This window comes from Pygocentrus nattereri, chromosome 19, assembly GCF_015220715.1.
Source record: "Pygocentrus nattereri isolate fPygNat1 chromosome 19, fPygNat1.pri, whole genome shotgun sequence".
NCBI classification, from domain to species: domain Eukaryota; kingdom Metazoa; phylum Chordata; class Actinopteri; order Characiformes; family Serrasalmidae; genus Pygocentrus; species Pygocentrus nattereri.
Window position 1 is genome coordinate 3172942 of NC_051229.1, and position 144179 is coordinate 3317120.

The 144179-nt window shown below is 40.5% G+C and overlaps 1 protein-coding gene across 2 annotated transcripts; it reads left to right on the plus strand.

Annotated features, from left to right (window-relative positions):
* Window positions 1-1754: 1754 nt before the first annotated feature.
* pbx1a (pre-B-cell leukemia homeobox 1a) lies at window positions 1755-112543 on the plus strand. Of its 2 annotated transcripts, XM_017716963.2 has the most exons (9): window positions 1755-2593; window positions 5836-5909; window positions 91899-92143; window positions 93395-93585; window positions 95019-95154; window positions 97507-97666; window positions 100689-100801; window positions 104323-104412; window positions 111997-112538. In XM_017716963.2, exons 1-9 carry the CDS (start codon window positions 2418-2420, stop codon window positions 112087-112089), a joined length of 1278 nt encoding a protein of 425 aa, XP_017572452.1. In that variant the 5' UTR covers window positions 1755-2417; the 3' UTR covers window positions 112090-112538. The 2 variants fall into 2 exon arrangements, with proteins under 2 accessions (XP_017572452.1, XP_017572453.1); XM_017716964.2 differs by lacking the exon at window positions 100689-100801 and having other exon boundaries at window positions 111997-112543.
* The last annotated feature ends 31636 nt before the right edge of the window (window positions 112544-144179 follow it).

Below are 144179 nucleotides of genomic sequence, written 5' to 3' on the forward strand. Positions count from 1 at the left end.
CAGCAATGTTCGACATCTAGTGTAAAGCCTTCCCAGAAGAGTAGAGGCTGTTACTGCTACACGAACTCACTATTAAAACCCTTCAGAAGAAACGCTGGAGCCTACAGATTTTTGCACGGATACTGTTTCGCTGTGTGAACAGTCAGAGACGCCATACAGAGCTGCATTGGGTCCTGAATCCCATCTTTACTGCTCCGTACACTGACACCTGCAGCTGGACTGTAGCATTTCTGCCACATCTGGGCTTCCATGTCAATGGCCACTGACTTTCATACTATTAAACGGACCACATGGCTTGGCAAACTGCCTGTCTGATGAATTTGCTGAGCTACAATTGGTTACTGCCCAAGGTGTCTTCAGTGGCAGAGGCTCAAGCTATAAAAATGTTGCAAGCTTTATTATAAGACACCTGGATGCAATAATAAAAAGTATACACATAACATTATCCATAGTACACTGAGTGGCCACTTTATTGGAAACACTTCCCATGTAGATTGTTGTTGGTGTACAGTCAGCGGCTGGAGTCGGTCTATTGATGTACAGTTTGAGTGATAAAGTTTCTGACTCGGGCTGATAAACTGTCCAGAGACACATGAGCTACAGTCTGTTACCGTACATTTATTTAGTGGACCTATAAGGTTGATAGAGCTCATAAAGTGACCAATAAGTGAAGGCACAAGGAAGGTTTACACATTACATATCTACACTTACTAGCCATCACATTAAAACCACCTCCTTATTTCTACACTCACTGTTCATTTCATCAGCTCCACTAATCATATAGGTGCACTTTGTACCTCTACAATTACAGACTGTAGACCATCTGTTTCTATTTGGGTGGTGGGTCATTCTCAGCACTGCAGTGATACTGACGTGGTGGTGGCGTGTTAGTGTGTGTTGTGTTGGTGCGAGTGGATCAGACACAGCAGTGCTGCTGGAGTTTTTAAACACCTCAGTGCCGCTGCTGGACTCCGCGTCCTATGATCACTGATGAAGGACCAGAGGATGACCAACTCCTGTGCAGCAGCAGATGAGCTGTCGTCTCTGACTTTACATCTACAAAGTGGGCTGACAAGGTTGGTATGTCTGAGAGCACAGTGAGTGGACACAGGGTTTAAAAACTCCAGCCGCACTGCTGTCTCTGATCCACTCGCACCAGCGCAACACCACCACCACATCAGTGTCACTGCTGAGTGATCCACAGCCCAAATACTAAGCCATAGACTACATTCTGTAACTGCAGAGCTACAAAGTGCTCCTATATGGTCAGTGGAGCTGATAAAATGGACAATGAGTTTAGATACAATGAGGTGATACACAGATGTCCATTCAGAAGAGCGATAAGAACAGTTTCTATGCCATTCACCAGATGATAGTACAGACTTGCTTCATGAACGTCTAGTGATTCAATCTTAAATCAAATGACTGATGGACAAGCTGCCGTGAAAGAGAGGCTCTCCTTTCTGTGCATATGTATTTATTAATTATTATTATTAGCTCGCATTCCCTTCACCTCCTCATTCTCTTCATCTCTGTTGTTGTCCAGCTCCTGACAGAGACCACGCCCACTCCTGCGCATGATTGACGTACGGGGAGGGCGCGTGGGCGGGGTCAGAACCGCACCTCTGTCCAATCATGTTTCGCGGGTGGCGGAGCGGGCGGGGCCAGATCGCAACCGCCGTCCAAACACGTCGAGGGGACGCCGAGGTGGGCGGGGCCTCGTGGTTGTGTGGCGAGTGTCAGTTTGTGTTCGAACGAACGCACAGGAGCTCCGCTCGCGCTCCAGTTTGGCGTTTTTTCGGCCGTTGGTTAGCATCTTTAGCTTCGCCCTCAGAAATTCAGCCTTAAGGTCGAAAAAACTCGAACAAAACCGAGGATTAAACTCACAGAAGCGGCGAATAGCGGCTTAGAAGCAGGATTGCCAGCCCTGTTTAAAGTTTTGCCCCCCTTTTCTCCCATTTCTCCAGAGCAGGAGTGGCTTCTTGGCGCCCGAAGCCGAGCGGCTCTTCAGATCAGATTTCACCGAAAACCAGCTGTGAGTGAGCGGCGTCGGCTTCGACTCTCCCCCCCTACTCTCGTTCTCTCTCCAGCTATCTTTTTTTCTCTCTTGTCTTTTCTTCTTTATCTCTTCCCCCGTATCCCAGCAGTTGTCGGGGGGCTTGGACGAAAAAAAAAGAGAGAAAGAGAAAGGAAAGAAGGAGGAGGTGGTGACGAAGAGGAGCGGAGTGAGTTCAGGAGGGGAAAAAACCCTCCGTCCTTCTTTACTAACTTTACTCTTGCAGAGGAGAAAGAAGAACTAAAGGGTGAAAAGGCGGTGTTTTTTTGTGAGGAAAGAAGAGGAAAAGGTACCAAAAAAACCCCCAAAACAAACAAACAAAAACGAACGAACGAAATAGCAGCGAAGCGACGGCCGAAGGATGGACGAGCAGCCGCGGCTGATGCACTCGCACGGCGTGGGCATGGCCGGCCACCCGGGCCTGGGGCAGCACATGCCGGACGGCACCGAGGGAGAAGGTCGCAAACAGGACATCGGAGACATTTTACAGCAAATAATGACCATAACTGACCAGAGTTTGGACGAGGCACAGGCCAGGTGAGCCAGTTAATTGTCTAAGTCTGTTTTAATAAGCCCTACACCTAGAATTAACGTCAAAATAGTGAGGTGGATGAGACCCTTCCAGAACTATCTACTGTAGGAATGCTGTTGGAAGCTGTGCTCTCCAGCACTTCTGTGGGCTAGCTTAGTTAATTAGCTGCTGATTTAACTTGGTTTATAACATTTTCGCCCCCCTAATAAGAGTCCAGACACAGTAACCTGTGAGAAAAATCACCTGCACTCGCGTCACACTTAAAAAGGGTTCTTTAGTGAAGGTAGGTTAAGATAAGATAAGATAATCCTTTATTAGTCCCACCACAGGGGGGATTTACTGGGGTTTGCAAGGCACTCAAGAAGAGAATAACCAGCAGAAAATGAACAAACAAGTGATTAACCTTATTAATACAACCTAGCCGTTACGGTAATGGCTCTGTATAGAACCACTGACATGCCTAAATGACTCTTTTCTTGGTGAAATGGTCCAGATGGATGGAGAATGTGTTAAAACTTAAGGTTCTCCGTGGAACCTTTAAAAAAAAATGATTCTGTGCATCACCTTAAAGGGTTCTGCTCCTGTAACGCAGCATGGAAAGCTTGTGACAACAGCAGAACCATTATTGGTGCTGTGTTCAGAGACCTTAAGAAATAAAGATCATTTGAACACCAGAGACTTTTTTTGGTGGATCTGTATGGCACCCAAAAAAGGTTCTGCTGTTACGACGTCAAGCTCGTGACAATAGCAGAACACCCTTTGGTGCTGTTTGAAAAAGAAAAGTCCCTAGGAAAGAAAGAAACCTTAGACTTGGTTCTGTATAGCACCAAAAAGGGTAGTTGCAATGTCAGGATTGTAATAATAGAAGAACCCTATTTGGTGCCGTTTTTCAAAATGGTTCTATGTAGATGTATAGATGTATGCAACAGCGTTCTCCTTCAACCTGAGGAACCATATCACCATAGCATGAAATGGTTCTGTGTAGAACTCATGGTTCTTTAAAAAAAAAAAAAAAAACATGCCTTATTGGAAGCTGTGCTTTCTGTTAGAGGTGGGCGATACGGCTAAAAATCGAATATCATGATACTGATATTCACAATACACCAACATAATTTTTTTGTTATTTATTTATTTATTTAACAGGGACAGTGCACATTAATCAACATCAATGTAAATGTGCCAGAGTTAGCTAAAAAGCTAATTTTCATCCGTAGTCCCTAGGCAGGTGATAATTCAACATATTTATTTCTTCAGACGTCTGGTCAGTTGGAACTGAGAAAAGGACCCAGTGGTGAAATGAGAAATACTATCAAAACTGTGAATAAAATGATTTTATTTTTTATTCAGTATTTTGGACATGACTAATTTTGCTCTCGTTATGATCAAAGACTCAGTTGGTCCGTCTTCACAATACGATCAGAAAAGCGTATTGTGGCATAATTTATCACAATAATGATATATATTGGCACATTGCCCATTCCTACTGTCTATAATGTAGTCCAGTAGCTGTAGCTGGTAATTTAATCATAATGTTTGGAGTCCTATATGCCTGTCATATAGTAATGAATAAGGCTGAAAATACTAAAGCACAGTGATCACCGGGAATCACCTGAATCTAAGATAAGATAATCCTTCATTAGTCCCACAACGGAGAAATGATCAGTGATACAGCAGCAAAGGGAGAGCAAGGAACACAAGAGAAAGAAAAGAAGCAACATAAAGAGCATTAACGAGCAATTAACATTGGTAATTACCTCACCCTTTAATCTTGTGCTCAACCATTTGGTAGAGCACATTTTGAGTCACTATACATGCCACAAAGTGCCATCTCGACCGTTTGGTAGACGTGGGATTAAAAAAAAAAATTGCTTTTTTATTGGTGAGGACATTAAAGGGTTAACAAGGTTTTTATAGTTAGTTACTTTTCCCTTTATAGACAAAATATATATGATACTACAAGTAAAAGAAAAGATAAAAATACAAGCCCTATCCTTCACAAAAATAATCAGTTTATAAGAATTATAAACACATAAAAGCAATTAAATATTTACACTGCAAGGATATTTTGCCCAAATTAAACACAGGGGACTGCACATGAGGTACTGATTTATATTACATATGGGATGGTGAGGAGTTAACAGTATAAACATTATAAATGCCAAAGCAAAACGTCTGTAATCTATAGAGAGATTTTAAAAAAAATATTGCGCATTGATCATTGTTTATATTGCATAGAGGAAATATGATGAATTCCTATATAAGACTCTTATGTAGGTGGTCCTGTGTTGTTATCGGTGTTATTCCAACTCTCACCACAGCTCATCTCTCACCAGACCAGCTTATTATAACTACTAAAGCATCTCCGTTAAGGTTCAGTTCAGCTCCACCGTTTTTGCAGGCACCTTTTTCGATTTCCAGTGTTAAGAGAGAGAGAGGAGCCACATTGATTGTACTTGTGGCTTCAGCCTGCATGATTGCAGAGGTTCCCTCTTCTGTCTCTCTGTAAATATCACTCGGTTTCAGTCGTTTGCTCCCTGTGCTCACTGCACCATAACGTTAATGCATGGGTTTAACAAATAGGCCAAATAACTATGTAATCTGGACATTCATTCAACAGCACGGTCAATATCAACTCACATAGTCTGCAGCAAGTCCACTTTGTCAGAGGAAGTCATAGGTGTAGTCAGCGATTAGTAAGTGTATTGTAAATAAGTAAGAGTGAGAGATACTAGCCTGGTCCTACCTGTGCGTTAAAAAAGGGCAGGGATTTAAAATAAATACGCAGCAGAGTGTATATACAGTTAAGCGAAGAAGAATTTCACTCATTAGAGAAAAATATATGGGGCTCGTATGAAATCAGGCAGGGCAACATAAATTAAGAGCCAGAGTAGAGCGAGATGTGCTTTGTTTATTTATTTTTTTCCCACATGTGATGCTGCATTGTAGAAATATGGTTTAGTCCTACATTATATCAGTTGAATATATACGCCTTTTGGGTAAAAAATACATGATTCCACGTAACGTAGAGGCTTTTACAGTGTTCACTTCTTGCAAATGACTCTTCAGGCATTGACAGCTGGCTGAAAGTATACCAAAATTTCTGCCGATTATACTTTCGGGTCATATTGAGTTTTCCTGTTCAGCTGTCTTTCCTTTTAAACACACATTTTCTGTTTTTTTAACAGATTTGAAAAGCCCTTGACAGCCCAGTTTTACTTAAGAGTTGTTATTTTCTTCTTTCTTCAAGGAAACATGCACTGAATTGTCACAGAATGAAGCCTGCCCTTTTCAACGTCTTGTGCGAAATTAAGGAAAAAACAGGTGAGTCCATTTCTTTTAGTAAATGCCTGGCATTTAATGATAGTGTCAAATGGGTCTGTGCTGACTTTATGTATACAAGACACTTGTACTAAGGATTTCTACTGTACGTGGCTGTATTTACATATGAATAACAGAGTGGAGCTGTTACGGGATTAGACTGAAGACTTTATGTAATGCTAGACTGGCGCTGTAATGTGTTAGGTTAAGTATAACAACAGCCTTTTATTAGACAGCCTCTTCAGCTTCGTCAAAAAGACCAACATAATGTGGTGCAGTTAGGTGATTTATGTTTGATTCGTTTTACTGAGTTTGTGGACGTTCTTGACTGGATTGTTGCATTGCACTTTAGATTCGACTGATGTGGCTGGTGTGACTTTCTGTTGGCTGTACATTTAGTCTAAGGCCATTACATTGTATTTTATACCAGGTTTTTCAAAGCTTTTTGATGTAGTTTAGAATGCTATGAAAATATGTGTTGTTTTAACTTTAAAAACTAACCTAGCTGCCTTAAAATTTTGAGTTGAGCTCATTACATTGTATTTTATACCAGGTATTTCAAAGTTTTTTGATGTAGTTTAGTATGCTATGAAAAGATTTGTTGTTTTAACTTTAAAAACTAACCTAGCTGCCTTAAAATTTTGAGTTGAGCTCATTACATTGTATTTTATACCAGGTATTTCAAAGTTTTTTGATGTAGTTTAGTATGCTATGAAAAGATTTGTTGTTTTAACTTTAAAAAGTAACCTAGCTGCCTTAAAATTTTGAGTCAATTGAAGCTCTAGTAGTGAGTTAAAAGAACTTTTAACCTGTGTCTTACATTCTGTTAACTTATTATTTATTAAAGTTCAACAAAAAAAAACCCAAATTGAAAGGCATACTTTTACTTTTTTAAGGTAAAACACAGAATAATTCTGCAGTGTTGTTTTGCTTTACTTCCGTCAGTTTGCTTGTGGAAGAATCCATTAGAGGCGTACATGTCTTAGCCTGGCAGAGATGAGCCCTATTGAAGGTATTATAGTTCGATCCCAGCTGTGCCATGTGCATCACATGTCTGGTGGCTCCTGAGAACATGAAACCAACTTTTTGGCAGAAAAGGACAGAGTTCTTCTGTCTCACAGAGCCGTGAGTCAGGCAGTGTGGCGTTTAGTCTTCTCCTCCAAGCGTGTTGAGGTGGTTTGGCATGTGATGAGTGCTTTGAATAGTTAAAGCCTCTGACTTCATTCATTTAGAGGCTTTCACTGATGATTCTAGTCTCCTGATGAATTTTGATGATTGAGTAGTACGTTTATAAAAAAGGCCAAGCAATAAAAATGGATAATAACCAAACATGCAAAGCATTTTAAATATTTCACCGTTACTGGAAAAAAGATGAGCTAGTCAGTATTTAAAATGCGCTGAAAGTAAATTCGAATCAGTGACTTAAAACCACGTAATCATGTTTAGTTTATTAATCAAATCAGCAGATAGAGGAAGGAGTTTCTAGCTTTTATTCTGTGTGAAAGGTAAGATACCAGATTAGGTGGTGACTGATTATATTGGAGAACAACAAAAGTAAATATATTACTAGTCAAGCAAGTGGACGTTGTAGAATGACATATGATATTTTTGTTCTGCAGCTTATTCAGTACATGGCTACTTCACTGTTTATCTTGATTCAGATTCTGCATTCTGCTCGAAGGAGCGTTTTGAACGTCCTTGCATGTGGTTCAGAGTTGTTACAGTTGGAACCTCATTTGGCGCTACTTTGACAACAACCGCAAACTTTTCCAGACTCGCTATTTGTCATGTTGATGCCGCAATACGGATATTCCTCTCTCACTTGAGCTCTTTTGATATACACTGAAAAAGTAATGCAATTAATTTGCTTTATTGAGATGTGTACAACTGTTTCTAGATGAATGAAGTGCAACACGGGTACTGCCACAAGTAAGAAGGCCACGACTGAATTGAAAGACGCATTGCGTGTTGGCACATCTGAATCAATACATTGTTTTTCAGTATGTTATAGGACTTCAATACATTGTTACCCTTATAGAAATAGTTCTTTAGTTTACATGGTTTAGATGTGATAAATGAACTCATTAGATCAACACAGTTCTTGCTGAAGGGCGTCGACTGAAAGTCAGTAATTGTGCATATCGCCGCTGTCGGAACAAAAACCTTGTATCTCCATTTTTTGTCGTTTATGAGTTTTTGACATGGTTTGAAAATGCCTGTTGTCCTTCATGTTGGGTGTAAATGTCATGATGAATGGACCAAAACAAACGGCCCAAAATGACTTGGAAAAATTTCTAGTTCCATTGATTTACATTAAAAGTAAAGCATGTTTTTTGCTTCTCCTGTAAAGTTCGGAAAATCTTTCCTTTTTCTGCGAGCTGCCATGAGAAATGGGTATGAGTACAAAAAATTGGCATTTTTTTCCCCTCCTAATCAGCTCTGAAGTGTAATTTACAGCGATTTCATTGGTTAAAAGTAGAACCTGGCTCTGTTCCAGTCTGTCTGAAAGAGACTGCATTAGCGAAGTCCCTCCAGTGCCCACTCTGAGCGAAATTCTGACCCAGAGAAGAAGACTTAGATGGGCCGTTGTGTAAAAAATTACGGGGGGCCGCCACGGGGGCCCCGTGATTTCTGTCTGCCGAACGTTTTTCCCCTCGTGTTGTTTAGCAAGGTCCTCGGAGGAGTGAAAGAGTTATGCCTGGCTCTTTTGAACTGCCTGGCGTCGCCCCGGGTTCACTCAGAGTTCGTTTCCAAGATGAAGAACAAAGTGACTTGGACCTCTTCCTGGCTTTTTTTTTTTTCTTTCCTGCTCCAGCCTCCCTTCCCACAGTTCCTGGCAACCAGAAACCTGTGGAGCTTTTGGAGTTCAGACAGAGACCCTGCGAAGGCTCAGCGCATTCTAAACACACTAGCTGAAAAACGTTTGACGTTCTTGATAACGTCGCTTGTACCTGACAGGGATTTTCATGCTTCATGTGAACTTCCGTAACTCTTCCAGAACTGTTCGCGTGGGCCACATAAACTCACATTTATGCCATGATATGTTCCACCACTCGGACGATGACGACACGCGGAGAAAATACGTTCAATGTTTCAACCAAAAACATTAAGTTAACACGGATACCTTAATATTTTGTTGTCATTGAACTTATTTGACTAGTTTAGAATAATTTGAATGATTTAGTCACAGTAATTGTACCGATACTGATACATGCCGTCTTTCCCGGACTGCAATTTGGTGTCATGCTGTGATGTTTTATACCTCTATCAATATTTATAGTTAACAAAAAGTTAGTTTATCCACTAAATGGCCAGAACGAGGAGATTTATTACACACTTCTATAAACTAGTATATCTCAGCTGGTTTGCGTTGACGTCCCTGTAGTTACTGATAATCATCAGCCTTAAATTTTTAAGGGGTTAACTGTTATGTATGTCATTTACTGGGTTCTTTATATTGTTTTGAAAGAGCCATTCATACTACATCTAAATAAGCAGTGAGTTTTCTGTCTGTAAATGGTTTATGTCTATGTATGTTTTCAAAAATGGCAATTTTTTTACATTCCTGGGCAGGTTCATGTCTAAAGATATGAACGATATGAAAGTAATAGTACTTAATTGATAACAATAATAATAATAATAATAATAATAATAACAATAATAATAATGATAAAAGAAATAACAGTAACAAAAACAACAATGGTAATGTTTGTTTGGCATGTTGGCTTCTATCTGTATCTGCTTCATACTTGAGTGCACATAGGAGGATCACCCCCTCAGCCCCCCACCAAGCAGAGCTTTTGTTTTTTATGTAAACACAACCCTCAGATTCTTCAGTCTTAGCGCTGCTGTTGATTTTCTCTCTCAGGACTTCATTAGGTGCATCTGATCATCAAACATAAGCTCTACTTACATTTGATCGGCGTCTGTTTAAAAATACAGTCATTAAGGCTCGACTACTCCAAGAGCCAGTGAAGCTAAATTTTAGCGGCCGTACTTTCTGTTTACGCTGCATGACAAAATTAGGTGCTGCGAAAAAGCTGTGAGAGGAAACAGAAGTTCTGCCATGGTTTTTTTTTTTTTTTTCCTAGTCATTTGAAGCCAAACAGTTTGGGCATTACTAAAATTAGTCCACCAGAGACAAAAGAAGGAGAGATATTTGGTATAATATGAGAGTGAATGCAGTACTGTAAATTGTTCTTGCTTTGTTTATAGTGTCAGGTATTTAAGCGCAGCCTTTTAGCACCTTCGCTGTTTCAGTGAAGTTTTCGCCTCTGCCCTGGGAATTGCAAATATGCATGTCATCTTCTTGCCTGTGAGTATTCTCACACGCCTCTCAGACAGCGCACACGTTCTCATTTTATTTTGGACTGTTTGTTCAAACAGCAACTCTGTTAGGTTTAGACAGTAGCCTAGCTGCGACTAAAGAAACACGACTTCCAAAAATAGACTCAAAACAGAGCAATAAGGCAACGGCGTGACCGCAAATGCGTTTAGGAGTCAGGCCCCATGTTTTCATTTGGCGCTTTAAGGATAATATACTATGATTTTAACCCTTAGATGCTGCAGCTCTTGCTATAATGTGATGTGAATCATCTCTCACTCATGGCTCACTGAAACAAGAGGAGATATTGTGTTGAAAGTGCAGATTCTAAGCTCCCAGTCCATACTTCATTTGTGTTTATAGGTGAAAGAGAAGGTATTTTATTAGGGTTTGAACTTACATATGGTCTTATTTTACAGAATGAGAAGCCAGTCTTTATTCTGTTGCCACCTTTTGTCGTTTACTGATGTTAAAACAGTGCAGAATGCGGATTAGAGAATATAACTGTAGTTAATTATATAACAGTGTAAATAAAAATAAATTTAAATAGCATAGCAGATCAACAGTAATAACTCTCAGACTCCAGACTTCAAAGAGTTAAAAGCATCTTCCTTGAACAAATACTAAATATGTACAGGAATAAACTGATTTTATAATATGCAAGGAGCTTGTAAGCGGCAGCAGCAGCAGCAGCTCTCGACTTCAGAATTAGCTGTGAGTTGTGAGACGGCCGGTTCCCTCTGCCTTTAATGCAGGGGTGTAATTTCACACTGCACAGACAGACGCTACTAAAATCCAGCACCGCCACCGCCGAGAAAATGGCTCAAACCTCCGCCGCTGTGACATTTACTGCAAATGTGCTGAGCACAGATCGCCCCAAAACAAGACCAGCCACTGTTTTTGTCAGGTTATTTTTAATATTTCTCCCCCCTCTCTCGCTTTCTCTGTCTTGTTTTTCATCAAGATTCGGCCCGATTCGTGCAGTTTTACACTGTTGCAGCCGTGGAGTCCCCAGAGCACTGCAAAGGGAGTGGTTATTAAATCCGTAGCCAGTCTGGTTTGTGGAGATGGCCTACGGTGCTGTGTTGACTGTTTTAGCCTTCATGAACAGGCTGTGGAGGTCATGGAGGTGTTCTCACACAACAAATATGACTCCACATTTCATAAGATATTCTTTATTTCTTCTATTCCTACAGTCAAAAAAAAAAACCTTAATTTAATTATGCCTAGCGCTGGACGATATATGTCCGTACCGGTATATCGGTGTAGGTGATACACAACAGTATTGATTTTAGCGTGTGCTGATAGATAACGGAAACATTTGCTGGGTACTTCAGACTAGAACTGAAAGATTAACCGTTTTTATTTTGAAATCAAGTGTAATATTCAAATTGCAAGAGCTTCAGTTTTTTTTATTATAGCCTGTATTATCAGAAAACTGTCTTAACAAGTTTTAAATGGGGAAATGTAAGTGTAAGGGGAGCTTGTGAACAGAGTGTAGATGAGTCAGATCAATGAGAAGCAACCAAACACCCGTGTGCTGTGACATCACAACCACGACCACTGACAGCTGGCAGTCAGGCACCCTGTGTCCAGCCAGAAAATGTGGATATGCTGGTCTTCTTGGCAAACAAAATTGCAATTTAAATTGCAGATGCAAAAGTGGATAGAAAAAAATAAAAATCTCAAGTGGATGTCTTCCCCAGATCAGCAGTTCAAAGTGAATTAAGCTAATTAATAGAGGTTTCCTCCGTATACCTGTAGTTTCTGTCTGGCTATAGTTCTTCTGTGGCTGGTGTAATTTAAGAATTTAATTTAAGAAAAGGGAAAAATAAAACGGTCCAATCTAAACAAGTTACGTCAGGTACATAGAAATAATTTTAGCACAGAGTAGCGGTATGAGCTCATTATCTTCGTTAAAGCTGATGTAAATATTATTAAATATTATGATACTATAATATATTTGATTCATTTGGTGATATCAAATTTGATCGATACTATCGATGCTCAGTACTAATTGTGGTTACATGGTGGTTATCAGAGTATGTATGGTTTCTGTCCCATCTTCTGAACCATTTCACTTGGAAATTGTTTGATTTATGATGCACGTTAACTTTAAATTTGCTTATCATTAACCCCCTCTTTGTTTGTAAGTCTGTTTTCAGCGTTACAGCCTTGATTTAAGCTGTAGGTAAGGGTGTAACAATTTAATATGGTATCGAAAAACTGAAAACTGTATTGACGGCCGTTGAAAAAGTTCTACTACCAACTTATTTATTTTGCCAATCTCTGTAGGATTTCATGCTAGTATATTACCACATGGCAGTGAATACAAAATCAAACAAATGTGCCAACGTATTCCAGTCGACTGATTCATCACGGCACAAATTGGCAAATTCATTTTGTTCATATTGGTATATTTGTGTGAGCTCCACATAATTAAATAGTGTAAAACCCTTCCTGTAAATTTGCTTCGTTCGTGCCCCGGGAGCAGCTGTCTTAACATGTAGTAAATGTTATATGTCTTATTTTTATTGTTATAGTTTTTCATGTACTTCAGTCTTTAGAGATATCATGTAATATCAGAATTAAAAATCGTATCAGACCTGAAAATATTTATCGTTACATCACTTGCTGTTGTATTTTCTTTTTTTATGTAAATCGTGTCGCTCACTTTGTCTTTAAACAGAGCCGACCGCTTTATCCACCACTCGTAATTTCTTCTTCTGCTGCGACGCCGGCTCCCGTGACAGGAATAATAAATTCCGAACGTGTTAAAATATCTCATCCTGAACGACGTGCTGCAGACAGAGAGGAGTGACACACACTGCTCGTGTAATTCTTCCGAAGCCCCTCTGCCTGAGACTGACACGGCTGTGTGTGTGTGTGTGTGTGTGTGTGTGTGGGTCTCCTGGTTTGTCCCACGTGTTGCATCGTCGGCGGTGGTGAGCGTTCCGCTGTAAAACGGCTGACAGGCAGGTCGAGCAACAGACAGAACCGGCCTGAACTCCTGACCCTCGCCGTGTATTTTTACACGCTGCCCAGCTAAGCTAACATGACGCAGGCCACCGAGCAAGCGCAAACAAACACAGAGCGGGACACAAGCCTCAGTCGAGGGGGTTTTTAGTGTTTAGGGTTTAGATTATTTGGAGAGGGAAAGTCTGTGTATTTGAAAACGTCCGTGAAAAGCAACATTCAGTATATTTACTCAAGGGCTTCGCTGTAGCGCTGTGTGTACAGGTATGTCTGTGCGTGGGGGTGAATGAGTTTGCATATATATTTATCGATGTATCTATCTGTATGTATTTTTAGGCACTCTGAAATTATATATTTTTTAAAAAGCTGTTTAATAGGGCAGCAAGTATTTAATTGCTCAGAGCAACACTAATAATAAAATAAATAATGCTAATGTAGTAAGTGATGATGTTTTAAAATCATGTTATTGAATTCGCAATAACAATTTCCAAGCATCTCCTTGTGGCGGCCAAGTACCTTATTATCATAGACAAAATCTAATTTTTTTGAAAACAAGAAGTATTTGTTACTTGCTGTATTTGTGTTTAATTATTCTAACATTATGAAGTTTGTCTTAGTGGCTGACAAACTGCAGAGATAAATGTATTGAAGTATCAACGAAAGTGCTCTCCGACAAAGGCCTGTAAAATCTAACTATTGTGAGGGGCTTCAGTGTGCAGGACCACATAGCCAGCCAGCTAAAGCAGCAGCTTATGTTACTACCTTACTACCTAAGGTTTGCCATCTGAAGCAGGCTGTAGAAATAAGCAGAGAGCGTAAATCATTGTGCGTGCGTGTATATATATATATATATATATATATATATATATATATATATATAATATAAAATGTGTATAAAGCAAGGCATGTGTAGAGTTACTTCCATCAAATGTAACTCTGTTGTCTGTATATATTCATGAGAATAGTCTTGGTCTGTATTTAGGTCATGAAATCCCATCACAAAAGAAGAATAAATAAATGTAAATGTTCACAGAGATCGTTTTTTATTTTTTTAAGACTGAGTTTATTTGGACAGGGGGGGTCTGTGTGTTTGGTCATGGTCTGAGCTTATGGGAACGTATGCAGCCATATATTGTGTGTGTTTATGTGTGAGTGTGTGTCCATGGAACTGTTCCAAATGTCCTGACTGGCATGTTCAGATAGGCTCAGTATAGCCAGACAGACGTGAGTGTCGTATCAGATTTCAGCTTGTTGCTTACTTTCTTACAGCAGATGAAAGTAATGGATTGGCTTGCATGCAGTTTAGCTACAAAACTTCATACTCTTTAACTTCTAGTTTAACTCGCTATAAACTGTAGCTATTGATTGTTTTTCAAGAGTGTGTCTTTAAAAATACAGTTTTACATTCTTTAGATAGTTTTGACTGTTTTACAGTCAAAATAAGTTTGTATTACCAAATATTAATTCATATACATTATACTTGAATTCGGATGTTTTTCTGTAGGAAGTGAGTCATCTGATCATCATATGGGGCAACTAACTTTTGAGAGATCTCCACAGTTGACACAGTTGGCAATAAATAAAACATTGGCATTCAAACTGTAATTGGAAGACACTCGTGGACAGCACTGATCAATGACCCAAGTGCCCAACTGAGGTGTGTTGATGAAAAGAGATGTGTGTGTCTGTGAGACACATAAATACACTATATATATATATATATATATATATATATATATATATATATATATATATATATATATATATATATATATATATATATATATATATATGGACTGGCGACCTGTCCAGGGTGTATCCTGCCTTCCGCCCGAAGACTGCTGGGATAGGCTCCAGCTCCCCCCCGTGACCCTGACGGAGAAGCGGCTTAGAAAATGGATGGATGGATGGATATATATATATATATATATATATATATATATATATATATATATATATATATATATATATATATATATATATATGGGGGGAAAAAATCTACATACAGTTCTAGGAATATAACCTTGTGTGGAGGTTCTGCTTCCATAGCATTTGTGCATTCAATAACTGGCTTGTGAATGAAATGCTGGGGTGTACATTAGAGGTGGACAATATGGCCAAAAAGGTCATAAGGTCAACATCACAATACCAGACATTTTTATGACCCACGATATGCATCACAGAGTTTAGTTTTTTTGAGGTTTGATAAGTTTGAACAGATCCAGTAGTGCCACACTTACAAAATATATACATTTTTATTCAGGGTAGAGGTGCCACCAAGGGGTTTCCTAGTGGCGCAACCGTCTAACCGTCTGGCTCTGTCATTAGGAGATTGCGAGCTGGATCACTGGGATCCTACAGCTGTCCATGGCCAGGAGTCCAAGAGAGCACCACTGTCCTCGCTCTCTCTGGATGGGTAGGATGCCCCCCCCCCCGCGCTCCCCTAATCACTCAGCACAATGCTAGCCAGCTCAGGAGTCTGTTAGCTGACATGGCAGATCTGGTGGTTGGCGCTTTCCTCCGAGCGCGTTTAGCTGCCCAATGATGTTGCGTAAGCAGCCGTTTGAAAAGATGAGGTGGAGCTTCACAGGTCTTGGAGGATGCCTGTGTTTGCCTTCACCCTCCCAGTGCTGGTGGTGTCGTGTGATTCGGGGAATCCTGAGTAGTGTTGGGTGGAATTGGATGAAAAATTGGGGGAAAAAATCCAAAAACACTGCAGTAAATTAGATTAAACAGGACCGATTATCGCTTAGAAAACATATTTTTGATCATCACAATAATGATGAAATATCGTCATAGTTCCCACCTCTGTTTCAGGGTATTACATAACATGCTGCACCAAATTCAGCTAAACAGGACTAATTGTGATCTCTTTGTAATAAAACTTGGTATGTTAGTACTAACGATTTTCACAATATGCTCCAAACAAAATTTATTGTGATATAATTTATCACAATTTATCACAATAAACTCTGCCCAAGACATTAAAGTTAAAGCTCATGCTTTGGATATTTGTCAAAAAACAAACATTGGGATCTGATTCTCCAAGTAGAGACGCTCCATTGGAGCTGAAGTCTCTGGCACAGCATTATTCCCATCAATAACACGCGCCTGTGTACACAAAATACCAATACAGCTTACGTAGAATAGGCTGGAAAGTGGTCATGTATCAGAAAATGACAGTGTCCTGTGTTGGGTCCTCAGTTTACCCCTGGGGAAGCTACAGAGGAGCAAACTGAAGCTTTAGTGTGTGTCGGTGTTGTCTGTCTATACTTAGTTATAATTTAGGTTTTGTTATTATTGGTTTATGTTTTTCCAGTTGAGTCAAGAGACATCAACAGCCACAAGGTGGGCAGGCAAAAATGTAGGGCAAAAATACTTGTCAGGATTTTTAAATGGCTTCAAAGAAGAATTTCTCCTCTATTTTTCTACTTTTATTTAAGCAGGATCCTGCTTTCTATCCAAAGAGCTCTGGGATAGGCTCCTGCACTCCCCACGAACCAGAAGGATAAGCGGTTTAGAAAAGTGTGTGTGTGTGTGTGTGTGTGTGTGTGTGTGTGTGTGTGTGTGTGGAGGGCCAGGGCACTCCTAGAAAAAAGATTTTCAATCTCAGTGACATTTTTCTTGGTTAAATGAAGATGATAAGCAGATTTACAGAACATCAGGAAATGACAATGAGGAAACTACGCCGCTTGCTGGATCTTTACTGTGAGTTCTGGTTCTCTTGCGGTGAAATAAGACATTTCGCCGAGCGATGTCTATACAGGTGACTTGAAACATTTATTTATATTAGAGTGATAAAGCTGACCGTGTTTCCCTACTTCGGTCAGGTGTTAGGGGTGTGATGAAACACTACGTATGAATATACACGTCAGTTAAGGTTTGATTCCATTTCCAGTGTTGGGGTCAAGATTGTATAGAGCAAAGCATAAGCCCTGTACCTGGGCTATACCCAGAGGCCTAGTTGTCATCATCGACCGTGCTTTCCACGAAAGATGCTGATTGGCTTGGATAAGAGAGGGAGGGCTGTAATTTTATGTTTCAGTTGTTTTACATGCTTATTTTTTGATTTATTGGTACTGTATTGAAAATCCCTTTGCCCCCACAAGCTGTGCGATACTCGAATATCATATTGAGTCAAAATGCAAATCCATGACGTCTGTCATCTGTTAAATTCTCCAAGCCTTTTTCTTTTGGGCTCGTATGCAGAGCCACGTAGTCGCAGTGCGTTTTGATGTGAGTGACACGGCCACACAGGACCGAATCACCAGGCTGGACCAAGCGCTGCTTTGTCATTTTGATCAAATGCCCGTTTAAAGCCACGGCTGTAAATCTTATGACTTGTACGGCCAAGAGCTCAGTGACATTACTTGTGGTTGGACATGAGTCGTACCAACAGCTTGTCATTGTCTTAACAACACCTTTTACCTCTGTAATGCGAGTTTTATAGGGAAGGAATAATGTTGTCGGCTTTAATGTACGTTACTGTAATGAGGTGTTATGTTGTCATTATGAACTGTTTCTTTTGATCCATTCATCATGAGATGTTCACACAATGTAAAGGGCAGATGGTGATTTTTTCAGATGAGGTAAAAAAACAGCAAAAATCAGCACTTACGAAGTTTATAAACACATGAAAGCAAAAGAAAAATCAACAGCTTTGTAGTTTGACTTACACAAGCTGATAAGCCCACAGTTCAGTGTTTTTACATCCTAGACAAGGATTTAACATGAATTTACTTCGATTCGATTGGATTTAATTCTTTTTTTTTTCCTGGCAGGAATCGCGAGTCTGGTTGTTGACAGTACACCTGCGTAATGATTAACGCCGCATAAAAGCTCGCCATGAGCAAGATGCTAAGAGGTTACTCCGGTCTTAAATACAAATCATCCGCACTGACAAGCAGCCTCCCCACATTATTCCTGAACATACTCTCCGGAAACTTAACAACCATGTCCTTGCTTGTATTTCTTGTCAAGTGAGTGACAGAACATTGTATCTGTTCCACTTGCATGTCAGCATCAGTGATTAATAAGCTTTATCCAGCTTCGACAGAGGAATTCTTACATCATCTATAGAATTACTGCAAACATCTGGCCACACTTTTACGTTAGCTTTTATATCAGTGGGTTATAGGGTAACAATGTATACTTTAAAAAGTGTGCTTAAAAAGTCTTAATTTGCCTGAAATGACTTTTTACAGTTTAAAGTATCAAATTTTCTTAAATTCAAATTGTAAGATATGAGTGGTGACAAGAGTGTGAGTTAAACTGGGCAAAGTGCAAATATGTGCTTAAATTATGCTTGAAATGACATTTGAAAAGTCCATTTTTTGTACGATTGATTTTTTTTTTTTTTTTTTTGGAACAATGGAAATAAATGTTAACATTGTCTGAAAATATCAGATAATATGATATGAAAATCAGTATGTCCTCGGCGTTAAACACCAGTTAAGTTAACATGAATAATATAGTAACTGTAGAATTAGTGCTTGATGCATTGTTTGTATCAGTGTTGGTGCCAAACCGTGATATTGATTTTTAGGTATTAGTGATATTGATAGGTAACCATTGTCTGTCGTTTTCTGGGTGGTGGATTGGTTTAAAATTAACAGTTTAAAATCCATAAAAATGAAGTAAATACTACGTTTCCTTTCTATAAATGTGCTTTCTGTTTGGTTAATGTTGATGATACCATATAAGGTTCTTTTTGGTGTGATTTAAGGTGAAGAACCAAACAGTCCAATCAAAACAAGCTGTGCTGAGCGGTATTATAGCACGTCTAGAGAGGCAGCACTGAGGCAGCATTGGCTCATTAACTTTATTAATGCAAGCTTCTGTATTATCAAACACCATAACACTGTGATACTTGGAAAATATATTATGGATGGATTTTTTTTATCAGTAATGCCCAGTAATATTAATTAAAATGACAATATCAATGCTGGCATAATGTGGAATTTGTGATAAACATCATGTAAAAACGAGTTGGTCTCCAACACCGAGGAAGCTAACATGATGATGATGATGATGATGATGATGATGATGATGATGATGATAACATCATGTTTTCCTCTTGAAACAGCATTTGTTATTTTGCCTGAAATTGAAGAGGTATTGTACTAGATAGTGGAGAATTCTGCTGCAGCCTCACGAGGGAGTCTCTCCTCCGTCAGTTTTTTATTTGGAAGCTGATTGCTAATCATACACCGGGCCGTTGAAACGGACATGCCTCAGTAGCAGCATAATGCTTCCTGTGCGTTTCTGTGATTACTCAGCTTTGAGTCGAAACTCGCTCGCAATTAGAGTGCCTTATAAATTATGCAAATGATGACTGGCGTAATTGAGACATGTTAATCATGTTTTAAGAGCCTAATTACAGAAATGTATAACGGAGGTGGGAGGCTGTAATTAGCACTGATAACAGGTTGGCCGTGTGAAGAGTTTAACAGCGTCCTGTGTGCATTGCGGATGGCAGGTCTACACTTAAACAGCATAAAATTAGTAATGCAACCTGGTGATACATTTCAATAGTCATGTATAGAAGAACATCTGTACATGTCCTACACACAGTGCTCTATAGGTGGTAGAATAGTTTGATTGTCTTTCTTATTACTGCTTAAAGTCAATGTCAGTTGGAAATCATGCCTCATTTTCCTTCTGTACTGTGATGTATTTGTGAGTGAAGTGCGTTAAGCTAGGTGAGTGTTTCTTTCGATGGAAGGAGGGGGAACGTGAAATGTGGTATTATTGGTTAATATTATTTTGCCCAGCCCATTGGAGCATGGTGCAAGCACTCTTCCCGGTGCAAGCGAAACCCCCCCCAGTACAGCCGAAACTCTTCCCAGTATAACCAAAACTATTTCCAGTGCAAGCAATACTCCTCCCAGTAAAACCAGAATGCCTACCAGTACAGCTGAAACTCTTCCGAGTACAACGAGAATTCCTCCCAGTACAAGCGAAAACCCCCCCAGTACAGCCAAAACTCTTCCCAGTATAACCAAAACTATTTCCAGTGCAAGCAAAACTCCTCCCAGTAAAACCAGAATGCCTACCAGTACAGCTGAAACTCTTCCGAGTACAACCAGAATTCCTCCCAGTACAAGCGAAACCCCCCCCCCCCCCCCCCCCCGTACAGCCGAAACTCTTCCCAGTATAACCAAAACTATTTCCAGTGCAAGCAAAACTCCTCCAGTAAAACCAGAATGCCTACCAGTACAGCTGAAACTCTTCCGAGTACAACCAGAATTCCTCCCAGTACAAGCGAAACCCCCCCCCCCCCCCCCCCCCCGTACAGCCGAAACTCTTCCCAGTATAACCAAAACTATTTCCAGTGCAAGCAAAACTCCTCCCAGTAAAACCAGAATGCCTACCAGTACAGCTGAAACTCTTCCGAGTACAACCAGAATTCCTCCCAGTACAAGCGAAACCCCCCCCCCCCGTACAGCCGAAACTCTTCCCAGTATAACCAAAACTATTTCCAGTGCAAGCAAAACTCCTCCCAGTAAAACCAGAATGCCTACCAGTACAGCTGAAACTCTTCCGAGTACAACCAGAATTCCTCCCAGTACAACTGAAACTCCTCCCAGTGCAAGCGAAACTCCTCTCTATACTGTAAGTCAATGGTAAATTAAATAGTTTGAGTTCATGCAGCTGCAGCAGCAGCATCATCATCATCAGGAGGGTCAGTTCATGAAGATGAGGTTTGCACAGCGTTGTACAGCGTGAAGTTCCATCGTGGTCAAAACGGTCCAGAAGGCTGGCAAGCAGTTTTACCCGATCAAGGCAGAAGAAGCAACAGCATCAGTCCCACAGGATGGGCAGCTGTTCAAATCGGCAAAGAAAAGGAAACGCACAGAGTCAGTTCTGTAATGAGTGACTGATCACAGATTACAGTGTTAACAGAGCAGCAGAGACTCCGGCAAGTCGAGCTATAACAGCCAAACTAAAAGGGAGAGACCAGAAAGATAACAGACATGTGTAAGGTGTGCGTGTGTGTCAGTGCCACTGACTGTGCTGTTTAGATCCTGGCACTGGCCTCCAAAGAGACAATAACATTACCTCCAAAGCCTTTTACTGTAATTTACAGTGGCCAACAAACAGCACCGCTCACTAACATCAGACAAACAAAGAGGAAAAACAAGCTCCACCATATAATTTCCTCTCTAAAGCAATTTTTGTCTGATAAGTGAGCAGACGTTTTTTTTTTTTCTGTAATGGCTCTGAATATGATATCCGTCAGACAGCTACAAACAAAGTGCGGTTTGCAGAGTGGCTAATATTACTGCATCAGATAACCAAATTGGATAGCGCAGAAAGCAACCCCTGCATGTATTTGGATGCATTCTGGGATTTCGAAAGGAAATATTATGAAAGTAAACACACTCTCTCTCTCTCACACACACACAATACCTCGTTAGGGAGCATTTAAAGAACAATAACTGAAGTTCTGATTACAAAAGCTGTGGTTAAACGCAGGATATGTGTTATAATGCGGCAGAAATAATGCAATGAAACCCGTGGATGGTGTTTATTTAGACACACAGACAGCTGTAGTCCCTCCAGTTGTGATGCCCTTCGAATAAACATTCTCTAGATGTCCATTCATTGTAACACACAGGGGAAAAGGATTGAGATCAAAGGAGAGAGATATGAAGACTGTAAAGGTGAGAGATGCTCAAAAAAAACTTTGTACTGTCTTTACTTGTTTACCTTTTGAATCACCAGCAGTCGATTGGAGGGATGCACCAATATGCCAGTGTCTAACTATTATACCAGCAATAAGGCCTGGGTGATGTCTATGATTGTTGATCATGTTGATCTCCTCCCCACCGCTCCAACAAACATTAACTGCTTTACTGAAAATCTTAACTAGAACCACAAATTAATTAATGTAATATTTAGTAACCCAACATCTTTTGAAAACCACTCCACCTGTCGATGTAGTAGACGTTACTGCGAACACGTGCCTTCATGAGCTGCTTCTGCTGCTGCTTTATCGCGCTTTGCATCAAAACCTCTAACTCATTTATTTATTTATTTATTTATTTATGAATGAAAACACCAGCTGCCCTTTCTGATAACTGTAACAACAGAAATGGTCCAGAATTACTGGCCGAAAAATCTTGAGCGTTTTTTTTTTTTTTTTTTCTTCTTCTCATGTGAAGGACAACAGCGTTATCTATAAACCTACATTTTGTCATGTGGCTCACTCATAACGTAGAATATCAACGTCAAAAATCAAGATGCATATAGAGTCGCTTTATAATCGCGACTTGACACCCTGAATTGAAACCGAGTTGAATCACGAGGCGCCTAGAGATTCACACGCCTAACACAGTGCGGACATTTTCATGCTACCAGGTCAATATGCTCCCTCTTAAAAACACATTTTCAATTTATTCACTTCCTTACGGGCCATAAGTGTTAAAAAAAATAAAATAAAATAAATAGACGGCACTACTTTCAGCTATGGTTGCCATACCAACACCCCTGGAGTTCATTTAGTGTAATTCAGGGCCGTTTCCACGGCTCCCCGCTGTTCGGATTTTGACGACAGGAGTGTTGGCGGTAACGGCGCTGAATAAAAAACGAAATCACCCCCCCACCCCGCATCTCACCCCCGGCCTGCGGTGTGTGTGTGTGTGTGTGTGTGTGTGTGTGTGTGTGTGTGTGTGTGTGTGTGTGTATGTGTATGGGGGGGTGTGCAGTGAAACACAGGCAGCCTCTCCCAGGCCGACTTAGTAAAAAATGACACAAATTAATATACGCTACTTAAACCAGACCAAGATTAATGGCTGCCTATCGCAGTGGCTTAGGAGGACTGTCACTCGCCGCACGCTCGTCCAACGGAATCAACACTAATCAGCATTCATTCCCGCACCGTTCAGCGGGAGGGAATTCTACACCTTCCACTTTTTATGCGTGTAAACAAGCTGCTTCAGCATGGGATTAGCTCAGAGACCATTCGCTTTCTGTCTGTGGGGCTGTAAAGGTGTAGAACGTTGCTATAACAGCCCATCTCAATATATTATTGCACATTAGGCACAGTACGGTGTTAATGGGGAAATCCTCTGATTGTTCAGAATTTCTGCATAACTAAGTAGTTATGCTGTAAACAAAGTCACTCGGATGGGTTTGATGTGAAATTCTCTGTTCACAGTGGTGGTGATGTGGGAACCAGACCTCTGAAAATCTTATTGTCAATAAACAAAATGGTTATGAATATGCTGCCTAATCCAATGCATCTGAAATTTTGTTTTATGATGGTTTGTGGCCTAAAATGTAATCTTAAATTGTATTTTTGGTGGAGAGGTGCACATAGTATCCAAAGAGAACCTGCTGTTTCAGGTTGTCCACTGTTTCGCCATCATTAACATTCCATATAAACCTCAGAAGACACATGTAGGTTCGCTGGTGGTTTTGGTTAGTAAATAAAAAGGCTGTGTGTGTGTTACAGTACAATGACAATGCATTATAAGCTCCATAACAGTATTAATGAAAACATTAGAGACGGACTTTAAGGACTTTAAGTTTTGTTCTAAGTGAAATTAAAGGCGCTGCAGTCTTTCAGGGAAAAGAACGGTCCATAATAGGGGTGTAACGATATACTGAGCTTTCTATTCGATTTGTTCACAGTTTGATACTATTTTGATATTGTGAACGTTTCAATGAAGAACAAATGTACTTGTATTCATTTATTAGTCCAACAACAGGGAAATTCTCAGTGTTACAGCAGCAAAGGGGGAGCAAGGCACTCAAGAAAAAGAAAAGGAGTAACAAGAAAAGAATTAATAAGCAAATAATCAACCTTGTTAATTATTTAAGTTGTTTTTTACTGTTTGTTACTTGTTACCTTATAGACAATATATATAAAAATATAAACTCTATCCTTCACAAAAATTAACAACATAAAGAAGAATGTATAAATAAAAGCAAAAATATCCTTACATTGTAAATATTTTACCCAAATTTCACAGAGTACTGCACATGAGGTACTGATTTGTTACCCGTGGGATGGCGAGGATTAAACGATATAAACCTAGTAAAATAGAAAAGCGAAACATCTTTTGAGTAGCAAACATGGTTAAAGTTGGAATGCAGGTGTAACGTGGAGCGATGAGGAGGTGGACGCAGGTGCGGAGAAAAGCAAGATTTATTAAGTGCGAATCCAAACTCAGAACAGTCCAGCATCGTTGGACCACGGAGGCCGGAATACACCAAGCAATCCAAACAATACACTTCGAACAGTACAAACATCCAACATATCAAACAAAGACCAGCAAGAATCTCGGAAAAACACAGGGCTTAAATACAAACAGGGATAACGAGGGTTCATAAGACACAGGTGGAAGACAAGTGGGAACAATCAGGGGCGGAGTCAGAAAACAAGGGGGCCGGACTAGGAAGGCACCCAAACAAAGAAGCACATGGACATGTAAACAGACTGGAACGCAAGGCCATGGAAGAGTGGGAGGAGCCAATCGTGACAGCAGGTGACGTCGCTCATCTCCATAATGCGAATCGTCCACAATTTTGTATTGCGTCATGACGTATTGTTATACTCTCTAATCCACAACATTACTGGGGTGTATTAGGGTGTAGCATGTTTATAATACCGATGATTGACACAGTGTTGGCCTGTGCTGTATCTCTTCAGTGTCTGCAGTCAGCAGGAAGGTGCAACTGAGTGATGGAAAAGTGGTGGTGGTCGGGGGTGAATGAAGGTGACAGTTTATGGTAATGAAACTGGTATAACTATGGGAACAAAAGCCTGCATCTCTAGGCCTGTGTGAATGGAAAAGAGAGGAGAGAAGAGGGATGTGAAAAAGAAAAGGGTGGATTTAACAACCCAGTCCTCAGGGCCCCCCAGCCAGTCCATATTCTTCCTCTAACCCAGCTCCCAACACATGCCAGCTGAGCAACTGAGAACCGTGAATATCCGTTACAGGTGCGTTTGGAGCTCGGAGAGACCAAAAATGTGACACACATGATGGTGTATGTTCATATTTAATGGCAGCTGCATCTTAAATATAGATACAGCTATACATATAAATATAGATATACAGACATTCAAATAACAAGCCTTAAAGTAGGTGGAGAAAGAAAAAGGGTGTTGGAGTGGAAGAAGAAGTGTGGGAGGGTTGGAGAGGGAGATTAAGAGTGAGGAAGCTTACTAATTTACTGTAAAAGAAGCCTTTATTTATACAGTTACTCAAGTATTGAGAATGTAGAGCATGTTTCCTTTTTATTTGTGGCCGAGGAGAGAGGAGGTAGTTTTCAGCTCAGCTGGCTGAAGGCGTCAGGGGTCACTGACCACACAACCTCCTGAAAATACCACATGCAACAGGGGAACACTGAAAGACGCTGTAATGGAGGGGAATCACCAAAACAAAATCATTCAATCATTCCTCGAGTTTATAACCATGTAATTTGAACATGTGTAGCATTCCAGTAGCCACTGAGTAATAATTACAAAGAAATACTAATGATTTCTTATATAACTGTTTTATTCATGCCACCGGCATGAAACGTGCTATATAAATAAAAAATATTTATTATTATTATTATTATTATTGTTATTATTATTATTATAATCTTTAAGAACATTAATTGGATAATAGGCCTGAAGTCAAAGCCATGTCAGTAAAACAAAGAAACAAACAAGAATAAAAATATAAAACATGGATGTGGTCCAGTCTTAGAAAAAGATGCTTCTTTAGTAAAGAAAATGGTTCTATATAGAACCATGAACACTCAAAGAACCCTTTACTTGATAAAAGGGTTCTTTGCATTGTGAAAGGGTTCTTCAGATTGATGGGGAATGTGATGAAGACGGTTCTGTATAGCAATACGGGTTTTTTGGCTTGTAACAGCAGTGTAACCTTTTTTATGCTGTATAGAACCATCTGCAGCACATTCTCCATCAATCTGAAGAACCCTTTCACAATGCACAGAACCCTTTAATCATGCAAAGGGTTCTTTGTGTTCCTGGATGTATATCAAACCATTTTCTATACCGAAGAACCTTTGAAGAACCATCTTTTTTCAGAGTGTAGGCTTGAATTAAAACATGAATTATGATTGTGTAAAGTTCTGATTTATCAGTTATTTATTACAGAGTTCAATATCCATACCTTGACTTGCGCCCGGCTAAAAGCAGATGAGTATGAGGTGCTGAAAGAGGGTATATTTACCGCAGTGAATTGCAGATGATAACACGTACATGGAATGTAGCTCAGCCGGTCAGCGGCCTAGAATTTGGACCAAGCAAGCTTACTGGCTCATGGGTGCTGATGAGACAGACTGCTTAGGAACTGAAATTAAGTGCTGAATGATACGGGATGTTTCCTTGCTTTTGAAATAATTTTTGCCGAGTACCCTTTTGATAGTCGAGTGGTATTTTCTGCCACAGTAGGAAAGATTTGTTTACAGCTTAGAAAAATATCGCACACTAGTTGACCTTGAAAGTAGGTGTAATATAGACTGGCAACCTTAAGCCACTTGCATGTTTGCTCATGTAAATATGTTTCTGATGGAGTAACTGTGCGCACAGTGTGCAGCGTGTCCTTTGGTATTTCCTCCGCTTCTGTTTCTGTCCCCTTCTGTTTGCCAGCTTGCCTTTGGCAGTGTTAGTTATGGACAGTTAACTCCAATTGCTATTCTATTAATGACTGCCTTTTTTTGCCTTCTGCATAATCAGCATTGTGCTGCTGCTCTGTCCTACATAACCACATTTAGCCAGCTAGTGTCTGGGCCTCGCATTTGGTGGGAGTGCAGACGGAAGCACTGGTGTCAGGTGTGTGTGTATGTGTGTGTGTGCGTCTAGGGAGGAAGGAGGCTGTTCTGGTGATATATTACATCTCAAGCCCCCTGCCAGAAAAAGGAACAGTGAGATGTCAAGGCATACACGGTGGAGTTTACCTCGACCTCCAGTCAAACCGCCTCGGCCGTCTCAGTCCTTATCGAGTGCACAGCGGTTGTTTTGGGCTTGTGTTGTCTGTCTGACAGCTAAGGGGGTCCTGTGCTGTAAAGGGTGGGCAATATGGCAAAAAAATATAACATCACAGTGCTTTAAGACATTTTCATGACACACGGTGTGGATCACTATATATATATTTTTTTTAATTACTGACAAAACTCACTGGCAAAACAGCAGAGTGACATTTGTGAAAGGCTCTGAAAAATATGACACTTCCAGCATCAAATAAGCTGTGGTGAAGGATCAAACCATAAAGTTACCCCCCACCACTGAAGCATCTATGTGAGACCACCTACTGCTGGCATTACACATTGACATTAATATGGAGATTTCAGAGAAAGCTGATCATTTTGCTATGCTGCTCACACATAATTGCAGTACACTTACAGCATGCTTTTGTTGTGGCTGTCTATAATATAGACTTCTAAGAGTTAAATCACTGCCTGAAATTCAAGGCCTGAGTCATGCATCACTGTTTTGATGGTGTTTTTTATTGTATAGGAACGTTTAAGTAGAACCGCCTCTTAAAAAGAGCCTTGAATTTTTACTGCTAGGTGCGTTTTTGTCAGAAAAAGCATCTGTCTCGTATCGATGCCATCAATAACATCGTCAGGCAGTTTTTATTTTTTTTAACGGGAGTCTCCAGCTCACATCTGCATACACCTGGCATTCATTTGATTTCCTATTACCCCAGACTTGGTAGCGGGCGTCTCCGGCTCGCCGATAAGCCTGTATAGATGAGCTGATAGGGTTTGAGGCGTCGGTGAGATAAAGCGGCGCGGGTTAAAAGCTTTGTGGATAGTTTAACCTTGATATAACAGTTGTTTCAGCGAGGTTGATTTCGCCCCATCCATCTTCATCCATCAGGGCCTCGCTGAAGTATGCAAATGACCGTGGCGGATAGGAGCACGTTAAATGGGCCGTTTCAAATGTGCGGTGTACCGCGCTGACAGGGCGATTCTACTTACTGTCCAAATGTAGAGTGTCTTCACAGATATCTCCTAACATGCAGTCTTAGGGCACAATATCTCAACCATGCATACAGTCTAAGCCCTGTACCAGAAATGATCAGGGCAGAAGGCAAAAATGCACCTTTTATTTAACATTTTTGTCTCTTAAGGGCATAAAAATACCCCAGAATTGATGTTGTGAATATAATCAAATCAATATGAACAAATGTATAAATGTAACAGGTCAATAAACTTAAAATTGTAATAAATCGGTGTCTGTGTTTACATGCAAAGATTTTTGCCAATCCGACTGAATACATTCAGATTATAGATTAAGACTGATGTGTTTATTCTCACTCTGCTCAACAATCTGATGGAAAATCTCAGTTGAGAGTAAATGTTACCACGACAGCGACCATCACGTGAGTACAGTCAAAGTGAGATGAGCAGCAGTGAGCAGTGCTTGTGTTTTTAACTGCTTTAAAAATGTCAAAGTTTAAAGATCAGAGCATGAACTTCGTCTCCTCTGCAGACCAGTTTCTGCTCCGCCGTGTTGAACGGTATAAACCGTTACTATGACAACGACGCACATGCAGAACGGACTTAAACTTTCCGATAGGGAATGTAATCGGATACAGACGTTTACACAGATATTATTCTTCTATTTAACAGATTATTTACCCACCTTGTTCAATCGGATAGAAACTTAATTCCGAATGGCCTCAATCGGCCTAGACTATTATAAGTGAGGTGTTGACATGGACATGTTCTGTTCTGATTGACCTATTAGTCGGATTACTAACACATTATTAGGCTGCATGTAAACATAGCTAATGTGAATCAGTGTCACTATAGTGCAGATAAAAAGGGGACACTTTTTGGCTCAGACACCCAGATTTTTTACCAGATACGTTTTCTCGATAAATGATTTCCCACTCTATTAGGCAACTCCTCCTGCTAATGATAATAGCACTAAATTAATAATCAAAAGGCAGATTGTTTAGTAAACCTTTTTAATATTCGCACACAATAATCTCTGATTTATTTAAACATGAAAATTATTCCTGGGCTCAGTTTTAAAAAGCCAGACTAAGCGTAAAGCCTAGACTGGCCTGGGGAAGAGCAGGAAATGCTTTTTATGTGTTTTGATCTGAGTGGTGCATCTTTGCATGCAGTGATCTTTGCTTTCATCAGCGATAGCTTTATCCATCCATCCATCCATCCATCCCCATCCATTTTCTAAGCCGCTTCTCCGTCAGGGTCGTGGGGGGGAAGGGGGGGGGGTGCTGGAGGATACACCCTGGTCAGGTCGCCAGTCCATCACAGGGCGCGATAGCTTTAGTTTAAGCTAATTAAATGTGCCTTACATTCGGAAACCCATCACGCTGCCTGGTGGGTGAAGCAAGTCTTCCAGCCAAACGTAACATATTTACCTGCCTTAGGCAGGTATTAATTTAAAAAAGTCACCTGTCAGTCTTATAGTATTTGTAGTGTTAGTGAGTCTGAATGTTGGAATACTTTTAGAGTTTGTTCCTAATTTTCTTCAGAAGCAATCCAGTTTCTATCTGTCTGTCTGTCTGTCTGTTCCATCTGTTATACCACTTGGGATAACCGTAGGAAAAAAAAAACTGGAAAAAAAATTAATATCAGTGTAAATTTCTTTCTCATTCCCTTTTTTTGCCGTGTAATATTCCTGCTATATTCAAATGGGTGAGCATAAACACAGAAGCAGAGGTGGTTTCTTCATATTTATTCTGTTTTTTTAACTTTTAGATGCTATGCATATTGTGTTTTGTCTGTGTGTGTGTGTGTGTGTGTGTGTGTGTTATTGATGAGGTGCTGCTGGTAAGAAAGAGCTGAGAATGTTCACAGATATTGTTGGGAAAAAAAAGTGTGTGTGTGTGTGTGTGTGTGTGTGTGTGTGTGTGTGTGTGTGTGTGGTCATATCAGTTTTATTGAGTGTGACCACTGCTAGAAGCCATTTGTGGAAAATAGCTGTTTATGAAGCTAATTGTCGGTGCGAAGAGGGGTTATAATTACAATGTTTACAGTTTGGAAATGGAATAATAATACATTACTGGACTCCTGTGGACTCAACATTACTCCAAAGACAACAGAGAACACAATGAACTGCAGCACTTTATTTTTCGACCTGCTGAACAAAAAGAATATTCATTTTTACAAAATAAAAGAAGTCTCAAATGGAGAAGACACTTTTCCTTTTAATACCAATACTTATACTGAAACCTTGGCCCAATCCCATCTTCTTTGAGTGTCACCTGAACCCCTTGGAACTGAGTTACAAAGAAACAAACAAACAAAAAAAACCTTGTTTCTTTAACAGCTACTAGCGCCGCTCTGTAGGCGACCCTGCCCGCCTGCAGTGACATCAGATGAGGTTAAAGTTCAGCTCCTCACTGCTGGGCTTTAGTTACATTTAGGCATCATACGTCTTCAAAGACGGGGGCAATTATTTATTATCCACCCCCCCAATTCTTCAGTGATATGAATCTGAAGTCAGAGATTCTCCAGATTCTCGTTTGATTTTTCTAATTCCACCTTAAATGGTGCAGCAGTTACATTCTGGCACTTCAGGCCTCATAACTACTGGACTATTTAAGGTGGAACGCGAAGATTAGCTAGCTAGCTACTGAGACATTAGCATGATAGTTTTTTTATGCTTGTGATTTGAAGGATAATACATTAAACTAAGATCATACAGTGGTTGTCATATGTGAGTTCCTTTGGTGTCTTGTTCAGCCGTTTTACTGGTTTTTCTTTTTCTTTTTTCTTTCTCATAACCCCCCTTTAGAGTGAGCCTCTGAAAAACCTCAGTTTGGAGGGTCATGTAGCCCCAACACTTCACCCTACCCCACTATCTCAACAAAATTGGGACACCCTACCCCTGGACGTGACTGCACAAAACAGACGGCTAAGGGCTCAGTGGTATGGCCGAGGGGTGACATAGGATTGGGTCCTTGAGTGTCGGCCAGTGGAGTGTTTCTCCTAAGATGAACATGTCAAATGCTCCAGCTGCTCGTTAGTGGTGCTCATCAATACCAGTGGGACATCTCTAGTTTTAAAACATTCACTCCTCTGCACATTCGGTCTGTGTATGGAAACTAACCTGCAAAAACAGCCTGTTTTTGTGATGGATATAACCACCCATTCAGTCAAGTTTATCTCCACCCAGTAGCTCTGAAGTGATAAGGAGTGTTGTTACTGCAGACTGTCTGCAGTAGTTGATCAAACGGGGCTAAAATGTAGGCATGCACAGATTCCAGATTTCCCTCTATTGAGGATGTATTTATAAACTTGATGTTGAATCTGATGTCAGTGATTTCTTGAAGCGCTCATGTTTTACAGTACAGGCTGATCTAGTGGAGATGGTCATAAACAAAAAATATTTTTAAGATCGTGCGAATTTTTAAAACTACATTGTTGTATAAAATCACAGTATTGATTGGGATCAGCTACGTCGAGCCAATATCTCACTTATAAAGCCTCAGTATCAGTTAGGGATGGGCAATATGACAGTATGGCCCAATCCTGTTTCAGCCCTTGCCCCTACCACTGAGCCCTTAGCCCTCTGTTTTGTGCATTCACGTCTAGGGGTGGGGTGTCCCGATGTTTGTAGGGATAGAGGGGTGGGGCGAAGTGTTGGGGCTACATTGCCCTCCAAATGGAGGTTTTTCAGAGAGTTACAGGAAAAAACAAGCGACCAAAGAAACTCACAAATGTGAGAATTTTCACTGTTGAACATGCACAGTAACCATTGTTTTATCTTAGTTTAACGCTGTTTCAATGCATTTTGGTCCTTTTTCTTCATAACAAGCAAAGACTAATACTATTCTAATGTCTGGGTAGTAAGCTCGCTAAGTTTCCCGTTCCACCTTAAATAGTTCAGCGGTTCTGAGGCCTGAAGCACCAGAATGTAACTGCTTTTAGGGCGAGATGGCAAAATTCAAACGAGAATCTGGAGAATCTCTGACTTCAGCTTCATATCACTGAAGAATTAGTGGGGGGTGATAATAAATAACTGCCCCCCTCTTTGAAGGCGTATGACCCCTAAATGTAACTAAAGCCCAGCAGTGAGGAGCTGAACTTTCCCCTCCTCTGCTGTCCCTGCAGACGGGCAGGGTCGCCTACAGAGCGGCGCTAGTAGCTGTTAATGAAGTGATGCTCTTTTATTAGAGGGTCTCATTTCAGAGGGAAGATCTCAACCACTGCCCCTTATAACTCAGTTCTGAGGGGCAAGGAGACACTCGGAAACAAGGAGTAGGGGTAAATCTGCATGACCAACTGCATGTTTCAGTATAAAGAGAGCAGAAATAGTCCAGTTTAACTGGGTTTAGTGCAAAACAATATGCCAAATATTTAATACTAATTATTGTATTCACACTTTTGTAATAGTATTGTTTGTCTGAAAGATGAACATTGTGATGCATCATGTATCGTGAAAATGACTTAAAGTATCGTGATATTAGGTTTGTGGCATATCACCCACCCCTGCTATCAGATCCTGGGTATTGAATTAGTGCATCATTAAAGCTCAAGCACTTCTATTTTAGGTTTGTATTACTGTAGAAAGTCATACTGGAATATTTTCTATTTTCTCTCTGTGTGTTTTTCTCTTTAAGCACAAGTTCTTTTCAAGTGAAAAACTTTCCACTTAGCTTTCTTTCCGAGAAGCCGAAGAAGGCGGTGAAAAAAATATTCTTTTTTCCCCCCATATCCTCACGCTGATGTGTCAATCAGAGCGGTGGAAAGAGGAGAGTATTTAGAGGAACTGAGTGATCTTTCCTTCTCTGGGCTGAGCTGCACGTTAATCACTGCGTTTAACGGCAGCCCGTCCGTCTCGTAAATCCTAGCAGGTTTGATTGCGGGAGAACTTTTAAAGCCATCCTTCATTAATGTTAATGGGCTTTTTAAGTGGAGGCCAGTAGCGGTTAGCGCTACATGGCCAGATTCCCAGGCTTGTTACTCCAGCCTCAGACTCACTAAGATGGATGCTTTCTTGCCGTCTGATAGGCTTCAAAAGCTGTCAGTCGAAGACTTGCCCAGTAGGCTCAGGGTTCAGAGTTTAAGTGGGTTGGACAGTGAAATGACTGACAGCTGATGAACAAGGCTGGATATGTGTGGAGATGGGAAGCATGACGATGTGTTACCATTATCGTGATAGATGACTTGGTTGACGTCACAACCACGATGAACTCAGAACTGTATGGCTATGGATGGTCCGTGTGTGTGTCTTTGACACGGGGTCGGAAATAAGCAGCGGAAAAAGTACAAAATTGTTAGTTTTTTAAAAAGCTGGTGTGTTGAATTTGTAACACAAGCATTTTGCAGGTACTCTATGCGGCTTACGGGGCAAATATACCCCCAGAAAAATGTAATAAGCCAATACTGAGACATACTGTCTGTAAATGAAATTCAACTGTGGTGCTGTTTTGCATATTTCACTAGGTGCCTCCATTTGTGAATAAAATGTCCCTGAATTCCAGTCAGTGAGGGCTAAAATGACTGTTTAATGACTTTGAAGGAACTCACTGGAATAAGTAGAGAGATTGTGGGGAAAGTGCGGATTCTAAACGTTCAAAACGTCCAGTGCCACATTTGTGTTTGCAAGTAGAAACGGAAATATTTTATTATGATTAGAATTTGCTGAAAGGTTGTTTGTGAATTAAACGTGATTATGCAAGTACATTTGAATATTGCAGCATATTTTATGCTAGGTGCCCTCATTTGTGCATAAAAGAGAGCGTCACGCCACGATTTTGGTAGGCAACACCAGGTTCATTCAGCAGTGCTGAGGTGGTTTGTAATGAGTTAACAAAGCCATAAGTGATCCAGAAAAGGCAGTACTTTTATTTAAATCACTTTTTTAAATCTATTTTTTTAAAGCGTATTAACTGAGATATTTGAATGTATTGCCCATCCCAAACCGCTTACTAACACACTAAATAGTATGTAAAAATAACACATTGTTATAAGTTGGTAGGTAAAGTACAGAAGTGTGTGGTTTATGATGTGGCGTTAAATCAGCCGCACGTTCAACAGCTGGACGTTCTATTACTATTTAAGTAATGGAACATTTGAGGTTGTGTGTTATTGCGAAATAACATCCCGGCTGTGATCTGGTGGCCGTAGATCATCACAGCCGTAATGTGATTGGTGATAACACACTCCTCGGGTGTTCTACTGCTTTAATACAACAGTTAAATAAATACAGTAAGAAATGTACACTAAATTCCCAAACTGTCGTCGCCACTGAGCAGCTTTTCAGTCGGCAGCTGTGACGGAAGAACAGCTGAACAACCTGGAATCAGCCAGAAATGAACCCAACACCATTCGCCAAACTAAACGGACTGTAAGAAGCTTTACAGACCGGCTGGAACAAAACAACATTAATACTGATCTGGACAAACTGACCAAACTGAGCTGAACCTGATATTGGGTCAGTTTTATGGCTCAGTCTGATTTGGTCCGACTCTGAAGATGAGACGACGCTAAATTCCCAAACTGTCGTCACCACTGAGCAGCTTTTCAGTCGGCAGCTGTGACAGAAGAACAGCTAAACGATCTGGAATCAGCCAGAAATGAACCTAATACCATTTTTAGTGTCGTCTGATCTTCAGAGTCCAAATCGGCTGTCGGTCAAATGTGGCAAAGTATTTATAAATGTCATAACGTCCTGAGCGTCTCCTACAGCTGTCAGAGTCGTTGCTTAGCAATGGAGTGATACAGTGTTTGTGAAGTTGTGGCGAAATAACAGCACAGGCTGTTATTGGCTGGAACTATTATTTAATATGTATATATACTATTTTAGACTTGATACTGTATGTCAGATCAGATTATTGCCAGTACCTAATAAGCCGTATCCAGGGACCCAAACATGGTTTTGTTACTGTAATGTCTCATGCAGGTGTCATGCCAGGGTTTGCTTCATGCTGTTGCTCTCTGCACATTGTGACCGCATTAGCAATTAGCCACTTAATCATTCTCTGTCATTCTGCCCACCTCGTTATAGGGACAGGTGGCAAGAGGTCAACATCAGGCACTCCAGTATAGAAGAGATGAGCTAATTGACTCTGACGTTGAGCCTTTTTTTGTATGGCCATTAGAAAAACACGGTGGTGATAAAAGCGTGGAGTAAATTCTCATGTGTAGCTCAATGAAACAAGTAGAGCTTGTGTGGAAGATTCTGTAGATTCTAAATAATCAGTCTGAACCACATTTATGTTTGTATTTGGAAGAGGAGATATGTTATTACCATTTAAATTAAATTAAATACGGGATTTCCTAATTACATTTGAATACTACAGCAAAACGACGACAGAAGTCTCAGCTTTAAGAGTTAAACCCAGTCAGATCTGGGCATGTGATGAGTGTCTTATCTGAGAAATATTTTTGCCTGTTGTTTGTCTTTTCCCTTATTGTCCATTGGCCTCTCTTTCTCTCTCTTTTCCTCTTGTTTTTCCCTTCTGTTTCTCCCTCGTTCCTCCTGCCCCCAAACCTCAGAAGTCATTACTGTATGTGTGTGGTGGAGGAGCGCACCCTGCGGTCGTCCGGCTAATGAATTCTGCCCAGTTGCCTCCACACCTTTCTCCCCGTCCCCTTATAAAATATAAGGTGTGATGTGTGTGTGTGTGTGTGTGTGTGTGTGTGTGTGTGTGTGTGTGTGTGTGTTTGTGAGAGAGAGAGATAGAGAGAGAGTCCCTTTAGTGAGTAGGGGAAATGACAACAGAGCAAAATATAATTATTAGAAAACTTCTTATACACATATAAAACTTCTTGTGTGGCTTGGAAAGAAAAACAAAACAAAGAAAAAAAAATCAGACCAATCAGATTTTTTTCAACTACGCTGGTACAAATTAGGGCCTAATATTGTTTGGCTCATAACATCAACCAATAATAAACGGACGGAATGAGTGTTTCTTGTATTTTATTGTTTAGGTCTACTTTTTGTTTATGTGGGATTAAGTACTCATTACTCATTGCTTAGTCATTACTTCCTACATGACCGTTTTCCAACCTCTCTTTATCCCTTAAACAGGCTGTTTTTAGTGACCGCGCCTTTAAAGCTCCGTTCATATTACAAGCCTCGTTGCTAAAATCAGATTTTTAGCTCAAATCCGACTCGACGGTTCACACTCGTTTAGGTTAGTGAGCCTGAACTGACCCTCATGAGCTCCTCCTACTCAGTAACGTCACGTGGCTGAATCACTGCATCGTCAGCACAAACTAACGAGCAGAACGAGCTTCGCTGAGAAGATCATTAACTCTGATCAGCTCTCAGCTTCATTATTAGAGCCAGACGGAGGAGGAAAAGGTGAGACGAGCTGCTTTACCACCGTTTACAGGCTTTAACGTCTGTTGAAGCTGCCATGGTAGTAACGCTGAATGATGGGGCAGCACAGTGGGGGAAAAAGCACATGAATTCCGATCTGAGCGTCACATTAATGTCACATGGCCATGAATCAGATACGTATCCGATCTAGGACCACATCTGAAAGTGACTCAGCTCGGATTTGAAAAGATCAGATTTGTGTCCGCACAGCCCTGAAAACATCAGATCTGAGTCACATTGAGCAAAAAAATCAGATTTGTGCCACTTCAGCCTGGTAATGTGAATGTAGACCAAGGTATTATACATACTAATATATGTAAATGAAGTAAATAAGCTCTATTCTCATTGGCTTTTCAGCATAGTGCCCTGTTCAGAAAGCAGTCCAGGCTGAAACACTCCTTTGGTGTGAATGGGCGGGGCTAAACCGCTGTAGGTTGAACAGGCAGGTACATTTAAATGTGTTGGTTTTAATGACATCACAAAAACATTGAATTCAAAAAGGGCTGTTTTTGTAGTTTGATATCCACGTCATGAGAACACCGATCACTCAGAATTAGAATGAGTTGCTGATTTCTGGGCCGCATGTGGGTCGGTTCTGATTGATGTACTCCTGGTTCAGTCTGTTCTCTGCCAAATTAAAATCTTAGTGAAACACAGTCTGTTTGGGCTGAAGTCTCCGACTGGCTCTCACTGTAAATACGAATGATGTAAATTATGATTCAGAAGTTTCTGCCTGTGAAATTTCACTTCTACAGCTTTTATCTCCTGTAGCACCGCCGGGTCGGCTGCCTTTAAACCCTGTGTCTCTCTCTCTCTCTCTCTCTCTCTTTTCTGTTTCCCCCCCTCCTCACTTTCTCTCTCTTCCTCGCTCTTTCTCTCTTCCTTTTCCCCTCTTCCCCTCTCTCCCTCTCTCATCCTCTCTCGCTTTCTCTTTTCCTCTCTTGCAGTCTCTTTCCCCCTGTTTCTCTCACCCCTTCACTCTCTGTCCTCTTTTCCTCACTCTGTGCCTCCTCTTCTTTTTCTGTTGCTTTCTCTGTCCCTCTCTCACTCTCTCTTTCTCTATCTCTATCGCTCTTGCTTTCCGTCTCTTGCGCGCTCTCTCTTACTCTCTCCTCTTTCCCATTCTCATTGTCTCCCCCCTCTATCGCTATTCCCCTCTTCCTCACCCTCTCTTTTCCTCTCTCTCTTCCCCTCTCTCTTTTCTTGCTCTTTTCCCCTCTCTCTCATTCTCTCTCTGTCCCCCGTCTCTCTTCCTCGCTCTCTCTTCCTCCCCTTTCACTCTCTCTCCTCTTTGACTCACTCTGTGACTCCTCCTCCTCTTTCTTTTCCTGATTCTCTTTTTCTCAGTCCATATCTCTCTCTCTCTCTCTCTGTCTCTCTCTGTCTCTCTATACACGCAGGCTGGGGTTTTCTTTGGCATGTGTAGACTGTAGCTCGTTAGAGTGAAAGAATGCACCACCTTAATTAATGATATGTAAATATCTTTCAATGGGCCTCATTTGCATATTAAGAGAGATTTGCTGAATCTGTGGAGTAATATATTTTAATTAGGGATTAATTAAAAATAATGGGGATTTCATTTGGCTTGGCAGGTTTTGGGTTCAGGCTGGAGCGTGTCTGCCGCTTTCACCCCACTGAATACTGCGTACGGAGGAATACGCTCTCTCCGTCGCACTCTTTCTTTTCTTTCTCCATCTCTATCTCCCTCCCTCTCTCACTGTTTCTTCATCTTTTTCTGCTTTTCTCTCTTCCTTCTTCTCTCCTTTTTTTACTGTCTCTCTTCCTACCTCTATCTTTTCTTTCTCTCTTGTTCTCTGTTGTTCTCTTTTACCTCTCTCTTCCTTTTTTTCTGTCTAACTGTTCCCTCTTCCCCTCATTCTTTCTCTCACCCTTCTCTTTCTCCTCATTCCTTCTCATTCTTTCTCTCACCCTTCTCTCTCTCTCTCTCTCTCTTCTCTCCTCTGTTTGGTCTGGTTCTTTATTTTCTCGTAATATTTCTCTATATCGCTCTCCTTTATTCTCTCGTTTTTTTCTCTTCTTTCTGTAGCCCTGCTGGCTAAACAGCAGTGCAGTCTGATCTGACTCTAATGACACTGGGGCTGCTTTATGGTTTCTAGTGTAATTTGCTCTATTCATTTCTCTCTCTCTGTCTCTCTCTCCCTCTCTCTCTCTCCTTTCCTCTTATCTCTCAGTTCCTCTTTCTCTTTCTCCCCCTCTCTTCCCCTCTGTACCGCCCTCTCTCTTTCAGCATCTCTCTTTATTCTCCCCCCTCCTCCTGTTTTCCTCCTGAAGGATAGTGAGTGCCTCTCAGATATGGAACGCTAGTCGTGTTGGCAATTATGTTAATGGGACGCCATTAGGCCGCCGCTCTGTGTGAGCGATCGGAGAGCGCCGTTGCCATGGCGGGAAAAAGAGAGAGCAATGGCGGCCACTGAAGCCCCGCCCACTTCCTCTCAGCTCTGCCCATGATTGGAGCTGGATTTCAAATATACAGCATGGAGCCGAGCTCGAAGGCTAACGTCTGAAACTGTGCGCTGTTTATTATTCAGGGTGATTCAAAAAGATTCGTCCGATTTTCTAAATGATTTATTTCACTTGTAAGTCATTCCAGATCAGTGCAGTGAGCTGTAAACGGTGTAAATGAGCATAACGTTTATTATGTAATTGTACAAGGTCTCAGTCTGAACCTCCTCCAGCTGGACGGACGACATCAACACCACAGTCAAACTCATCCCAGACTGGACTGAGCGTGTCGGGCGTCGCTGCTGTCACGGCTCTTTCAGTGGGATTTCGGAGATCATCCAGTGCTGTGGAACCAACAATGAATGCTCTGAGCTGTTGGAGCTTCACTGCCCATGAAAATCAGGCTGCACAGTTATGATGGATTCACTCTTATTGACGTGGAGATAACAGAACATTCTGCTCAGGGGTCTCATCTCCTCTCAGACTGAAGGGAGCCAGTCAGAAACTCTGTGACCCCCTCTTACAGTTGGATTGTGATTGGTTCCTCGGCGCCTCACGGTTGTAAAATTATGGCGCTTTGAAATTGGATTAATCTTTTTGAATGACCCAGAATTGTGAAGAATATCCAGCACTCTTTCAGTTCTGCGGTTCATCACAACAAACACCGACACTAGACGTGGGTGTCATTTAGTTTGGTTGATTAATGACCCGGCGTTTTACTTTTTATGCAACAAGACAGGAATACTGCCACAGAACGAGGGAAAGCGGTCCTAACGCTTAATGGGCCTCATTCACCAATATATTCCTACGTTTTTTTCTTAAATTTGTTTTTGAGAAAGATCCTAAGAAAAGGTCTGCGTTGTGTTTTTAAAACGTTTCGCACCTTTGGGAGTGACGAGGATGGACAAGATTAGAAATGAGCAGATCAGAGGGACGGTGAAGGTGGAGCAGTTTGGAGATAAAGCCAGAGAGGCCAGGTTGAGATGGTTTGGACATGTGTTGAGGAGGAATAGTGGATATATTGGTCAAAGAATGTTGGAGATGGAGCTGCTGGGTAGAAGGAGAAGAGGTAGACCTCAGAGAAGGTTTATGGATGTAGTGAAGGTGGACATGGAGATGGTTGGTGTGAAAGTAGAGGAGGCAGTAGATAGGGCAAGATGGAGGCAGATGATCCACTGTGGCGACCCCTAAAGGGAGCAGCCGAAAGAAGAAGAAGAAGAAGAGTGTGCATAGATTCTGCTTTATCTTTGAACAAATCCCAGATGAGAAAACACTGGTGAATATCAGAATCTGCTAAAGCTGCTTTTAAGAAGATTCTTTTTTTAATAAGTGAGTTTGTTACATAATTTATTCATTTTGTGCCGTTTCTGATAGTCCTGACATTTTTACACATCGATAATGGCAGCTGGCATAAATATAAAGTGACAATATAGAGTTATTTAATGTAAGCAATAGGGGTTAGGTCCCAATTTAGTGTGTGTAGTTGGGATGTATTGATCACATTTATGTATGTTAGAGCCAGGTTTGGAGGAAAATCATGGTCAATTTGGTGAATCAGAAGAAGTTTTATTGCCATTATCAATGAACAGGATTCACAGACTAGGAATTTGCTTCGGCATGAAGGTGCAACATAAAAACAAGTAGTAATAGGCATGCAAAAAGTCCACATAAATAAATACTCTAAGCAAATATAAAATATAGATAGAATGAATAAAAATAAAAAGACAAAAGGCATGTATAACAGTACTATATACAACAGTGCAGGTGGAGTAGTGCAATTCAAGTAAAGTGACCAAGGCAGGGTTATAAAGAGGTAAGTGACGTGATTATATATTGTTCTTGAGTCCAATGGCAGAGGGGAAGAAACTGTTCCTGTGGCGGGAGGTTCTGGTCCGAATGGACCGAAGCCTCCTGCCCGATATGTAGTTGAATGTAATTTTAAATTAATTAAATATCTGTAAAGCATAGAAAGTGGACTATCCAAATACATTGTTACCCAAGTTTTAATTAGGCTACATTTTTTTTTAAAGCCACAGCGAACAAAGATGGTAACGTTGTTCATTTGCTCTATACCTGCAACTTGCTGTAGTAACATCATGCAAATGTTGATGGTTCAATATTATATATGTCATAAAATCATAACAAAGTCGAACAAGATCTAAATAAACTGGTGAGTCACCAAGGAGGGACAAATATCTTCAGACGGCGTTTCTGCTCCCGTCCTGTGTAATGCTCTACGTTTTCCAGCATAAGGAATAATGATTAGGAGACGTGATAAAGTACAATATATGTTGATCTGAAGGTGCATTCAAATTATTACCATCATCAGTTCATTCCTTCCCAGATATTTTTGGTACTGTTCATTCAAGATAACATTTTGAATGTAACGCCGGACGTTCGATGACCAGGTTAAGCGCCACCCCTCCTTTCTGTGATGTACAGCGCTCCATGGCTGATGGTAGCAGGTCCTGAAGCAGAGGGGCTTCAGTGAAGGGGGATTTTCAACAAGTATGGGTTCATAACGCTTCTGCAGGATCATTATAACATCGCCATTGCGGTCTAATGAGAACATAATGAGGTCTATTATCGCCTGAAGCCACGGAGGCCCGTCGTGTTCATTGTTCTCCAGCTTTTGTGGCTTTTTTTGTGAGCAGGAGCTGATATTGGTGTGAGAGTCGTGCTGTATGGGCTTTTATGTGAGGATGTGTGTGTCTGTCTCTCTGACACCAACCACCCCCCCCCACGAGAGTGGAGTGTGATGGCTGTCGTCATGGCGGCAGGGTGTGTGTGTGTGTGTGTGTGTGTGTGTGTTAGGATCATCAGTACTGAGCGTTTTTTCGGCCTCAGCCTGTGTGATCTCACCGCTGCAGATAAGGAAGCCCCACCCCCCACACCAGTTCACTCCATCAGCAGTGTGTGTGTGTGTGTGTGTGTGTGCTGTGCTGCGGACTCTTTAGTTCTCTCCTCCTGTCTCCGCTGCTCTGGAACACACAGTGTGTGTGTGGCGTGGATGGCTAAGTCAATACGCCACCCGTTTTCTAGGGATGCACGACATGGACAGAATCCAAATTTTATGTGTGTGTGTGTGTGTGTGTGTGTGTATGTATATATATATATATATATATATATATATATATAATGTGTGTGTGTGTGTGTGTGTGTGTGTGTATGTATGTATATGTATATATGTATATGTTTGTGTGTACACACACACACACACACACACACACACACACATATATATATATATATATATATATATATATATATAAATAATATAATGTATGTGTATGTATGTATGTATGTATGTATATATAAAATTTAAAAGATGATACATGTTGCAATATGTCACAAACACAGTGGTGAATCGATAGCATGTAATGAGTAAAGATGGATAATAAAGGTTTAGACAAAAATAATTGACTTTTATTGGATTTATTTTAACAGAACTGTGTATTACAAACTGACAAGCCATTTAAATGGACATGCTTACCAGTCTTCTGAATACAGGCACTTCTCACCATCTCACGCAGGTGCAGCTCTGCACATCGGACTTGATGTTGACTCTTTGTGCTGTGTCGAAATGTGCTAGCAATTGATCGGTTATTGATCGGCCTGCATTTACGTGAAATACTATGCTTTTGTTGGATTATGTAAAATGATTCATCAAACACCAACATAAACTCATCTAGCCCAGCAACTGGTTTGGATGCTCACACAGTTAACGCTGCTGTGATTGGTCAGAAGGCACATATTGCATATCGCAACTTTCTGTCAGTATCTCAAAGGCCATTATTGCAGAAATGATTAACATATGATGAATTGTGCAGCAATAGGGTGACATTTTTTTTTCCAGGTAGAAGCGTCTGAAAGCCCATTGCTTTCCTCACATTTTCTCCTTTTATTGAAAACCTGGCAGCCGTTCTGCAGCCTTATCTGCTTGGCTAGCTGTATGCAGACCCATTGAGACCACCTCTATCTCTCTCGCTCTTTTTTCTCTCATTGACTCTCTCTCTCTCGCTCCTTTGTGTATGTATAAGGTTCAGTCCGGGTGCTGATATTATTGATCCCGGCCTTCAGAATTCATTACGCCGCCTGCGCCGCGTCTTTATTTATACCGATGGGCTGGGCACACTGCTCCTTTTTTTTTTCTCTGCGCATTATTCCCTTATTATTCCTTTACCGCCGCCTTATCTGCTGGATTCGGCCCTAGATGAGCCCTGTCATCTTTAGGCACTGCAGGGGGATTTGATGCGAGAGATATTTCAGGCTTGGGGCTTGGGGGGGGGTATTAAACACAAACCCCACCACCACTGTCATCACTACCAAGTATCACAAAGTCACTTGTTCATATGCATTAGATATATAAGTATATGTCATAATATTATGTATGTAAATACATGTTACCATAATGTGTGTGTGTGTGTGTGTGTGTGTATGTATATATATATATATATATATATATATATATATATATATATATATATATATATATATATATATATATATTACCATTTGATATTATAATAGCCACTACTCTTCTAGAGAAGCAAGCAAAAGCCTTACACTAGATGTTGGAACATTGCTGTGAACATTTGATTGCATTCAGCCCCAGCAGCATTAATGAGATCAGGTACTGATGTTTGTAATCCAGAACTGATCATCTAACATCACCTTAACTCATCCAGAGGTTATTTGAAGGAGCTCCATCACTCCAGAGACCCTAGTTTCACTGCTCCACAGCCCAGTGCTAGGGGGCTTTTTACCACCTTAGCCCACGTTTGGCCTTAGCATGTGCTATATGTAAGTATCTAAATGTAAAAAGCACTTTACAAATTACATTTTCCTTTTTCTGACTTTAAAAATCCATAAAAACAAGCACGCACACACACACACACACGCACACTCATGTACTCCCACCCACACTAGAATGTAAATGTGGCCCCCCTCCAACCAACCAACCTTTCCATCCTCCTCTTAATGAGAATCTACCTAATTATTTCAGGCAACAGAAGACTGCAGAAAGCAGAAAGGCCCCTCTTTGGCCCCGACAAGGGCTTTGCCTGAGCCTGGGACGTGACCGTGGTGCTGATGGGAGGCAGCGGATCAATAATTTAGGCCCTGCCCTTAGTGCTTTAGTGTTAAAAGCCAGTACGTCTGGAGAGCCGAAGGCTACGGCTGTTTAAAAGCGCAGCAGCAGAGGCAAATGGACTGGACTGAAAAAAAAAAAGAAAGCCCCACAAATGGAGAAATGGAAATAGAGCAGGTTTGCCCTATCAGAGCCTCGCTGGGCTGCTTCCCCCTCTAGGACACACGCTGCTCCTTCTGCGGCTTCGTCCATGCGCGCATATTCATTTACATGTCAATATTGTGCCCTTGAACATGAGCTTATTGGAGGTTTTTAATGCGTTTAGCCCCGGTGAGCTTTTGTTTGGAAGCTAATCCTCTTTAAGATGAAATCCACCTCTCTTGTCTTGGCGATTCCTACACAAAGCTGTCCCCAAACGTGGCAGGACAAAGGGTGCCTGCAAATGAGTGGGTGCAATCTCTCTTATTTCTGCTCTCGCTCTTTTTCGCTTGGCCTTGCTCAGCCTTAAAGGGCCCATACCTTTCATTTTTCTTGCATTTTATGTTTTCCCTGAGCTCCACATATGACATTTATATGCACGAAATTCAGAATTCAGTTCGATATGATATAGTGGCGTCACTGATTTTGATAAATTTTTTCAAAACAGCAAAAACACTTCATGTTAACGTGTTAATGTTTTCATTTTAGTTCATTATTTAGTTCAATATATAAAAAAAGCCTAATGCTCTAGCCACAATGATACAGCGATACAATATGGTACTAAGCGAAACAGTTCAGTACATTACAAAACATTGTATTGTTACATCCCTAGAAATTTGAATGGGTTTATGTGCCAGCAGCACAGTTTCTGTACTAGAGTTAAACGGGTCATTTCGCTTACTGTCCCTTTAAGACTGATGTATGTAAATAAGCTGTGTTCTGATTGACTGCAGTCACCTCAAAAGCAGGATGAAACACTTCTTGTAACTTCAGCGTGAGTGGGCGGAGCTGAACTGCCATGGGCATGGATAGGCTGACATACGTATAAATGTACATGTCCTTGTGACATCACAAAAACAGTGAATCCCAAACAGGCTTTTTTGGTAGCTTAGTTTCCATATATGTAATTTAATAAGGCCACATGCACTCAGCATTCAGACGTCAAGCCTTCGTGCGTCTTCTTGCGCCAAGCCAAGCTTTTTCTGTTCTCCAGTGGCAAGATTCAACCATCTCACCCCGCCTGCTTCTTCTTGTCTCCCTCTTCCTCCTCCTCCTCCCTCTCTCTCTCTCTCTCTCTCTCTCTCTCTCTGCTCCCCCTTAGGGGGGTGGATATATTAGATATAACCAATTCAATTTTATGCAGCTAGGACAGACTCCCTGGGGACATAAATACACACATTTTTTAATACACTCCGCACCAGGAAAAAAGGCCCATCCGGCAGCGCCTTGGGCGCTCGAGGGTCCCCTCACACTCAATTATTAATGTAACGACCCGGCGACTTAATTAAATAATAAAGACAGTGTGGTCCCTGCGAAGGAATGGAACAAGGACAGCTCATGTATATTAGAGCAGCTAGCACCCACAGACGCGCAGTACCCGGCACGAACACGGGAAAATAGATAAACAAATAAACACGTGGGCTGACCTCGAGTAGCACGCTGGAGGCTTGCTTATTTTCCCCTCAGAAGAGATGAATGATTCAGTGAATAAATACATGCATAAGGTAGTAAATGGATATTAGCCTACCGTTAAGCGGGTTGTGCTCTATTTTATATGCAGGGAAATGGCAGGCTGCGGAAGCAGAGCAGTATTAGACGAGCCAAGAGTGGCACAGGCGTTTAAAGCGCTGTTATAACCAGGAAAGTGACAGTAATTCTCAGCACTCTGTTGAATGGGTGGCTAGAGGTAGTGATAACAACGGTTATCAGAGATTTGAAGGCTTTGTATCAGCTTTAAAGGAATGTTTGAAAAATAAATAAATAAAAATTTGGGTTGACACAATTTCCCTCTTAGCCTGGATAGATTTCATTATTCAGGGCATGTTTGGTGGGAGAAAAAAAAAAAGAGTTCATTAACAGAATCCGACAATTTGTTTTGTGACCGTCGTATTCGTCAGTAAAGCACCATTTAAAGGGGTTGTCCTTGTATTTTGTTCCCCCTGTGGTCCCCTTATAATGCTTCTTTGGTTTTATGGACCAAATACAGTCATGGTTCATTTTTACACAACAATTTCCAACCTAAACAGCCTATTTTTGTCACTGTGGCTTAATACATATATGGTTTATGTAAATGAGCTTTTTTCTTTGCTTGTAATTTTATGGCATTTAAAAAAAAAAAAAAAGGCCGCTGCCCTATACACAAATGTCCATGGGGGAAAAATTACATTATGCTGCATTAACCTACATTAATGCTGAGCTTTTCCTTCCTGTAAACGTACCATTTTAATGATATTAGATTTTGCTCTCACATCGCTTGATATGCTGTGTTTACGTTGTTTTAGACTATCATAGTCCAGGAGCTTCATTCTATGTCTGGTTCATAACAAGCTTTTCATTGTAAATTAGGTCACAGTCTAGAGTGGTTTATAGCCTGTGCAGTAATGAATCATACCGCCGGTTAGTCTATGGTCCATAATTGGGATATGGCCGCTCTTTGATTTGACAGTTGGAGTGCAGGTTGTGACCTGAGGTCAAGAGTCAGCAAATAAAATGGCGTAAAGGACCAGCAGTCGAGGCCGGTTCATTTTCACTCAGCAAAATAGCTTCTTTCTGCCTATTATGGATGAGTGCCACCTCAGGGGTACAGCAGAGAAAGCACTCCTGCTGTTGAGATGATCAGATGTGACGTTATCTTTTACTTTTGTTTCATTAAACCCATCCAAGATTGCCATTCACAAAGACTAGCTCTCAAATCATCCTAGCCTGCAGGCAAAAATAAGTGATGTATATGTGTGTGTGTGTATATATATATATATATATATATATATATATATATATATATATATATAATAAATTACACACACGCACGTGTACGTGTATGTGTGTGTGTGTGTGTGTGTGTGTGTGTGTGTGTGTGTGTGTGTATATATGTGTATATATATATATATATATATATATATATATATATATATATATATATATATATATATATATATATATATATATATATATAAAATAAATTACACACACACGTGTACGTGTGTGTGTGTGTGTATGCATGTATGTATGTATGTATGTGTATATATATATATATATATATATATATATATATATATATATATATATATATATATATATATATATACACACACAGCCTGGGGGCAAACAAAAAAATAGTTTTTATTTTATTTATAAGCTCGCAGCTTCAGCCCCTCCAGCATTTTTTTCTTGAGTGAGGTGCCTATTTTAACGTGATTAATTATTCAGATTTTTTTGAAACACAACTCACATTTTGGAGTGACTTTTTCAAAAGCCTGAGCCTTTTAGCTTAATGGCAGGACTCGCCTGCCATTAGCTTGAAAAATCGGCCCTTTATCGCTGTTGACTCGGTGGCGTGTGAGCGATGAAGGATGGTGACAAACTGAAGTGTTTCGAATGGGCAAATTTAAATTAATGGTCCCTAACAGCAAGAGCAGTTGACGTCTACACTAATGCTCGTGTAGACTGAGGCAAACGTTTGTTTTTAGTGTGGTTGAATACTTTGGTCCCCCTGAAATGACTGGAGTAAAAGTGACAAAACAACTACGGAAAACAAAAATGGGGTGATAGCTGGTGGAATTATTAAAAAAAAAACATAAAGCCAGTGATTACATTGTATATTAGGGCTGCATCACTACTGTGATTGTATTGTGACATTGGGATCGCAACATGCTTTTCAATATATCATAAACACAGTGGTGAACGTGATTGATGTACCTTTTTTATTTTATTTTTTATACAAAGTACAGGATGCTCACATAACTCAGTAATATATATATATAATATATACATACATACATACATACATATATTTGATGGCTTAATTGCATATTGCAGTGATATCAGTTGTCGTTAAGCCTAGTATTGCGATAATCATTAACAAACGATATATTGTGCAGTTTTGAGTCTACACTGCTGTCCTTTTTTTTTTCCTTTGCCAAAAATGTGAAGGCTGTTTTTTCTCATAGTATCATAGTAAAATTAGTTCTACTTACAGTCTGGTGTGGATTAAATGTTGAGAGTTTTTTGTCCACTTTTTTCAGTGAGCAGTGAGTGAGAAATAAATCATATACAAATAAATGCTGTTAACTTTGACTTCTGAGGGTTAAATAATTAGCTTAATACACATTTTCTACATTAGGAGGTGCTGTATTTCACTCTTGTGCGATCTATTAAGTAATCCAGGGCGATAGGTTGATATAATCCGATATCGTCAATGCTTGACAAGTGATACGATGACTGTTTAAAAGGCAATAATAGCAACGCTGGGCAAAATAACTGACCAAAAAAAAAAAACGAGAGAGGGCTAATTCCCTTTAACTTTTAAAACAGTGGGTTATAATTGGAGTAAACTCCCTACTGCTGTGTATTTCTCAGAGTGTGGACTATTGTCTGATAAAATTTAGTAGAATTTTACATATAAAAGTATGAAAATATAATACTATGTGTTTTTCCAAAGGCATCAGTTTAACGATAGAAAACACCTTGTCCTGTTTATTATGGGAAGTACGTGAGCATGGCTTTGGGAATCAATGTTTCCCAAGCAAGGGCACTATTAGCATGCAAGTGTCCATGGACCCACACCAGAAGGAGCTCAGAAACACACATGTATGCAGCAGCATTGATTACGTGTGAAGTAGTTTTCAAACGATTCCTTTGTTGTTTTGTTCTATTGTTTAATCTGTCATGTTTATTAAAGATTATCCTCAAAATGGTACATGTTTAAAAAAACACATAGAAACCAAAAACAAGTTAGGAAATTGGCCTGGGCTCCAGCCGACCTTGTGTATCGGTTGGCGGTGTTGTTTTTAACAAGTAAATATTTTGCTAATTATTTTTAGTTAATTGCCTAGGCCTGTTATTAATCATCCACCTTGTCGTTCATACTGGAAATAGAAAAGCATATGAGGGGACTAAAAAATTCAGTTTCTCCTCTGTTCTTTTCAGCCCCCACCCCACACACACTCCTTTTCCACTCTGAAATGGACTGCGTCTGGCTGAGGGTGGGTTATTTATTTTCCCCAGTCTCTGCTCAGCTATCCCGGAGTTGGCAGAGTGATTTTGTAGAATTGAAACATTATAGACTGTTACTGTCAGAGTGTTAAATGTGATATATAGACCTGGGGGGGTGCTGGAGAAGGGAGTAGGTAGGTGTATGTGTGTGTAGAGTGCTCATGGGAAAGCTGAGGCCATCCAGTATATGAGCTGGCAGGGCAATGTGGCGAGAGGTAATGGTTTAACGCAGCCCGCCGGAACCGAATGCTCGTATGTGTGTGTGTGTGTGTGTGTGTGTGTGTGTGTGTGTGTGTGTGTGTGTGTGTGCGTGCGTGTGTTTCTGTTAACCCCTCAGTGGCGCTGTTCCGTCCTCCTTTGTCATCCTTCCTTCTTCACGTGTGGGTGAAGACGCAGCGACACATACTCGCGCGGTGTTTGTGTGCCAGCCAGCCGGAGCAGAAGCGCATTAAAGTCCTCCTGGCAGGCAGAGCAGCAGCTACTGATCTGATGAGAGCAGGGAAACCCGCAGAGCCAAACTCGGCGCAGACTAAACATACACATACACAAAACGAGGTGTGTGTGTGTGTGTGTGTGTGTGTGTGTGTGTGTGTTTGTCTGACGAGACGATTCTGACTGGATTCTCAGGTTAAAGCACTTTCCCCACACAGAGTGTGGTAGGTTAGTGTTTTCCAGTCCTACTCCTTCAGTTCCTCCGCTCTGCACTTGTAGGACTCGATCAATATATTCGTTGACCAATAATAAAAGGGAACTAGTCACATAGTACATGCAATCTACATGTAATGTTGATGATGGTAAATCTGAAAAAAAAATATCTTTGGGTGCTCTTTCATGTATCTCTGTCAAGAATGGGTTAAAATAAATGGATTAAAATACATTTTAGGGCAAAACTTTATTGCGAAGCTGCCATGAAACAGCGTCTCAGATATCAGGCAGTGCATTCATAATCGTTTGGTGTCAGAACTTTCTATAAGGAGCTTTTAGAGACATTATGCTCTTCTGCTCCTGTCACTACCACTGTGAACATCTCTGACTGTTTTTCTACACTACACAAAAAAAAAGATGGAAAAAGATGGTTCTTCAAGGGTTCTTTAGTAAAAGCAATAGTTCTATAGAGAACTATATTTCTATTTGTGTGTTTAGATGGGTCTTTGCAGGATGAAGTGGTTCTTCAGATTTATGGAGTATGTGGCTCGATATAGAACCCTTTTCAAATTCTGTTATTACAAGCTAGACACCCTTTCAATAGCAGAACCCTTTTTATTGCTGTGTAGGATCATTTTCCATATAATTTCCATATTTCCAAAAAACCATATACAACATATTCTCCCACCAACCTGAAGAACCAGTCCACCATGCAAAGAACCGTTTAAACATGCCAATGGTTTTTTGAGTGTTCATGGTTCTATATGTGCCTATTGTCTTTACTGAATAACCCATGAAGAACCATCTATTTTGAAAGTATAGAACAGAGAATTTCTAATAAAGCCACTCTGAATGACTTTGTGTACATCTGAAAACATCAGTCACATCACATTAACAAATTACTCACGTTTAAGGATTTTCATGCTCTTATCTTTACAGAGATAAACATCAACACACAACGCCATCATAGTCAAAATCACAGTGTTGGGAAAAACACCCAGACTTCACTTTTAGTGTGAGGATAACAGATTAAATCCCAACAGCAACCAGATAAGAATGAATAAGAATTAATAGAAGCTCCCGGATGCCACAATACTTATTATTTACATTTAAATTTATGGTATTTGACTGACCCTCTTATCCAGAGCTTATTGGTATAGTGTAGGGGGCTTGTCCAAGCAAGTGAGTGAACCCCAGTCTACAATGTAGTAGGTGAAGGTGGTGTTGGGAGTCTTGCCCAAGGACTCTTATTGGTATAGTGTAGGGGGCTTGTCCAAGCAGGAGATTGAACCCCAGTCTACAGTGTAGTAGGTGAAGGTGGTGTTGGGAGTCTTGCCCAAGGACTCTTATTGGTATAGTGTAGGGGGCTTGTCCAAGCAGGAGAGTGAACCCCAGTCTACAGTGTAGTAGGTGAAGGTGGTGTTGGGAGTCTTGCCCAAGGACTCTTATTGGTATAGAGTAGGGGGCTTGTCCAAGCAGGAGAGTGAACCCCAGTCTACAGTGTAGTAGGTGAAGGTGGTGTTGGGAGTCTTGCCCAAGGACTCTTATTGGTATAGAGTAGGGGGCTTACCCAGGTGGGGGATTGAACCCCAGTCTACAGTGTAGAAGGCAGAGGTGTTACCCTGTACACTAAACCAACCACTAGTTCTCTGATGTTTATTTGTGTTTAATAATTGTAACAGTTGGCGGTCATAATTGTGTCATTGTACATTTATTTTCCATGTTTTGGTCCTAATTTTTATAAATCATTGAGTATTGGCATCAGCATTGACATTTAAAAATGAGATACTAAAATATCCTGAGTTAACTTTTGATTAAATGATTTTGGCTCAAATTCCTCAAATTTTGAGCTCCTTAAAATCAACATGAATGCCAGAATGTTCACATAAGGCCCAACACTTTACCCTCATTAAGGGTTTGGGAATGAGCTAATGAGTTGAATCAGAGCAGGTAAACGCTTGAAGGTGTAGAAGCAGAGAAAACCACGAGCCGGGCTGGAAAGCACTGCTGTAGGGAAGTTTTTGGAGAGAGATTTATGCGTATGAGCGCAGAGCGATGAAGGCAAGGATTAGGTGCTCCTAAATATATGTAAATAATCTGTATGTAGAGACCAGATTTGGTCTGTTGTTCTTTCACAAACATTTTCTCAGGTTTATTGTCTGCGTTTTTTCACTGTCCCGTTTTTTTTTTCCACAGCTCATTTTAATTCGTCCCGTAACCAAACTAGTTCTGTTTAGTGACACTGGTGCCGGAATGACACAGCAGAAAAATAAACAAGGTCCTGCTGGAAAATATTAATAAAAGCGACCAATTATTCCCCTATTGACAACCTGCAAAACCTTTTTTACGGCCTATTCAAACATATAAAACTTTATTGCGCGGGGGGAAAGGAAGACACTGCCGTTTTTGCATAGCTTTCCACGGCCGGAGCTTTTATATGAGCCCTGTTATTGCTCCTCTGTGACATTTTAAACTTTATTGAACAAGACTTTTAAATCTGTAGGCAGTATATAAAAATTGAGGAATTTATTGCTTTCTCCAGTGGTTGGCTTTCACAGATGAGAGGCAGACGAGGGGTTGGCGTAGCACCTCCAGTCCCAGTCACGCGAACCTCCTCGCCAGCTTACTCATTCATAAATTTGGTGTCTAAACGTTGGGGTTTCCACGGCCACTCAGATCTAATGCTGTTTATTTTTATCGATCCGCCGTGCTCTTGATGTCATGTAGCATTTTATCACGCCGATAATGTTTCCATGGCTACTGGGGCCATTACCGCTCCATCTGGCCGTCCTCCATAATGGCTGAAAAAGCTATTATGAACTATTGGCCAAAAGCAGCTCCTCTGTTCAGCGCTGGAGCTGCTTTTACATCCTTTGTTCAGTTGTTTTACCTGTTATATTTTGTTAGTAACGGTAGGTATTTTTAAAATGCATCACCGTATCACAATATTAAAATTCATATTAATGAAGTTAATGGGCCATTTCTGAGTGCTGCTACTTCATTTTCAGTGAATATCTTTCATTTCCCGCCCATATCAGGACCCATATCGCAAAAACCTCACCTTCACTTAAGTGTTAGAGTTTGATGTTGTGTGTAAACATTTCTAAAGTTATAAAAACCTCACCTTCACTTTCTCCAGTCCATGCTGTCCACGTATGGAAATTAAGCTTATAAACTGCTCCTGCTTTTCATGATGTCACAAACACCAATACATGTTCGCCAGTCAGGCATAACATTCTGACCACCTCCTCGTTTCTACGCTCACTGTCCACTTTATCAGCTCCACTTACTGTATAGCTGCACTCTGTAGTTCTACAGTTACAGACTGTAGTCCATCTGCTTCTCTGATACTCTGTTACCCTGTTCTTCAGTGGTCAGGACCCCCATGGACCCTCACAGAGCAGGTACTATGTGGGTGGTGGGTCATTCTCAGCACAGGTGGTGGTGTGTTAGTGTGTGTTGTGCTGGTACGAGTGGATCAGACACAGTAGTGCTGATGGAGTTTTAAACCCTGTGTCCACTCACTGTCCACTCTATTAGACACTCCTACCTTGTCAGTCCACCTTGTAGATGTAAAGTCAGAGACGACAGCTCATCTGCTGCTGCACAGTTTGAAGTTTAAAGGCACAAACAGGCTGTTTAATTCTAAGAGACGTCATGCGGAGTCAAATGTAACCTGTGGGTGCTTCAAAATTACACCAAATGGAAGCTTTACACAGTTTTCTAAACAACTTTTTACAGCAGGTGCTGTCACAAAGCAGCTGTACAGCAAAGTCCGGGTCCAAGCCCCCATGAGCATCGCCGATGGCGACAGTGGCAAGAGAAAACTTCCTAAGAGAAAGAGGAAGAAGCCTTGAGAGGAACCAAGACTCAAAAGGGGAACCCACCCTCCTCTGATCGACACCGTATAGAAAACAATAACAAAAGAGCCAAATGAAAAGCTCTGTCATTAACAGCAACGTTAAAGAACGGTTTTGTGTTAACCAGACATTTCCAGAAAGGAAAAGTTCTGTTCATTAAGTTTTTATTTTATGGTAAAATTTTATAGATGAGTGGACCAAAAGAAATGCTGCAAAATTCCTTGGATAAAACCCTGTTCTGTCAACTTCCAATCAAAGTTAAGTAAGTTTTTTTTTTTTCCTTCTCCTGTAAAACTTCCATTTTGGAGATACAAGGTTTTGTTGCATGAATCTAAACTTGTTCCTGATCGAATCTTTCAGGTGACATTTCTTTAAAGAAATTTTATGAATGGGATTTACACCTTTTTAAAGTTAAAGGAGCCAATAATTAGGTTTTTCCTAGAGTTTCCCAGAATCTTCAGGGTTTCGTGTTGAGTTTTCTTTCTGCTTTTCCTGCTCTGCTCATGCTGTGTACTGGTTCTTCTCAATGCACAAGGTGCCACTCCGTTTCCATTTGAATAGTAAAGTCAGCTCCTCTAAAAAGGAAAAAAAGAGCCTTTTTCATAAAGAACGCATTGAAAATCGGCTAACATGCTGGACCGTTTTGAATGCTTCCATTTCCTCTCGAGCCGAAAGCCATGAAACCCTTTTCAGCGTTTTAACGAAGATCAATTTAAACCCAATAAAAGGCAGCAAAAGATTAAACAATGAGAGTGAATAATGACCTCCAAAGGCACCACAAAGGCGCTCGTCATCATACACCGTGTACGAACATCGCAGACACGCGGGAGAATAGGCAGAGCCAGACGAGCCGAACGTCTGGGGGACAGTGAGAAAAAATATCCTCCCCAATCTTCCCCTTTGTCAATTTTTGGGGAGGGGGATGGATGTTCTAACCTCGCTCTCATTGCAATTAAAATGAGGTGTCCGTCAGGACCAATCTGTCTTTGTGTGGCCCCATATGTTTGGGTGCTGATACAGTGCGGATTACTCTGTTTGGGCAGCTGATAACAGTCTGTTTATAACCTTGGCACAGAGCAGAGGCTAATCTGGCTCGAGCACATTTCCCCCCCAAACCCACTGATAAAAACCTGCTGGCTGCATTGACGAAAAGAGAGAGAGAGAGAGAGAACGAGGGAGAGAAACAGGGATGGGGAAAGGAGAGAGGGAGAGGGAAAGATAAGGAGAGAGAGAGAGAGAAGGATGGAGAAAGAAAAAGGGAGCGAGAAACATGCAGAGAAAGAGGAAGAGAAACACGGATGGGGAAAGGAGAGAGGGAGAGGGAAAGATAAGGAGAGATAGAGAAGGATGGAGAAAGAAAAAGGGAGAGAGAACGAGGGAGAGAAACAGGGACGGGGAAAGGAGAGAGGGAGAGGGAAAGATAAGGAGAGAGAGAGAGAAGGATGGAGAAAGAAAAAGGGAGAGAGAAACATGCAGAGAAAGAGAAAGAAGGGACGATAAAACGAACAGGAGGGAGACAAAGGGAATGATAAGGAGAAGAGAGAGAGAGAAATTGGAATGAAAGGGATAGAGAGAGTGGTGGAAGGGAAGGAAAGAAAAAACAGATAGAGACAAGGAGAGGGAAAGCTAATTAGAGAGAAGGAAGAAGAAAACAAACATAAGAAAAGAGAGAGGAAAGGGAGGATAGGACAGATGGAGAGGGACTGATAAGGAGAAAAAGAACAGGGTAAAGAGGGATGAGGGGAGAGAGATGGATGGATGAAAGGCATAAAGCGAGAGAGGGGTGGAAAGGGAAGGAAAGAAAAAAGGAGGAGAGGCAGGGAGAGTGAATGATGAGAGAAAAAAGGGAGAGGGAAAAGAGGAAGATGGAGGGAGTGAGAAAGAAAGGGATTAAAGACAAAGAGAGAGCTGGGAAAGAAAGGAGGTAAAGGAGAGAAAAAGAAGAGTGGAAGAAGAGCAAGAAGTGTGGAAAGAGGAAAAAAGAGGGACAGGAATAAAAGAGTGGTAGAGAGGATAGCAGGGAGAGAAGGAAAAAGGGATGAAAATGGATAGAGAGCATGGAGGGGAGAGAAGCGGACAATGTGAGGGTGGGAAAGAAAGAGAAAGGAGGCGGAGGAGGGAAGAGAAAAGACGAGTGAGAGAAAAAATAGATAAGCGGGAGAAAGAGAGGAGGGACAGATGCTGAGAGAAACACCTGCTGCTGTGTGTTCTGTATGGCTTATTATCCGTTCATTCATTTATTCATCGCAGTTCATCCCGTCATCCAGTGAAGTCAGGGTTAAAGTGTCTTTTTATATCAGTCTTTATTTTTTCTCCTGAAGGCTTTTTCCTCTTTTTCTGATGTCTAATTGTCTTTATGCACCTGCTAATTAGCAGCCTTCATGACGAGGACGTTGACCAAGAACACCTGTTTGTCTCACACATCAGAGTCCTTTATATTCCAGTCACGACACCAAAGTGGATTTTATGGCAACAAATGCTGTGAATCTATTTGACCACAAACACTTTCTCACGCACATGCTGTTGTGAGGTTGGACAAACTTCCACCTAATGAGAAACTGTAGAACGGACTCGATTTATATCACAATACCTACATTTAGAGTCGGTTATTCATTCAGTCTAATGAGAAACTGTAGAACGGACTCGGTTTATATCACAATACCTACATTTAGAGTCGGTTATTCATTCAGTCTAATGAGAAACTGTAGAACGGACTCGGTTTATATCACAATACCTACATTTAGAGTCGGTTATTCATTCAGCCTAATGAGAAACTGTAGAACAGACTCGGTTTATATCACAATACCTACATTTAGAGTCGGTTATTCATTCAGTCTAATGAGAAACTGTAGAACAGACTCGGTTTATATCACAATACCTACATTTAGAGTCGGTTATTCATTCAGTCTAATGAGAAACTGTAGAACGGACTCGGTTTATATCACAATACCTACATTTAGAGCCGGTTATTCATTCAGTCTAATGAGAAACTGTAGAACAGACTCGGTTTATATCACAATACCTACATTTAGAGTCGGTTATTCATTCAGTCTAATGAGAAACTGTAGAACAGACTCGGTTTATATCACAATACCTACATTTAGAGTCGGTTATTCATTCAGTCTAATGAGAAACTGTAGAACAGACTCGGTTTATATCACAATACCTACATTTAGAGCCGGTTATTCATTCAGTCTAATGAGAAACTGTAGAACGGACTCGGTTTATATCACAATACCTACATTTAGAGCCGGTTATTCATTCAGCCTAATGAGAAACTGTAGAACGGACTCGGTTTATATCACAATACCTACATTTAGAGTCGGTTATTCATTCAGCCTAATGAGAAACTGTAGAACGGACTCGGTTTATATCACAATACCTACATTTAGAGCCGGTTATTCATTCAGTCTAATGAGAAACTGTAGAACGGACTCGGTTTATATCACAATACCTACATTTAGAGCCGGTTATTCATTCAGTCTAACGAGTATTGTGATATAAACCGAGTCCGTTCTACAGTTTCTCATTAGACTGAATGAATAACCATTAACAAACAGTTCTGTATAGTACCAGCAATGTTTAACTGGTTTAAACCGTTTCAGCTCAAAATTTTAAGACGGCCAGGTTATTTATTTTAAGTTATACCAGCCTCTTTTTTTTCAGTGTACAGTCTGTATCACATTGTTTTGTTCTGTTTTCTACAGAACCTGGCATTATTGTCTCTGCTTTGCTGAAAACACACTTTGTTTTTCATTGAGTGTTTTTGGTCCTCAGCTGCGATTGTGTTCGTATTTGTCTGCCAATTTAAGGCAATGTTGTCTTACAAGCATATCCCACAGGCTTTAACCATGTCACACACACACACACACACACACACACACACACACACACACACACACACACACACACACACACACACACACACACACACACACACAGATGAGTCTTTAGAGGAAGGCTGGCCTGCACATGGGGATTTTAACCAAAAAAAAAAAACAAACCACAAAACAGACCAAGATCAAGTGCAGACCTTCAAGTTAATGTGTTTTGTGTCACGGCTGCACGATACAGACAAAATACTTAGTACTGAGATTAGAGATGGGGAGTATGAAATATTTTACTGTATTCTATTCTATTCTGTTGTGGTACATCTTATGATAAACAATATGCTTTGCTCAGCATTTTGTGGATCTCATCAGTGCCATAAAGACCACTAACCAACTGCATGTTTCATTACAAAGAGAGCACAGTTAAGCCTGTTTGATTGGATTCAGTGCAGCACAGTATGTGAAACACTGAATGAAGTCATTGTGCCCAGAGTTTTTAAAGATCGCTTTTAAATGTGGAAAAGTGTTGTGGGACATCACACATCATCAGATCATAGACATTCTTGCAAACGTTCATAGATGGACCCTTTGAAGGCTTAACCCTCTACTGCACACTTTTCTTGCATAAAATGATTCTTGATTTATTTTTTGGACCTGATTATTAAATTAAAAAAGATGAAAAAGATGTGTGCAGAAGAAAATTTATGGAGCTGTGTTTCCCTGAAGTGGTGATCCATTCCACTGTCACCCAGTGTTGCTTCTAGGCAACAAACATATTTCTGCAAATTCTTGTAACAAAAAAATTGATACTGAAATTTAAATGTACCCACTAACAGATAGTATGACTAAGCACATGCTTTTTATTGACTTAATCAAACTCTTCCCTTTATTGTTAACCCTTTCACTGTCTTTAAATATGTATAACATTGTCATGAAGTCAACATAGTCAGGAAAATGGGTTTGTTGCCCTGAGGCAACATCATGCAAAATAGGGTTAAAGGGCCTTCACATAGTGCAAAGGTTCTGTACCAATTAAAGTTTTTTTTTGTTACTTTTACATTTACATATTTTGAGGTTCTTTAAACTTTTAAAAGGTTCCACACTCTCATGCATTTAAGTTTTGAAATCCACTGAAACATTTTTAGGAAACTAAAAGTGATTCTTCTGTGTCGTTGTCCAAGAAGCCTTTCTGACATCCTTGTTTTAAAGAAGGTAAAACGTCGTTGACAACACACTCATATTTATGCACGTGTGGTAGTGAAATATACTTAATCGCAAGTACAAGCAAAACCGTTGCACTTTGCAGTTCGGTTAAAACATAAAGCCGGAATTGATGACCTGTTTGTTTTCTATCTGACTTTATGTGATGCAGTGTAAAGAATGCCTGGTTGGTATAGTGTAGTGGGTAGACTGGGATTCGATCCCCGCCTACATAAGTACCCTACAGTATACCGATGAGTCCTTGGGCAAGACTCCTAACACCACCTTCGCCTACCTATGGACAAAATAATTCAATTGTGAGGTGCTCTGTATAAGATCGTCTGCCAAATGCCGTGAATGTAAACACCTGAATAGTGGTTTCATTATTTGAATACTGGCACCTGCAATGGCTAAGCGAGTTCTTGAGTATGCATGTGCATCTAAAGTAAAATAATATATGATTGGTTAGTGGCCTCATTTGCCTTCTGGGATATCAGTATTGCAAAGGCCAACATCGCAGTAGCGATTAACAAAGAATGTATTGTGCAGCCCTGCTGTCTGTTTCAGTGTCTCTGTGTATAACATTGATATAAAGAAGACACAGCTCATAAAACCTTCGGGGCAAGCTGCAGTCATGCTTAGTAACCGTTGCCTCCATGGAGCATCATCTGAAAGAAGCCCACGGCCTTCTGCACCGAGACTCCAGCTGGAGAGAGAAAATTACAGCCCCACTCAGACATTAAGACAAGTATTCCACGTCTCTAGAGCTTCAGCGCAACTAGGTCAGTCTCCTAATGAAATCCACCAAGTGTACCCGTAACCAGCTGAATCCTGAGCCGAGTTGGAGAGGGAGCGAAAATGCCCCTCAGCATGTTTCCCTTGCTCGCTCGCAGTGCTAAAATCAGGACTTCATGTTTAAAAAGTGCCGAAACACAGAATACATTATCATGAAAATCGCCGTCGCACCTCCACATCGCGTATGTGTGTTACGGCGCCGCATGAAAATCACTCTCTCACTCTCCCTCTCTGGCGGATTGTGTTTGTACGTATTCCGTAGACGGCTCAGCCTCAGTGATGAATGTCATCCACCTTAAGCTCACAGGTGCAATCCCCCCTTCCGCTAGCGCGACATGAATATTTCAACGACGCCCTGCCAGTTCGCCTCCTGGAACCAAAACCTCTCCAGAAGCAGAGGATGCAGCGATTCAACCTTTTCTCTCCAGGTGCCGGTTACGTTGTCTGAACTTGTATCTGGGTTAGAGGTCTGAAAATGAAAAACCCAAACCTGTACCTACAGCCAGGCCTGACTGGAAGCTCTCTACTTTTAACAGTTAGCAAAAAAAATTGATAGACTTTTTTCTACCATAGACTGTATGAAAGAGAGCAGACATGAGGGAAAATATGTGAGAATATATGAAACTTATGTCAACATATTATTTCTAATAAAAACAGATGCACTGTTGTAAGTGTTGTAGGTGAAAAGTCAGCCTGAACCCCACCCAAAGCCTGAAACTCTGTTGGGCCTGTTCAAGTTTGTTAAGGCGTAACGATACATACTACTGTTTTTCCAAAATAACATATATATATATATATATGTATATATATATATATATATATATATATATATATATATATATATATATATATATATAAAATAAAATATCATATATAGTAAATTAAACAGTCTATCACACCGTCCAACTGCATGACTATGAGGTTCTTCAATGATCCCAGGAACACAACTTTGATTAATTTAGAGCTTTGACATTACTTCGCTGCTGATCTCCAAAATGATACCCGGTAATTTTGAGTCATTTTTTTTGGCCCATTTGTCATGAAATTTACACACAATGTAAAAGGCGCCAGGCGTTTTCAAAATATGTCTGAAAAACTGAAAAACAATAAAAATGTAGGTACAGTTTTGTTCCAACAGCAGCGATATGGAGATTCTTTAAGCTTATAAAATGTTTGCACTTACAAAAGAAGTCATTTGAAGAATCATATACTGACGTTCTATACATGTCGCTGTTGTCGGAATAAAACCTTGTATCTCCAAAATGGTCACGTTACAGGAGAAGGTAAAAACCTTCTTTACTTTTAATGTAAGTTAATGGAACCAGACTTTTTTCTGTCATTTTGGGCCATTCCTTTAATTTACACACAATGTAAAGGGACACCGGCACTTTCAAAATATGTCAAAAACTGAAAAACCACAAAAATGCAGAAACGCGGTTTTCTTCCGACAGCAGCGATATACTAACTACTGTATTAAAAGTGGCTCTTCTGTCGCATCGCCCAATTAACTTTTTAGCGCCTGTTTTCAAGAGGATAGCAGGTAGATAACATTTGTTTCCCTTACTGGTTTAGACTAATTCAGTCTTAGTAATACAAAGAACTGCCCACGTAGAGATGAACACCTATTTATCTTGCTCAGATTATTTTTTGCTCAGCATTTCAAAGCAGTGCACCGTGTTTTTGAGCAGTACAGCATCCGTATTTTGCCTAATATGAATCTCATGGATAAAGATCTCTGTACTCAACACGTCAGTTCTGTTTTACATGTCATTAATAAAGATTTTATTTAGGTTTTTGGACTGTTTCTAATAGCTAGGTAGTACGTCTCCACATAGAATTACTGGCCGTGTCTTCAGAGGCGAGGCTAATTCACTGCGATTTCTTTTTGCCCTTCTTTCTAGTTTGTGCAGATGTATTTGGGTTTTATAGAGTAGCTTAGAAATAAAGTTACAAGTAGTGAGATTATTTTTAATCAGAAAGTAATGGGTAAGCCAATTCCAGAGAGAAGTGATTTGTAGTCTGTAATGAATTACTTTGAGTAAGAACCCAAACACTGATCCTATCGGTCAAATAAGGTCATTAGTGTGTTCGATCGGGACAGAACCTTAGCTGGATTCGACTGCAAACCAGCAAGACGCTCACGCTCTACACCACCCCCTCCATCTCGAAAACGGGATGAGTAAACAACATGTGTTTCCGTTTACTGTACCTGGCTGATCCCACAGGGGGGAAAAGCCCAGAGCCGACCGTGAAAACACTCCCTGCAGGTGTGGAAATAAAAGCCAAGGCTAAAAATACAGCCGGCAGCTGGGAGTTATTTGGAGTAGGTTGTGTGTGTGCGAGGAGGAGAGCTCTGGAGTCCAGCTGGGGAGGCAGGTGTGTACGAGCTGACCGACAGAAAGCTGCCTATTTAGTCGCTCCGCAATCCCTCAAAACAGATGCCTCGCCAACCCGCCTCGCCGTTTGCTCAATTTCCTTTTGTGTTGACTCATGCATAGCTTATTTGTGGTGGAGCTCTTTTTTTTTTTCTTATAAGGATGAAAGATGGCCGCATTGCAAAGTTTCGGAGCCGGCTGCGCTGGGAGGGAGGGAGGGAGGGAGGGGGGGGGGGGGAGAAAAGAGGGCGAGGATGCTTCTTGTGGTTTCTGTGCAATCGACCATTCCCCTTGACAGTTGTGCACATCACTGAGCTCGACTGGGGAGATAAAAGCGTTTCGAGACGAAACTGGACTTTTACTCGCTGTTCTCTGCGCCAGGGTTTATATAACGTCTGGTGCGGCCTGTATCGCCGAGCTGCCGCAGGGTATCCGCTGGACTGCACCATCCTAACCTGCATAGAGACCTTTTTGGGTCATGTGACCATCATTTCTCATATATATCGCCTGAAGGACAGACGGGAGATGACCCCCTGCTACTTCGTCTAATGAGTTCATATACAAATGACCTCCCTCCCTCTACTTTTGTCTCTTGATTGACAGCAGGGGTTCCCCCTGCCCCACATTTGCATCTGCTGTGGTGACCTACATAAACCGAAGAAGATGAGTGATAGAAGCATCGTGAACCCGAAGCCTCTGTCATCTCTACCCAAGCTGGTTTTTCTCAGCCCACTCTGCCTAGGCTGCTTTTTCATATTCGGCTGCATGCGAGTATCTGAGCCAAGCTACGATCCTCAGGAGTCCGCCCCCCCACACTCCCTCTCGCTGGGGAGTCAAGTTGGTAATGCTGTTAACACTAATTAGCAAGATTAGCCTCAGCACTAATCCTCAACCCAACACAATGAGATCAGAAAAATCCCATGTTTTGACAATTGTCTGAAAATGTGAAAAATGCATTTATTCTGTGGGGCCACATTTAAATACAAAACGATTCGCCTGCATCTGTTGCTTGTCTTGTAATTCAGGCATAAATTAGGCTCGCGTTTTCCAAAATTAGACAGTTAAGCAACTCTAACTACATCCGCATGAATGCCGGAATTGTCTTCATTGCAGCGAGGCACACCATCTTTTTTTTAATGTCCAATGATCTCTCTCGTTTTGACAACTCTCGGAGTCTCTTCACAGAGAGCAGCATTAGTTATTTTAGGAATAAGAACAAATTGTGATTGGCATCTCGAAACAAACAGCTCGAGCACTGAGCCTGAATTTCGGTGCTTTTTCTCCAGGGCCCGCATAAAAACCACATCCACAAAACACTGGTCTCCAGCAGGCTTCTGCAGCCTAGATGGAAGTTGTAATGAAGTTTGATGGCTCGCATTGTTTTTCTCCTAGTTACTGCCCAGAGCAGGGTTAGCAAAAGCAGCAGTATGTGTACCACAGCTTGCAAATGGGACATCCCAAAGGGATCCCACTTACACTGACAGATCCACAATGAATCGCAGATGCTTAACAACGCACTTAGAAAAAGTTCATGTTTTCCAGCAGAGCCTTCTTCTGTCTCAAGCAGCAAAGATACCGACGCATCCCTGATTCCTCCTCAAATTGGCTTCCAATAATTATTCTTGTTCCTCTTTCATAAAAAATCTGGCGACTTTTTTTTGGGCATTTTGCGTTTGCACTGCAAATTAAAGCTTCCTGCATGCTTCTTGGCTCGGACATACAGCTCTAGGACACGTTTTTAAACCCTTACATTATATGAAGGCTCTTCATACTCGTACATCTTGTTTACTAAAGTGGGTCTGTGTGTGATTCCTTTCCTTCTGCACTTTGAACTGGTGCTGTTGTTCGAAAGTCCTGCTCTTTGTGTTACAGTAAGTGGCTCCAGTACACAGCCTGAACTCTTGGTCTTCTGTTGAGAGTAGCGTTAGCTGGAGAACAGCTTTTCATTAAACAGATAATAAGCCTTTCTGTAATTGCAGCCTGAAGCCGCCCATTCTTACTCACTCTCCCTGTTGTGCCCTTAAGACAATTATGGATGCTGTCCTGGCAAAGGTTTGCATTAATTTCAATAAGAACGACCAATAGGACTATATAATATTACTTAATTTTTTTATGCATATATATATATATATATATATATATATATATATATATATATATATATATATATGTGTGTATATATATATGTATATGTATATGTATATATATATATATATATGTGTATATGTGTGTGTGTGTGTGTGTGTGTGTGTGTGTGTGTGTTATCGCTGTCCAAAGACAACCATTTATCTCCATTTTTGTCGCTTTTTAAAATTTTCTACATCATTCCAACAGCTGGGATAGGCTCCAACACCCCCGTGACCAAGAAGGAGAAGCGGCTTAGAAGATGTAGGAGATGTGTGCATCATTTCAACACACCAGCTGCCCTTTACATTGTGTACAAATTTTATGCTGCATGGTCCAATAGAAATGCTTTAAAATCACTTGGCATACAGTCTGTTTACATTGACTTACATTGAAAGGTGGGAGTGTTTTTGCCTTCTCCCATAAAGTCGCTATTTTGGAGGTGCTTGGTTTTCTTCAGACAGCGATGATATACGAACACGCGCAGTTGTCCCCCAAATCTCAGCCTTACCCATTTCTGCTCGCTAGCTAGGTCTCCCCCTTTCACACAGTGCCACCAAGCTGGGAGGATAAGGGCTCCTCCGAGACACAGTGGACCACTGACCGTGCTTGGAGACGAGGGCTAATATTTGATTCTGTAAAGTCAGGAAACAGAAGTCAGCGCTGGCTACCAGCATGCTGAGTGATGGGCCGGGGAAACGGTGGCATTACAATAGCATGTCATGAATATCGTCATTGACCAACTGTGCGTTTCGCAATGTGTCGAACCTTGATGAAAACTTTCTTACGTAATAACAGTGCGCATAATTATCCTGCTTTTTCTGTATTATTACATTGTTGAAAATAGTGAAAGTGTTTAAAAACGATCATTTCACAGCATAAATTATCTATCAATCAATTTTCAGTGTAGCCGAGCATTTACAAAAACAGGGATTGACATGACAAATATATATTTAATAATATCTATATTTAATCATTTTACATTAAAAGAAAATTTTAAAATAACAGTGAAAAAAAGATAAAAATAGATAAAAATAATAATAAAAATAAAACCTGAGGTTTAATTGATAAGAGATTAAGACCAGAAGAAGATAAGAGATTAACAAAATAAATTAAAATAATAATAATAATTAAAAACTAATACAGTTAAAAAGTAATAAAGAACTAAGAGAAGAACTAAAACAAGAAATAGAAGTTAAGAATAAGATTAAATAAAACAGGTAAGTGCTGTCTGAAGGTGGTTCGATATTAAAAGTTTAAAATGACTAAGTGACACCAGTGAGCCGAGTTTTAGTGTGTCCTGTAGTGAATTCCAGCTGGTCCTGTAACTAAAAGCAGATTTTCCCAGTTCAGTAAAAACTCTTGGTACCTGGCAGCTGATCTGATATTGATAGACTTTATTTGACCTCTCTTTCTTCCTTGTAAGTGAAAATAAAACTACTGTGCAAATGAACATGAAATTACTTTAAAATTACTACTTTTTACTGTTCAGATTAGTAGAAGAGCAGCAGTAGAGCTGTTTACTTCCGCCAGCACTTTTTATATAGATACTGATTATACATGGCTATCAGAATTATTTAAAAATGATAAAATGTCCATTGGTCATTGGGATTTTTGCATTGGAATGTAATTAAAAGCTGGTAAATCATTAAAAGCTGAAAGTAGTTATGATAAATACACTCAGTACTGTAGTCTGTAAACAGCAACAATCCCTTTATAGTAAACATAAAGACTGCATAGTAACAAGTAGCTGATTGCATGTCAACTACCATTATATAGTTTTATTCATTTATTTTTATTGTTTTTCGTGAATCGTAATGCGCGATTTCCAGCCGTTTTTACGGTTTGCCGGTGAAGTCTGTCCGTTTCGATTCGTCTACACGCCTCAGAAAATCTAAACATTATGATGCGCATCCTTTTCAGATTTACAGTTTTTTATATTTCTGCCATATCGCCTCCGTTTCATTTCATGTCCAACGTTCTTTCTCTCCTCTATTTTCACCAGAGATGTAATTTGCCCCTCACCAGCAAAATGATGTGGGGGGCTCATCATGAGACATGCAGATCATTTGTTTTGAATAGCTGACCGTAATGATAGGGCCCTTTTTTTTCGAGTCAAGGTTAAAGAACGTGCTCTGGATGAGGTTTAATGGAGCTTCCATTCCCTCAACTCCCTCCGCTTCTATTTTTTTTTCTTTTTCTTCATCGAACCCTCTTCTTTCTCTCTTTACTCCATTTAACACGTCCTCTGCCAGATCCGTTGAGTCGTGGAACGCACTTCCTCAAACCTCCTGGCATATATTGTCATGCTTTTCCGATGCTTCTTGACGTGCAGCTTATTTCTGAGCACGTTTAGCACCGAGGCGTTTATCTGATAGGCCCTGATGTTGACAGTACGCGGGTTTGGAGGTTTGTGTAGTTGTGGAGGGTGCTGCGCTGTTTATTTATTTATTTATTTATTTAGATTTTTTTTTATTTTTTGGGGGGGGGGGGGGTTTGTGAGGAAAGCACACTAGTACAGCAGCGGCCCCAGGGCGTGGCAAGAGGCCTAATCCTTCTTTAATCTGCACACTCTGAGTAAATAACTGATTAGCCAGTGACACACTAACGCACGCATGCATATACAAAGCGTCATCAAACATTTACAGCCAAGAGCTGTTATTTTGTCCCTCCTGATTTAAAGTGTATATTTGGTTGCCAGTGTCACCTATAAACGCGGGCGTCGGGTTTTTTTGATGCACGGTTTATTTTGGAGTGCGTCTGGCACTGCGAAGTGCTTAGCCAGTGAATCAAACGTCTGTCATTCGCTTTTTAAACAACTCGTGAAATAAAGTCGTAGTCTAGCAACTACTATTTCCAGTAATAGCGCAAACAGACACCACATCAGGCATAATATTATGACCACCTCCCTGTTTCTACGCTCACTGTCCACTTTATCAGCTCCACTTACTGTATAGCTGCACTCTGTAGTTCTACAGTTACAGACTGTAGTCCATCTGTTTCTCTGATACTCTGTTACCCTGTTCTTCAGTGGTCAGGACCCCCATGGGACCCTCATAGAGCAGGGACTGTTTGGGTGGTGGGTCATTCTCAGCGCTGCAGTAACACTGGCGTGGTGGTGGTGTGATAGTGTGTGTTGTGCTGGTGCGAGTGGATCAGACACAGCAGTGCTGCTGCTTTAAACACTCACTGTCCACTCTGTTAGACACTCCTACCTTGTCGGTCCACCTTGTAGATGTAAAGTCAGAGACGACAGCTCATCTGCTGCTGCACAGTTTGTGTTGGTCATCCTCTAGTCCTTCATCAGTGGTCACAGGACGCTGCCCACAGGACGCTGCCCACAGGAGGCTGTCGGCTGGATATTTTTGGTTCTCAGTCCAGCAGCAACACTGAGGTGTTTAAATACTCCAGCAGCACTGCTGTGCCTGATCCACTCATACCAGCACAACACACACTAACACACCACCACGTCAGTCCAATCCCCCCATCTGTCAGCATAGAAACTAGGTTCTATTCCTGTTTTTAGACCCTCTTGGCCTAAAACAAAACGCTAAAGCTCGAAGGTAAGAAGAAGGGTCACTCGTAAAGCAGTGCATGAGCTGAACCGACACAACAGAATGAAATTAATTCAGTTAATTAGGTACCAAATATGGAGCTGAGGACAAAGTACATTACTTTACTCACTAATATACTTTGATCAATTCTCAACATAGATAACTTGAGATGACTGTAAATAGATCATTACAGTATATTGTATAAGCTCCAAAATGAGAAAAGTGAACAAAAGTAAAGTCGTGCATGAGCTTGACTGACATAGTAGAATGAAATTAACGATGAATAAATTAACTACTAAATATAGAACTGAAGAAAAAGTCGATGACTTTTCTGAAATAAAATGATCATCATCTGAAAATACTTCAGTAGTAATCCATTAACTTTCTACATATAACTGAGGAAATGTAACTAGTCACTACCTCTTGGTACTGCACGAGTTTAAACCTCTGTCTGTGCACTACAGTGATTTTCCAGCAGTGTTAGTGTTGCCGTTACCTCAGAGACCCTGGTGTCATATACAGGCGCACATGTTCCAGAGGAGGCAGACACCACAGGCAGTTGTCTCTGTGTGCGCGAGTGGCCATATGGTGCATGTCCTTGTGCCATAGCTTAAGGGAGACGCTCCCCTAGAGACGAGAGGTTATTGTAGTTTGAAATGAATCTCATCCCATGTACCCCGCACAGACCCCTCCAACCCCCACCCCCGCTTCATCCAGCTCGACGCATTAAGCTTTCCTTTGGGGCTTCGTCGGGAAACGCAGACAAAAGGAACTTCCAATCAAACAGGTAGGCTTCAGCAAATACTGTCAGATGGTTGTGGCATCATCAACCCCCACCACCCCGTCAAAAAAAAAAGAAAATAAATGCCCCGCTTCGCTTCCCGGGCCCCTTTCCGTCTGCCTCCAGATGTGGTTTAATTTACTGCGACTCGGCTAATTATGGTAATTAAGGATTAATTACTGTTAATTACTTTCGCATAAACTCATCACCAGTCAAAGAGCAGCGCCTTATGAAATGTGCCACGCGTGCAAACACACAGCATGGGGACGCACACAGGACCCCCCTTTTACACGACCGGTCGGCCATATAGCGGCCCTCAACAGGGCCACAGACAGGCCGGGGCCTTCAATCTTACCCACAATCACCTCCGAGTGCTTCAAGCCTGCACACACCGCTGCGCTGCATCGCTAACGCCTGGCCTGGCATTGCTGCGAGCTGATTTATACTGACATCACAAAAACTAGCCCTGCATTTTTATCAAAATGGGCTTCATCAAAAAGGTTATTTGGGTTTGTATCAATAGCAGAACAGAGAAGAGCTTTTTAACCAGGCCAAGAAAATGGTTCTGTAATACGTTCCCTTTACTGATTCAGCACTCCTCGTGTTGTTGACTCATGTTGTGGGTGAGAGCTGTTTTGTAGATACTGTATCTTACTGTACCTTTTTTGTTTTTGTGTAATTTCTCTAGTCTTAAGCTTTTCGTGGACTAAAAAAGTCTGGAGGCGATTTTCATTTTCAGTAAAATGAAAACAAAATACAAAATTATGCCTCATGAAGCTTCCGCACACCTCATGATGCTTCCGCACACCTCATGATGCTTCTGCACACCTCATGATGCTTCTGCTCTACAAACCGTTTTGGAGCAAGTTGTAAAAATAAATAAATATTAGATTCTGATTCTGATTGTTCTGAATGACGAACCGTAGCTGCAGATTCTAAAGCTGAAACACTGAGAATGAAGCTGAAAGTAACCCGGAATACCTTGTTTTTAAAAAGTGATCAATCCTTGACGTAGATAATAGCTGTAAATAGATAATTACAGTATATTATTGTAATATTATAATATTGCGTTCCAAAAAAACATAAAATATTGAAGAAAATATCGTAATACTGTGCGGCGTCTAGTTCATAATATAATAATCTACACAGTGTTAACAACGTAATTATTGAAATTAATGAATCAATAACAGCACGTATTATATGACTGGTAATTCCAGATTATTGATCGGTGGTATGCTTGTTTTTATTGTGATGCAGCCTGAGTTTTAGGACAGATGCTTTCCAGAATAAACCGATGATGATTCATATGGGTTGATATTTTGTATCCGATCTCTTTGAAACGTAGAATCGTCTCTGTTCCCGCTTTTTTTGAGGGAAATTATCTTAGAAAGCTCCGCAGCGTTTGATTAGTCGTTTAGCCGTCTTTGTTACTTTGTTTGTTCCTTTGTGCGAATGTCACTCAGCAGGTCCTCGTTCGCAGAGAAAGATGACTCGATTTCCGTGGCTGCGGGAGGTGGTTGCAAGCCTCAGACTCCGCTTGCCGTCCTCATAAAGCGACGTACAGTGAACGACACATGCAGATTCCCCGAGGAGTCAAGCCGGAGTCGCATTAAAGCACCTTCTCGCTTTCGGTAAACAGGCTCCACACACATGCAGCGGATGACAGAGAAGAAATCATTGCGCTCCAGCTCGATTAGATTAGTAAAATTCACCGGGAGCAGAGGGGGAAGAAGCAAGCGTGCATAATTAATTCTGACTTTGATCACTGTCGCTGCCTCTCAAAGGGATCATTTCCCATCTCCGGCTCTTTAAGAAGCAAAACATTATGGACCGGCGCTGGGAACACAGGCCTTATCGGTTATTAATCAGTGCCCCGTATCGATGCTGACTCTATTGATAACTGGATAATGGCCTCCGTTGCTGGATAATGAGAGTTTTTGTGTGTTTCTTTTTGCTTGGTCATTGTTTCATGGACCCTCACAGAGAAGTGAATGAGCCACTCATGCCTTTGGTCCTCGTGATTGCGTCTCTAAAACATTTCCCATGCAAAAGCCAGCCAGTGAAGCCCAAGGCTGCTTACCTAAGGCGAGTAACACTAAAACTGTCGTGCCAGATATAAGTCTGTTTAGAGGGCCTATAATTTTCTTGTATTTTATAACAGCTTAAGACATTTCTGTGGGCTTACATACCACAATTTATTTCAGTCTGACCATTTTCCAGCTTCTCTGTACTCATCAGAATTAAACAGGCTGCTGTTGTGCCTTTAAGTCTGATTTGTGTAGATAAGCTCTGTTCTGGTTGGCTGCCTTGTTCAAATAAAACATCTTTATAGACCTTCTAAGCTGATTTCTCAGTGGGGAAAGTGGATGGCTTTTTTGAAAACTACAATCTTTAATAAAATAAAAATCTTCCACCTGATACTTTTTGCCGTACGTACATTTTTCCACACAAAGTGACCCGATTCTCTGAATTACGAGCTGAAATGTGAATATTGCTGCATGCAATTGATCACTGCTACCGAGTGCACCATTGTTTGGCAGCTTTAGGCTGCAGTTTGTGTAACCTTTTATAGTAGATCTATAGCGTTATTAGAGCTACAACAATTAATCGATTTATCTTTCAGTTGTCGACAGTTAAATTAATTGTCAATTCATTGATTCATCGATTTCAGTGATTTTATTTTTTTAAAGATTCCTGCTTCTTAAATTTGAATATTTGTTTGGTTTCTTTTGTACTCTGTGACACCAAACTGAATATCTTTGGTGATATTTGAGGATGTCATCTTGGGCTTTGGAAAACACTGATAGATATTTTTCAGCCTTTCCGGACATTTTATAGACCAAACACCTAATCGATTAATTGAGAAAATAAGCAACAGATTAATCGACAGTGAAATTAATCATTAGTTGCAGCCGTGGAAGACTTGAGCTGTGCTGCGTCACTTTAGTGTGCAGAAGTCTTGCCTTCATTCATATCTTGACAGCTGAGTTCACAAGTTGGAGGATCCAGTGACGTGTATGTATGTAGGACAGAACTGCTTTAATATTCAAACTATACATTAGTTTTCCCCAGAGAGAGAGATGAGACCCAGATTTAGTAATATAGATATGATGCCGGCTTCAGAATGACGCACAGCTTTAAAAGATGGATATTTGTGGACATTTTTACGTTTAAAGTTTATTAATTTTACTGTCACAGTTCAAATTTTAAGTAGAAAACGACTGTTCGTAATAGTCAGTACGTTATCCATCACATACAACTGAAGCTTAAATATACGTATAAAAACTGGACAAACTGAACACAAAAAACCAAATTAAGACGAGGCTGATCTGTTTCTGTATGTGTTTCAGATGTATGGTAAAAAAATAAATAAATAAAAACAGGGAAAAAATCGTAAGCAGGACTTTGGTAGCCTGGGGCTCGTGCGTTGCCTATTTTAAATAACAAATTCCTTTAATGAAGGCTTTAAGTGGAAGTGCTCAGCTTGAAATGATCTTTCCTGTGGCGCTGGGCTGGCTGCCTGGTGGAAGACCGCCCAAACCCCCCTGAGCTTCTTCCTGCCCTGCCTCAGCCTGCACTCAACCAGCATCGAGCTGGCCTCTGCCAGCGCCGGGCCCACGCGCCATGCTAATCACTGTTATTAGCCGTAGCTGCAGGAGATAGCAGTACTGCAAGAGCACCAGACTCGGGATGGAAGGATCGATCAGCCACGGAACAGAATCGGGCGATTTCTGGCTTATATGTTCGTTCTGGGAGCTGAGATCGCATCTGAAGCGCAATATAAGCAGTAAAAATGTAGATATTTTACTAATTAAACAGTTGCTGCTCACAATGTTTGTGAATATCTTGAGGAAGAAGCTGAACAAAGAATTTTAACTTGAGTAGCCAGATTCAAAGCTTTTAAATATCCGGTGTGGTCGTGTACAGTGTGTCCCGGCTGCTTTCCTGATCGTTTAACGTCTGTATTTATTCTCAAACCCCGAGAGTCTCAGGGTCCATACGTGGGTCCACACTTCAGTTCCTCACTCTCATAACAGAACCTTAGTTTTATAGTCATGCCTGAATAATTCATACTACATACTGAATAATTTATAGTAGTGACTGAATGATTCACAGTAGTTATTGAAAAATTTAGAGTAGTTACTTAATAATATATTCTATATACTGAATCATTTATACTGCATACTGAATAATTTAGAGTAGATAGGAAATCGTTTATGATAGTACATAACTCTTAGTAAGGGACTGAAGAATTTATAGTAGTTGCTGAATAATTCATAGTAGATACTGAATCATTTATGATACTAATTAGTAGGTACTGAAGAATTTGTAGTAGGTACTGAACGATACATACTTTATACTGAATAATTTACATTAGGTACTGAATCATTTATGATACTGAATAATTCTTAGTAGGTACTGAATTATTAATATGTTTCTGAATAATACATACTACATACTCAATTATATATAATACTAGATAATTAGTAGTTGCTAAAGAATTCATAGTAGATACTGAATCACTTATGATACTAGATGATTAGTAGTTGCTGAAGAATTCATAGTGGTTGGTGAATTATTCATACTAAATACTGAATAATTTATTGTAGTAACTGAATAATTCAAAGTACTGAATCAATTATGATACTAAACCTAGTAAGTGCTGAAGAATCTGTAGTAGATACTGAAAAATGTATAGTAGTTACTGAATAATTCTAAGTAGCTGTTGAATAATAAGACTTAATAAGTTGGACAGATTAAGCCTAAAGTCCAAATGAGTCTAAATCGTTACTGTAAGCTGGTCGTCTCAGGCGTTAATAAAAGTGTTTAACACTGTTGTGATTTTGCACTGCGTTAATTAAGATACCCTGATTGGATCGGACGATCTTGCTTACAGAAAATCAGACTGGCTTCACGAAACGTCGTTCGGTCCAGCCCTTCCATTTTTTTGCAAACCACCGGCTGCCCTGGCGTTTGGTAGAGGGGGATGGGCACCGACCGTGGTGGAGGAGCCACCAAAGCTGCCTAATGTGACGCCTGTCAGCTCCGCTCCCGCCAGCTGTCAGCGCCGCGACGCACTGGGGTTCATTTTTTTAATTGACACCTTCCTCTCTCTCCCCTCATTCGCTTTCCATCTCTCTCTCTCTCTCTCTCTCTCTCTCTCTCTCTCTCTCTCTCTCTCTCTCTCTCTCTCTCACTATCTGTCTCCTTTCCCATGATGCTCCTAACTGCCTCCATGGGGACCTCTTTCCTTTCCCCCCCACTGTTCTGCTCAGCCCCCCCCCCCAGTTACAATTTACAGTCAGAGTGCTGTCCAGCAGTTACATGGACAGCTTTTAAAACCACTAGTTTCAGTAATTCCTCTACTGAATCACCAGCTATAGGACCAAAGCATAGGGTCATTTCATATTCATCTATTTTTAACTCGTGTTCCATTGAAACAAGTGGAGAAATTACTTGTGGGAATCGCAGGTTTCGAACTTTGATTAAAATCGCTGTGGATTAAAAGAGGTTTGTACATGCGCCCAAAAAAGACTGTAGCTCTAATCAGATCCACCTGATTCTTCCATTCAGAAGCTCCTGAAGCTTCATCAGCTCAGACAGGTGTTGTATTAGGAGTTTGCAAAGAATGAAATCTAAATATTTAAATCGCTGTTGTAGGAAAAAATACACATGTACACACAGTGTAAAGGGCGAAACCGTGTGTGTGTGTGTGTATAAATATAATATATATTAAGTTTAAAACGCTTTTACATTGTGTGTAAATTTTATGATGAATGGACCAAAGAAGACTTCTCCTGTAAAACCACTTTGGAGCTATGAGGTTTCTTTCCGACAACAGCGATATACAGCAAGAAAGGGCAGCTGCAGTTTTACCGTTTAACTAACTACGTAAAGATGTAAGCTTCGTTTATTTAATGTTGTATTTGAAGTTTTTAATGTAGGCCATATTCCCTGAGCAGTTTTTCCTTGATGCTACTACTTTGTGCTAAAATAATGTTTAAGACCCAGGATATATATATATATATATATATATATATATGTGTGTGTGTGTGTGTGTGTGTGTGTGTGTGTGTGTGTGTGTGTGTGTATGTGTATATATATATATATATATATATATATATATATATTTTTTTTTTTTTTTTTTTTTTTTTTTTTTTAATGGACTATTTTGCTCAGATTTTCTTGTCTTCACCAAATGGATTCACCAAAGGGAATCTTACCTGGTGTTTAACATTAACCAGACAGAAACAAGATTTACAGACAGGAAACTGCGTATTTTGAACTGTTACTTCTAAACAGCACCCAGCAAATGTCTGTGTATTGTAGAAAACAAGTTTTTTCTCATGTATTAATATTGATTATAAAACATATATAATATTTTTGCATGACACTAACAGCATTACAGACAATATGCCGCCCAGCACTAAAAAGCCAGTAATGCCAGTGATGTTGATCGCTGACAAATTAACTAAACTATAAAATATTGTTGTAACTGTTAAAAATCACTAGTTGCTTCCATCCTTTCAGCTTGTGTTGCAGGTTAATGTAGCCTCAGAGAGTCTGTCTGAGTGACCCTTGTTTATTTAAGGCGACTCGTAACATGTGGCTGTCACATGGCAGCAGATAACAGTTCCCACAGCTCGGAGAGAGACAGAAGAGTCGAATGACTGGAGTGGCGGTGTTATTCTGCGTGTGCGCGCTGGTTGTGTGTTGTAGAAGGCTGAGTGGATGTAATGAATGATGGTGATGTTACATTAGTGTGTGTGTGTCGCTGTCGTCGGCGCTGACGATGCTGTGACAGGCCCACCGTAGCACCGGCAGGAGAAAGACAATGAATTTGTAATGTGTGTGTGTGTGTGTGTTTTTGTATGTTTACAGGACTAAAAATGGGAAGACTGAGCTAATGTACAGGTGGTCCTGACTTTGTAAAGTGTTTTTCACAAAAGCTGTTTAAAAATCGTCATTAATGTCGTTTAGGCACCTCTGGTTAATTTTTTTTTTTTTCCCTTTTCTTTTCTAACTGAAAATATGTTAAAACATCCTCTGCACAGAACCCATTTCTGCACAGTGTATTGCACTGTTACTGTTTATTTGCTGAATGTGACATATTGTGAAAGTTATGGCACATCAATATTTATTTGTTCCCTATAGAGGGAGAACTTATGTTTGCTGGGAATATCAACAAAGCATGCCATTTGACCAGGGACACGTGTATCTGGTATTGTGAAAATACAGGGAGATTAACTCAAAAGATATTATATTATATGCAATGCTGGAAGTGACCTCTGATTTCTGCCAGACACATTTCGGCGCAGCGCTCCATGTCCCCGAATGAATCGGCTGTCCGGCACCTACCTTATCGCTCTGACGCAGGGGCATCCCTGCTTATTCGACGCTCCATATACAGAGAAGCGCATTGCACGTTGTTTCAGTCGGATGGCTTCGTCCTAGAGAGAGTTATTACAGAATATTCGGGGCCTCTTTCGAGTGAATCTGCGTGTAATTATATAAGTTATTGTGATAGTTTTGCCGTATTGCTCTCCCTTTTCAGTGTTTTCAGTGTTTACTAAAAGAAAAAAAAGATGTGAGTTAACATTAAACCAATTAAACTAATTCTTATTAAACCAGATTCTTGGTCTTTGCTCAGTTTCTGTGAAGAACATGTAAAATAACCCATTTTCAGGGTCTTCACTCTGTTCACCCCCCCATACATTTACATTACACGTGTGGTGCTGGGCTGAACCTGCGGGGAGTGAAAGTGTGGAGGTGCTGTGTCCTTCACTCTGTTCTCCTCCTACTTGGCCTGCTGTTAGTGTGTGTGTGTATGAGTGAGGGTGGACAACATGGACAGGCTGCTGACTGGCTACAGCTGCTACAGGAGAACTCTATGCTGGCCACTTTTGATATTTTAAACATCTGGTATTTTTCCATAAATTGTTATGGACGTCTTGATTTAAATAAACGATAATGGTGCAATAATGCACCACACAAGGGTTAATATTGCGCACCCATTATTGGAAAACCTCTTGTTATAGCTGATTGTGCTTGGAGGCTCAGTCGGTGTGATTTAGCGTGTGTGTGTGTGTGTGTGTGTGTGTGTGTGTGTGTGTGTGTGTGTGTGTGTGTGTGTGTGTGTGTGTGTGTGTGTGCGCATGTCTCGGGTTACAGTATTGACTGCAGCTGGATTGGCTCCAGAAGCTCCAGTACGTGCTGCCAGGCTCAGTCCAGGAAGACAAACTTTCATCATCGCTGTCAGGGCCATCACAAACGCCTTGTTTGACCATACATCTTCCTAATTGTGACAGAATACTTCAACATCATTAATTAAACATGGTTTCATTTAAGGCGCTCACGGGGAATTGAAGGGGGAAAGCTGAAAATACAGCAGGCAGTTATTGTTTGCTTACGGCGTCACTTTATTATGACTGTACAGCTGGACTGCTGTTTGCTGCTTTATAATTTCTGTAAGGACTGTTAAGGATGCGCTGATTCAGCTTCTTCTCTCCCAGTACTGACTCCCGTATCCGGAATGAGTACCCAAGTACCCAAACAGTACCAGTGCTCTGTGAATTTATTCATGTCCTACAGCTACATTTAGTGCAATAAGGGAAAATGTGTGTAGTTTTAGTGGATCTAACAGGATGTTTTACATCTTTTTTTAACTTTTATCTGGAAAATAAAGGGCAGCTCAAATCTGATTTGTCTGTTACTTTGTCAAGTTGTCATGTGACCAATATTTGACAAATTAAGTGGTAAAAATGCTTTTCACCTGCATCATTTGGTGTATTTGATGGTCTTAGATTAACAGGATGTTAATGGGTTAAGGTACAGTTAGAAAGTGACCTTATAAATAGTAACGTAGACACTTGTTGCAGCACTTTTACCGTCAAGTAGGTATCGTGTGTCTGATGCTGGTTTGGCAAAATGTAGTGAAAATTTATATCTGCGCAGAATATTTATATGTGATCAGCATTTTTAAATACCTACTTTCTTTTGAGGAAAGTGGTGTTTTTTTATAACTGTTCTTGCTGGTTTAGAAGAGACAGTAGTGAATGGTAATTGGTAACGTATGGATGATTATCTGATTTGTTTAGGTCAGTATTACTGCCGATACAGATATCCGATAACCGATATAACATACAGATTCAGTATAATAAATAAAAATAAGTTAAATAAATACAGTAAGAAATGAATAAACTGGCTGTGAACGCACCGTTTGTGTTTTAATGTTCAGTTCCTTCATTAAATTACGGCTCCTTAACGAGCAGCTTGTTGCTACATCAGAGTTATTAGCTCCGCCCACTCGCTGCTCAGTCTGCTGTAAGACTCACCTTCTGAAGTACTGAGCCGTAAAACTGAGCCAATATCAGGTTCAGCTCAGTTTGGTCAGTTTGTCCAGATCAGTATTGATGTTGTTTTGTTCCAGCCGGTCTGTAAAGCTTCTTACAGCCCGTTTAGTTTGGCGAATGGTGTTGGGTTCATTTCTGGCTGATTCCAGGTTGTTCAGCTGTTCTTCTGTCACAGCTGCCGACTGAAAAGCTGCTCAGTGGCGACGACAGTTTGGGAATTTAGCGTCGTCTCGTCTTCAGAGTCGGACCAAATCGGCTGTCGGACAGATGTGGTCTTAACAGTGTCCGTTTTCTGTTTGTGGCAAAGTAAGAAGTAAAAACGTTCAGATGACTTGAGCGTCTCCTACAGCTGTCAGAGTCGTTGCTTAGCAACGGCGTCTCAGCAGAGTGATATAGTGTAAAAAACCGTGATGTTATGGTAGAAAATAACAGCACGGTTAAAATGCTTCCCAACCAATCAGCTTGCGTGGCCGAAACTAACGTGTATAAATACACGACGTTGCAATATTTATTTTTTCACACATTTGATCAGTTGGAACAGAAAATAAAACTATCAAACCTGTTTTTGCTCTGATTTTCTAATTTTGCTCTCTTTATAATGAAACATGCAGTAGGTCCATGTTCTACAGGTACTGACGATATGCATATGATATAACATACGTGCTAGAATACCAGGACTAGACGTAAAGGAGCTCATCTCTACCTTTTACTGCTATATCACTGCTGTGTCACTGATCAGGTCAGTGCCTGACTCAGGATCTGATTTAAGTGCCTTCTTACATTTGAAAATAAATGAAAGTGAGTTTGACTGGACAGGCCAGCCTGTTATGGTAGGAGAAGCACTAGGTTTGGTTCATTACTATAGATTGTAAATCTCTGCTGTCGGAAAACAAAACCCTGAATCTCCATCAAATACCTGTTGTTCTGTACCCTGTGTATACATTTCATAATGAATGGAGCAAAATAAATGGCCCAAAATATTTGGAAAAATGTCTGGCTCCATTGATTTACATTAGAAGTAAGGTATGTTTTTTTTTTTTCTTCTCCTGTAAAGCTACTTCTTTGGAGATGTGAGGTTTTGCTCTGACGGCAGCGGGATAATTGTGTATATAAATAATAATAATACAGTATTCTGATTGTAATGGTCCTCTTTTTTATTAAACAAGAGTTTTAAATGAGGCTCTCAAGTAGTTTTGGTTCTGTTGTTGGGAAAACAGCGCATTAATGGAGCTGCTGAACTGAATGTAATTATGCACAGTAAAATGTTACATGAAAATTGAATTCATTTAATTTTTTTAAATGTGGAACTGATTAATTATGTCTGTTCCATCTTTAGAAGAACGAGATATTGTGACTGTGTATCGTGGTACTGTATTCTAGCCATATTGTCCAGCCTTAGTTCATAGGGGCGTGTTTATTATTCATTGTGGTGCTATTAAAGCTGGGTAATGTCAGCGCCAGGCCAGCCTCCCATCCACGGTTAATTATAGATGAGAAGAGAGAGAGAGAGAGAGAGAGAGAGAGAGAGAGAGAGAGAGAGAGAGAGAGAGAGAGAGAGAGAGAGAAGTGGGATTTGTCTTGTGTTGCTGTTCAGTTGAAACAAGCTGGAGAATGAGGATTACTCACCCTCGTCCAGGCTTTCGTTAGCCAGTCTGGCCGTAGTGATGCATGGCTGCTGGTTTTTGATAGTGAAAAAAGTGAGTTATGCATCCATATAATGTTTCATCTCAACCTCAGACCAAGTGACAAGTTTAGTATTTTAAAAGCTGAATTAATTGTAGGGGTGTAACAAAACACTCTTTCTGTGGATTCTGTGGATTATAGTTCACAATTCTGCATTCTCACGATATTTTGAACAAAATTCTGATTAAGAAAAAATATTACCGTTATCATGTAGTTGCATAATAAAAATGCCTTGCAAATAAAACTGGCTCGTCTTGGCATGTCTGACTTTGCCGGCCTTACACCCAACGGCTTTTCAAGCAATTTCACCGTCGCAGACAAATGTCCAGGGTTGCGTCGCGTCATTTCGATCGTTTAGTGCGAGGTGGTGAGGGCGATCGTCTTAAGTCAGTCTTTTTCTCGTCTTGACACTGCGACAAAATCAACCGTGTTTAATATTATGGTAAGTTTTTAGTCTTGGCCCATGCAAATAGTGACATGCAAGGGGAGAGAGAGCGAGACAGAGAGAGAGAGCGAGACAGAGAGAGAGAGCGAGAGAGAGTGAGACAGAGAGAGAGCGAGACAGAGAGGGAGAGCGAGACAGAGAGGGAGAGCGAGACAGAGAGAGAGAGCGAGACAGAGAGGGAGAGACAGAGCGAGAGACAGAGCGAGAGACAGAGCGAGAGACAGAGCGAGAGACAGAGCGAGAGACAGAGCGAGAGACAGAGAGAGAGACGATGGCCGAGTGTAACGGTGATGTAAGGAAATGTGTAGAGGACTTTAAGAATTATTGAAGAACCATAATTTTTTTTTTTTTTTTTTTTTTTTTTTTGCTTTGTTACAGTGGTTTCTTATCTTGTTTGTTGATTTTTACGGCTTAGTTCATGACACCCAGTCCTGCTCATTTTAGAGGTTAGTTATTAGAAATTCTGGGTGATCTGCCAGAATATACAGCTCTACAGTGAACTGGGCTGAGCCTCAGATCTTTACTTGCCCAGCCAGCGTATCTTCCCACCTGCACTGCTATAGAGTGGAAGGAAAAGTGTTTATCTGCTTGTAAATTTCCACCAGGTGCACGATGGGGAACAATCTCAGAAATCTAGCTGCAGTCTTGCAAATAGTGACACTGCAAGATTCCTAGTCTTTGCAAAATCATGGTCTATGGCAAAAAAGTAGATATGTGAGGGTGTCAGACTTCAGTCTTTCAAAGTCTCTTCAAAGTCTTCTAGCGTATGGTTACCATGGTTGCTGTTCATAAGGCTACGTGACATCTACGTGACATAAGCTTGTCCTGACGACTGACATAGCTCTACAGAAATACTTATTCCAAAAGGCAGCATCTGTCATAAAGGCTACTTTAGCTAACTGTGATCCAAACTGGCAAATATAACCTTTATAACGAATGACGCTTATTGGACGTAACCATATATGTAGGGTCATGTCAGTTGTCATGACAAGCTTATGTATGTGTCATATAGCCTTATAAACAGCACCCCACAGTAAAGTGTTACAGCATTACTAACAGCACTAGAGCTGGGACTCAGGAGCAGTGCTGGACTGAGCTGATTGGTAGTAGTTATTGGAGGTTTTGATGTTTAAACATTGCAGTTACATTAGTTGACATAATCGATAGAATATCTACTCTCCATGACACACAGTGTGACAGTGCTTTGTGTACATTAGTTTGGTCCTTTTTATATTTTAAATAATCTCACGTTTCCATGTAAATATCTGTGGTAAAAATCGCAGGCCAGCCTGTAACCGCAGCACATCAGAGGTTCACTAATGTGTTTTCAGTCTGTCATAAGATGTATTGCAACAGAGGTACGTAGTTATATAATCACAATATGATTGTGTTTTAACTTGGACGAAGATGAGGGCGAAGATGAGGGAGCGTGATCCAAGCGTGAGAAGGTAGTTTTGCAGATCATATTAAAAGCAGAGGAATCAGAAAAAAACACAGAGCAAAAGGAAAGCCGGAACTATAAAACCAAAATAAGACAAACTAATGAACTCAGAAAGACTCAAAAAGGAAACATTACGAAAAGCATGAAAACGAGAGCTGCTGAACAAACGGCAGCGAACAGAAAAACAAGACGACGACTGGAGGAAACTGCGGCAGAGATTTTGTCCATGTTCATTTCCATTGCTAAAGTGATGGTTATCTCCATTTGGGAGACGCTGATCTGAGCCCTATAGTGGAGGTTTTACGTCTCTTTCCACTTTCAAGTTCATGATCTGTCTAAAATTTTACATTTAAAATCCGTATAGACCTGGCTCGTCATGCTGTTGCCAAACTTTTGACATGTCGCTTCTTTACCTCGCATGCAGCTCCTTTAGAAACCAGGCAGTTCATTTAAAAATCACACTCGAATCCTCCTGTGTCTAGACAGGAACTCGCTCTTCTCTCTCGCCGTCTCGGTACCTTTCTCTTTCTCGACGGAGTTGGCACCAGCAGGCTTCAGCTGTAGAAATCCTCCCTTACAGCCTGAACATTGTGTCTTTCCCACATCACAGCAGCCTTTGTTCCTGCTTGGGAGGATTACTTTTCTAGGATCCTTCCTATTTTTTTTTTAGGAAAGTAGGAAGGCTGCACTGATGCCAGCTCAGAAAGTCACGGCCTGTATCGCAAGGGTTTGCTAATGTATTTTCAGGATGTTGAAAGTGATATAGCGATTGCAGCATATGCAGCCGTAAAAGCAGACTCTGTCCATTACTGAAGCTCGTGACACATTTGGGAGGCCAGTATACCGGAAGAACCAGCATGTAGGGCTTAATTATATTGCGTTACCTGTTTTTTTGTGCTGAATATTGCGATATTTGAAAAGAAAAATGCCAACCTTCGACAGAATCAAGTGATGCCTGTGGACATTTTACTTCGACACCGTCTTCCAAATAAGTTCCATATGTTACACTATAGATATACTCACACTACATGCTATATTAGCTTAATTTGTGACTTAGGATTAAAATTGTTATTTAACTAAATGAGAAATGTGCAGTCAGATCGATGCCACGATTAGACCCGTTACTGTCCTGGAATTGTATCTGCCAGGTAAACTGTCATATAAATAAAATTATGATTTATATTTGGTCTTTTTTTTATGTGGCTAAAGCTTTTTTCACTTTGGATGTGAAAGAGTTTGGACTTTGGAAAAATGCGCTCACAAATGTCTTCTATTACGGAGAATCGTGAGTAGACTCAAGCGTATTGTCTTTATTCTGCTAGCACACTTACTAACAGTGTTGCTGTTAGTGTTATCTACCTTGGTACCTGGCGTTACCATAACATAAGCACTGTTTGAGCTGGATTAGTTTCAGAAAAAGGTCCTGTAATGCAATTCCTAAGAGATTTGAGTGGCCGGTTCATCTGGGATAAAGTATCTGTAATTTCGCCGAATAAACATCAAAGCTTGAGTCGAGATTAAAGATACATGGGGCGAAAAGAATAACGTTGGGCTACTAATTTAGGCTTATTCATCTTACCAGATGTCACCCAAGACAGAAATCCCACTACCTTGCGAGAGCTACTTCGTTTTCTTTCTTCTAATTGTCCCATCAAAGCTGTCACAGCACCAAGCTGGACGTTACAGCTTTTGTCGTTTTCAGTAAAATCAGCGTCTCTTAATTGAATTAAATCCTGTTGTTGCACGTTTATCAACTGAAACGGGTGAAAACGCACCCAGTTCACAGATTGCCGAATCTAACGACTGCAGAAACTGATAAATAACCGCCGCCTGCTCCGTCGATTATGGATAATCGATTATGCAATAACGTTAACGATTAAGAAACGACGTATCGTGCGGCCGCTCCACTTTGCCGAAGAAGTAAAGAGGAATGTGTAATTATCTCTCACAGGCAGCCATGTTGGTTCGAGGTTGGGTAATCCGCTACCAAAAGGGAAGCACTTAGGAGCCAGCAGCTGGGGAGGGTGGAATTAAGTCTTGTCTAACGAGAAGTCATGTCTGAAATGCTTCCAAAAGGGAAAACATGTCCATTAGAGACTTCCAAGAAGCGCTGCTCGAGATGCAGCACAACACACAAACACCACTTACGCACACAGGCATTAGGCGCTCATCCATACTGCACATGCATATGCATTAAGCACTCATACGGAGTCGTACATGCTTATACGCCTTCAGAGAGAATTATTTATACATTAAAAATGCTTAATGTAGTTCAGCTCAGCGGCGCTGGGCACGAGCCTCCCGCAAGCACACATACACATACACGCCGCAGAAAACAGCTGGCAGCATTATAGCCTAATCGATTGCCATGCCATTACTGAATCAAAATAAATAAAGTGTATGGCGTCGGTTTGGGGTAATTAAGCCACGGCAAAGTGAATTGTATGATTATCTGTATTTATTGTATTTATTTAATCCATTTCATGCATTTAATTGTGCACTGGAGGATATGGTTGGAAGGAACAAATCATTATTTGCCTCATTAGAGTTCCTCTCCAGATGAACGTGGCCCACTTCTGGGCCGGGGTTTCGCTTTCTCCCTGCTGGATGCTAGTCACGTCCTGCTGAGGGTCCAGGCCTCTAAAAAAAATCTCAGCTAAATGGGTTCTGTGTGGAACTTTAGGGGTCATTCCTCTGTACAAAAAAACCTTTTTATGAATAAGGGATTCAGCAGTTTAGCCACTGAGCCCTTTATCATCTAAATGGTCCCTCAATTTGACTTCGTTAAAGGTGTGATGAAAAGTAGTGACTCATTTAATAACATACAGTAAATGTTTCATGTGTTGTCATTATGATTAGTATTATATACCGGCGTTTTAACAACGCTCAGTTAATCCTAGTCTTGGTATTAGGTATTATTTCTTTAATATTTAAGACTTAATCCCACCCAGTATTTGAACTGTTTAGGCTCAAAAGAAGTACATAATGTGGTTCCACGTAGAACCTTTTTTTTTTTACTTATATGAAACACTATTAGAACCTTCTCTAGTTATATATGGAACTATATTTACTAAAAGAGAAGAACCAGCATTTGTAGTTTGACAGGTATTGATATAGAACCACATAAAGTAGCTCCAGAAAGGACTTTTTGGGCTATTTGTGAAACAGAATTTTTTTTTTGGACCCTTTTTAGTACATTTTCTAAAAGAGGCATAAGAAGATCCAGCGTTTGTAATTTGCTGGTTTTGGTACAGAACCACATAATGTTAATGCATATAGATTTTTTTTGGCTATGTATGTGAACAGCCTATGGAATCCTCTCCAACCATGTGTTTTTTCAGATTGAGGCCTCAGAAGAAGCAGCGTTTGTGGTTTTTGCGGCTATTGATACTTCTTTGTGCTGAAATAGTTGAGTGGTCAGACAGTTGAGACGAGGCTGGACTCAGACAGGCAAGATTTTGATTTTTTCAGGATAAAACAAGCGAAGCCAGTCGGGAATTGGCTGAAACTCATAATAGCCAAAGAGTTTGAGGCAGCAGAAACGTCAGCTCAGAGATCATAACTGAAGGAAAATGATCGCTCCATCGAACACACGTGCACACCGTGACGGCTTGTCGAAGGACAAACTAATGAAGCAGGATGTTTTTGCTGGGATGCGAGTGGTCTCTGGAGAAATTTGACCTCCCTGATTCTGACCTTTTGAACTTTGATGAGGGAGGAAGCTGGGCTGATGTTGATTTGTGGCTCTTAAAGAAGTGTAGATTGCTTTGGTGTCTCTTTTTCACCTAAATTAAAAATTGAAAGTTGGGCTGCACAATGTCTGTTTATTGCTACAGCAAAGTTTCATTTTGTAACAACAAGTGTGGTGCTTAGTTTTGGGAATTCCGATCAGGCATAACGTTCTGACCACCTCCCTGTTTCTACACTCACTGTCCACTTTATCAGCTCCACTTACTGTATAGCTGCACTCTGTAGTTCTACAGTTACAGACTGTAGTCCATCTGTTTCTCTGATACTCTGTTACCCTGTTCTTCAGTGGTCAGGACCCCCATGGACCTCAGCACTGCAGTAACACTGGCGTGGTGGTGGTGTGTTAGTGTGTGTTGTGCTGGTGCGAGTGGATCAGACACAGCAGTGCTGCTGGAGTTTTTAAACACTGCGTCCACTCACTGTCCACTCTATTAGACGCTCCTACCTTGTCGGTCCACCTTGTAGATGTAAAGTCAGAGACGACAGCTCATCTGCTGCTGCACAGTTTGTGTTGGTCATCCTCTAGTCCTTCATCAGTGGTCACAGGACGCTGCCAACAGGACGCTGCTGTCTGGATATTTTTGGTTGGTGGACTGTTCTCAGTCCAGCTGAGACACTGAGGTGTTAAGAATAATAGTCGTTATGTTATGCCTGGTCCGTGTACATGAAAAATATGTATTGGCATCGTCCCACAAGTTCTCATGTCGGCACATACCTGATGATAATAAAATTATGATATTATTCAAAATATCACTGCTGTCAGAAGAAAACCTCAGGTGACCTCACAGGAAAAGGAAAAAAAACCTACTTTTAGCAGTGAAATGTTAAAATACATTGGACATGGTTCTAGATTGGCCTGCATTACTTTTCAACCAAAGTGATTTAGGCTTATTGGATCATTTGATGCCTCAATCTACAGAAACTCGTTAGAAGCTGTGATTGGAGCCGATTCACGTTTAAAGGCAGAATTAACGCTGTATGGTTTGGGATGTATTATAGGTACAAAATGCCATGTTGCAATTATATTAGGCACCGGAATTACAGAACATGTTTACTATATAGAGAAAATAACAGTGGATCCTTGATGTGACGTTGGTTAAAGATTGGCCTGCATTATTTTGACCAAAATAATTTGTTGGATTACTTGACTACCTCGATTAGTCAAAACACACGATCGTTAGTCAGGATGCTTATAGCACACATTATTGATTGGTTTGAGGGATGATTTGCATATTGCACCCATCTGTAATACCAGTATCTCAAAGGCTAATGTCGCTATAACCTTTAACAAAAGATTTATTGTGCAGCTCTGGTCTTTGTTGTAGATATTTTACTGCGACACCACGATTCTAGTAAGACTTTATACACAATACTGCACTCACAAAATTTGGGCTTTTTCTTAAACACCAGTTTTCTGGCCATCGTTATTGCTGTAATGACAATCATACAGTCAGCAGATACAGAGGTGGTTTATGAGCTCGTATTTTGCAGGTAGGTTTTCTTTGTTATTGTCAGAAGCAGGGTGTCTGGTGACGGCAGCACTTGGTAAGGTCTTTCTCCACCATAAAGAACACAAAGAGAGACATCTAGTGGGAGATAAAGACACAGCAGGTTGATTTTCAGATCAGCTCTGCAGACAAACGCTGGAGCTGGCACTTACTGCTGCTTTGCAGACTCTGAAGCAATTTCTGTTAGAACAAAAACTGCTGTGTCCAATAAAAATATTCACCCAAAGTGCATATAAAACTTGAACAAAAGTTTTGAAGGTTCTTTCTTTCAAAAAGGAGCTCCTTTTTTTTAAATGACTGACATCCAAATTTGCTCTAAAGATGCCTGCATGCTCAAAAAGGATGTTTCCAAGCAGAAAGGTGTCTTCTGAGCTTTGAGTTCTTGCAGTGCAGTCTGCGCAGTTGATTTTAGCTTTGGAGCGGCCTGTCTCAGGAAAACGGTACTTCAAGTTCCTTTTGAGTCATTTTAAGCAAATACAGGGTGATTCAAACAGATTGATCCGATTTCAAAATGATTTATTTCACTTGTAAGTCATTCCAGATCAGTGCAGTGAGCTGTAAACGGTGTAAATGAGCATAACGTTTATTATGTAATTGTACAAGGTCTCAGTCTGAACCTCCTCCAGCTGTACGGACGACATCAACACCACAGTCAAACTCATCCCAGACTGGACTGAGCGTGTCGGGCGTCGCTGCTGTCACGGCTCTTTCAGTGGGATTTCGGAGATCATCCAGTGCTGTGGAACCAGCGCTGAACGCTCTGAGCTGCTGGAGCTTCACTGCCCATGAAATTAGGCTGCACAGTTATGATGGATTCACTCTTATTGACGTGGAGAACGCAGAACGTTCTGCTCAGGGGTCTCAGCTCCTCTCAGACTGAAGGGAGCCAGTCAGAAACTCTGACCCCCTCTTACAGTTGGAGTGTGATTGGTTCCTCGGCGCCTCACGGCTGTAAAATTATGGCGCTTTGAAATCGGATTAATCTTTTTGAATCACCCAGTTTGAGGTTTCGCAGAGATGTAACCTTGTGTTGCTCTGTGTTCTTTCGGAGGAAACTAGGTGACTGCTCTGTCTTCGGTTTGCAACTAAAGCGACGGGCATCTTAGAGCGATAGTATGTACCTGTCCACCTTACTAAGCAAGTAAAGAACAGTTTGGGTAAAATATCTCATTGCAATCCAAAATTCCAGACTTTTTTTAGTCGAGAAGACCATCACACCCATTTTTCTGGACTTGAGGCTTGAGCATTGAATGTAGTGTGCCAGACTGCCAGTTCACGAGCTCGACTTTATTAGATTTCAAATCTAATTTTGAAAAATCAGTGGAATTTCACCTTAAAGTAATTACCCAGGTTTTCTTTCTAATTAGGCTGATCTCTCTCTTGTGGACACAGTGAATGTAAGCATTCAAAAGTTTGGGATCACCATTTTCAGTTTTTCTGTCAAGATGTTCTCATTATGCAAGTTTATAGATTTAAACTAAAACGTACGAAGCTGTAAATAAAAACAAAGAAATGTCAAACAAAGCTGTAGATCACTCCATGTGACTGAGAAGACTGTTAGAATGATTTTAATATTCGCCGGATTAAAAAACCCCTTCAAATCTCATATAAACAAATAAGTATAGCGTATTTTCATCATTCAGTAACTTAAACACTGAATACTATTGAATATTGGAGGCTATAAATGAAATGGCATCCCTTGCGCTCTTTCGGATTTCAGTTTTGATATAAAAATGTTTCACTGTTCAACCTGCACTCTCAGAAATAAAGGTACTAAGCCGTCTCTGGGTCAGTTCCCCTCTTGTCACTGGGGTGGAACCCTCGAGGGTCCATCTCAGTACCTTTAGTCAGGAAAAATAACTGAACCATAATCCACTGAAGTGATGTTCTAAGCTGTACTGACTCCACACACCCCGCCTCGCCTCCAGGCTTTTATTCTAGTCAAAAGTCACAGGACATCGTTTTATCTTAGTTTATTTGTTAAACTGTCACAAGCCTCAGCGATGCGGTGCTGAAGGTGGTGTTTGTTGTGGATTTTCTCAGCGTACACAGTTCATTTGAGATGACCCCAGAGATAAAAATTGATAATAAAATTAAAAAATGTAATAAAATAAAACCTGTCCTGTGACTTTTGACTCACCCTGTACTGCTCTGTTTTAAAACATTGGACTATTAAAAAAGTACAAATACGAACTTTTCACCTGGAAAAAACGATTTAAGCTTCACAATCAGACCATAAAACCACTGCTGTATCTTTGAGAGAACATTTACCCTGTTTGCACCTTGATGAGCAAAAATTGACCTGCACAGAACCTTCATTTCTAACAGTGTACCCTTTATTCTAAGCGTAGCCGATTGGCCAAGACCAGTTTGAACAGTTTTCCTCTTAAGCGCTGGAGCCATGATGATGCTCACTGCATACCTAAATCATCGCATACTTGCCTCAAACTAAAATACTTGGTGATCTCAAATAAATGAATGTGATGTCTATTTATAAAGAGAGAGCGCTGTCCTCATTTGCGATGGCGTGGAGTGTAAAGGTTCATGTTGTCAGCGTGTGGCAGGCTGAGGGATGCCGGGGGGGGCGGGGGGCAGCAGGAGACTGTGATCACAGTTAACACAGGAGTGAGGGCTCAGAGGGTGTGAAGTCCGAGGGGCAGTGTGCAGGTTCAGGCTGTGGCCAAGGGGAGTGGACTGTCTGTGACGTGTAGATGACCAGCGTGGATAATGGATAAAGAGAATCACGGCAGTGGCCTTTGTCTAGTACATCTGAATTGAGCTAGAACAATATGGAGAGTATGGACAGTAGCATATCATGATCATATTGCTATGTATTGAAGTTGCTGTATACGTTGCGGTGTATTAAAGTGGCAATCCTGTTGTTTTTTGGGTCCCACCCCCCAATTTTGTCTATAATTCAGTGGCTTTGATATAAACAGAGAGGTTCTGAGTGGGTTTGGTGTGAAATGGTTCAGCTTTCTTTGCAGTGGTGGTGATGGGAACCGGGCGTCGCCATGGCTACAACACAGATGTAGACACTTTATTTACCATCCAGAACCACCAGAGAACCTACACGAGTCAGAGTTTATATGGAATGTTGATGATGGAAAAATAGTGGAAAACCTGAAAACATTTTTTTTTGGGTTTTTTTTCTTTTGGGACTTTTTGCCTCACAGCGCCCTGTGCGTATCCCTCCACCATGAATGGATTTAAAAAATAGATTTAAGGACAAAACTTTGTCATTAAACAATCATCAGATGTGTCTCGGTCATCAGGCATCAGGTGAATTCATAACCATCTCATGTAGGAACTTTCTGTGAGGAGCTTTTAGAGGGACGTCTGGTTCCCATCACCACCACTGTGAACAGCTCTGACTTGGTAAGTTCACACCAAACCTCTCCGAACGACTCTGTTTACATCTTAACAGTTTTTTGAAAAGTCAGTGGAATTCCCCTTTGATTGTAAAGCATTCTTGTGAAAAAACAGCGGAAAGAGGTGCAAAAAAATTAAGATTCGACTAGTTTGTCTTTTTATTGGCTGGTTTTTGTTGTTTTGTGTAATCTTTGTGATGATGAAGTCAGTCTAACGTGTCTGCTTTATCTCTGTCTTGTCTGTCCGTTCACAAAGAAAAATGAGCCTTGATGGGAGGCGAGGGATAATTATTTACTCAAAATTATAGTGCAAATCGATGAAATGATAGTTTTATTATCTTATATCCCGCCAAGATCTGTGTTTAAGCTCAGATTTTATCACAGTGAAGAGAGCTATTAAAATACAGGCCGTATATTAGGCCGCATGTCACAGGCTGAACACTAAAACGCCACAGAGCACAGCATATCAGATTTTAGATCCATTGTAATTCCAGTCCATTGATTTTTCTCTGTTTATTGAGGTCACAAGTATCATTTACATGTAGATGCCTTTGTGCTTGTGTGATGTGTCTTAACATTTTCTGGGTTGGCCTAAATGGGTGTCAAAACGGGGTCTACAAAGTCCGGCCCCAGGGCCAAATGCGGCCCACGGACAGATTTAATTGGCCCTTGGCTTCTGTTTTACACTGCATTATAAGTGGCCTGCCAGCCAGTACGTTGCAGTTCTCCCATTCACCTGATGGTGGCAGCTGACCAGACCTGCCGCTTCATTTATGCTTCGTTTACACAGCAGATAAAAATGGCCCAAATCTCTTTTTCTTCAAATGTGACGTGTCTGTGTGTCTATGAACAGTAAAAAAAACGCACTGAATCTGATATTTTCAATTCCGATCTGAGACGCTTTTATATGTGGTACTGAAATCCGATCTCAACACGACTCAGTCTGAACAGCAAAATCAGAATTCATGCAACTTTTACGTCAGTACAGCTCGACATTCATCATCGTTCTTCGCTGTTGAGACTCGAAAACATTTAGGTTGATGTTTCTGTACCCAAAAAAATAGAGGAGATTCAAACGAAACGGCCAAGCGCAGCCGGAGGAGCCCGAGGCTGCAGCGCCAGAGAACAGTTTAAAGAGTCCGAGGACACGAACCAGAGAAGTAGCTGTGGCCAAATAACGCGCCCTTTTCATGACGAACTCGAACGCATTGGGGGTGGTGAGTCCAGCCGTCAACCACTGGATCTTCATAACAGCTCCTGTGATGCTGGCGAAGACGAAACCGGGAGCGACTGGTGTTCGCTAGTCGTCATGACTGTTTACCCCCGGATGAGCCTCGTGAAGCTCTGTTCTCTGGGCATGTGGGTCGGTTTGGGAGCTGATCTGTTCAGACTGATGGTGCATACTGATGGTGAACGCAGCCTTAGTGAATGACATTGTCAAGACGACAGACCTAAAGCTCAAACTAAACACTGAAAATCGCAGATTTTGGCGAGACGTTAACTTCTTATCAGAGTTAATTCAGTAGTTCAGTAAATATTAACCCTTTAAGGTCAAACAAAATGCGGCTGCACTGTGTTTGATATATAAAGAACACAATTAAGACTTATTATGGCTGCTACTGTTTCTGTGACATGTTTTTGTCCATGTTTATACATAAAATTGTGTCATAGAGTGCCAGAAACCACATAATCAGGTCTGTTAGAGGTTAGTGAAAATCCCCACTGTCTTTGAGGAGAGCGTGTGGTGATTTGCTAGATGTTAACTGTACATAACTTTCCATTACTTGTTGGCTACCTTTGCTTTGTATCTCCAGAAGCAAACCTCTTAGCTGAGCTACATTTAGGTTAAGAGGGGGAAAATGGTACATTTGATTTTTTTGCCTCCCCAAGTTCACTTTGTCACTTATGTCCACAGTGGAGTAGTTCCTTAGAAGTCTCTTTGTTCTTTCTTCAGTGTTGAGCATCCGCGGTGCCCAGGAAGAAGAGCCTCCAGATCCTCAGCTCATGCGGCTGGACAACATGCTGTTAGCAGAAGGCGTATCCGGACCAGAGAAGGGCGGTGGTTCTGCTGCCGCTGCTGCCGCCGCCGCCGCCGCCGGCGGAGCTGGGGCGGACAACTCGGCAGAACATTCAGATTACAGAGCAAAACTGTCTCAAATCCGCCAAATCTACCACACAGAGCTGGAGAAGTATGAACAGGTGAGAGAACAGAATTCAGGCAGAATACAGAAGGAAAAGTGAAAATCTTGATTACATGCAGTAACTGGGCAGAAAAATTGTTCTTTAGCTTTTCAGTTCCAGTTTAGAGCACAGGGTCAAACTAAAAATGCATTAATTTGTGACTAGAATAATGTACATAACTGGACTTGGCACTAAAACTGACTTTTATGCATATTTTTGGCCCTGTGAAATGGACGTATACTAAATATGTATGTTTTCCAATTAACTGTTTTTGTTATTTATAGGAGGAAAGTACCCATTTCTATTAACAGTGAAATTAAACACTAGAAAAAATAAACATAGATTTAAAAAAAAAATACCACAACACACCTACAGTAACCATAAAACAATATTACTGAGTTTTAGTTATAGTGCGTTGTCATGCATATTTTAGCTCTATAATATTGATTTATACTAAGTTTGTAAGTTTTCCAGTTAACCATTGTGTTATTGTAATATATGAGAGAAACTGTGGGCTCAGTTAATACCATAGCCATAAAACATACACTACCTGTGATGTACACCAAAACTGCTCCTGTATGGATATATATCAATAAATCAATCAATAAATCAATCAATCAATCAGTCAACCTTTAATCTTGGAGTACATTGAGAGTGACCTTCATTTACAATGCTACCAAGTTGATACAGATAAAAGTAAGTTTAAAAGTTTAAAAAGACCCAAATCAGGTATAAAAATACATCAAATACAATAAAAAATATGAAGAAGTAATTAAAACATAGCTAAAACATTTTAATAAAATCAAATAAAAATAAAGGAGAAAAAGATCAAAAACTAAACGAAAAATTATTAAAATGACTAACAAACAATAAAATAATCATAATTAGAATAAGAATATGAATAAGAATAAATTAACAAATAACAAAATAATGGCAATAAGATAATAATGGTGTATAACGTATGTAGAGTATGTAAGTCTGGCAAAAAAAAAACATTTGCTATTTCTGTGTGAAACTTGATCTCAGGAGTATTTAGTCCTTCATATTTTTGTGAATAGTTAATGTACAAAACATTAAATGCATTTCTGTACTTTTGTTGCTAAATTAGCATTAACATAACAAAACTTGGAAAGTACTTTGTGCAAGTCCTCACAATGTATTTATTTTATAGAAAATATACTAAAACGTTTTTAGGTTTAGGGGGTTAACAGTATCATTGAAAGCTCAAAGATAAAATAATACATTGTATATTTGTGTGTATATTTTTAGGCATGCAACGAGTTCACCACCCACGTGATGAACCTCCTGCGTGAACAGTCTCGCACGCGGCCGATTTCACCCAAAGAAATCGAGCGCATGGTCGGCATCATCCACCGCAAGTTCAGCTCCATCCAGATGCAGCTCAAACAGAGCACGTGCGAAGCCGTCATGATCCTCCGTTCTCGCTTCCTAGACGCCAGGTTTGTCTACGTTACGTACCCTGTCAAAGTTATATTGACTCCACGCACCCGTCTCGTCTCCAGGCCTTTTCGTTTTATTGTTCTGTTTTAAAACATTAGGTTATGAAAATGTAAAAATACGTACTTTTCACCTGGGAAAACTTATTTATGTTCATCATAAAACTTATTTGTGTGTTGTGTTTAACAGCAGATGTAGTAAGTTTGATCGTTATGATGAGCCTTAAAATAGTTCAGACGCAAACTACACGTTTTCTTTTTTGCCAAATAAATTTAAAAGTACTTGAAAAGGATTAATACAGGATAATTCAAAAAGATTCACCCGATTTCAAAATGATTTTTCACTTGTAAGTCATTACAGATCAATGCAGTGAACTGTAAATGGTTTAAATGAGCATAAAGTTCAAGGTCTCAGTCTGAACCTCCTCCAGCTGTACGGACGACATCAACACCACAGCCAAACTCATCCCAGACTGGACTGAGCGTGTCGGGCGTCGCCGCTCTCACGGCTCTTTCAGTGGGATTTCGGAGATCATCCAGTGCTGTGGAACCAGCGCCGAACGCTCTGAGCTGTTGGAGCTTCACTGCTGATGAAAATCAGGCTGCACAGTTTTGACGGATTCGGTCTTATTGACGTCTAGAACGCAGAACGCTCTGCTCAGAGGTCTCATCTCCTCTCAGACTGAAGGGAGCCAGTCAGAAACTCTATGACCCCCTCTTTCCGTGGGATTGTGATTGGTTCCTCGGCGCCTCAAACAGATACTATAATATTATGTCCTGCACCCAGAGATTATGAACAATTTAGCCCAAAGCAGTGAGTTTGCAGATATTACAACGGTAACCGCAACACATTGAAATGTTAGTTTTAACAGTCACACATGTCTTGATATGTAGGCTGATGGAATCATTGAACCAGATATTTTATTTACATGGCGTGTGAATAAGACGGGCATAAAAGCATCTGAAAAATTAACCATTTTGAAAGCATGTGAGGGCGTATGGAGTTCTCTCAGTGTTTACTTTAGTGTGTTAAACTAACCACGCGGTGTGAATGCTGTACTTCAGCCTAGCTACCTCCCACTTGAGTGATGTGTGTGCTATATTATAGTCACCAGGAGGAAAATTTCAATAATATAGGATTAGATGTGATGTTATGGGGATGAAGACGGTCAGAAGCATGTTCTACTTGAACCAGTTAAACTGCTTAACTACTAGTTCATGTTATGCTTTAACCCTCCATTAGTGTCTGTCCTGCTCTCATTTATGTCCGATTTATTGAGCAGCTTGGTGAAAAGGTGATTTAGTATGGTGTGTTATTGAAATCTGTAGGATATGGTGCGTAAAAATAGCCTCAAATAAAAGACCCTCTTTGTCATTTTATCTTGCAGTCTCAGTTACTATGTTTTCCTTTTCTTTCTCTTTTTTTCCCCCGACAGACGAAAGAGGCGAAACTTCAACAAGCAGGCCACAGAGATTCTGAACGAATATTTCTACTCCCACCTCAGTAATCCGTACCCCAGTGAGGAGGCCAAGGAGGAACTGGCCAAAAAATGCTCCATCACAGTCTCCCAGGTTCGCTCACTCAACAACAAGACGACCACATCCAACTCAGTGACTGTACTGCGATTATACTCTATAGTACAGCTGCACAGTAACCTGTTTGCTGGGCGATATGACCTCAAATCAGTATCACAGTTACAATTAATGAACAATTATTTTTTTGTTTCTTTTTGTTTTTTTGCCTTCGTAGCTGACTGCAAAGGTTTGTACTGTACATTTCAAACCTGCGTATCTTAATGTAAATCGTCTCAACAACCAGATCACAATTCACACGACGTCTACGTCAATCCAACTACACAGTCGTCATAATTTCTCACTGCTGAGACCTAATAAACATTTAGATGAGCCACATGAAGCAACGTGACTCATTGTTCTTGTGCGCATGCGGGTCGGTTTAGGAGCTGATCTGTTCAGACTGATGTCACATACAGATCACATTTAAAAGATATTTTGAACAAACGAAAAAAAATCTGATTTGTGCCACTTTTACCTGCTGTGTGAACGTAGCCGTAGTTTCTGTGTCGCACTGTGGGAGTGGTAGTACATTTTTAAGGGGACAGTACATGAATACACAGTGTCAGGAGAGGATTAACAGAATTTAAATTAAAAAAAAAAAAAAGGTTTCAATTACTTTTCGATTAATCGCCCAGCCCTAATGTCACTTCATTATGTTCCTGTGACACAAGCTGCAGATGGATGGCGGGAAGTCATTTTCTATATTGGAAGCTGCCACAAGCTCTCAAAGTGCTTCCTCAAAGGTTTGCGTTGTTTGCAATTTCTCAATTCGATTTAACTGAAAAAGTATGAGGAGCTTTTATCAAATACCAAGGAGAAAAAAATCAAGAAATTGGCTGAGAAACAGCAGCAAAAATGGCTTGTGGACCTTCATCTGCCGTTGTGAGGACTAACTACAGTTGTGAGGAGTAACTACGAGCAGCACCAGTAAAACTGTGGTTCCACCTTAAATGGTGCAGCAGTTACAGTATGGCGTCAGGTGTTATAGGAATAACTGCACCATTTAAGGTGGAATGGGAAAATTCGACTAGGAAGCCTCGTATAGTTGTGCCTCAACACTTTTGTATGCTTTCATTAGTGTTTAGTAGAAGGACGTCTGGAGGACAGCGTAGTTCCTTTATCTGCTGCCTCGATAGTTCAAAAATCAATGTTCTGATTTTCTGCTTATCTTTTTCTCGCGGTGTTGTCTAAACTAGTACGGACTCGGTTCCATCTCATCCGTTCCACCTTTCACTTCCTGCCCTCCATCAGAATCATGTGACTTCAAACAGCCTATTAGTTTGAGAGTCGTTCTAACTCTGCTGTTATTTCACCATAACTTCACGTTTTTTTAACAAACACTATCACTCTGCTGAGATGCCGTTGCTAAGCAACAACTTTGCCAGCTGTAGGAGCCGTTGAAGCCATTGGAACATTTTTAATTCTTACTTTGCCACAAACAGAAAACTGATACTTTTAGATTACATTTCACTGACAGCCGATTTGCTCAGACTCTGAAGCCAAACAATCAGCCAGAAATGAACCCAACACCATTCGCCAAACTAAACGGGCTGTAAGAAGCTTTACAGACCGGCTGGAACAAAACAACATTAATACTGATCTGGAGAAACTGACCAAACTGAGCTGAACCTGATATTGGCTCAGTTTTACGGCTCAGTCTGATTTGGTCCGACTCTGAAGATCAGACACGTCTGGCGAATGGTGTTGGGTTCATTTCTGGCTGATTCCAGGTTGTTCAGCTGTTCTTCTGTCACAGATGCCGACTGAAAAGCTGCTCAGTGGAGACGACAGTTTGGGAATTTAGTGTAAGGAACTGGAGAACGAACTGCCGGCTGAGCAGCGAGTGGGCGGAGCTCGTTACTCTGACGTAGCTGCTCGTTAAGGAGCTATAATTTGGAGGAAGGAACTGAACATTAAAACATTAATTGCCTCGTTCACGGCCCAATCTTACTTTATTTATTCAACTGCTGTATAAAAGCAGTAGAAAACAAGAGGGAGGTGTGTTGTCATGTGTGCCGTAGGTCATCACAGCTGTTGACGGTAACACACTCCCTCTCGTGTTCTATTGCTTAATTAGCTCACTTAACACACGCGTATCAAAATTTGGATTTTAATTACTTAACAAACTCTCACTTGAAATTGCGCAGTGATGCTTGGGAGAATTCGTAGGTCTGTTGTGCAGCCCTACTGTGTAGAGAATGTCTGTAACAGATTTGTGGATTTGTGTTGTGAAACTTGGTGCTAAACAGATAAATATTTTCCAATGTCAGTTTGAAGATGATGCTTTTTTTAAATTAATTAATTTTTTTTATGATCATTATCCAAATGTGCATACCTGCGCCCCTTTAGGTGTCCAACTGGTTTGGAAACAAGAGGATCAGATACAAGAAAAACATCGGCAAATTCCAAGAAGAAGCCAACATGTACGCTGCCAGGACCGCCGTTACCGCAGCCAGCGCTTCCGCTCAGGGAAGCCAAGCTAACTCGCCCTCCACACCAAACTCAGCCGGTGAGTTCAGGCCTGAACAGCGTTTGGACAGAAGCGTGTGGTTATTACTCAACCAAACAGAGAGTGAGATGGTACAGCGAGTCTGAGTTTTCATGCCCTTATTGAGGGCAAGCTGTTGTAATTACCCAGGCATTTGTTACATTTACATTACAGAAGCGCTTTGTTGTCTACTTTGCAAACATTTTAATTAGGTGTGTCATAATGGATCATAATGCAGCAGTCTGAAGGTGTTGAATAAACTACGTAGATTTTGTCATGTTATAATAGCTTAGTGTATTGTTTGTATAGTTTACATATGCAGGTTCACTAAAGTTTAAAAATTTTAATAATAGTTAATATTGTTTCTGACATATTAAAATGGGATCTTTTTGTGGGTCCACTACCTCAGTCTCATAACTACAGAACTTGCATTAGTTGCATGGTATTGAATAATTCATAGTACATACTGAATAATTCTTGGTAGATACTGAATAAATTAAAGTAGATGCCAAACAATTCATAGTAGACACAGAATAATTCATAGTAGAAGTACATACTGAATTATTCATAATAAATACTGAACAATTCATAGTAGATACTGAATAATTCATAGTAGATACTGAATAATTCATAGTAGATACTAAATAATTCATTGTAGATGCTGAATAATTCATAGTAGATACTAAATAATTCATTGTAGATGCTGAATAATTCATAGTAGATACTAAATAATTCATTGTAGATGCTGAATAATTCATAGTAGATACTGAATAATTCATAGTAGATACTAAATAATTCATTGTAGATGCTGAATAATTCATAGTAGATTCTGAATAATTCATAGTAGATTCTGAATAATTCATAGTAGATGCTGAATAATTCACAGTGGATACTGACTAAATTATAGTAGATACTGAATAATTCATAGTAGATGCTGAATAATTAATTGTAGATACCGATAAAGAACTCTTAGGATTAATAGCTGAATAATAAAAAAAGAATGAATGATGTTCTCATGCATGCTCGTCTGCAGAGATGTGTTCAGTGAAGATGTCAGCAATAGATATATGAGCAGTAGAAAGTGTCTAGCAAAGAATCTTCCAGGCACCATCAGGATCAGTAAGACCTCTAATTGAATAGCACTTCTGAATCCTGAACCTGAACCTGAGGGCCGTCACAGTACAAAGTCTCTTTACTTGCTTACTTTTTCAACCATTAAGTCACACCTTACTTATCACATCTTTCGTAAGGTGGACTTTCTCGAGCTGAAGTCCACTCAGAGTGCAGTCGTTTGGCCGCAGTGTTTTCGCAGTAGTAAATGGACTTCAGGTAAATGGCCCTGCTCTGTCCGGCTGACCTCCTGGACGCCATTACGACGAGGCGGCCAGCCTTTTGTCTTGCGTCCCTGACGTGATTAGAGACCCATGCGCATTCGATTAGAGCTCTGTGGCTTTTTGTGTTGAAATTAAGTTAAAGCCTCTGGTGCCTTAAACATCTGGGGATTCATCCTCCATTAAAGAACAAATAGCGTTCTTTGATTCCTACTGTGACTCGATTAGCACTTCCTAAATGACTCGGCTGTGGCGACCTGAAGCTGGGCCGTCCGTCTTGACTGCAGTGTGAGCCGAGGTTGTCTCAGCTTTTTTCCTTGGAACTGCAGAAGCTCCTTTGGTTGCTAAGCCTAACATGGATGCACAATGGCTGATAACCATATAATATGGTTTGAAAGTTTGTAATCACTTGAATTAACAGTAAATAACGCAAATATTATATTAATAAAAAAAATTGTACACTAGTAACTTAATAAAAGTAATTAAAGTTAACTAATAAAGGCTATTTTAGATGTTATATTCCATATTTTACATATTTCTAGGGGCCATGGGAAGTTAATAAATGATAAATATTATATTGCAATATTTTATTTTGCTTATTATAATTAATTTTATTAATTTTGTTTTAAAATGAGATGTCTAATAATGTGTTTTATTGGAACTATATCCTGATATTAATATAATGGGAAACTACGAGGAGTTATTAAATGGCCAATATCATTCTGTAATTACTTTTATTTGTGATTGTTTTTTTCTACTTGGAAATTTGATAACTTTCGAAATATGAAGTGTTCATTTATTAGAACTATGTTCTGAACTTTAGTTTTATTAAAGCTTCATCATGGATACTATTTTATCAGACCTTTTATCACTGATTTTAGTTTTAATAGATATTTCTTTATTAGGACTTTGTGTCCATATTAATATAAATGGGAGAAACAAGGAGTTATTAAATGATAAATATTATTCTGTAATTGTTTATATTTTTATGAAGAATATTTTGTTTACTTCAAAATGTGAACTTCAGGAATTCTGGTTATTCATTTATTAGAACTATATTCTGATTATTAGTTTTGTGAAACCTTCACCCTGGATATTCATTTTATTGGAACTTTATTATTTTTAAAAGAACTTCTAAATGGAAACTACAATGAGTTATTAAACGATAAGTATTTTTCTGTCATTTTTTTATTGATAATATTTTGTCTTCTTAGAAATTTGATAACTTTTGAAATTTGAGGGATTCCATGTATTCATTTTCAACTTTATTCTGGATATTAATTTATTAGAGTTTAGTTTTACTGTAACTTCATTCTTGATGTCCTACAGTTTTCCTTTATAGCTCTGTTTATCGTTCTGGATCTCAACTGTCTTAGTTTTTTCCACAGATTTCTACTAATTATTTGCCTGAGATTAGAATAAGATGCGCATTTTATGCCCCTATTTGATTGATGTCGATTAATATAGTTGAAGTAGTCTTTTGATCTTATGATCTGTAATGTTTGAACTTTCTTTTTCAGAACTGATTTACTTGTATAGTGTTCTTTGCGCTGCTGTCATTTACTGGCTGAAAATAACCCTTGGCTGCTAACCTCTCTGACTCTGACCGCCGTGCTGCTGTTGCATGACTCTGATCTCTATCTTTCTCAACGTTCTTTCCCTCCCTCCCTCTTTTCTCTGTCTTTCTCTTTCTCGACCTCTTTCACTCTCAGGTTCTGCCGCCTCTTTTAACATGTCAAACTCCGGGGACTTGTTCATGAGTGTTCAGTCTCTGAACGGAGACTCGTACCAGGGGGCCCAGGTGGGCGCCAACATTCAGTCACAGGTAGGGGGCACAGCTAGCCTTTAACATTTATACAGCATTTAGTTACGGCTGTATAATCTGAAATCTGATTGGTTCGCTTCTGAAAAAATGGTGCATTCATTTTTCTTCATTCAAAACATTTTATTATTATTATCATTATTATTATTAATAATAAAACATAGCAGTCTAACACGATCCATCATCTGGTGCTTATTGTTAATTGTTGAATTAAGGATATTAAAAGTGAGTTTCTCCCACTTTGCTGCAGTAACAGCCTCTACTCTTCTAGGAAGGCTTCACACTAGATGTTGAACATTGCTGTGAGGATTTGATTGAGCATTAGTGAGGTCAGGTACTGATGTTGGACGGTCAGTTCTGGATCACTACAACTCATCCCAAAGGTATTGGATGGAGCTCCATCACTCCAGAGAACACAGTTCCACTCAGGGGCTTTGCTGGGGGGCTTTATACCCCTCTAGACCACGTTTGGCACTGGACATAGTGACCTTAGGCTCATGTGCAGCTGCTCCAGAATGGCCCAATCTATTGGTCAGTGCTTTCCTATTGAGTTTATGCAAGTTGTGTGTCAATGACAGTAAAATCACCTTACAGTAGTGGATTTGCTTGTTAGAACAGCTGTCTGAATATTTTTGGACAGACATGGCACTTTCTGCCATGTATATGATTCCCATCTCTTAAAATGTGAGTCTAAATAGATCATTAGCATTTCTTTAATCTCAGCTCTTCTCAAGTCTCTTTAACATCATGTAAAAACTAGCTGAGCATTACTGTGAATTTTGAGGATAAACAATAGAAATTGATCACACTGTAGAATATATGCAGAGAATAGATCAAAATAATTTCTGTGCTTGTTTAAATCATGGAAACCCATCAGATCAAGCTGATCACCTGGCGAAACAGAGCTCGGTTTCTTTCGTTTAGCACGTTTTCCAAAAAACATTGTGTGACTCGTATCTAGACCATTTACAGTTTTGTACAGCACTGTGTGAAAGTTTTAGGCATCTAAGCAAATGTGTAAACAGTCGACCTCAGCAGGGAGTTTATCACAATATACATTAGAACAAAGTCGTATTCATAATTCAGATAAACAGAAAAACAATAAACAGTAACAAGAATTTCTTAATATCCTTAATATAATAAAGACTCGTTAATATCATCAATGACATCATGAGCTCAATTTACTGAGCACTGATTGGTCAAACCAGGAGCTGCTTTTTAACTATAATATAATACTGGGCTTCCTCGAGGAGAGGCTTGGAGATGGGTAAACACACACACTCACATCCAGAACATCACTGTTTATTATTCATATATAATCATTATTAATATTCTATAAATTTTGTTTATTCAAATATTAACACTTTGATAATTGTGACAGGCCTACCTGGCGTGTATTACGGCATCATTGTTAGGGGTCTATTTCAGAGTTAACTGATTTATTTTTACCGCCTCAGCGTCCATCTATTGTGACCACGCTGGAAGTTAATCTGTCCAGTCAGGCCTGCTTTGTGATCTTCTGTTTGGACATCGATGTCACAAACTGCCTCCTGACCTTGTGGAGGTTATTGTTTGCCTGAAGCAAATTACGAGCCACAGCTATTGTCAACATCTAAATGAATAGACCACAACAGACATTCTTGGAAACAGCACAGCACTTGTCATGGCGTTGGTGTGACTGTGGCGCTGGCGCTGTGACGGCCCGACCTTGCCCAGCATTCTGCCTCTCAAACACTCGCCATTGCGTTTCATCCCGAAGTGACACTTTCCTTTCTAGCGTTCCTGGCATGCCTCTGCCGAATGAATAAACTGTCCTTAGGCTTAGAGTCCCTCATGAATATGCAGTGGAAGAAGCCCTTAGGAAGCTTTTTTTTAATGAGTTCCTCTGGTGTGAAAGTTTGGTAGAACGGCTGTTTGCACAAGGTCATTTGGCAAGAGTTAAAAATAAGCCAGTGTTAGCCTTTAGCAGACGTGGGTAGCAACTACTTGCAATCACATACAAAAGTTTGGGCGCCCTGGTCAAATGACATGCTCTGTTGATTTTCTTAGTAAAAGTAAGTGAGCAGATTGTCTACAGAGACAGAGACACATGTCTGCACCTTGTAACGTACTTAGTCATTACTGTTTATTTGCTGAATGTAACATAACGGGAAATACGACGCTGTTTTAGGGCCACTTAATAAAAATAAATATAGAAGAACTTCAAGAAAAAAGTATTGTAGTATTTTGAGAAAAATGTTGTAATATTTTGAGAATAAAGTCATAATATCCATCCATCCATCCATCTTCTAAGCCGCTTCTCCGTCAGGGTCGCGGGGGGATGCTGGAGCCTATCCCAGCAGTCTTCGGGCGGAAGGCAGGATACACCCTGGACAGGTCGCCAGTCCATCGCAGGGCAGACAGACAGACACAGACAGTCACTCACACCCAGGGGCAATTTAGCACGTCCAATCGACCTGACTGCATGTCTTTGGACGTTGGGAGGAAACCGGAGAACCTGGAGGAAACCCACACAGACACGGGGAGAACATGCAAACTCCACACAGAGAGGACCCTGGTCACCCGGCCGGGGAATCGAACCAGGCCCTCCTCGCTGTGAGGCGACAGCGCTACCCACCACGCCACCGTGCCGCCCAAGTCATAATATTTTGAGGGAAAAAAGTTGTATTATTTAGAGGATAAAGGGGGCTAATTGTAAGGGGCTGCCACTCACTCCCGTCTCTCTGTGGATCATTTTGATCTTCATCCTCACCGTCTGTGAAACTTCATGCCCTCTTTGAATGGGGGGAGATGTAGCCCCCCGATAGCCGTGTAGACCACCCTGCCTGAGATTCTCCTTCAACAACACAGACAGACGGTTTCCTCCGAGTCCGTCCGGCTCTTTATTCTAGATAAACAGTTTCCTGCTCAGCCGTTTCAGCCGGTTCTCACACTAATACCAGGCTGGTGCTGATGAGCAGGAGAGACGGGGAGGCTGAGTGTAAGGAACTGTACCCTCAGCAATACCTCATCAAATTCAAATCACAATAAAATATTTCCTTTTCTACTTACCAACGCAAATATATGGATTTAAAGTGTAGAATCTGCATTTACACATAATTTCTCCTCCTGTGTGGAAAAAAAAGACTTCTTTTAAAATTACAGCGTGCTTTTGTCAACTTCCAAGGATCTGCGTTCTAGTGCGAATGTTAAATTGTGACTGAAAATGCCTAAATTGGCATCTCCTCTTTTTCAGCACCCAGTTCCCATTACGCACTGGCTCATTTGTTTGTATTAATGTGAGCCGTGTTTTGTTTCGTAATCAATTCAGAAACAAATTGAGTTCATTATTCTGGTTCTGTAATACAAACAATAACATTTCTGCTGCAGTTGATAACCTTTTCCATTCCCAGTAGCCTTCTGATAGCTGCCTGACCTTTCTTCCCAGCACAGATGTCCTTCTGTTGCAGCTCTATTGTCTGAACATGTCTTTTGTTGATATTGTTCTTTTTGTTTTGTTTTGTTTTGTTTTCTTGGTTCTGCAGGTGGATACCCTTCGCCATGTTATCAGTCAAGCCGGCGGATACAGTGACAGCCTCGCTGCCAGTCAGATCTACAGTCCGCAGGGCATCAATGTAAGTCTGCAGCATCCTCTCATCCTCCTGTCTTTTGTCCCTCTGCTCAGTCTCTCACATCATCCCTGTCAGCAGCGGGCCTCAAACTGTGGGTCACCGGTTGGGGGCGAGTGTAGGTTGTAGTGAAGCTGCATAATCCTTCTTTTATTTGAATTTTTCAGTAAGCAGAGCACATTGAAGTGCATTGCAGAACAGAAGTGCTCACAACTGCACCAAACGTGTTATCAGTGTGGCTTTTTCTTCCAGCCGCCAGTCTATTTTAGGCTTATGCTTCAAGCTACATACACCTAGAAGATATCGCTGTTGTCGGAAGAAAACCTTGTATCTCAATTTTTGATTTAGAATACTGGATGTTGGCATCGGCCTACAAATCCCATATCAGCGGATTATAACACGTGCTTAAGGTTTCTAGTCACTGGTCACCTCATTGGCCACATTCTGCCACCCAGCTCGTCCTTTTCTTCAGATAAGAGACGAGCAAAGCGAAGACACTGAAAATGGGTTGTTTTATATGTTCTTTATATGTAAGGCCGAAGAATCTGAGGTTCAAATAATAATAAATTCCATCTTTTCCTTTTAGTAAACACTGAAAATGAGTCCTACAGACCTGAACACCACACAAGGGTTAATTAAAATTTTGCACATGCCACATTTACTGCTCTGTTGTTTTCCTTTGTATTAGATATAAACTGGCTGTGCAGTAACATTTGCAGAAAAATGTTTTTCTGTAGATTTGTTTACTTATTTTCACATGATTTGTCAATTGAACAGATGTACCCAAACCTTTGCTTCAAGTTCAAACTGTAAGTGCCTCCACTGGTAAGATTGGAGAAACAACCATTCATTATATGTTTAGGCTGGAATCTTGCTTTCATCAAATGCATCCAGTATACCTGAAATGACCAACAGTTTGTATCATGAGCAAGCAAATTATGGAGATTTGCCTTTTTTGTTTATGTGGTCATTGTTTGTAAACAGTAGATCCAAACCCAAGATGTGTTGAGATGGTTGGAAAAAGATGTGGGTTAAACAAAATGCCTTCAAAAGTGGCAGAATGTGGCTTAATACCGGTTCTGTGGCGCCCATGGGCTCTAACTTTGCCACTTTAAGTGCAGCTCGTTGAAGCTGAATGGTTGCCGTGTCGGTGAGCGGTGCTCATGGCGACGGGTGCCCTGGTAACAATGACCAAGGTGATCACGGGCATGACTTGTCAGGGGTCGTCAGCATTAACATGGCGCTCACAACTACACACACACATAACACCAATGCCTGTGCACAGGTGTTAGTCTGGTCTCACGCAAAGTCCAAATGTCCAGAAACTCAGAAATGAGCTTCTCTTAAAGGGCTCGTATCATGGAAAACCTTTTGGAAACGAGTCAGTAAGCACCAATAAACTGCCCATTTTCAGATGATTATTTTTATGACGTCACAGAAACCTAATTTACATATCAGTCGATTCAGCCTATTGCAGTTTAGCCCTGCCCATTCAGGCAGAAGTTATAAAGAGAGTTGCAGCCTGGACTGCGTTTTAAATGAGGCACAATTAACCAATCAGAACAGGCTTATTTACATATACCAGTCTTAAAGGCACTTTTAATTTTAATGGATAAAGAGAGGTTGGAAAATTATCATTATCATATCAACCAAACAGGCGTCATCAAAAAAATCAGAAAATGGCCCATTTAAATAATGATTATTTAACCAGGAGTGAAGAATTCTTAGTAACAATGCATCATATATCTGATGCAGCTGAATTTCAGGTCCCACTGGTTTAACAGTATCAGTAAAATCTTGCCATAAACGAATAGGAGTCATAAGGTGATAGTTTTAAATACACCTGTAATGTGTTGACAAACCACAGTTTCTGGCAGTTTTAAGGTATTTTTAGAATATTAGGATCTTCTAAGATCATTAGGAACACACAAATAACCCTTTATGTAAAGCGAGCAGGTAAGAAAAGAAGTGTTAAATAACAGAAGCCAACAAACCTGCTTCACCTCCAGCAGCCTCTGCGGTTTATTTGAGATATTTTTGTTTGCAGGCGACTAAAACTACTGGAGCCTGTTTTGACAAAAACATATTATTATTATTATTATTATTAGTAGTAGTAGTAGTAGTAGTAGTAGTAGTAGTAGTAGTAGTAGTATTGCCTTCCATTATCAGCTATTGAAATATTCTACCCCCTTAAATTCTGCATCGGTCCAACAATTTCATATCAGTCTTTAGCAGAAGGATTCTGCTCTGTGGGGGGTTTTGTCAGAAGAGCAGCGAGTTAGCGCACTAGCAGCAGCGGCCGGCGTGTACGATCCACAGCGACAGTGCGTGTTGCTGGCAGAGGAAATTGATCAGACAGTCTCCGGGGAGAGCTGAGTGGAGATTTGGGACAGCAATCCAACCGCATCGGTCATATCACACATCCTCCACCGTAACAGCTCTGACAGCAAGACGGCTGCGCGTGAGGAGAGGAATAACAGCACAAACATGCACACATGCTCTCTTTTCCAGAGCTGCTGCGTTACTAAACAAACGCTTTGGTCACGTTTTCATACTGACCACTGCTGGTCAAAGAGCCGACAAAAGATGCAGCGTTACTGGGAGCAGTAGAATAGCGTGTGGCAGTTTTGCGAAACTGAAATCACTATTTAATATGGTTTTTGTTACATTGCAGCACCAGAAATTAGGGAAAAAATACAGACCAAATATTAACTGATAATGTTATTTTATCATGGTTTAATGAGGTAAATTATCCACCAGTTTACCACACCTTGTGCATTAGCTTAAATTACTTAATGGCCTATGATGTCATGATATTGACATTCAGTAAAGATTTTGTAAATATTTAATATTTCATTTATTTGTTTCTTTTGTTAAACATGAAGACATGCACCAGCGACTGAATGGAAGTTTAATTTCAGTGGGAATTTATTTATTTATTTATTTATTTATTTATTTAGTGTGTGTGTGATGCCAGCCAAAGTCTTTTTTTTCCCAGTAATTAACCAATTTAACCTTTACTGGTAGCTGACTCTTATTAGTTATTATTTAAAATGCACATCTTTAGTCTGAGTATGCTTTTCACAGAATAGAGAATGTTTACACATCGTTATCATATGTGAATTTCAAAGTCATTGCATTTACATTTATGGCGTTTGGCGGATGCTCTTATCTAGAGCGATTTACAATTTTTAGGAGTCTTGCCCAAGGATTCTTATTGGTATAGTGTAGGGGGCTTGTCCAAGCAGGAGATTGAACCCCAGTCTACAGTGTAGTAGATGAAGGTGGTGCTGGGAGTCTTGCCCAAGGATTCTTATTGGTATAGAGTAGGGGGCTTGTCCAAGCAGGAGACTGAACCCCAGTCTACAGTGTAGTAGGTGAAGGTGGTGTTAGGAGTCTTGCCCAAGGATTCTTATTGGTATAGAGTAGGGGGCTTGTCCAAGCAGGGGATTGAACCCCAGTCTACAGTGTAGTAGATGAAGGTGGTGTTGGGAGTCTTGCCCAAGGACTCTTATTGGTATAGTGTAGGGGGCTTGTCCAAGCAGGAGATTGAACCCCAGTCTACAGTGTAGTAGATGAAGGTGGTGTTGGGAGTCTTGCCCAAGGACTCTTATTGGTATAGTGTAGGGGGCTTGTCCAAGCAGGAGATTGAACCCCAGTCTACAGTGTAGTAGGTGAAGGTGGTGTTGGGAGTCTTGCCCAAGGACTCTTATTGGTATAGTGTAGGGGGCTTGTCCAAGCAGGAGATTGAACCCCAGTCTACAGTGTAGTAGGCAGAAGTGTTACCCACAACACTAACCAACCACTATATATTGCAATAATCTACTTCTTGGAGCAGATTTTTACCAGCTGCATTTTCATTTTACACTACATTTTGAATCACTTATTAAAATATTTTGTTATTTTTATTATTTATGTAGTAATAGCTTAGACAGTGTAAAGTATTACACACACCAAAACCCATGTTTCTTTACAGTATTTTAAGAACTTTGGGACGAACAAGGTGTTTTTATATTTATATGTTTATATTTATATATATATATGGCGTGGTTGTTGGTGCCAGACGGGCTGGTCTGAGTATTTCAGAAACTGCTGATCTGCTGGGATTTTCACGCACAACCATCTCTAGGGTTTACAGAGAACGGTCAGAAAAAGAGGAAATATCCAGTGAGCGGTCAGTTGTGTGGACGAAAATGCCTTGTTGATGTGAGAGGTCAGAGGAGAACGGGCAGACTGGTTCCAGATAATAGAAAGACAACAGGAACTCAAATAACCAACCAGAATCTCTGAGGAACGTTTCCAACACCTTGTTGAAAGTCTGTCATGAAGAATTAAAGCAGTTCTGAAGGCGAAAATGGGTCCAACCTTTTACTAGCAATACCTAATTAAGTGGCCGGTGAGTGTGTGTGTGTATTGTAATGATATTTACTATGATCTTCAAGATTTGATGTTATACAGCTTTCCCAGTCATTATGGTGTCATCTGTGGCACTGTTGATCACTGTTCGTCATTCAGAGCACATCAAAAAATTCTTACTTTTTAAATTTCTAGATCTTTTCAAGCATATTAAATTTTAGAGTACATTTGTAACAGCGATAAACATTTGCGTCATAATGTAAATTGATTGTCAATAATAAATTGAGAAGAAAGTGTTTCAAACTGCTAAACCATTACAGAATAGTTTTTTTTTTTTTGTTTGCTCCGTTTTGCCAAAATGCATCTTATATCAGTGTTAAAAACGTGTCCGTTTTCCACTGAGTCTCCATTTATCCAAGTATGTAAGTGGTTCAGAAAGCCTGTTCCCTCAGCATGTTATTGACTGCCAAATTGGTTCAATATGAAACAAAAATCAAAGATTTTAGGGTGAAATTTCCCCTGAAATTATCTAAATGAACTTTAAGCGTTTTGTTTGATGAATGCAGAGGAGGATAGCAGGTCGTCCATTGTAAGAGAAATTCACCCTGGTTTAATTTTGCTTTCTCGGAAGTGATCCTGCAAGGGAGTTTAGGAAAGCTCCCTGCTTTAACCTTTGTGTTTTAATGCTTTGTAGACACAGTCAGAGAAAATCTCCGTTTTGACTGTTCACTGTTTTAAATAAGAACGCTTTCCTCTGGATTATTATTCCCCCGGATAACTTATTCCACTTTTCTCCCCATTGCTGATAATGATGGGGCTTGGACATAAAGCATTTATGTGGTGGAGCTTTCCCCCTCCAGACCGCCGCTGTAATTACGCCTTTGAAACAGACATAGGGTGTCACCAAAGCTGAAGATTTGAAAGTTTTTTTTTCCCTCTCCCTTCGCTTTTCTCTCTCTCTCTCTTTTTTTGATTACAGACTGCCTCTATCTAAAATAACAGGCTGTGAAAATAAGAGGCTGCCAAAGCCCATTTTCAGACACTTTTTCTGATGGCATGGAAATTGCTATTAATGCTCCAAATGCTCTTTAGGCAACCTGTCTCCTGGATGTGAAATGGCCTTCATTTTAGGTACCCATTATACTTTCATTCCTTTAGCCAATGTGATAATTTGCAATAATTGATTCCTCCATCATCCGTCTTTGAAAAACGTGTTCAGGAAATGACTCGTCTTATGGTTCATTTGCTGTCATTTCTTTTAATTGTCTCACTTTGTGGCTCACTTTCTCTGAAAAAAACTGTGTGGGGGCAGATACTGCTTGATTTTTTTTTTTTATTATTATTATTTTTAGAAATGTACAGTTTAAAATAATGCATGGAAGACATAAGAGAGTTCATTACAGCCAGGCTAAAAACCTTATATAATTTTCATTGTCAGGAATCGACAAAAATACGTCAGTAATGTAAATCTTTCCATTATTATTAAGCAAGACGGTAACTTCTCATGAAATCTGTATTATAATACACCGATCAGGCATAACATCAGGCATAAGTCCACCTCCTTGTTCTACGCTTATTGTCCATTTTATAAGCTCCACTTACTATACATATGTTGTGATGGTCTGAGTGGATCAGACACAGCAGTGCTGCTGGAGTTTTTCAACACTGTGTCCACTCACTGTCCACTCTATTAGACTCTCCTACCTTGTCGGTCCAGCTTGTAGATGTAAAGTCAGAGGCGACAGCTCATCTGCTGCTGCACAGTTTGGGTTGGTCATCCTAACACTAACTAGCACACTAACCCACCACCACCACGTCAGTGTTACTGCAGAGCTGAGAATGATCCACCACCCAAACAGTACCTGCTCTGTGAGGGTCCATGGGGGTCCTGACCACTGAAGAACAGGGTAACAGAGTATCAGAGAAACAGATGGACTACAGTCTGTAACTGTAGAACTACAGAGTGCAGCTATACAGTAAGTGGAGCTGATAAAGTGGTCAGTGAGTGTAGAAACAAAGAATTTCTCTCTTTTAATAAACTGCAGGTGAGAAATAAAAGCTGCTTAGTCCTAATTATATTTCTTCTGATTGATAACATTTGAAAGAAGAAGCACTGAAACCTCAGACTATGGAGAGAGATGAAGGTGCCACTGAAGAACGGCCTTTGGTTCCCTAAAAGTCCTTTCACTTTAAAGAACCTCCGTGTCTGACAGAATCCTTAAATTGATATCAAACCTATACGTTATGTGAACCTTAGAATCTCTTTCTAGTTCTTTAGAAAATCAAAAATGCTTCTTTTGTTGCTTTTGTCTGCTCACACAAGATACAGTACTACGCAACGACAGAGACCTCCCCCTTTATTTCATTTCCAATCAAAACTACACATACAGGTTATTCATTTTTCAGGATGTCTCTCTCAGGAGTTTAGATGTAAGATTTGCATAATAAATCATTAAGTCAAAGGAAAGCGAAAAAGCAGGAGTTTCAAAAACTGGAGTTCAAAAACTGATTCAAAGCTCCAGAGAAAATGAGGCTCCTAACAACCACCTGGAAGAGCTGGTCAACCCCAAAACTGCCCCCATCAGATAAACAGTGCTGAAAGCTTTGATCTCTGAGAGAGAGGAGAAGATCAAGCTGCTTCAGGTCTGAAAACATCCACAGGTGTTTCTGTCCATCCTTCCACTGTGAGAAGACCACTCAGCTCTGTGGGTCTGAAAGGACGAGTAGCTGATCAAGAAGAACCTCACTGAGAAAAGGAGACGGACACATCAAAAAAGAATCAGGATGATTGACTGACCGCACCAGAGTCCAGACCTCAGCACCACTGAATGGGTTTGATTCAGAAAATCATCAACCAGCTTCTCAGACTGAGCTTTGGAGGCGTGTCTGCAGGTTCTTTGAGGAGCTGAAAGTGAGTCTCCTGAAAAGAGCGGAAGCTGGAATAAAGGGAAAGAGTGGAGACACTATTTACTGAGAAGTTGTTGAGCTTTCTGTGCAATTTTCATTCAAATGTTTCTTCACCTATTTTTTCCCCTCTGATGCTGAAAAGAGAATAACGTGAACTTAATGGCCGTTTTGTGTGGAAATTAAATGAATGAAGGGTCTCTGACTTCACACAGTCGTGTTTGTTAATGCCAGGTGTGAAAAGGCCTGAGTAACAACTAATTTTTATATTGTTTTGTGAAATATGCAAATCATTTCACACCTGTTGTCGTTTGTGTTTCTGTATTTCAGGCGAATGGCGGCTGGCAGGACGCTCCAACCCCCTCCTCAGTGACCTCGCCCACGGAAGGACCCGGAAGTGTTCATTCTGACACGTCCAACTGATCTCCACTGACTATTACCACACACATCACCACCTTCAAACTCACAGGACTCACTGCTACATCTGGTTTGGGATTATAACCACACATGATCATACCACCCCTCTGCTACTATGGAGCTTTTGAAATTCTTTACAGAAGGTTTCAGGCTTCATAGTATTACTTTAGGTGACACAGCAACTCGCCTGTGACAGTTTCTTTCTTTATGAGGCTTACGTTCAGTAATGGAACAAAAACAACCCTTATATTTCAATTTAATGCTTCATTCTACCTCTCAGAGAAAAAAAAATCAATATGAAATAATAAGAGCAATCTTTGTTTTCTAAAAGAAACTTTATTATCGGAAGACAGCACCTGCTTACGTATTGTGTCCAAGTGGTTTTGAAGCAAAGTTGTTTTTGCTATCTATCGGTACGTGACATTGCATCTCGTCTTATTTTTGTTTTTTTTGTTTTTTTTATTTTATATATAAATATATATATATACATATATCACTACTTACATGCTACTTTTTACCTTTTTTTTGCTTTACCCTTTTATCATTTTAATAATAAAAGCGGATTGGAGTAATGGATTCCTCATTTTAATCAAAAATACCTAAATTCTTAGCAAAAATGTCTTGCTCTGTAAAAAAAAAAAAAAATTAAAATTAAAATGGCTAAATTAAAATTTAGATTTTATTGAAATTCGAGTGAAATAAAAGAATGCAACACACCAATAATTGTCTTGTTACTTTCTATTATAAATAGGGCTGGGTAATGAAAATGAGGCAGTAAAAGTCTAGGTGACACTGCGAATACAGTGGCGATTATAATATGCTTTTTATGCACGCAGCTGAGCTTTTTTAACGGCCCTCACACCCACACTGTTACACAGTGTGTTAACCCTCCTTTTAGAGAATGCAAACCTCAAGCTAGAACGCAGTAAACGACTGAATAGCACAATGGATAAATCCACAGCTTTGCACACAGGAGTTCAGTTCTGGAGAAGTGCGTTGCTAAAAGAATGCACTGAGAGATGAAAGGAAAAAAAATAAAAAAAAACTTTTGCGCCCTAAAATAACAAACCCTGTAATTCAAAAGAAACATACATCATTCTTGTCCTTCTTCCTTGTTTTTTAGTGCAAACCAATCCTAGATTATTTCTAAATAGATTTTTAGTTTTTAGTTTTTACTGCAGTTGAATCCACGTGGAAGTAGTTTGTTTACTTCCAAGTTTGCATCTCTCATTGCACTTAATAAAGGATACAAATTCCGGCTCTTCTGATTAAAAATTCACTCTGTTGAGTCATTTCAAAAGTAGCACTGTCAAGATGCACTTTTCAAAGGGAAGATTGATAGTAAAACCAAAAAAATTTTGGTTTAAATAACCCTTCACTCAATAGTTCTTTGGAAAGCAATTGATTGAGGTGAGGTAGGTGAGTGAGTGTAAAGAACCTGTTTGAAGTTCAAAGAAGCTCCAGATCTAGGAAGAACCCTTAAATTGGAGCCTTTACATGAAGTGAACCTCTAAAGGATTTTCTTTATTTCAAACATAGTTCTTTAGGGAACCAAAAGTGGTGGTTCTTCTTTGGGTCAGAGAACCATTGTCAGAGTATTATTTTTCATGTAAATGCTGAAAAATATTAAAAATCCAAGATGCAATTTTTAAACATATTGCCCAGCCCTGCTTAGATCAGTGCACTCAAAATTTTAAGGCAGTCAGTTTACTTACTTCAAGTTAAAACACCTTTTCTTATTTAAAGGATTTCTGCTAAAGATAAAAGGAAAATCTTGGACTATTTCAAAACCTGGTTACTGGATGCAGCATAAAGGCGCATTATTCCCTCAGAGTGAAAGTACAGACCAAATGTCATAACCAACTCCGTGTTGACGCAGATTTCATTTGTGGTCATTTCCTCCCTTGTTTGTTTTTGAGATGCTGTCTGTACGTTGAGCCATAATAACGTGTAAGTCAACGGAAATATGACTAGTGGCGGAAATGGCGGAAACATTAAGTTATTACGGTGCGTGTAATGTCATTTCCCCCATCCGCTCTCACTTCAGATCGCTTTCAAACGCTCAACTGTTTATCACTCCTCCACCTTTGTAAGGGAATGTATTATAATATCCATAACCTGTTTGTTTGAATAGATACAGGTGCCGTCTCTAATCTGAATTACATGAGGAGAGGTTACGATACAGTGAAAAAGAGCGCATTCAGTTTTCCTGATTCAGGTGTTTACATCATTTCCACATTAGAGCATTTCAGCCACAAGAGCATTAGTGAGCTTTTGTGTGGAGGTTTCAGCAACGGGTGAACTTAAAATTCACTCATCGGCAGGCTGTCTGGGTACTTTGGCGTGGAAACGTTGTACACACTTGAAGTAAATTCACTGCTTCATATTTATTCAGTGTACTGTTTATTCTAATTGCACATTCTTACACTCTTTATTTTTATTATTTTTTTGTTTGTTTGTTTTTTTTTTGCATTTGCGAGACTTTGGGCAACACTCACTAACCTGAACGCCTCCTCGACTCGGCCACTCGAAACTGGGTTGCGAATCGCTGATGTGTAAACAAACATATTTTGATATCTTCTTGTTGTCTCCATGTGTGCGAACAGACTGTGAGTGTAAAGTTTTAGAAGCTGAGCATGTTTTCGCTGTTTATTTGAAACAACAGCCAAGTACTGCTCTCAACCAAAACCCTTGTACAATAGCTGTAAAACGAAAACCGTAGTATCACGCTTTTATCTGTACGTTCATTATTAGCTCTTCTCAGTTTCATGTAGTATTTGTAAGACGTTGAAATTCGGATAACACTGCTTATTAGGGGTGTTACGATACGCATATTAATATTCCTTTTTTATACTGAGGTGACGAGATGATGCACACTGTGAATCAAATGCAGCTTCACTGTTAAGATGATTAGCTTAATCTTGAAAACTAACAATAAATCAGAGTCTGTTAGTTCTAGTGGTAACACTGTTTACGATTGTCACGTTTGTAAGCCTTTATTAACACATTCATTACATGTTATAATGCATTCATAAGGCAACATAAACATGGCTATATTTATAAAAATACATTACATGTTATAGCCATTATGCATGAATTGTTAACAGTGCATTATAAGTACTGATCATAAGTTATAAGAGCTCATAAGCTGTATTTGTCCGCTCTAAGTAAAGTGAAGCGTACTGGACTAAAGCCTCCTCCAGGGTTAAGTGTGAGAGTTAAAGTTGAAGAATTTACTGAAGGATTTACTGAAACACTAAAACATCCACAGTAAAGCTCATTACAGGCTTCAGACGTCAGAGTTTAAACTAGAGCAACATCAGAGTTTCACCCAATGTGGGAAAGTCAATGTTCACCACTGTGAATGTGCACCACCGTTAGCCTGGCACTCACTTAACACTGCATATCCAATATTAGACTGTCTGGAGCACCTGAATATTCAGGATTGAAGCCCCAAAGATGCAGCCCTAACAGCACCAACGGTGAGAAATAAAATACTGGAAATTTGTCTTTACGCTCTCCAAACTGGGACTGACTTTTTGGCACTGACAGTATAACATGTTATTAACAATATTAATAATTATATTAACAATTCATAACGTATGGCTACAAAGTGTAATTCATTTTAATTCAAGTATTACCATGTTTACATTGCTTTATGAATGTATTATAACATGTTATAAATGTGTTTATAAATGCTTACAAATATAACATTCATAGAAAGTGTTACCATTCTAATAATAGCAAGTTAACAGAACAATAGTTGGTGTGCAACAATAAAAACAAAAAAAAAAAAAATTTAAGGCAGTCGGCTCGCTCACTTTATGTTAAAACACTAAATTATTTTTTAAGTACTAGACTGTATACTGCAAAATGTATTTGTAGTAACACATACTGACACTAATTGGATTGGCTCCTGTTATTAAAAAGCCCCCATGATATTCCTAAAAAAGAAAAGAGGCAGCTATGAAAGCAGCACCTGAAACCTTTTACACTTTGTAATGTTTTTAAATTGATTTGCCTTTGGAAATGACTTGTGTTAATTATGCTTTTATTTTCTTGTTTTGACAATTGGACTTCAACCAAAAAATAAAAGCAAAATGAATAAAAACAGTATGGAGTCCTCATTTTTATTAAAAACATTACTATATAATGTAAAATAGCATATTAAGGACTAATATGATCAGTTACCTTAGCATAGATTAGGTTCATAAACCAGTGGTTCTCAGCCTGTTTTAGCCAAGAGCCCTTCAATCCTAACTCCCCTAGAACCCTTTAGAGCTCCTTCTCAACATTTTTGCCACACCAGGGACATAAACGTAGTAGCGCTGGTAGATTAGCTCTGTATTCCATGCATCTCCAAATGTTTTGCTTTACTTGTGATGTAAGTCAGTGGAACCAGACGCTTTCCAAATCATTTTTACGCCGTTCATTTTGTTTCATTCATCATGAAATTTACACACAGGGCAAATGGAAATGGTCTTTTTAAAATTATGTCAAAAACTGAAAAATGACAAAAATGGAGATGCGAGGTTTTGTCGCTGATCTACTGCCTTACTAGTTAGTAATGTTACACAAGCCACACGTAACAACAGCAAGATACTGAGTCAATCTCAAAAATACTATCAAATAGTTATTTTATTTCTGTAGCCATCCTACGTATCTTAAGTTAACCCCATGAGAACCACTGCCTAAAACACCACAATGGCCTACAAATATCTAGAACAATAGAAAAGAAAAAAATCTTTATAATAATATAAAGGTGGTTGTGAATTAAATCTTCGTGTCCACCTTTTGCTTTTTAATTTGAAAACGTCACACAAAACGGAAAATGTACTGAAAAGATGAAGAAACGGGTGACGTTCATATTTTAGAATAATGTTACCTTAATTTTCACCACCGTCCTCTGTGTTTTTTAATTAGTCACTTTTTTTTCTGTATTGGAATGATGCAAAACCCACAATACATCCAGTATCGTATCAGGATATTGTGTATCGTTACACCCCTATGGCTTATCTGCGTGTAGCATTAACCACGACTCCTTTTTCACGCCCCCTTTGAAACACTGGTGCTATCGTTCAGGCCACGCAGTGGCAGCTAATGCGGCTTCGCTGCCTGATTGAAACAAACGTAGTAGGAAGAAATCCAATAGTGAACTAATTTTTGTTGAACATATATCCCTGTCAGTCACGGCTCTGGTAACGAAGTTTGCTTTTCTGTACAATGGATGAAAATCCACTTAAACGGGGAAGTCATTACATTAATACGATTTGGACGTTTCGACAGTTAGTCTGAGCTTCGCTTATGCAGGTTAGACTCAGTTAAACTGCCCAGTGGAATTGGTGACCCTTTGAAGGACATTAGTTATTGAGGGTCATCCTTTAAAGGGAAAACTGAATTTCTCATGAAGTATTTGACCAGTGTATTGTGAACTCTATATTGAAGCTGTACACTTGGATTAAGCTGAATTAGTCTGATAGCAAACTCTTTATTCTGTAAAGAGGGTGGACTTTAACCCATTCATGTCCAACAACTAGTTTAGTAAGATGAGGATGAAACTTGTTCCGTTTGGTCCAAAGCGGTGAAGTTTTTTGTAGTTGTAGCTGGCATGAAATCTTAACAGTGGCCAGTTGAGTTTGTGATAACATGCAGTTTTATTTACAGTCAATGGTCCGATGTAGGGCTGAGTTTAAAAGTTTGAATATTCATACTTGTAGCTTCTGTACTGATTCTGGACCTGAATATTTTTTCCAGTGCCCTCTTTGGACCCACAAACAGGCCCAAAGTTTTATTATACACTTATATAAACTAAGAGTAGCTCAGACAAGTTCGCATTGGAGTCCCTGCAGTTACAGAATAAGCTATGGTACATAATAAACCTGGAGATTTTAAGGGGTTAAAAACCCTTTCATGATCCTAAGAACCATTTAGGTTTTTTGAGTTTTCATGGTTCTGTAAAGAACCATTAAAGAACCATCTTTTTCAAGACTGTTCAAGATTCTGAAGTGACTCAGGAAGGCGCAGAACCTTAAGGTTATTAAGGAAACCTTGATAAAATTTAATCCTATTTAAAAAGTGGACGTGGAATTCTCAGATCTCAAAATTGATAATTACAGTATATCGCTGTCGTCGGAAGAAAACCTCGTATCTCCAAAATCCTAATTTTACAGGGGAAGGAAAAAATCTATTTTATTTTTTAATGTAAGTCAGTGGAACCAGGCCAATCATCATGAAATTTACACAGAATGTAAAGAAAAACAGGCGTTTTCAAATTATGTCACAAACTGAAAAACGACAGAAATGAGATGGATTCTCTTCCAACAGCAGCGATATGTTGTTTGTTTGTTCACAGAAATATTAAAATACCGAGTAGAGCATCAAAATAAATTACAAACTCATAGCTGTTGTGGCGTAAACAAGAAATGAGGTGAGATGCTTGAATTGGGAATATTTACTGACCACGACAGACAGCAGACTAATGAAGAGTCGCTGACGACCCAGCATGTAAATTAGACGCCCCGTCAGCAGTCGAGTTTGGGACAAACGCGCTCATTGGCTCAGTAATGCTGTGAAGACTATCCTGTCCAAAGATTGGAATCCGTGTTCTCAGTAATATGAAACCAAGTTGGCTGCAGATAAAGTAGCAATTCTAAAATGTTCCTCCTGAACAACTTCGCCGGTTTCAGACGCTCAAAACCTGAAGATAGAAATGAAGAAATGTGTCTAGAATCATAGTCTTAAAAAAGATGGTTCTTCAAGGGTTCTTTAGTAAAGAAAATGGTTCTGTATACACCCATGCACACTCCAAGAAGCCTTTGCATGATTAAAGAGTCCTTTGCATCGTGAAAGGGTTCTTCAGATCGATGGAAAACGTGCTGTAGATGGTTCTATGTAGAACCTTTTCCAAAATTCTATATAGCGCCCAAAAGGGTTCTATCTTTACAAAGTCAAGCTTTTCAAAAAGGTTCTGAACTGAACCATCTGTAGCACATTCATGCACATTTTCCATCAATCTGAAGAACCCTTTAATGATGCAATGGGTTCTATGAGTGGTCATGGTTCTACATAGAACCATTTTCTTTACTAAAGAACCCTGTAGAACCATCTTTTTTGAGAGTGTATGAGATTCTGAAGTGACACAGAAAGGGTGGATGAAATGAAGTTGAATCATATTTCAAAAATTGATAATTACAGTATGTTATTGATCTTTTTGTTCACAGAAATATTGAAATATGCCTTTTGGTGAATAGTTTCTAATATTTAAATCCACACTAGAAGTTATTTGTGTATCTGAAATAATGAAAATCATTCACAGTGATTCCAAACTTGAATTGTAGCAAAGGTTTTGATGTTTGCTGTTGATTGACATAATTCAGGCTGTACTGTAAAAGTATGGAGCGTTAATGCTCAGCCCGTCCCATCTGACCAAAAGACTACATTTATTATCATAAAAAAATGTCAACAACGTACTTTAGCCATATGGTTTTAAATGTAAAATATCCAATATGGACATTAATGGGTTAATATTCCTCACCTTAAATTGAAATACGAGCAGTTACTGGTACAGTAGACCCAAGCTGAAAAAAATGTTGTGATGTTTTTTCTTCTACTTCTTTTATTTTTGTTGCCTACTATTTAAAACGCCTTTTGTCTCCTGTTTTTTAATTTACTCGTATTATGGCAGTATATCATGTTAATCATTTTAAAGCACCCAGGTGTGGCTGTTTTAATAGGCTCATACTAAATCAGCGGTAATATATGTTGATACTCACCACACATACGAAAGAAACATGCTTCAGTTTACTGACGGTTGCCATTTAAAAAAAAAAATGTATATATTTTTGTGAAATAGATTTGACTGCACCTGTTACAAATGCATTATTAGACTACACGATTATGTACCATATGAAGTGTTGAAGTCCAAAAAAAAAAAAAAAAAAAAGATTTTTTTTAAGCTCACAAGTTCCACAAAACATTGTCTCAGAATGGACATGTTTATCTTCAATAAATGTTGTATTGCTCACTGAAAAGTGCTGATAGCATCAGTACAGTTCTCTTTCTTTATTCTTCCTGCAAAAGGCTCTAAGCAGTGAGCCAGTGGTTTTATCACACTTAAGGAAACGAGATTACATCTTAATATCACGCCTATTAAAAACAAACTTACCCCACGCGTTATTTTCTTTTGCATTTTCCGCCCTGCTTATCTAATATCACCATTTAGAAGCTCTCGTAATCGGGTTGTTAATGCCGTCTGATATTTCCAGAGAGAGCAAAGAACAAAAACACTCAGCCGTGGAAAAGCGTCACGTTCTCAATGATGCATGTGTTTTATTTCTAATAAAATATTGCAGTGTTCTGATTATTTCCTCACTTCTTTCTGCACATTTTGCATGGAGGTCCCTGCATGAAGCCATAGTGTATATTTACACTGATCAGGCGTAACGTTCTGACCACCTCCTCGTTTCTACGCTCACTGTTCACTTTATCAGCTCCACTGACTGTATAGCTGCACTCTGTAGTTCTACAGTTACAGACTGTAGTCCATCTGTTTCTCTGATACTGTTACCCTGTTCTTCAGTGGTCAGGACCCCCATGGACCCTCACAGAGCAGGTGCTGTTTGGGTGGTGGGTCATTCTCAGCACTGCAGTAACACTGACGTGGTGGTGGTGTGTTGTACTGGTGCGAGTGGATCAGACACAGCATTTGGCACGCTGTTGGCTGGATATTTTTGGTTGGTGGACTATTCTCAGTCCAGCAGCGACACTGAGGTGTTAAAAACACCAGCAGCACTGCGGTGTCTGATCTACTCAGACCAGCGCAACACAGACTAACACACCAAATAGTACCTGCTCTGTGAGGGTCCATGGGGGTCCTGACCACTGAAAAACAGGGTAACAGAGTATCAGAGAAACAGATGGACTACAGTCTGTAACTGTAGAACTACAGAGTGCAGCTATACAGTAAGTGGAGCTGATAAAGTGGACAGTGAGCGTAGAAACGAGGAGGCGGTCAGAATGTTCTGCCTGATTGGTGTATAATCACACTATAGAGAACCAAATGTAAAATTCAAGATGTTTAAGACGTAACTCTTTCACAGTTACGGTTCTAGTTTATTTACTCAGTTTTGTCACAGTGAGTAAATTATTGTATATTTTGTTTTTATGTCAAACAGTTACATTTCTTTTTAGATGTAGCTTTCCAGTTCCACTGATCTATCAAACACTAAAGAAGGGCATGTGATGAGATAATCAGTAAAATAAATTCAGTTAAGGTTAGGGGTGTAAAAGTGGATCATGATACAGTGGTTTGAAGATGGCAATGAATTATTTGAAGTATTCACTTATTTTTCGACCAAAATAAAAATTTCATGCTATTTTTAAAATGCAAAAAGATGTTATATTGGTATAAATCGATGTATTGTCTGTATTTCACTACGCCCTCATGCTTTTGGGTGCGCCTTTTGTTTTTTTTGTTTTTTTGTTTCTTTTCACAGAAGATCCAATTACTAATGAACTGGTGAAGTTTGGGTTAGAATTATTACTAGAGCTGGGTTTAGGGAAAAATGTAGGGGATTTAATAGATACACTATATGGACAAAAGTATTGGGACATGTCTTAATCATAGAATTCAGGTGTTTTATTCAGTCCCATTGCCACAGATGAATAAAATGCCATGCAGTCTGCCTTTACACACATTACTGAAAGAATGTGTTTAAAGAGCCACTGAATTTGAGTGTGGTGCTGTAATAGGATACCACTGTTGCAACAAGTCCGTTTCTTCCCTCCTAGATTTTCCACGATCAACTGTGAGTGGTATTAATGAAAAGTGGGAGCGTTTAGGAATCACAGCAGCTCAGGCAACGTGTGTCAAACCATGTAAAGTTACAGAGAGGGTCGCCGAGTTCTGAGGAGCATAAAGCATAAAAGTCTCCAATCTTCTGCTACTAATCAATAACTGCAGAGTTCAAACCTCCTCTGGCATCAACATCAGCACAGAAACTGTGCCAGGGGCTTCATGGAATGGGTTTCCATGGCCGAGCAGCTGCATGCAAGCCTTACATCACCCAGCGCAATGCCAAGCGCCAGATGGAGTGGTGTAAAGCGCTGCCACTGGACTCTAACAGTGGAAACGCATTCTGTGGAATGACTAATCAGCTTCTCTGTCAGTCTGATGGACGAGTCTGGGTTTGGTGAATGTCAGGAAAACAGTATCTGCCTGACTGCACTGTGCCAGCTGTAAAGTTTGGTGGAGGAGGGATAATGATATTGTTTTTCAGAGTTTGGTCTAGAACTCTTCCAGTGAAGGAAAATTGTACACTTCCAACTTTGTGGGAACAGTTTGGGGAAGAGCCTTTCCTGTTCCAGCGTGACTGAGCCCCAGTGACCAAAGCAGCTCCATAAAGGCCGGACTGGGTGAGTTTGGTGTGGAAGAACTTAACTGGCCCTCACAGAGTCCTGACCTCAACCCCATCAAACACCTTTGGGATGAACTAGAACAGAGATTATGAGCCAGACCCTCATCAGTGTCTGACCTCACAAATGCTCTTCTGGAAAAATGGGCAAAAATTCCCACACTCTCCAAAATCTTGTAGAAAACATCCCTAAAGAGTGGAAGCTGTTAGAGCTGCAAAGAAGGACCAACTCCATATTAACGCCTACGGATTTAGAATGGGATTCATAAAAGCTCCTGTAGGTGTAATGTCTAGGTGTCCTAATACTTTTGTCCGTGTTGTATATTTAGTTGAATGGGAGTAAATGCAAGATAAGCACCTACAAAGCATCTTCAGTGGACTATCCAAATAAAGTGTTAGGGTGTTTTCAGTGTATCTATAATAATGATAACAATAATTCTAAATATCATGCTAAATAGAATCTAATCCAAATTGATACTTTGAATAATTTTTAAAGAATCGTAATCGGATTGAATTTAAGATTCTGTGATGTATTGAGCATCTCTGAAGGAATCAGAATCAGATTTGAGATTTAAAGATGCTTTGAAGCGGTCAAAGTCAAATCTTGAGATTTTATGATGCACTGAATCATCAGACCGCATTTGCGGTGTTATGATGCTTCGAATCGGTGCTTAAAGAATTGTTTAAAGAATTGCGAACAAATCGCATTTTGGATTTTATGATGCATTGAATCTTAAAGAATGTTCATGAAATCAAATCGTGAGGTTAGAGATCTGCAGCTCTGCTGGGGGTCATTTCAGTTGACGCAGTGTGATTGTATTACAGCGCCGGACGAGTGGCCTGCGGGGCGTGTGACATTACGACTGTTGAGAAGTGAGCGGTGAAAGTGGGCCAAGGTCAGCGGCCGCTGCCAGACTCCGTCTTCACAGTGTGAGGACGTCTCAGACTGGCCTTTAGCCTCGGGAGACTGGCAGTGGCTCCTCAACTGCTTCAGATCAGGAGGCCAAGGAGCAAGAGGAGGGCCGGGTTTGTAACACGTCTCCCACTTCCTGACCCCTGGAAGCACCACGTCTTTCACCTCCAAAACCGTCTCACCCCGCAACGACCCCCCAGAACCCACCCTAGCCCCCTGACACCACCACCACCATCTCTCAGATAGACCACATGAATGCACCACCATATCAGATTTAACGTGAAGTTCTGCAATGCGGTTCCTTCGATATTAAAATTCTTAGACTTTTGAGAAAATTTTGTGAAGCTGTTTACACTTTAAATGTTTATTAGTTTAAAAAAAATCACCACCAATACAATAAATACAAACAAAGGTGTTGTGTTGTGTTTTAACCTCAAAATCAGGAGCCAAACGTGTTCTTCTAACATAACGCTTTGTTGTATTCATGATGAATAGACCAATAGAATTGATCTTAATATGCATAGAACTGCATAGAATTACTTTTTGTAATACTGCCCAATCGTCTAAACTCTCATTACATTAATACACATTAATGCTCAGAGAACATAGAACAGGAACTACATGTACACAAAGCTTTCATAAAGTTCATAAATGGTACAGTAACTATTCACAACTATACATAAATACATTCATCGCTCAGTATAATATTGTACAGTGCACTTAATAGTGTTTGATATTTTCATTAATAAATTCAAATCAGTAAATAAACAGCAAAGCTACTCGAGAGACTTTACATTAATTATTGTTCAGTGTTTATGGTCATTGATACAGAATATGTGCACATTGAAATACATACTCAGTAAAAACTCAGAAATACAGTAAAACTACATTGTGATCCATTCAGCACGATCACCTCATGAAATATGAAATGTCATCAAATTGCACAGCTTTGTTTTAATCACGATCACATTTTGAATGTCAGTCGTGAGTGTAATATTGCTCTTATTCTTTAAAAGATTCCTAAACATTTTTCTCTTTCTACTCTACATTATAGTGACTGCATTGCCACAGATTAGATATTAGCGAAGTTTATGAACAAATAAACGATCATAAACACCAGCGTAAAAGTGAATAGTACATAATATTAAGATTTGATGAAAGAAACCAGACTTCACTCAGGTCATTCTATAGAAACATCTGTGTCCCTTTACAGATATATTACACTTTAGATATAAAACTTTTTAGGATTACAATTTATCTATAGTTTATAATAAAACTAACTTATTTAGCAATATTGTTTTGTAAATCAAATCATAAAGAATTCCAGGCACCACAGAACAGCTCGTCCCCACAGTCGTGTGTGAAGGCTGAGGCCGTATTTTGATGGGAAAAAACAAAACAAAACAAAAAAACCTTTTTCTGCAATTTTAACTGCAATAATCTAAACATGACTATGAATATATACATTAAATGACAAAGAAAACAAAAGCCAAATAAATATAAAATGTATGATGAAAGTTCCCCAGGAGTCGTGTCACTGGTGTCACTGCATAACAAAAATCTCTTATTTCGCAATAAAAGTCACACCGATGACGTCACTTTGACCTGTTGTCTGAGGATCTATGAAGAGAAGCTCATGGTGAGTCCACCGAGTCTCTCAGCTCTCAGAGATTCTCTCATTCAGCTCATGATCTCATATGAAGCTTTTAGCTGACGTCACTGGTGTGACCGACTTTATTCTGAGGTCGCTGTGGAAAAACCAACATAAATGGATTAAATTCTGTATTTTAGTGGACGTTCCCTGGTTGACAGCGTGTGGTTTGATGTTCTGTAGCAGCCGTTTAGTTAAACGCATTGTTCATTAAAAACGTCTCTGGTGTTTCCTTTATTATATGCAACACCAATGAGGCTCAGTAACACCAGTGACTCATATGGAGAGACAGAAGAGTGGATGTTTCTGTAGAATCACCCACTTACAGATCACCTGATTGAGATCCATCCATCCATCCATCCAGATTGAATCAGAACTGTTCACAATGGTGGTGATAGGAACCAGGCGTCCACCTCTAAAAGCTCCTCACAGAAAGTTCCTACATGATATGGTTATGAATTCCCTGCCTGGTGACTGAGATGCTGTGCATGATAGTACAATAAGCCTTCAGCCTTTAAGGTGTCTTAAGCTCAGGAGACTCGTGTAGGTTCTCTGCTGGTTTTGGATAGTAAATAAAATGTCTATATTTCTGTCGTAGTCAAATCAAGTCAAATTCATTTGTGGTGCTTTTTACAACGGATGTTGTCACAAAGCAGCTCCACAGAAATTCCAGTAAAGACAAAGTTTTAACATGAATGTAAAACCCCCAGGTGGGCAGGCCAGGGGCAACAGTGGCAAGGAGAACCTCCCTCAGAGCTGAGGAAGAAACCTTGGGAGAAACCCAGGCTCACCAGGAGGGACCCATCCTCCTCTGGTCAGACTACCTACAGAGTTATTATACTACTAATATTAATAGCAGCAGTATTAGTAGTAGGAATAGCCAGGAGTCCATGAGAACTTCAGTGTAGGGTGGGCAGCTGGTCCAAGGCAGGTGGTGGTAGCTGGGGCGTGGGCAGCTGGTTTGAAGCGGGTAGCAGGAGAGTTCGACATTCAGTCGTCCACCAATGTCCGGTTGGACAGGTGGGCAGTCGTTTACTTGTACGTTTAGTCATGGCGACCCCTGGTTCCCATCACCACCACTGTAAAGACATCTGAACCACTTCACACCGAACCCTCTGAATCGCAGAACATTTGAAAACTGTGAATGTCCATTTTAACGTGGTGAGATTTTAATCTTTTAAGTTCATTTTTGTTGGTCCATTCATCATGAAGTGCCCACACACTGTAAAAGGAGTTGAGTTATGAGGTTTCGACGTAACATTGCTTTAACTCTGCTTACAGAGTATTAACAGCATCCTCTATTACTCTGTTGGCTTTCCCTTCCATTCGTGCAGCCTGGGGTGACCTCTGATTGTTAGCGGAGCAGCGAGGGGGATGGAATAAAGCAATATTCATGCACACATCTGCACAGGGCCCCGTTTAATTCTCTTTATCTCCTCTCCTCCGCCGCTGTCAGGGTGTGGGCGTCCCATCTCTGCGCTGATCTCTGCAGCTTCTGAAAGGACAGGACAAATCCTGCAGATATCCCGTCCGGTCCAGCCCCAGCTATCAGCCGCTCGCAGGAGGCGAGAGAAATCCCCAAAACGACACGAGCGGAGCTTCTGTAAGGAAAGAGAAAAAATAAAACTGAGTTATCAGAGCCTGACACACAGACTGGGCCTTAGTGCCAGTCAAACACAGAGCAGATATAAGCCGCTTTATTTGAATGCAGAGCTTTTTCTTAAGGAAAAGTGAGAGATAGAGGCAGGCTAGAGAAGAGCCAATGAATAACGATTTATCCCCCAAAGATTTAACTCCTGTATTCATTTCTGCTCACCCTCGTTCTTATATCAAACTCGAAACCTCCATATTCCCTTATTTTAAACCATATGGAGCAGCCTTGGACACGGTGTGAACATTAACAGAAATTAAATGCACATTAAAATTAAGAACTTCTGTTCACTCAAACACTGTTCGAAATAAAGGTTCTGTGCAGGAACATTTTAGTTCATAAGAATAATAATAATCTTCTTTCAGCTGCTACCTTTAGGGGTCGCCACAGCGGATCATCTGAAGAATAATAATAATAATTATAGTAATTTTTATGTATATAGCACTTTCCATGCCAGCGTCAGCTCAAAGTGCTAAAAGAGTTATACAAGAAATTCTGAGTACTAATTTAGATTCATTTAAGAAAATGACAAGACAGAGTTTTCAGCTCCTTGAGACCACCGGTGGCTCCAAACCGCACTCGGTCATGTTCCTCATAACGTTCATACTCCATAAGCTCCATTCAGAAGCTGGGCGTCGTGTGAGGCTGTAGCTCTTCTCTCCAGTCTAATAGACGGTGATGTCATTTTAAACCCTTATAATAAAAGAAGCTGAACTTTGTTTTTCTACTGAAAGTCGACCCGTTTTTCCCCAAATCTGGGCTCTAAACTATAAACAGACGGCGTCTCTTCAGTGATCTGCTCTGGAAACATCACTTTTAGAAAATAACACAAAGAGCGTCGCAGATTTTTTGGCTTTCAGCAGTGAATTGTAAGCGTGTAGTGATATGTGGAGATCATAAAACACACGTTCTGTTTATTTTATACCTGTCCAGGGTGTATCCTGCCTTTCGCTTAGTGACTGCTGGGAGAGGCTCTAGCACCCTGTGTGACCCTGAGGGAGAAGCAGCTTTGAAAATGTGTGTTTTATTTATTTATTTATTTATTCTAAAAGCTCCCTCAAAATAAACATTTACCTTTATTTTGTGCAGTTACTGAATAATTTGCCTTACGATTTGGTCACGAAAATTCAGATGGACAAACTAAAATATACCCTGGAGAATAAGAGGTTGAACGCTGAGCTGAAGAGCTTCGTTTTTAGATGTTGATTAAAAGTGAGCTCTGAGCTCGACTGTCTAATAAAAGCTGAACTGAGCTCCACAGTCTAGAAGCGGAATAAATGAACGAGTCTCTCCACGTTGTCTGTGTTTTACAGAAGGTGTTTATAGAAGGTCAGAATCTGCAGATCTACACTGTGATGAAAGTGGAGCTTTGAGGTCATTTAGAGCTTTAAAAACAAGCAGCTGAGCCTTAAACTCCATCCTGAACGAAACAGGCAGTGCAGCTCTTTTAAAGCAGGACTGATCTGATCTCTGTGCTGTTTTTGTTAGGATGCTGCTGCGTTTTGTCCGAGCTGTAAAGGATGTATTATTTCCCTCATAAGTCCAGTAAGAAGACCATTACAGTGATCAACTTTGCTTGTAACAAATGCATGAACAAGTTTCTTGCATCGCTCTGAGAGAGAACAGGCCGAACTTTAGCAATATTTCTCAAATGATAGAAAGCTACTGTAGTGACTGCAGTGACTTTAGTCATCAAGGTACAAACAGTGTATATGTTCCTTCAAAGGTTCTCCAGTGGTTCTAAGGTCTGATTGTGGAGCTTAAATCAGTTCCTCCAGGTGAAAAGTTGGTATTTGTTCCTTTTCATAACCGAATGTTTTAAAACAGAGCAGTAGAGTAAAAGCCTGGAGGCGAGGCGAGGCGGGGTGTGTGGAGTCAGTACAGCTTAGAACACATCATTATGGTTCAGTTATGTTCCCTGACTAAAGGGACTGAGATGGAACCTTGAGGGTTCCACCCCAGTTGACACGAGCAGAACTGCCCCAGTGACAGTTTAGTATCTTTATTTCTGAGAGTGTAAAACGAACAAAAGGTTGTTTGACATACAAATTTAATAGCAACTGTATTTCACAGGCATGTGCAAAAGTTTGAGCTGGTCAAAGTGCATTTTTCTGATTTTCTAAGTGAAAGTAAGTGAACGCATCCTCCACAGAGAACACGCTTAAATATGAGCACATTTTACAGTTCAACGTCTGTTCATTTGCTCAGTTTAACATATTAGAAATGAGCAACTGTAACAACTGCAATTTCCCCTTGGGATCAATAAAGGAATCTGAATCTGAAATAAAACAGAAAATAAAAACTTCTGCACAGGCCACATTTTATGCTTTTATCATTTTTTCTGCAAATAAAAAAGAAACTGTGCTCAAATGTGAAGTGTGTTCTCTGTAGATGATGCGTTTACTAATATTCACAATCAACACCAGCGTGGAGTTTGACTGAGGGCGCCTAAACTTATGCACACAACTGTGTACTGAGGCCACAGTTTGCGCACATGCCAGCTCTGCTCTTTGTCTTCGTCTGAATGGAAATGGGTGCCTTAATGAATTTAATTCATCCAATAATTTCTTTTCCATTTTGAAAACATGGTTCTGCGTTTTCCTTTGACTGTGACCATTTTCACTGCCTGTAACTGTCGGTGCTGGGCCTTGAGTTCGGGCTGGAACTGTCAAAACGTGGCCAGGAAATGAGGAACAACACCAAGATAAAGCTAATTTCTTGTAGCACCTCTAATGGCATCTAATAGCTGTTCTAGATTAAACAGACCTCTGAAGCCGGTACAGGATATTCCATGTGTTCTATCTGGAGCTTGTAACATTAACATTTCATCCCCTTAGATTTAGAAGGTTCTGTCTGAGTTCTGGGCAGTTTTGAGATGTTGAGCTTCAGAGATTTTCAACCGTCAGTGATGTATCTAGTAACTTCCGTAACTTCCAGAAAGGCTAGAGTGATGTTTTTATTCACTAAACTGGTCCCATTGTACATCAAAGCGTGACTGGTTGAGTCCTCTGTCACTTCCTAGTCATACTGGTAGTTAATCTGACGTGTAAGGCCTTCAGTCCAGCTCCTGAAGCCCTAACCAATGGGAGAGCAGCTTGGCTGTATCTACCTAGATTATAAGAATTTATTTGTTTCCAACCAAAACTTGGAATGAAATATGTGTATTACTGCCATATGTACAGAGTTTATGTTGGTCTATGAATCCCTAAAATTCAAGTTACATTAAAAAAGCACATTCATGGTCGCTTATGATGCTAAAATTAGTGTTTTACAGCTTTTGTCTTGTACACTTGTATAGCTAATTTGATAAATTGATATGGAATAAACTTTATTATTGTAATTTGAATGTTTTGAATGCACCTCGCTGTTATTTTCAATCTGAACATGTCCAAAGCAGAAACCGGTGCTGTGAGGAAAAACAGTCCCATTTTCCCATCATCATCCCATATAAGAGCTCAGAAGACTCGTGTAGGTTCTCTGGTGGTTCTGGTTGGTAAATAAAATGTCTGTATCTGTGTTGTAGTCATGGTGACGTCTGGTTCCCATCACCACCACTGTAAAGACACCTGAACCATTTCACATCAAACCCACTGAATCTCTGTTTACATGTCACACACTAAATTCAGCAGAAAGGTAGTGAAATTGGTGAAGTTCCCCTTTTAGAATAAAAGCCATTTGCTTCCCACTGTGGTGGGTGGTGAAGTTGTGGGTGGGTGGTTGAGTTAAATTAGCTGTCTCAGTGCAGCGCCACAGTCTGAGCAGAGCAGCCCCCCTGCAGTTACCATCACACCCTGTCACACCTGATCAACATCCCTCACACACACACACACACGCACGCACACACAGACTCACCAGGGCGCAAAAAGTGATCCAAAAGTGATAATTCAACTACATTAATTTAAGAAAATTCTAAATAATAATAATAATAATAATAATAATAATAATAATAATAATAATATTATTAATAATGAAGAAGAAGTAGAAGAATCAATAAACTAGGGCCTTTAAGATGGAGATTCATATTATATATATTGTTACTGGAAAAACACGGCTATTGATAAATGGTATGTATAAAGCCGAGCCCCTAGGCCTGCAGACTGCTTCTACAGACATTAGTGAAAGAATGGGTCGCTCTCAGGAGCTCAGTGAATTCCAGCGTGGTACCGTGATCGGACGCCACCTGTGCAGCAAGTCCAGTCGTGAAATTTCCTCACTACTAAATATTCCACAGTCCACTGTCAGTGGGATTATAACAAAGTGGAAGCGACTGGGAATGACAGCAACTCAGCCACGAAGTGGTCGGCCACGTAAAATGACAGAGCGGTCAGCGGATGCTGAGGGGCATAGAGCACAGAGGTCACCGACTTTCTGCAGTCAATCACTACAGACCTCCAAACTTCATGTGGCCTTCAGATCAGCTCAAGAACAGCGTAGAGAGCTTCATGGAATGGGTTTCCATGGCCGAGCAGCTGCATCTGTTATGGTGTGGGGATATTTTTCAGGAGTTGGGCTCGGCCCCTTAGTTCCAGTGAAAGGAACTCTTAAAGCTTCAGCACCAAGAGATTTTGGACAATTTCACGCTCCCAACTTTGTGGGAACAGTTTGGGGACGGCCCCTTCCTGTTCCAACATGACTGCACACCAGTGCACAAAGCAGGTCCATAAAGACGTGGATGAGCCAGTTTGGTGTGGAAGAACTTGACTGGCCTGCACAGAGTCCTGACCTCAACCCAACAGAACACCTTTGGGATGAATTAGAGTGGAGACTGTGAGCCAGGCCTTCTCGTCCAACATCAGTGTCTGACCTCACAAATGTGTTTCTGGAAAAACGGTCAAAAATTCCCATAAACACACTCCTAACCCTAGTGGAAAGCCTTCCCAGAAGAGCTGAAGCTGTTATAGATGCAAAGGGTGGGCCGTCCTGTATTGTAAGTTAGAAAGTTTTCCATAATATGGGCCCTTTGGGTTTTTGGATTTTGGTGCTTTGTTTTAGGCATATTTACCTTTTATTGTATTTTTTTTTCAGCTGTATCAGTTTCTGTGCATTCCTAATTAGGAAAACATCGCTGCTTCATTCTTCTGGGGTGACCACGATGAACGGAGCACCAGAAGGTACAGAAGTATATCGTCTCCGACTGTGACCTGTGACCTTGACTGTCACTGTGAAGCCGTCTCAGCAGATCTGCGCCCTTTTTTCCAGATTATCCCCTCGGACGGCGACATGTGTACATGTCTGCATATTCGGTGGACGTCCCATATGTAGGTCACTCATCGGCGCATGGTGCGTATCACTGGCCGCGGTCATTGTTCTGCAGAGACAGGCAGTAGAGTGGACAGGCCAGATTTTTTTAAGCCTCCCTCCTTCAGCACCAATCGCGATCCCTCCTCACTAACCACTTTGACATTATTGGGCTGGACAGTGCCGTGTCTGGCTGAATTACTTTCACCACCGCTGCATATTCATAATCGACTAAATATAGGCTGCCCAAGCAGAGACCAGCGGGCAAAAGGCTAGGGCTGGACATCAGGGCTTTTTGAACAATGGCAAAATGGCACCGGACCACTCGCTGGCCGCAGGCGCTGGGCAATGGGCCTGCATGACCCCATGTGGGGAGATCAAAAATGATTCAACTCCAGCAGCACTTTTTATTTTTTTAAAGACCCTCAGGGGCTGAATGTGTGAACTGGAGAGACGTGGACGTCACCCTGTACATTCTGCCTGTTTACATACATGCACTGACAGTCAGTCCACTGACATTACAGACTGGACGGGCTTCCACATTCTAACAGTGAGCGTCTGTCAGCTCCTTTCAGCAGCGCTCGGCTGTATTGTATATGAGAAGAACCAGTTAATCCCAATTTTAACCCTAGTTGAAATGATATTAAAGGGGAATTCCACCAATTTTCCAACATTGTCTGCATAATTAAGTGGTTGAGATGTAAACACAGTCGGTTTGGTGTGAAATGCTCTGCTCTAGAGAAACTTACTTAATCAGAACTGTTCACAGTGGTGGTGATAGGAACCAGACGTCCACCTCTAAAAGCTCCTCACATAAATTTCCTACATGAAATGGTTCTGAATTCACTGCCTGATGACTGAGAGGCTGTTACGATAGTTTTACAATAAGCTTTCAGACTAAAACGGTATCTTTGGTTTGTGTGTGTGTGTATAATATATATATATATATATATATATATATACATATATATATAAATATAAACACTGCCTAGTAACTGACATGAAAACCTGCTAATAAAAAATGATATTTATAGAATTCACCCACCACCTAAACAACTCCTGCTCTGTGAGGGTCCATGGGGGTCCTGACCACTGAAGAACAGGGTAACAGAGTATCAGAGAAACAGATTGACTACAGTCTGTAACTGTAGAACTACAGAGTGCAGCTATACAGTAAGTGGAGCTGATAACTACACTGCTCAAAAAAATAAAGGGAACACACAAATAACGCATCCTAGATCTGAATGAATGAAATATTCTCATTGAATATTTTGTTCTGTACAAAGTTGAATGTGCTGACAACAAAATCACAAAAATCATCAATGGGAATCAAACTTATTAACCAATGGAGGCCTGGATTTGGAGTCACACACAGAATTAAAGTGGAAAAACACACGACAGGCTGATCCAACTTTGATGTGATGTCCTTAAAACAAGTCAAAATGAGGCTCAGTGTTGTGTGTGTGGCCTCCACGTGCCTGTATGACCTCCCTACAACGCCTGGGCAGCTCCTGATGAGGTGGCGGATGGTCTCCTGAGGGATCTCCTCCCAGACCTGGACTAAAGCATCCGCCAACTCCTGGACAGTCTGTGGTGCAACGTGGCGTTGGTGGATGGAGCGAGACATGATGTCCCAGATGTGCTCAATCGGATTCAGGTCTGGGGAACGGGCGGGCTGGTCCATAGCTTCAATGCCTTCATCTTGCAGGAACTGCTGACACACTCCAGCCACATGAGGTCTAGCATCGTCCTGCATTAGGAGGAACCCAGGGCCAACCGCACCAGCATATGGTCTCACAAGGGGTCTGAGGATCTCATCTCGGTACCTAATGGCAGTCAGGCTACCTCTGGCGAGCACATGGAGGGCTGTGCGGCCCTCCAAAGAAATGCCACCCCATACCATTACTGACCCACTGCCAAACCGGTCATGCTGAAGGATGTTGCAGGCAGCAGATCGCTCTCCACGGCGTCTCCAGACTCTGTCACGTCTGTCACATGTGCTCAGTGTGAACCTGCTTTCATCTGTGAAGATCACAGGGCGCCAGTGGCGAATTTGCCAATCCTGGTGTTCTCTGGCAAATGCCAAGCGTCCTGCACGGCGTGGGGCTGTGAGCACAACCCCCATCTGTGGACGTCGGGCCCTCATACCATCCTCATGGAGTCGGTTTCTAACCGTTTGTGCAGACACATGCACATTTGTGGCCTGCTGGAGGTCATTCTGCAGGGCTCTGGCAGCTCCTCCTGTTCCTCCTTGCACAAAGGCGGAGGTAGCGGTCCTGCTGCTGGGTTGTTGCCCTCCTACGGTCTCCTCCACATCTCCTGGTGTACTGCCCTTGTCTCCTGGTAGCGCCTCCGCCTCTGGACACTACGCTGACAGACACAGCAAACCTTCTTGCCACAGCTCGCATTGATGTGCCATCCTGGATGAGCTGCACTACCTGAGCCACTTGTGTGGGTTGTAGAGTCCGTCTCCTGCTACCACGAGTGTGAAAGACCACCAACATTCAAAAGTGACCAAAACATCAGCCAGAAAGCAGAAAGGTACTGAGAAGTGGTCTGTGGTCCCCACCTGCAGAACCACTCCTTTATTGAGTGTGTCTTGCTAATCGGCAGTAATTTCCACCTGTTGTCTGAAATTGATTGTCAGTGTTGCTTCCTAAGTGGACAGTTTGATTTCACAGAAGTTTGATTTACTTGGAGTTATATTGTGTTGTTTAAGTGTTCCCTTTATTTTTTTGAGCAGTGTAGAATGAATGAGTGTAGAAACATGGAGGTGGACCCAGCGGGCTTGAATACGTGAGACAGTCCACTGCAGATCTAAACATTTCTTCCTCCTGTGTCGTGGGGGGAGCTGGAATCTATCCCAGAGCTCACTGGGTAGAAGGCAGGAAAAACTCGGGGCAGGTTGCCAGTCCATCACAGGTCAGACACACATACACATACATTCACACACACACATTCAGGGCCAGTTTAGCGTGTCCAGTTGGCCTGCATGCCTGTGGACTGTAGGAGGAAACCCATACAGACACAGAACATGCAAACTCAACGCAGAAAGGACTCTGGTCTCCCGGCCGGGGAATCGAAACCCAGATCTCAAGGATCATGACTGGGTAAACCAATCAATATTAGCAATATTTCTCAAATGATAAAAAGCTACTGTAGTGATTATGTTTAGATGAGTTTCTGTACCAACAATCAGTATTTCAGTTTTTTCATGATTTAACTGTAGAAAATTGCGACATCCGCTGAGAAATATCTGACCCACAGCTGGTTAGTCTGTCTACAGAGTCTTGATCTTCAGAAGGAATAGAAATGTACAGCTGGGTGTCGTCAGCATGGCTATGAAAATGTACATTATGCTTCCTAATAACATCACCTAGAGGCAGCATGTACAAAGAGAAAAGCAAAGGCCCTAAGACTGAACCTTGAGGGACTTCACAAGAAATGACAAATCTTTTTGACGAATGATTTCCAAGTGAAACCACGAACCGCCTATTACTTGAATATGATTTAAACCATTCTCAAACTGTGCCTGAGAGGCCGTCCTGTGGTTAGAATGAAAACCTGACAAACTTCTCATGAACTGGTTAGACATTAGACACACATTTAGGTGTCTGAACACAACTTTTCTAACATCTTTCTTATAAAAAGGCAGGTTTGAAATTGGTCTAAAATTATTTAGTATGGAAGGATCCATGCTACTCTTATTCACAGAGGCTTCACCAGGGCAGCTTTAAAAGCATCTGGAAAACATCTGTTGACAGATGTTTTAGAATAGACAGATCTATTTATAATAGATAAAACGGAAGTTCAGAAAATGTGACAAAAAAGCACAAACAGGTATGATGTCGGCACAACAGAGCACTGCATGTCAGCATGTTAATGAGGCTAAACCTTTATTTTCAATATAAAAAAGAACCAAGAATGAACGTAAACTCTTCTGATTCATTGATTTGTTTGTTTGTTCTTATGTTTACGGGTGGGCCCTAAAGATGCTCATGCCCATGGAGTCACAGAAGACCACGATCCATCTCTGAGTGAACCTAATAAAAGTGACAGGAAAGTGTATATGTGAAGTTATAAGGAGTGTTTCAGCCTGGACTGCTTTTTGAGTGAGGCACAATACAGCAGCCAATATTTACGCTATATTTTGTGTATATTTAATATTTTCCAATTCGTTTTTTTATATATTACTTTTACTTATTTCCTTTCTGTAGTGATTATTTGAGCCTCACCACAAGCATTTCAGTGCATAAATGCCCTGACATGTTGTGCAAATGACAAACTTGACACTTGAATCTTGAAACAATAAGCCTATTTACATAAATCAGTCTTAAAGGCACAGTAGCATAAATATCCTGTTTAATTGAAATGGATAAAGAGAGGAAAATAATTTAAGACTGCTTTTGGTACATAAACTGACACAAATGTCTTAAGTGGAATTAATAAATAAATAAATGGGATAAAAAAAAGTCAAATGCAGCATCGGGTCCTTAAAAAGTACTTAAGCTTAAGATTGCATAGCAGTTTTCACATTTACTGTTGCCACACCTTTAAAGAGGAATCCCGTTGATTTTTCTAAATTTGTGTGTATTTGAGTGTGTGAGACGTAAACAGAGAGATCCAGAGGGTTTGGTGTGAAATGGTCCAGACGTCTTTACAGTGGTGGTGATGGGAACCAGACGTCGCCATGACTACAACACAGATATAGACACTTTATTTTACCATCCAGATCCACCAGAGAACCTACACAAGTCTTCTGAGCTTTATGTGGGATGATGATGGGAAAATTGTGGAAAATTAAAAATAAATAAATAAACAAATAGATTTTCTTTGGGGACTATTTTTCCTCACAGCGCCAATTTTAGGCCAAAATCAACTTCAAAATAATCAAAACATTCAAAATAAAAGTTCAAATAAGGTTTATTCTATATCATCAAATTAGCTATACAACCTACACGTGCCTTCTGAGTCTTATATGGGTCCAGGGTGTATCCTGCCTTCCACCCGATGACCGCTGGGATAGGCTCCAGCACCCCACAGTGACCCTGAGGGAGAAGCGGCTTAGAAAGTGTGTGTGTGTGTGTGTGTGTGTGTGTGTGTGTGTGTGTGTGTGTGTGTGTTGATGGGAAATTAGTGGAAAATCTGAAATTAATTAATCAGATTTTTTAAATTAATATTTCTTTGCCTCACAGCTCCTTGCAGGAACCCCTCCACCATGAATGGAGTTTAAACAACAGCTTGACACCAAAACCTTCTAAACATCTATCATAAAACAGCGTCTCAGTCATCAGGCAGTGAATTCCCAGCCATCTCAAGTAGGAACTTTCTGTGAGGAGCTTTTAGAGGGAGACGTCTGGTTCCTATCACCACCACTGTGAGCAGCTCTGACTCTAAGTTTCTCTAGAACGGAGCGTTTCACACCAAACCGCTCTGAACGACTCTGCTTACATCTTAAACCTTTTGAATTTGGAAAATTGTATGGAGGTCTCCTTTAAGAGGCTGTACTGCATTAACCTCACTGACCAGCAGAGGGAGACATTGTGCTGTGTAACAGCCGCACTGAGGCATCTGTGCAGGCGTTTCTTTATATTTTCAAATAAAAGTGTCTCGTAGTGGCATTTCTTCACAAAAGTGTTCACATTTTTTATTATAGTAGGGAAATCGTGAGTGATTTTGAAAGGAGTTACTGATAATAATGCTTACGAAGCGTAAAAGCTCACGTAGGCCTGGTCAGTGTCTGGGCCGCATGCGAGACTTTTCCATCTGTGAAAGTATTAATGATACACTTTTATGTGAAAGAGTACCTGATCGTCTTAAACATGATAAGGTGATTAAAGAAAGTAGTTTTATTGTAGTTAAAGTGCTGCGGGAGTTTGCCCAGGAGTCAAGTGTTAAAATGAGTAAGCACTTAGCAGTACTTTGACACGCCGTCCTCATTCAGCCGCTTTCAGCAGCGCTGGGCAGAATTGCGCTCTCACGCTGCGTTTAGAGCTGCCATTTTCAAAAGACTTTTATCTCACACTACAATGAAACAGCCAGGCGCAGCTTTAAACCGGTGTGAGGGAATTTGTCTCTCTCAGTAATAGCCTAACAGCCGAGCACATTACCAGCTATCAAATGGCGAAACACCTTCAATGTGCATTTGCAGACGTAAACTGGTCTCTCAGGCTTAAAGTGCATGTAGGAGAAATAATGTTATGGCCATAGAGAACTTAAAAACATCCATCACATTTAACCGCGGGGTCCACTATACACTAACTGGCCACTTTATTAGAAACCCCTCTCTGGTGTACAGTTACTGTAGCCCATCTGTTGATGTACAGTTTGGCTTAGCCGTCCGAGGGCCCAGTTTCTTACCACTGAGCCGCTGTTGGCTGGAACTTGGATGATCCACCACCCAAGTGGTCACAGGTGGTCCTTTGATGGTCTCTTTGCAATAAGCAGTGAGGACTGGGGGGGTGATAAACTGTGCAGCAGATGGGCTTCAGTCTGTGTCTGTAAGTGCACCTGTGTGGTAGGTAAGGGTGGGCAATATGATATCATAAAACATGATATTGCGATACTTATAGACATTTCTGAATTCACAATACATATCACGATGTTCTGATATCATGGACTAGCGGTGCCACCTTAAAATAAAACGTTATTACGCAACATTTTACGCACCAAATCCAATTAAACTGGACTAATTAAACTCCCTTTATAATAAAACATGCAGTTCTTTAAGTACTGACGATGTCCACAATTTATCACGATAAGGATGATAATCATTTTATTGCCCACTCCTAATGGCAGGTGTTTCTGATAAACTGGCAAGTATACTTTATTCATATGTTTTCAAAATCGGCAAGTGCCACAGTTTCCCTTCTTGTTCCAGAGTGCGTCCATCTCTTCCTCTCTGTTGTAGCCATGTTGTTGTTGTTGTTTGGTTCTGTGTCTCCTCCCTCGTCCTGCCCCCCAGTTATTTGCTCCATCTGCCTGCAGCTCCGCCCCTCAGCTGTCCCAGGTGTTTCTTGTTTGTTTAGTCTCTTTGTCCTGCAGTGTGGATGTCACTCTCTTGTTTCCTTTGATCTTTTGTTTCATGATGGACTGGTACGAGTGGACCAGACACAGCAGTGCTGCTGGAGTTTTTAAACACCTCAGTGTCGCTGCTGGACTGAAACACCTGTGGATGTTTTCAGATCTGAAGCAGCTTGATTTTCTCCTCTCTCTCATACATGAAAGCTTTAAGTGCCGTTTATCTGATGGGAGCAGTTTTGGGGTCTACCAGGTCTTCCAGGTGGTTGTTAGGAGACACGTTTTCCCTGTAGTTGTTAAGTGTTTTGCTTCTCTCTTATACAAGTGAAATATCTTGTATCTATTCTCAGAAACGTCTCCTGAAAAATGAACTACTTGTATTTAATGGCTGTTTCACTGGAAATGAAGGTTTGCAGAGTACCGTATGCTCTAATGTGTTCCATCCTAAAAGGTTAAGATCATTTCATTGCTCCTGTAGGTTGGAATAGCTTTTTTTTATTTTACTACAAAGTCCTGAAAACATACAAATACATACTCACATACACACCTGCATGCGGTGATGGGTGGTGATGAAACAGGAAGCAAGTCAGTCGCGTTGAGGCCTGGAATTAGGATCTCTCTATTATGTGCTTTCACCCAGGAGAAGCTTAATGAGCTTTCCAGCAGATTTATGGGTGGAAACAGCAATAAGGCTTGATTAATCTCACCGCACTGCATACTGCAAACCTGGTAATGGTGCAAGCCACTGCAGTACAACAGTCGGCCTGCTAGGGGGCAGTGTTGCACCACAGCTCACGCTGAGGAGTTCTCATCGCACCACTGCTGACATCATATCAGACTCACTGTTCTTGTAAATGTTTTTTGAATTCAGGACTTGGCAAAATAAAATAATGAAAATAAACTATGACAGAGATTAAAATCACACTTGACTTCAGCTGCTCGGGACGGCGCTCAGAAGTCCGTTATATATTTAAAATTTGGTCATAAACAGCAGCAGGTCATTTCAGACATGTGTTTGGAAAAGATAACGGCTCTCAAAGGCAAGTGCTTGTGTGGAAAGTGAAGGAATTAGGTGGTCTTATGAGACGAATCATTAATAATTATGAATACATATTTAACAGGCTTCAATTAGCACATTTAGGAACACTTTGTGCCCAATAATGAAGTCTTGATTACTCTGTTATTGGGTGAGGTTATTGTAGGTTTTGATATGCAGTTGAGGCAGTGAAAGAACATGATTCAACAAAACTCGGTCACACAATGCTGGTCATGAACTGTGAATGTTTTAAGATGAACTTTTGTGTAAATGATGAGATTTTTTTTTTATATCATTTTTTAATATTAGATGGTATTTATCCTCCATCCCTCTCAAACCGTTCCTGGATGCTGCACAGGAAAACATAATTAGCCATTTTTATTGAGCTCCACATGATAAACTGATTTTATTTAAGGAGGGTCATTTAAGGGGTTAAGACTAACTGAAGCAACTGGCTTTGGTACCTTCTTATTTTTATCCGTTTATGTTTTTTCTACCATTTTCACAGGTTGCAGCTTTTGAGCTAGAACCACAAAACTTTGCAGGATTGTAGAGCCTATACAGGTACTTGTGGGGCAGTCGTGGGCTGGAGGTCAGGGAACTGGCCCTGTGACCGGAAGGTTGCTGGTTCGATCCCCAGAGCTGACAGTCCATGACTGAGGTGTCCTTGAGCAAGACACCTGACCCCCAACTGCTCCCCGGGTGCCATGGATAGGGCTGCTCACTGCCCCCTAGTGTGTATGTGGTGTTTCACTTCACCGACAGGTTAAACGCGGAGGTGGAATTAAATTTGTGGGATTAAAAAAATATCACTTAACTATGCTTAGAAACTGATCATATATATGTACAGTACTTTTTTCCAAAGGAAATGAATGATATAACGTTGAGAAAATGTTGAAGACGTCCCTCAGACACATTACATACGGACTAGCACACATAGATATGCCTACATTAGCAGCCACCTGGGATAGCATAGCAATGGCCAACAAACACCTTAGCAACCATCTGGCATGTAGCAATGGCCTAAGAGTATCTTAGCAACCACCCAGGATACTACAGCAATGGTGGAGCAACACCTTCCTTAGGATAAAACACCAGCAGAATGGCAAATACCTTAAAACACCTTAGCTACCACCTGGGATAACATAGCAACAGACAAGAAACACCTTAGCAACTACTTAAGAGTATGTAGCTGTGGCCAAGGAACACCTGAGCAACCACTTGAGCTGCCATACCAATGGCCTAGCAACATCTTAGTCACTTAGGATACCAAGTGTATGGAAACACCTTAGCAACCACCTTGAATAATATAGGAATGGCCAGAAAACACCTCAGCAACTACCTGGGATAACAGCAACAGCTAAGAAACACTTTAGCCACCACCTCAGACAATATAGGACTGGCCACAGAACACCTTAACAACCGTCTAGGATATCATAGCAATAGCCTAGCAGCCACTTGGGAGACCATAGCAGTGCCCTAGCAGCACTGTAGCAACCGCCATATTTATGTCAGCGCAGCAGCATAAAATCAACATAGTAAAGGAGCTCATCTGTGATCCTGAGTTTAAAGCCAGTTTTTATTCAACTTAAACTTGGAACTAAGTTGTAAATAAATCTGAAACTGAAACTTTGCTTGTGTGTAAAAAGTGATTTCAGAGCCACTCGGTTCTCCCTGATGGAAACTGTTTACCTTCAGTGTTTTGTGCTTCTGATCATTTTAATAGACGTCAGCGTCACTAATTAATGACGTTCTATTAAAAGACTGGTTTACCAAGAGAGACGCTGGAGGACTTTCACCTGAAATGAGTTCATGAAGCCAGTCTGGTTATAAAAATGATAACAGGACCAGATCAGAGCCAGAATTACTCTTTTAGTACTTTTACTTTATACTTAAGTACATTTGAAGGGAAATACTTTAGTACTTTTACTCAAGTGGAGGTCTAAAGGGAGGAACTTCTACTTTTACCTTGGGGGTCTCTACTTTAACTCAAGGACATGGTTTGTGTACTTTGTCCACCACTGATTATTTCATTCCCACGCCTTACTAAGTCGGGGCACACATTGTTGTTTATTTATATGGGATGTCACCAGCAGGGCTCCGTACATTTGTTCATTATTTATCATGATAAATATTTAGGTTAGTGTCAGTTGCTACTGGGTGCCTTGAGAGCATCAACTTGTTTGATACATAAACATAATTAACAAACATGCAAATTACATTCATTTTTGTACTTAATTTTCAAATGAAGAGGCACTAATGAAACAGTACGTTTAAACTTGGTGTGGTTGTGATTCACTGTTAGGCTGGTATTCACAGCCGTAGCTCAGATATGAAGACTTACTGTAAGCCTGTATGAGGTCGCATTGTATTTGCAGTTGGATCAAATGTCCCTGCAGCCAGATTTGTTCTGAAATCTGTTTGTTCACCCACTCAAAAATTTAAACTCCAGCTTTCTCCCTTTAACTCGGACTCATTCCAGCTTTGCCTGATCTAAAAATCTTCCCTCTTAGCGCGGAGCATTCAGAGTTTGCCATTAGTGCCAATCCACTGACCACAAGGGTGAAGATAATCAGTGCGTGTGAAATGTTCTGGAATCCTTGGTGCTTTTCTAAAGAGTGATACAACTTTAGTCATGTTTCAGATCCTCTTGCGCCGTTTTAGCTGCTTCACTGCCTCCTGGACTCTTTCGGTTTAATCTCGGCTCCCTTCGCTTGAGAAAATAAAAATAAAAGAGTTGCACCTCAGAGAACTTTTTTTTTTGGGCTCCCTCGTTCCCTAAACTGTTTTTTGCTAAACGACTTTCCTTCTTTGGAGTGCACCTCTCGGCCCACAGCTCAGCGGAGGTTCAGCAGTAATTTGATCGATATGTGGTCAGTGAGGTCCAAGAGTTTTGGCTACAGCTCAGGAATGAACAGATCTCCGACAGGCTTTGAGCAGCAAACATCAACCAGAAAAAGACAGAATAATGGAGGAGAAGTTCAGCTAAAACACTGGCTGAGTACACTCACACGTACAAAGAGAAGATAGTAGAGAAGAGAAACAGAGAAAAGAAGAGAAGAGGACAAAGTGCAGAAGAGAAAAGATGAGAGGAGAAGGAAGAGTAGTGGCAAAGGAGGAATAGTGGATGAAACCGGATAAGAGAGAAAACAAGAAGAGAAGTGGATGAAGGAGGAGAAAAGAGGAAAGGCGACTGGGAGAAAAGAGAATTGGGTGAAAGATGAGAAGACAATGGAGCAGAAGAGAAGAGAAGAGGAGGACTCTTCCACTCTTGCTCCATCTATGTTCCTCTATCTTCCTCTTCTTCTGTCTCTCTCTCTCTATCTGTTTTTCCTCTCATTCTCTCTGACTGTCTTTTCTCTCTCTCTCTCTCTCTCTCTCTCTCTCTCTCTCTCTCATTGAATGCCCAGTGAAGCAGTGATTAAACAGTGAAGACTAAAATAAGCTCAGTTATATTTGCATATTTACTCTGATTTTGCCTTTACGAGCTTAAAGAAGTTCATTAGTGAAGGTGGTCAGAACTCCCTCCCTCACTGACCGGCTGCTGCACTTCAGTCCTGCAGGCATTAGTGAGATAAATCTTTAATAACAATGAGATTTCATTTTCAGTGTTCGTCTAAATGAACAGCTGACAATGGAGAACATGCAGATATTTGTATAGAAATAAGAAAAAATGCTACAAGCTTATTTTACCATATTTACTGATTTGGCCAACTATACTATACTATACATCAAACAAACATTTTTATACTCCACATATCTTATTAAATTATCATTTTCATCTTAAAATTGTATCCTGAAGAATTTTATTAACAGAAGTATAATTTCATAAAATTCATTTCAAAAACTCATTTACAGCAATCGGCTGCCGCTCTTATCCAGAGTGATATAAAATTTGATCATTTTACACAGGTAAGCCAAGGTGGTGTTAGGAGTCTTGCCCAAGGACTCTTATTGGTATAGTGTAGGGTACCTGCCCTGGTGGTGGATTGAACCCCAGTCTACAGCGTAGAAGGCAGAGGTGTTAACCACTACACTATCCAACCACTCCAAGAACTGAACTTAAAGCTCATTTAACTGATTTATTTATAAATTGTTTTCTATTTTTGAAGTGGCTCCTACAAATCCAAAATTTGTGGAGGAGTTGTTCAACTTCAGTATTTGTGTGTAACTTC

Coding starts and splice junctions, on each gene's coding strand:
- pbx1a (XM_017716963.2), top strand. CDS start 2,418: ATGGACGAGCAGCCGCGGCTGATGCACTCGCACGGCGTGGGCATGGCC. Junction 93,586..95,018: donor TCTCGCTTCCTAGACGCCAG/GTTTGTCTACGT, acceptor TTCCCCCGACAG/ACGAAAGAGGCGAAACTTCA. Junction 104,413..111,996: donor ACAGTCCGCAGGGCATCAAT/GTAAGTCTGCAG, acceptor TCTGTATTTCAG/GCGAATGGCGGCTGGCAGGA.